Source organism: Myotis daubentonii, chromosome 2, assembly GCF_963259705.1.
Source record: "Myotis daubentonii chromosome 2, mMyoDau2.1, whole genome shotgun sequence".
Taxonomy (NCBI): Eukaryota; Metazoa; Chordata; class Mammalia; order Chiroptera; family Vespertilionidae; genus Myotis; species Myotis daubentonii.
Genome location: NC_081841.1, coordinates 144,722,929 through 144,867,107, shown reverse-complemented (window position 1 = coordinate 144,867,107; position 144,179 = coordinate 144,722,929). Strand labels below are relative to the sequence as shown.

Here is a 144,179-nt window from a genome sequence, read left to right as displayed (position 1 = left end):
TTATAAAATTCTGCTGAGAGACAGAGACCAAAACAATGTCTGTCCTTTTACTTATCAAAAAAGTCTCTGAATACCTAACATAATGCATAGCAAATCTTTTTATTTGGAGAAGAATGAAAGCTTACCAGGACACAGAGCCTACCTGCAATTATTTTAAGAGCATGAGAGTGAGAGTTTGCTGGATGGTGAAGGAGAGAATGCAAGGAAATATAGCAGATTTAAGTAGTATATCCATATATAAAACTGAAACTCATAGTCACAGACAACAGTATAGTGATTACCAGAAGAAAGGGGGTGGGGATTTGGGCAGAAAAGGGGGCCAAATATAGGGCAACAGAATATGATTTGACTTTGGGTGGTGGGCACACAATACAATATACAGATCATGTACCATAAAAATGTTCACTTAAAAACCTATATTATGCTATTAACCAATGTCACCCTATAATTTTTTTTTAAAAAAGTATGTACATAAAAAACAGAATGTAGCTGTTGGGACATGAAGCTGACTGGAGTGAAATTGATAAGACAATAATTGTTTAAGAGAGTCATTCTGCCAAAAGAAGCACCAGCCTAAACTAAAAGATTATGACTTCTCAATCTTCTTCATGCAGAAAGCAGTTCAGTTCTCAAGGAGGACACGGTCCTTAATACTCAACTGAGTCATGGTCAAGAAACATAAATGAAACTGCAACTAAGGAACTTACCCTTGACTGCAAATAGAACCCCAGACCCTTTAGTTGTGGGCCGACCCTCTAACCACTGAGAAAACTGGCCAGAGCTTAATTAATACTCTATATAATGATGCCTTTTCTAATAACTTATTGCTCATATATAATGATGCCACTTTCCCTGAGTCATCTTTTCCTCTCCTTTAACTGGTGAAATATGCAGGAGTTTTCTGTAGCCTAACCTCATACTACCTGTGCTCCTTGAGTAACCTTTCTAATGTCATGGCACCAGCTATCAATTGCACTTTAGATGAATATTAAATTCCAGTCTAGATTTCTCTACTGGATTTTAAACTCTATTATCCAACACCTAGTAAACATTTCAAAGCCATTATTACTCCAAATTTAATTGATTCTTTTTATCACCAAAAATATGGCTGTCTTCCCCAAAAGGGTCACTGTAGGTCAAAAACAATGGAAATCCCCTAGAATTTTTTTCTGTAAATCTAAATGTTCCCAAGTCATACTAATTTCATGAGTCTGAAAAGGTTAATTTCAGACTACAATATGAAAGACCTTGCATAACTTTCAATAGTTTAGGAACTTTATTCTTATAACAACAGAAGCCCTAAGAAAAATAACCACCTTCTGGAGGTGTTATATGCCATGGTACCTGGATCTTCCCTGTGTCCCAGACCTTAGGGGCAAACACATCTTATTAGTTCCTTTTCGGGCAATAATGGCTTTACCTCGAGATAACATTTTAATGCATTTAGTCAAAATGAAAACTAAGAAATGAGATTAACCTAAAAAACTCACCTGGAATAATAGTGGACTTATATGTTAACGCAGATAAAAATGTACCTTAGTCAGGAGTGTCCTGAACATAGAAATAAGTTTAAAATGGTGACTATGGCCGAAACCGGTTTGGCTCAGTGGATAGAGCGTCGGCCTGTGGACTGAAAGGTCCCAGGTTCGATTCCGGTCAAGGGCATGTACCTGGGTTGCGGGCATATCCCCAGTGGGAGATGTGCAGGAGGCAGCTGATCAATGTTTCTCTCTCATCGATGTTTCTAACTCTCTATCTCTCTCCCTTCCTCTCTGTAAAAAATCAATAAAATATATTTAAAAAAAATAAAAAAAAATAAAATGGTGACTATGGGATTCAAGAGAATGGAGCAATAAAACATGACAACATTTTAGCCCTGGCTGATGTAGCTCAGTTGGTTGAGCACTGTCCCGTTCTGTTCAATTCCCAGTCAGGGCACATGCCTACATTGTGGGTGCGATCCCCAGTTGAGGTGCATGCAGGAGGCAGCAGATCAATGATTCTCCCTCATTACCGATGTTTCTCTCTCTCTCTCTCTCTCTCTCTCTCTCTCTCTCTCTCTCTCTCTATCTCCCTTCATCTCTTTCTAAATCAAAAAAACATATTTTTTAAAAAAAAGGAGAAAAAAATCACACCATTGTATCTGTTAGGCTTTTATAGGTATAATAATCTGTGTAATTTTTCATATTTTATAATTTTTCCCAAATGACCATGTATTATTTTATAATCAGGAATAATAAAGATACTAAAAATTATGTTAGTGACTTTCAGATTGATTTTATGGAAACACTAGTATTAGATAAAAATTAAATCATTTCTTATTATACTAGACATGTCTTAAAAAACAAATTATTATATTAAAGGAAAATGTATGTACTCATGGACTCCAAACCTCTCTAGTCAGTTATGAGCTACTAACTAGAATAATGTCACTGGTTGTTCAAATGTTGCAGGATATTTGTCATGTTTCACTAGTTTTTGTTAAATTGGGAGACTTCTAACAATCAATGAGTAGAGAAAGTTAGAAAAATAAACAAACTAAGAAAATGCTAATATTGAATCTACATAATCTTTTAAAAAATGCCAATCTAAAAACACATTTCTAGTCAACTCTCTCTTTGTTAGTAAAATAAATACAAAGTCTATAAGAATTTGGTAAATCTGGTGAGTTTATAAAACTTTAAGTGAATAGCCAATATTATTTGCTAATAATTTTTCTTGAATAGATACTAATAAGAAAAACTATAAAGGCTTGTATGTATAGAGACTTTTAAAATCATTCAAATTGGTTGCTTGCTATAATGAAATCAAACTACTTGGTTGATTGTTTTATGTTTAAATTTCACTCTATTTCACACAAAAATATGCACACAGATGTTTATAACAACTTTATTCATAATTGCCAAAGCTTGGAAGTAAGCAAGATGCCCTTCAGTAAGTGAATGAACAAATAAATTGGGGTACATCCAGATAATGGAATATTATCTAGCCGTTTAGAGAAATGAGCTATCAAGCTTTGAAAAGACTTGGAGGAAACTTAAAAGCATATTACTAAGTGAAAGAAGCCAATCTGAAAAATGTTACATACTGGATGATTCCAACTCTATGCCCTTCTGGAAGAGGCAGAACTATGGACATAGGGAAAAGATAGTACAGTAGTTTGTCAGGAGCTGGGGATGGAGGTGATAAGTATGATGCGGGACACAAAAAATTTGTAGGATGAAAATACTCCTTTATGATACCATAATGATGGATACATGTTATTATACATTTGTCAAAAGCCATAGAATGTACAACACCTAGAGTGAATTTAAGCTATGAACTCTGGGTGATAATTATGTGTTTATGTGAGTTCACCACTGTAAGAAACGTACCGCTCTGGTGGAAGATGTTCACAGTGGGGAGGCGATGCACGTGTTGGGAAAGAGGGCATACAGGAACTTCCCTTCAATTTTACTGTAAAATTAAAAGTACTTTTAAAGTTAAAGTTTTAATTTAAATGATATTGAGTTCAAGTGTTTTTTTTTTTTTCTGAAGTATTGTTATACATTACTATGTTAATAGTAAGAATAAAATGCTCAAAAACATTTCAAGTCTTTAAATATTTTTAAATTATGTATTTCTTAGTATATTAGAGATTTCCAGGGAAGGGAGGAATGGGAGTCACTGTTTAATAGATATAAAGTTTTGTTTGAGGCAATGAAAAGGTTTGGGTAATAGAATGATGGTTGCACAACATTGTGAATGTGATTAATTCTACTGAATTGTACATGTAAAAATTGTTAAAATAGCAAATTTTATATTATCCTATCTAATAAAGAGGGAATATGCTAATTGACCCTCACACCATTGCAAAGATGGCAGTGCCCACAGCCAATAAGGAGGGAATATACTAATTGACTGCCCCACCCTCAAAGATGGTGGTGCCCACAACCAATAAGGAGGGAACATGCTAATTGACTTCCCTGCCCTCAAATATGGTGGTGCCCACAGCCAAAAAGGAGGGAATATGCTAAATGACTGCCCTGCCCTCAAAGACGGCGGCACCCACCCCCAATAAGGAAGGAATATGCTAATTGAATGCCCCGCCATCAAAGATGGTGGTGCCTACAGCCATAAGGTGGTGGTGCCCAGTCGCCTCAGCCCCCCAGCCACCCAGAGACTCCCGAGGCTCAGGTAACCAGGGCCAGCTGAGGCTTGCACTGCCAGCAGTGGCAGCAGCAGAGGTGTGATGTGGGCGTTGCCTTCCCCTGATCACTGGGTTGCCTCCCACCCCAGAGGGCTTCCTGGACTGTGAGAGGGGTCAGGCCAGGCTGAGGGATCTCCCCGCTCCAGTGCATGAATTTTTATGCACCGGGCCTCTAGTATACATATATGTGTGTATATATATGTATATACTAGTACTAATATATATAAATATTAGTACAATAAAAATTTTAAATATTAAAGTATTATTTCCTTTTTATTTTATTTTGAGGATTAATGAAATTTGGATCACTTCTTATTGAAGATGACTTAATATCCTTAACCTGAAAGAAGAAAGAAAAATAAAGCAAAGCATATTTTAACCATTTACATAATACTTTAATGAGTGTGAGATAATAATAATCTTTAAGCCATAAATCAAATGGAAGCATCACATGGGTGTTGAACACATAGGAGAACAAAGCAAGATTCAGAAGAGTTACACATTTCAAATTCAACATTATGTTGAAGAATTATCCTTTTGACACTTGGCTAAGTAAACCAGGTAGAGAAAGTCTGGAAGGAACAGTTCTTATTTAGCATGTGACAAGCAGGGAGAAAAAACATCAAACATGGATCTTTGTACTTGTACACACTATATTGTACACATCTAATTCTATCTGATGTGACACAAAATAAAAAAGCAAGCAAACAAAACAAATATACACGCTTACACAGCAAACACTCACACACATAAAAATAAGGGGGAAAGAGCCAAAGGACAATATATCATGAGAATCTTTCTAATGTGATTATGATTGATATTCTTTGTTTTCACTTATACCCTGGCATCTTTTTTATTTTCCAGATAACAAAATAAGGCATTTAAATTCTACTTTTATAAAGTACAAGTTCGGTTTCTATTGCTATCTTTTGCTTCTGTCTCAAGGGAAAACCAGAGAGATGGAAATAGGAGTTTTTCATCTTTGACTCTCCTCCTCTCAAAGAAAATGTACAAGATAAACGTAAAACAAAAACTCTGATGATCCATATGCACATTATATAACGACCTTCTATTAATTTATTGCAAATACAATGCTTAATTTTATATTATGAATTTATATTTTATAGGATATGTATTTTAAATGTTATTAAGGTTGGTGATAATTACTCATACATAGAAGATTGACCACATAAGAAATTATAAAACCAATATTTCTGTAAACAAATGGACACTCAGAAAAACAGCTACTTGTGTATTTTGGTGCATCAGTCATGAGTTCATTGATTGCCATTCATTACGCCTATGCTTCCTTGCCCATATGTGATTGATTGAAAAGGAAACAGACTTTGTCTAATTTGTTGTCATCCATGACATCCCAGTTGTTAAAGCTGAAAAATTCAGTACATTTAATATTTCGTTTTTGATTCATTTTTACCATTTTTATTTCATTTGCCAGTTCTTTGACTCAATAACTGAATCAAGTAAAATGAAAGCTACTGGTTATATAGCTACAATTTTTTTAAAATATATTTTATTGATTTTTTTACAGAGAGGAAGGGAGAGGGATAGAGAGTTAGAAACATTGATGAAAGAGAAACATCAATTTAGCTGCCTCCTGCACACTCCCTACTGGAGATGTACCCACAACCAAGGTAGATGCCCTTGACTGGAATCGAACCTGGGACCCTTCAATCTGCAGGCCAATGCTCTATCCACTGAGTCAAACTGGTTAGGGCTATAGCTACAATATTAACCAATAAAATGGGAGTACTGTTGAAAAATGACAATAAATATTTTTGACTGATTTCATTGAATTGATGTGCTGCTATTGCATTGGCTTCTGTCCTCACTTATTACTGAAAGGCCCCTAACTTTCTGTCAAATCCTGCATATGATTTCTGGGAGTCAACGCAGGTTTAAAACTGTTCATAAGGAAGTACTTTAACTTTTCACCTGCTCAAAGAGTGCTCTCTCTGATATATCCTCATAGGTTCATTTTTTTAGTTGTAGGAGGGGAGACAATTTTTGTGTCTGTTGGCCTCCATTAGCTTTCTCAGATCTTACTGATGAATAAGACTGTGGGCTCAGAGACACATTTGAATGCCAATATATGGTGTTGTAGTTAGCATCACATTTTTGATGAATGTATTTTTGTTTTATTCTGCTAGCTTTTTTACCTTAACACTGTTTCCTAGAAAGACTTTTCTTCTAGGTGGTTGAAGACAGTCTAATAACTTCTGGGTGGCTGATTCCATAAATCTTCAAAACATTAACAGGCACTTCAGATTTACTCTTATGGACACAGCTGGGATTCTCTAGTACATATAATGGATGTGTTGGATTTGTTAGATAAAGATGATGATCATTCTTTCAAAAAAATTATATGGCAAGGTATCCCTCTTCACATGTGTACTTTTTCCATTGGGAAATGCAGCCTCTCTCCTGAGTGTAACCAGAACTGTCTTGTCTCTTTTTATCTACACTTAGTTTTTATTTAGAATATCTTACTTATATTTACATGATTTTTTTTCTTGGAGCATTTTATATAATTTATAAGAGGCCCAATGCATGAAATTCGTGCTAGGGTAGGCCCTTGCAGCCCCAGCCACCTCAGCCCTCTCAGGTCCAGTCTTTTCTGCTGAGGCCCTGCCCCCCACCCACTGGTCATTCTTGGAAGGTTGTTCTGGAATATCATTCCGGAAGTTTGTTCCACCATCCAGTCTAATTAGTATATTAGCTCTTTATTATATAGGATAAGCATTACAAAAACAATCCTAGTTAATAGACAAAGGAATGACTGAATATTTTTTCTTAATTAATTTAGGTAACTTACATAGTAGCTCAATTTACACATAGCTAATATGCTGCTAATAGTAAGTGAACATATAATTAAAATATGAGAATAATATTGCTTTGGATTTAAATAGTATAAACATCTTTCATGATATGATTAAGTTTTACTAGTGTTATGTCAGTACATGTTTAATATTTGGCTTTTCAGGAAGTAAAAAGAGCCCTAATTCATAACATTTACCAATTTCCATGGTGTAAATTCTCCTACAGTAACTGATTTCAAGCTACTGATATGATGTCACTTAACACACAATTGGGAAGAAATGCACAAAATCAGCTCTCTCTCTCATGAGGTGGTACTTGCTGCAAAACATTATTGTTTGTTTTTATAAATCTTACAATAAGTATTTTGAATGTGTTTTACTTTTAGGCAAATGTGTGTGTGTTTTTTTAACTTGCAGTATAATTCAGTATATTTTAAGGACTAGTGTTATATAATAGCCTTAAAATGTCAATCACCAGGAGCCTGCCGCTGCAGTTAATAAGAATCTTGTACCCTCTCTCAGTCAGGGAGCCCTTGGGGGATGTCTGACTGATGGCTTAGGCCCGCTCCCCACAGGGTAGTCAGTGTGCATCATAGCGACTGGTTGTTCAACCTTTTGATTGATTTGCATATTAGCCTTTTATTTTATAGGATAATAAGCAAAAATAATGGGCCAAAACTCTGTAAGAACCATAATGCATATCACAATGGAAACTTGTGGGCTGGGTTATTCCTTAAAAATCAGCCCAAAATATTTTTCTTAAAACATTTAAGAATGTCCTAGATAAAAACTATATTGATTAGAAAAGAATTTAATATTGAAGTTAGTTCATTTTAAAAGAGAGAAAAATTTAATTGTGTTTACTAAAATCTTAAAAACATCATAGTTTATAAAATTCTGGCTTTGACTTCAAAACATATGTATTTCAACTTTATTTTTAAGTGCAATATTTCTAATATTTCTGTCAGAAGATCAAAAATATATGAGCTAAATCAATAAACGTTATAGCCTTCACTTCTTTCAGTAAGTATGTTGGATATAATTGTTAAGGTATCAATGAAAGATACACCCAAAGTAGGCTGATTTGTAAAATTCTGTGATGGGATCTTAAACTCAGGCTTAGAAAAGGTCTTTAATTTATTTCAGCTATTTATTTCATATTTAAATAAAATCAACATAAACATTTCTAGTTTAAAACACTTCTGTTGACTGATAATTTTTATTCCATCTCTGTATATTTGTGAGTGTAATAAAGTTCTCCCACACAATGAATTAAAATAGGGTCCATATATTCTTTATTTTGTTCTTTGGTTTATCCAATGGAGCAACATAGAATAATGTTATTCTTAGTTTGAATCCTTCAAATATTGAAGACAGCTAAATGTTATTTAGTCTTTCCTCACCTATCTAAATTCACTTTCTTTGGATATTAGTCACCAAAAACTAGTTTTGTGTTCTTTTTTTATTTTTGAGAGTTATGCTTTATTATTTTTTCAATTTTTTAATTAAATTCATTGGGGTGACATTTGTTAATAGGATCATATAGGTTTCAGGTTTAGGTTTCTATGTATTCATTTAATGTCTTGATTAATTTCCTCTGAATCTTTCTAATTTTTATATTATTTTAATGGTTTGTTTCCAAAACTGAAAATAATTTTCCATATGTGCTCTTGCCACTGAAGATTTTTGAAATATATATATTGTTTATTATAGACAATTTCTAACAATTCTGTTTAAGAAACTAATAGTCTTCAAAGTATGTGTTAAGCCCTCATCACACAAATACACACGACAGACATACACATACCATATGGAACTTTATATTTGTATTTTTTATGTCAATGACAGTATACACACCACACCTTTTTTCTTGTGGCAATGGGGACTTTGTAAAATGAAAATGGCCATAGAATCAAACCAATGATAGTTTAAATATAAGAACAAGAATAGAGTGTTCTATACTGTAGGTTCCTGCGTGTTTCAATAATACTCTCTTTAAAATAAATCTTTCAAAATCCTTCCCAAAGAAGGCCAAAAATATTTTAAACAATTACAACTATACCCACAATTTCCTTTCTACAAGAAACTGAAGAAACTGATCACTTCACTTCCTCTCTTCTAAATGGCAATTTTATCATCTGATGCTTACTTAGGTACAGGATACTATTGTTGAATGGCTGTCTGTTACTTAGCAGAGATTGTAAAACAAACTTACACAAAATACCTGTCATTGGTGTTACAGAATATAAATATATTTTCAAAGATCAAAATCATATCATTATCCTCTTCTTCCCTTACTCCCTTTTAGCTTCTGAGAGGTCAGATATCCAATGTGTGGTCAAAGGGACCAGTTCCTGCTTTCTTCTCTTTCCTACATTTCTCCCTAGGGACTCCTTCCTCTGCTCTACTATTATGCCCCTGCTCTACATACTTTTGTGTTCCATTTGGCCATTAATATGGAGCTTCTACATATCTAGCTTTAACACTATTTAAATCAGACAAGATGCTGTAATAGTTTCTGTTGGTGTGAGTGTGTATAAGAAAAAATAACTTACAGTGTCTTCTTAGTAAGGTTATGTGGAAGATAATTCATGAAACATTGAAGATAACGTTTAAAGATGTCCTATATTATTTTTTTCTGTTTAACATATGAATAATTTTAAGTGTGAGTTTTACATTAACTAAACTAATAATATACATTTAAACCAAAATTGTAAAATTTTCCAAATTATTGCTAAAAAATTTAAATTTTCAATAAAAATTCAAGTGCTTTTGATTATATTATAAAGCCAGGATTTTCTGACCTCCCTTCCCCCCCCCCAAAAAAAAAGTGACCCTATGTCATTGACCCATTACTTGTACCTTAGAGAAAAAGTTCCTGGATAAAATCTTTGTCTTCTACACATACTGGTAATGTTTGCTTGCTCTTCCTGTCAGTACCCAGCCAATATCCTATTCAAAGATTTCTCTGTAAATTATTCCGTAATTTAAATCATACAAGATGTGACAGCAGTGTTATTTCATATACTGATGACAACTTATGTAAAGATGAGAGTAAAGTTGTAAAGATCATAGTACACTTTGATAAGTATTTCTGCACAATTAAGGTGCTGACTTTTTTATTAGGTTTTAAATTTTTTGATTTTAGAATTTTTCTTTATATTCTAGAAATGCCAGTGCAGACATTTCTCTGCACTGAGCCTGGACGTATTTCCTTTGAAAACTGAGAAGGTCAGGGGAAGATTAAAGACTACAATTTCAAAAAGACGTCAGAGAAATGGTGCACTTCTAATTAGTGTCGAATATCACACCTGCATTTCTATAGGTCCTTTATTCTAGTTTTTATTCTTTGACTTATTTTTGTATGTTTGTTTTTCAATTTTTACTGTTTTTATGCTTAATTAATTAATTTCTTATTTTATTTTAGTGTTGTCTTAAAAACATTTTTGTTAGGGAAATTTTACAGTACACACAAAAAATAAAGTAGTATCATGAACTCCCATGTACTCAACAATTATTAATTCATGGCCAATCCTCTTTCATTTATATCCCTAAACCACTGTATTACGTTTTTTTAAAAAAATTATCTTTATTGTTGAAAGTATTACAGATGCCCCCCTTTTTTTTTTCTCATTGACCCTCTCCACCTTGCACTCACCCCTCCCAGGCCTCACCACAATATTGTCTGTGTCCATGGGCTCTGCATATACGCATATAATTTCACTGGTTGGTCACTTCACACCCACTCCCCCAACGACTCCCCCTGCCCCACCTTCCCTCTGAGATTCCTCAGTCTGTTCCATGCTTCTGTGTCTCTGAATCTACTTTGCTCATCAGTTCATTTTGATCATTACATTCCCCATATGAGTGAGATCATGTGGCAGCACAAGTTACAATAGCTAAAATCTGGAAACAGCCCAAGTGCCCATCAGCAGATAAGTGGGTAAAAAGAGTTTTGGTGGATTTACACCATGGAACACTATGCAGCTGTAAGAGAAGGATCGTTTACCCTGTGAGACAGCATGGAAGGACCTGGGGAGTGTTCTTCTAAGGGAAATAAGCCAGTCAGAGAAAGGTAAGATTTTTTTACTCTGGCATATTCTCTGTTCTGTCTAGTCTCCTCTTTACTGATTTCCTGCCAAGTTGATTATAAGTGTAGGTTTCAGTCCTTTTATTTTCAAATTCCTGATGTTGATATTTCTCACCGTGACCCATGTTAAGCTATCTATTGCCTATATATCCTGCCACAGGTCCCTTTTGTCCCGTATATACATACACCAGTCATCCTCTCTGATTTAAGATGAACCAAAAGGGAATATTTGAGAATCACTCCAGAAAGGAGTGGGAAACTCACCGTGATTATCCTGATTATGGTTGTGATACACAGTCACAATATTTGTTTACTGATGTCTTGACCTTGTTCATCTTCCAGCTTTTTACAAAAATGTTATAATTAATTAAAAGCAATAGGGAAGAAGTGAGACCACTAGGGAAGTTCATACATAACAGTAGTCTTAATTCAACTTTAAATTATTTCAAAATAGTCATTGAAAGAATACCTAGAATGTAATTGAGTCTTTTACCATATATAGGATAGGGCAAAAGTAGGTTTACAGTTGTGATTAGGTAAAGTTTATTCTTATATTATTAATATTTGTATTATTTTCCATACAGAAAACTGTAAACTTACCTTTGCCCCACCCTGCCAATGATGTTTTGGGACATTTAATAGATCTGAGCCTAAAACAGCCTTTGACTAACAAAGAAATTGAGTTTGAAAAATTGAATTTATACACTAAAAAAAGTCAATATTCTTTCTACTTTATTTGCAGGGGAGCACTGGTAAAAATGTGTACTAGAGATTTACCGTCTGCCTTATTTTTTCCCAACATGATTTTTTAGCCTCAGTTGTATAATGTAATTTTTTTAATAAGGTAATTCAACCATTAGAACATGAATTCTGGAGGTTTGTTTTTCTTTCAGCAGTTTAAACAACACTGTATGGGCAATAGAATCACCTTTACCATCTCCTCACTAGTTTGAAACCTAAAACAACAACAAAAGGATTAAACCATAATGGTAAAATGTGGTAGACAAAGCAATACAGAAAGTCAAGTAAGTTCTAACATGTGCCGAAAAATATAATATTCTTTGAGCCCATGCAACTCAAGCAGACCATAATAACCTGTTGAGGTTAGAAAAGTTCATGGTAAAAACGAATGATTTCCCTAGAGCCAATCAAAATGATGGAAACATTGGTGCAAAATCACAGCTGAGCAGGTTTAGTCCTCTCTTCACTAGCCACAGATGGCATGTAATTTAGGAATGCCCATTTGGTGAAATTTACCAGTTCCTCTAGAGATCACACATATGGGTTTGCATTTAAAAAGCAATTGCACCACCAATAGCTTTTTAAACAACAGATGTAAGCATTGACAGTAAAAGGATGTCCAAAAAGCAAAGTCTGTCCACATAAGAAAAGAGAGAGCTAATGTTATACCTCCCAGTACTTTAAGAGGCCTTTTAACTTTAAAAAAAGACAGAAAATAATTATGAAATCAATGCCCACAATATTTGTCAACCCATAAATTAGATACGACATTCTGTCTTCACATTACGTTACTTTTCCACCTTTATATGTTGCAACCACACTCTTCAATTCCCTAAGAATACACATGTGCCTAAGAGGAGTTTGACATCTTTGACTCAATCTGAGCTCTCTGCTTTACACAGAATTTTTATTTTGTTGTGTGTGGTTTTTTTTGTGTGTGTGTGTTGTTTTTTTTTACAAGAAATTCATAATGGCTCTGTGAAAACTCCATCGTCATTTAAAAATTGAATGCCCTTGTGTAAGCATACACAAAGGGAGCTATATGTGTTTGCAGATGTGTGCACTAGTTAGTAAAGGATATTAGTAATAAGTTGTGAGGTTTCCAATTGCCTGTCCTTTATTGCTTCCTTTAAAGAAGGAAATTAATTGTGTGAAATTGCCTTGCTAGTAAAGTGATTCCAGATTGCAATGGCAGCATTGACCTAATCTAGCAGTAAAACAGGCAATCACATCCTCAGTGAACACTCATGGAAATATTTAATTTCAGGAGTGTGCCGGACCAAAGTTTCCCTTGGGAAAAACACACATATTTTCTATTCTTGTATTCAAAAGTAGTTGTATTGTGGGTTTCTCCTGTATAGGGCAGACTCTTCTTGTTTCTTATTGAAGGATAAGCCTTTGTACCTCACAGTGGAATCCCATATGGAAGGAAATTATAATTACAAGGTTAGGTTTGGACATCAGGCTTTTGACACTGATTGTTTCTTGATTGAATAAAATATGATGTTACTTTTTCTCATTCTCTGATGCAATAATGCAATAGAATACTAATAGCTATGCAAATGGTGACATTAACAGGAAGATTCTTTTTTTTTCTGGCTGCTTATGACTAGCATCAGGTGAAAAATGGTGGGAGATTGGATTGCTTTTGTTTGGAGATGCAAAGATGGGCAAAGTACTATCCCAGGAAGCAATGAAAAATGAAATTGCTTGTACAAAGCAATAAACAGATTCAGATTAGTACTCAAATATTCATAACACTATTAAAAGAATGTTGTAAGGATGCAGAATATGGAATGCCCATAAAGTATATATTCAAATAAGAGAACTGTTATTATCATGCATCTTCTTCTATATTCAGCTTTATTTTAGTACAAAGAAATGACAACATTGCTCAAGCCGTATTAAATTTGTGTATTAAATTAATTCAAGTGTTTTCTTATTTCACAGAAAAAACTATTTTCGAAGTATAAATGCTTGTATATACTACATAGTTAACCGTAAATGGAATTGATTATTGTATTCCCACAGTGTGCTAACTGCAACTGTGCAGTTAGATAAAGGGCTCTCATTTTAGCAATTTACAATTTGAGAATACAAAGACACTAAATAAGGCTTTTTCTTTAAGTGCAAAATTATCAATTGTTTTCATTAGATACAGCATAATTTATAGGTATTTTCTTACATGCAAGAATGTGCATTAAAGCCAGTTTGGGGGGAAGAAAATGTCTAGAGAGAGGCAGACAAACTGATCATTCCAGGCATACAGAAAATTCTAGATTATACACATAAACCAATTGCATGAATACTGAGGGAAGAGAAATGGAGGTGAGAGCAGCTATAACATGGTTGTTCCACTGCGCCCCATCTGCTGCAAGGGATGTGGGGGAGCGTTTGAAGATCTGATTTTTCCTGTACTTTGATTACTCTGGGCTCTCTCCATTGCTTAGAGACACGCTGTCAACGAACACGCGAATGCAGCATGTACATTTTTGAAATTTTAGAAATCAAAACTGGCATTCCAGGTGTGGGAAAAGACTAGGAAATATGCAGAACAAATATTTGCTACTAATCCTTTTTTCCCTATTACCGCCCCCTCTCTCCCGCCCCCCACACATATACACATAAGACACACGCAGGTGTTTGAAAATCATTTCAAATACCGAACATTGAAGGAGAAACCGCAACTCAGGAAAGTAGAGTATAACGGAAGACAAGTAGAGGCAGCACCACAGAATCTGCCTGCTCCTTGATGATGAACAAGGAGAGAACCTCTTGTATTCATGCCTGGATGTAGCCTTATTTTCTCATATCCTTTCAGCTAAGATAAGGAAACTATGAGATATTCAGACACTTGGCCCCCAGGTCTCATAAATACTCCAAAACCATTGATGAAATGTATCCTTAATCAACTGGGGCAATTCTTATCCCACTGAATTTATGACAAACAATGATAGTGTAATATTGTTTACTATCTAGACCACTAGTACTGTGGGCATTTGGAAAAAGGGATAATAGTAAAGATTAGAGAGTTCACAAATAACTTCTTGGGAGTTCTGAAAAAAATGGCTACATTTTGATTTTTTAAGTATTTTTGATGATGGAAGAAGGACAGAAAAAGGATCGCAGGGAGACTAAACTATATTCACCATGAGGAACAGTACCATGCCTTATTAGACACTGTGTCATCAGTACTTGGTCTGAGTCTAACAAAAGGTGGGTAGGTGAACACTCAACAAAATGTATTTATTGGTTGATGATAAAATATGATCACTATAAATTCCAACTACAATGGAGTAGTACAGGGTTTCTCAACGTCTTCACCACTAACATTTTGGGCCAGATAATTATTTGTGTATGCAGCTGTCCTGTGCCTTATAGCATATTTAGCATTATCTCTGCTTCTGCTCACTAAAGGCAAGTGACAACTAAATGTCTCCCTGAAGTCATGATAATACAAAATGCCATTGCCAAATGTCCCTTGGAAGGCAAGATTGCCACCCCATTGAGAACTACTAGATTGGCCTGAATACAGTCTGGAAAGGAAATGAGAAAATGTAGTATGATTTCAATCAAAATTAACTGAATATACTTTTGTAGCTACAGGTTTACATATTTTATTTGACCTTTATTTCTTTAAAGGTCACTGCTTTATTTCTTTAATGTGGCAGCATTTATTGAATTCATAGCCTGTCAGGGCATTTTATTAAGTGACTTACACTAATTACTTAACCTCTGAAATAGGCATGGCTATCTTTATTTTCAGACAATGAATTGCCAAAGTGACAGAGTTAGGATTTGCACCCAAATCTGTCTCACTAAAAAGCCATATTCAACAGCAGGCTACACTCTTGCCCTGTAGTACTATAAGCTTATGGTATAGTCAATATGTTTACAAACATATATGCATATCTATAGAGAAATAGATGATAAATAGATGAGCTTATCTGTAATGAGTTGTGTATTTCAATTATTACCTGAGCCACATTAATCTTGCTTTATTAAATTTTAATACAGTGTTGACTAACACTTCAATTAGTTCCAGTTTGCTTGATTTCACACTCCATAAAAGTTAATGCTGGCCATGTCCACACAGGTAAAGTGGAGATGAAGTGACTACTGCAATATCATAAGTAGCAAAAACATATTCTGTTATTGAAGAAAGGTAGCCTGATAACCCTGAACTATTCAGATTGGTTTTCCACATTCAGGATATAATATTAAAAGACAGAAATATGTTAATTGACTCTTGGTGATCCTTACTTGTATTATATTTATTTCAACAGCAACAACAAAAGGAAGATAAAATTAAAGATTATTTCCTACTTTACAACAGTTCTTGAAGTAAAACTACTCTAAATCTCCTGTTAAAATGCAAAACAAAGAAGTTTTAAGAAATAGAAGTGTTTATAAGTCTCCCTGAACTGTGTAACCCTGTTTTACTCCTGCAGCTGCATTGAGCAAGATGGCTGCTGACTCCTTCAGTTACTTTGAAGACAATGTCTTCAAGATTCTCAGGCCTCAAGGTCAGAAAATTTAGTCTTTTGATGCAGAGAGACCACATAACCTTTTTTGTAAAAATGACACAACAGTCATTCGCATTGGGAAGTAACAAAATGGTACTGGGCATTGCAGCTCTCTAACTTGAGTTCAGAGGGCTCAGTGATGCTCTCCTTGAGTCCTTTCCTTAGTTCTCCTGTTTTTCCCCTCAAGCAGTGAATCAGATCAGCATTTATTCCAAACTCCAAAATAGCCACCTTATTTATCGTTCTGCTATTATTTGCCTGTTAGTCTAAACTGGTTATCGTGATGCTAATCTTCTATCACCTCTTCTATAGTGGTAATCATACAGAGGATTAAGAATATGACCTTCTCAGTTTCACTGGGTAAATCCAATGGTGGCTTCACCCTCATTATTTATATATCTTTGAGCAAGTTATGGAAGCTCTGAACTTCAGTTTTATTCATTGATATGATTAAAGTACTAATAATACATAACTACACAGAAATATTGTGAATAATAAGTATCTAAATAATGACAAAGCACTTGTAATAGTGCCTAGTATATAGAAAGCCTTTCCATAGCATTTGATATTTTATATTGTATTATCCTATATAATAAAAGCCTAATATGCAAATTGACTGAACAGCAGAATGACTGGTGGAATTACTGGTCGCTATGACACACACTGACCACCAGGGGGCAGATGCTCAATGCAGGAGCTTCCCCCAGCCTCCAGGCCCAGCCCAGCCAAGGCAGGTGCCAGCGGGGGGCCCCTGATTGCCCTGCCAGGCACCCCCCAGAGGGAGGCAACCAATGGCAGCAAGGGGCGAGGCCGGCTGGAGAGAGAGCTGGCGCTGGCCCCTGACCACCCCCCCCCCCCCCCCCCCCGGTCATCCCACAGATCAGCCCTAATTGCCAGCCAGGCCTAGGGACCCTACTCATGCATGGATTTCATGCATTGGGCCTCTAGTAATATTAGAAAAATAGAAGTTGTAGGGCAGAGATATATAAACAACTGAAGAGCTGGGAGGACAAATATTTCACGTTATAAGCTTCAAGCCCATACATTATTGTCTTTTTCTTTCTATTTCAACATATTTGTATATGTAGAACCATTTTATAAACTTTAAAAGCTATGAAAGTTGATTCAAAAATACCAATTATTTTCAATACCCTAGAAAGTGCTAACACCCAACATCTATTTTTTTAAACAGCCACTTAACTGACATAAATATACCTCTTTCATATTCTTCCAAATGCCGTCAAAAGATGTTTTTTTAGGTAAAGTGAATAATAGGTATTTTGTTAAATAATAAACTGTTTTTTATTAACCATGTTCTTTTTATTCAGCTCACCGTTTCTCTAAAATCCATTTATGAAGCATAAATTACAACCCTTTTTGTTTTTGTAAGGAAGTTCCCAAGGTTACTGCTTTCTATAAAAAAGGAGACAATTTTCTTATTTATGAAATAAATATGTGAGGAGCTTTCATAGTGCATAGGAATTCAGGCACTGAGTAACTCCAACTCATGGCTTGCTTATATTATTTTTATACTATTGTGATTAACCTAGTTATTAATAACAGGAAAGGAGCAAAGGGGGAAGCCGGATATTATAGGCATGTCATTGAGGCAGCTTCATGAGGAAGCTACAACTTCACACTCCCCAGGAGTCCTTCAAAGGGTAGATAGACACATACCCAGTAAAGTTGGTGGGACTAGTGAAGATGCTTACAGTCAGTCACACCTGAGACAAAGGTCATTGGTTAGAAAGGGCATGGCCACTGCAAGGGCACTAAATTTGGGATATTTAATCCTCTGAACAAAGGTGATCACTCTCTCATGCTCTTGTGCTTTCATGAACATTGGGAATATTTTTTTTTCTTTTCTTTCTTTCTTTCTTTCTTTCTTTCTTTCTTTCTTTCTTTCTTTCTTTCTTTCTTTCTTTCTTTCTTCTTTCTTTCTTTCTTTCTTTCTTTCTTTCTTCTTTCATTGTTTAAAGTATTACTAATAGTAGTACTTATGTCTCTTTTTTCCCCCATTGACCTCCCTCCCAGCCTGCCCCACCTCCCAGCACATGCCCTCACCCCCTAGTGTCTGTGTCTATTGGTTATGCTAATATGCATGCATACAAGTCCTTTGGGTGATCTCTTACTACTGCCCCCAACTGTCCCCTGCCTTCCTGCTGAAGTCTGACAGTCTGTTTGATGCTTTTTTGTCTCTGTATCAACTTTTGTTTATCAGTTTACGATGTTTATATTCCACAAATGAGTGAGATTATGTGATATTTATCTTTCTCTGACTGGCTTATTTCACTTAGCATAATGTTCTCCAGTTCCATCCATGCTGTTGAAAATGGTAAGAACTCCTTCTTTTTTTACAGCAGCATAGTATTCCATCATGTAGATGTACCACAGTTTTCTAATCTACTCATCTGCTGATGGGCACTTAGGCTGTCTCCAAATCTTAGCTATTGTAAATTGTGTTGCTATGAATATAGGGGTGTATATATCCTTTCTGATTGGTGTTTCTGTTTTCTTGGGATATATTCCTAGAAGTGGTATTACTGGGTCAAATGGGAGTTCCATTTTTAAATTTTTGAGGAAAGTCCATAATGTCTTCCACAGTGGCTGCACCAGTTTGCATTCCCACCAGCAGTGCACGAGTGTTCCCTTTTCTCCACATCCTCTCTAGCACTTGTCGTTTGTTGATTTGTTGATGATAGCCAGTCTGACAGGTGTGAGATGGTACCTCATTGTTGTTTTGATTTGCATCTCTCAGATGATTAGTGACTGAGCATGTTTTCATATGCTCTTGGCCTTTTGTATCTCCTCTTTGGAAAGTGTCTATTTAGGTCCTTTGCCCATTTTTTGATTGGGTTGTTTATCTTCCTTTTGTTAAGTTGTATGAGTTCCTTGTACATTTTTGAGATTAAACCCTTATCAGAGATAACATTGGCAAATACGTTCTCCTGTGCAGTTGGCTTTCTTGTTTTGTTGATGATTTCATTTGCTGTGTAGAAGCTTTTTATTTTTATGCAGTCCCATTTGTTTATTTTCTCCTTAGTTTCTATTGCCCTAGGAACTGTATAGGTAAAAATATTGCTACGACATATGTCTGCTATTTTGCTGCCTATGGCTTCTTCTAAGATTTTTATGGTTTCCCATCTTACATTTAAGTCTTTTATCCATTTTGAGTTTATGTTTGTGTATGGTGTAAGTTGGTGATCTAATTTCATTTTTTTTTGCAAATATCTGTCCAATTTTTCCAGTATCATTTATTGAAGAGACTGTCTTGACTCCATTGTATGCCTCCTTTGCCAAATTTTAATTGAGTATAATGTCTTCGGTCGATTTCTGGGCTCCCTATTCTGTTCTATTGGTCGATATGTCTGTTCTTGTGCCAGTACCAGACAGTTTTGAGAACAGTGGCTTTGTGATATAGCTTGCTATCTGGTATTGTGATCCCTTCTTCTTTGCTCTTCCTTCTCAAGATTGCTATGACTATTTGGGGTCATTTTTTATTCCATAAGAATTTTGGAGAGTTTATTCTAAGTCTTTGATTGGTATTTTAATGGGGATTGCATTGAATTTATAGATTCCTTTGGGTAGTATGGACATTTTAATGATGTTGATTCTATCAGAACATTGAGAATCTTGTTGCTTGGGGAATACTCTCCTGCATTCACCCACCTGGTTCACAGCCATGCATTCCTCACTCATAATGGACTAATGGATGGTAACTAGCCTGATATTGAAATGGACCCAGCTCCAACCTGGAAAGGAAACTCTGGACATTAGCTTTGCTTCTAGTTCTGGTTTCAAGAAAGGAAACAAAGAGGTAATATAAGTTGTATTTGTATTCATTCTCCATTACAATTATACAATAATAAATAATAATATAAGAATAAATTCTGTTTTATGTACTCACAACCATAACCTAATTTTGCCCCATTTTTGTATATCTAAGATGCTTTATATTAGTTATATTTTTATTTTACACAGGATCTAGCATATTTTCTTAAAACTCAGTAAATGTTTTGCATTTGTAGTAACTTGAATAGTAAAAAGGATGTCCTAATACCTGATAATCAGCACTACCATTTAAAAAGAAATTAATATGAGCCAGACACTATATTATATGTCCATTATATCCCAAACATTATCACTTTTAGCTTCACAATAGCATAATGAAATAGGCATAATCATATAAGTGAAAAAATATAATTCGGATCATTTAAATAAATTGCTCAAATTCACCCAGTTTGCAAGAGCTTGAAATAGATTGGCATATATATATATATCTCTAATTTCAAAACCTTAGTAGATGATCTCTCATTATACATTTTATATTTGAACCAGAAGCCTGGTGCATGAATTCGTGCATGGGTGGAGTCCCTTGGCCTGGCCTGTGATCAAGGCCAATTGGGGCTGGACGGCTGGGGAGAAGGACCACAGGAGGTTGCCCAGCCAGGGGACAGGACTGCGAGAGGTTGACTGGCCATGGGGGGTTAGCTGTGGGAGTGCACTGACCACTAGGGTGATCTAGTGTTGAGCATCTTCCCCCTGGCGATCAGTGTGCATCATAACTACTGGCCATAATGGTTGCATAGGCTTTTGTATATATAGATTAGAGAAACTTTTGGATGAGAAAAAAAGGAAAACAAATGAGCATTTTAGGATATCCTATATAATAAAAGGCTAATATGCAAATTGTCCCTTCGGGAGTTTGACCGACCAGAAGTTCGACTGCTTCCTATGAAATGAGATGACCACCAGGGGCTGATGCAGAATGAAGGAAGGCCCTGGCCAGCAGCCTGCAGCTGGAGGAAGGAAGGCCTCAATCGGCCCTGAACGCTGACCAGGCCTACGGACCCTTCCTGTGCATGAATTTCATGCACCGGGCCTCTAGTATTACATAATGAATATCAAATATATTCATTCTGCTTGTTTACTTCTAGCCTAAGTGATGGGCCTGGTGAAATAAGTATATGTAAATATTCTTATAGCTCAAAATACATGAATATGAAAATTCAATATTTGTATAAACTAATTGATACAAGAAAAACAAAAAATTAAATGTGTAGGGCAAAGAGAGAATAAGGCAATATGTAAAAGTGTATCTCATAAACAAGATCCCATGGCACCAAGGCAATGATAGCAAAGGTTATAATTTTGAAAGTATACAATTATTTGATAGAAACCCTAACTCATAACATGATGCACTTGTTTGAAATAAATATTTTTTTCCCCTAAAATGTTCCCTTAAGAGCAACTAGATCTGTTTTCAAACACTGCCACCCACATCCAAGCATATTGTCTTCCCTGCCAATGTTTTTTCGTTTTTTTTGCTTTGTGTTGTTGCTTTGTTTTGGTCATCATGTCGACCATAAATAACCAATGTGTATGCACCCAGATATCACAAGTTATGTATGGCATATAAGGTATAACTTCAGAAAAAGGAATTTCAATCAAAGTGTAATTGGGGAATTCTTTCCATATTCAGGACAGTTGAATTCATTGCTGGTTACTAAGTTTCTTAGAAAGATGAAGTAAGGCCCTGTAGAATCTAAATAATTCAAACAACACACTTGGAAAACATGCTAAAGTATCACTTCCCTTTGAAGGAAATCATTTCTTTCCTTGGGAAAATGTCTGTCTTCTCGGAATGACTCTTTCCCTCCAGTTTTAGCATATTGCTTTGGCAGTTTATTAGAACTTTAAGTGGGAGTCTTACAGATTAGTCTAAATATCTTATTTTGCTTTAACACTAGATTTCTGTTAAAACAGAACAGATTATTTATATGCATTCATCATTTGACTGTGAGGTGGCTGTAAGCCCAAAATAGTCAACACTTGTGGAATATACAGTAATTAAGAGTAACAGAGAATTACATTTTAATGGCTTATCAAAGTGAGAATGAGACACTTCACTACACTTATTGCTTTCTTCGTAGAAACTTTGCCAAAATGGAGAAATTTAAAGATTTGTTAAGCAGTGCCTTATCTCATCGACCTTTCTTCATTTGGAAGACTTTTGCTCCACCTAAACTCATTCTCATGTTGTGGAGATTCCGTGGATGACAATGGTTTGCTTTTTTTCAACTGAATTATGAAAATGGGAACAACTCTACTTACATTCATGAAATCAAATACAATTCCTAACGGCGAATCAGTACTTCATTATGTTTACATAGCACATTCTATTGCATCTCACAATGTGATGCTTACTTTGTGCATTATGAGGAAAATATTATGAGGAACAGGATGAGAAGAACAAAAATAATTTGAACTAAAATAATCGTAGAATAATAAAAAGACCACCAAAAAATCCTTGTATAACAGTTTCTCTCATTTAGGACTCACGTTCTCTGAGATATGCAGGTACACCTGTATCCACAGTTTCACTTACTATGGTTTAAGTTACCACAGTTAAACTTCAGTCTGACAATATTAAATAAACAATTCATAAGTTTTCAATTTGAGCTATTCTGACTAGCTGGCATGATTAAGCTTCATGCCAACTCCTCTCAGCCCCGCCAAGGATCTGAGTCATTCCTTTGTCCGGAATATCCTTGCTGTGTATTTACCGACCCATTAGGCAGTTAGTAGTGTAGTCCTCTGGGTTTTCAGATCTGCTGTTTGTGTTCAGTTAACCCTTATTTTACTTAATATTGTCTCATTCGTCTCACTTCCTTTTATCATGTAGGCGTTTTGTCATCTCACATAATGACAAGAAGGGTGAGTGCAATACAATATGATACTTTGATGTTTTTATTATTTTTTTATTGTTTAAAGTATTACAATCTCCTTTTCCCCCCATTGACCTCCCCCTATCCACCTCCACCCCTCAGCACATGCCCTCACTCTCCTAGTGTCTGTGTCTATTGCTTATGCTTGTATGCATGCATACAATATGATACTTTGAGGGAGAGAGAGAACACTAAAGCACATTCATATAATTTTTACTCCAGTAATTATTATAATTTTCTATTTTATCATTAGTTATTATTGTTTCTCTCATAATAAGCTTCATAACTTGTAAATTAAACTTTATTATCAATATGTATGTTTAGAGAAAAAAGCATACTATATATAGGGTTCAGCACTATCTGCAGGTTTCGGCATCCACTGGGGTCTTCAAACATTCCCCACAAATAAGAACAGTCTACTATCCTTGGGTATCAGGACATTTTCTACCAGAACTTCCCAAGTGTAGGATTTCAGTTTTAAAATTGTAGAAAATTTAGTTATTGTATTCTATTTATTTATTATATTTATATTATATTATATTTAGTTATTATATTATATTCATACTATAGGTATTGCAGTAGGCTAAAGAAGAAATAGAGACAGAATTGATAGGTAAATAAAACTTTCATTCCAATGGCAGCAGGGTGTGTATACTAATGAATGTTTTACAGTAGGTCAAAAAGAGATAAGTGGTAAGAGATTTATGAGATTGTAAGATGCATAGTAGTTTAGCAATGCCGAACTTAAAACCACCTGTGGTCAGTCACTAAACAGGGCAATGTTCCCTATTCATATTCACATTTCAAGTGGCAATTTAGTTTCGACAAAACACAATCATTCATCATCTTTAATTAAAGTTAATTTGAGTTTTATTGGATTTGCATCATGTTTATATACAAACTATATTTGTTTCCATTTAGCAACCACCAATTATGAAATTTGCATTGTTTTTGTATTTATTCTTGTACACATTTAACTAACATAATGTTACAAATAATCTATACTAATAATAGATTATTAGTATAGATTATGCAAATTATCTGTTACACCGTAATGTCACGACCAGATCAGCTGTCTGTGTCCCGGCCCTCTGCTCAGGCAGCTGCAAGGCCCGGGGTAGGATAGGATATGATAGGAGGGGATAAGAAAGGAGAGGGAGAGGAAGGCAGGCCTGCATGCAGACAGGCCAAGAAGAGAAATGGAAATACAGAAAGGGAACAAGAAAAAGACGCAGGAATGGAAAAGGGAAGGAGACGTGGGGCTACATGAAGGAGGGAGTGGTGACCGTGGGGAGGGGGGGAGCAGGTGTGCCCAAGAAGGGGCAGGGCAGGACCCCTGCCCAGACATGGGAGGAGGGCAGTGGCCCCTGGTGCAGGAAGTTGGTGGGGAGGCGCCCACATGCCCGGGACGGAGTGGTGGACAGTCCAAGGCCTTCTGGGTGGAGGTGCTCCTGCTTCGCAGCAGCAGCAGTGCTTGGGCTGGGTGGGCCTCATCCACCCTCGCTGGGCCGGGTGTCCTGAGCAGGGAATGGGAGCAGGACAGTGGAGGGGAGGCCGAAGAAGGGGGAGTGGCGAACACCTGGCTGGGGCTGAGCCCTGGGCTGGGGGTTAAAACCCCTCTGAACAGAAGCTTTAAGAAGGGAAGGAGGGAGGGAAGAACTTTATAGAAGAGTAAGTAGAGAGCAGAGTTAAAGAAGGAACGAGGATGTGTGAGTGAACTGTAGGAGCTATAATGAAAACCAAGTATAGTTGTGTACTGGGGACAGATTTTAAAAGTAAGAGTCAGAAAAGAAAAAAGATAAATGATAGTGAATAATTAGGCAGGTAGATCAACATTAAAACAATGAGGTAAGTAGAGAAGAATGTATGGGAAAGGTAGGATGAGAGAGAAAGATGGAGGAAAGAAAAATTTTAAAGGGGAATGGAGGAGGAAGTGAAGAAAAAAATTAAGGTGGGAAGGAAGGAAAAGGGGAGGGAGGGCAGGAGTAAAGATAAAGGAAAGAAAGAATGTGGGGAGGGAGGGAGGGTAGGAGAAAGAGGGTAGGAAGAAGGATGATGGAACAGAAGCAGGAAATACGGAGGAAAGAAAAGTGTATAAATGATGAGTCAATAGGAAAAAGTGTTACATAAAGGAGAGAGAAAATTTGTGTGCGAGGGAGAAGCCAATAAGGAAGTCAAATACAATTGTGAGTAAAGGGGATAAGATTTTTTAAAAAAGTTAATAGGGGCGACCAGGCTGGCAGGGGAGGGCAGTTTGGGGGACCAGGTCAGCAGGCCAGGGCACTTAAGGGTATCCAGCAGGCATGCAGAGTGGTTAGGGCAGGCAGGCAGGTGAGTGGTTAGGAGTCAGAGGTCCCAGATTGCAAGGGGGATGTCCAACTGCCAGTTTAGGCCCGATCCTGCAGAGCAGTTGGACATCACCTGAGGGTTCCTGGACTAGAGAGGGTGCAGGTCGGGCTGGGAGACCTGCCCCCCACCCCATGCATGAATTTCATGCACCGGGCCTCTAGTTAGTTAATAATAGGAAACTTTCAGACAGGTTATTCTTTGAGGAAGTAGAGGTGCTCCAAGGGAATACAGAGAAATCTTCTTCAGTACCATACTTGCCAAGAAAACATTCAATGGACTAATTTTTTTATAGCATTTGATCATTCTAGTAGAGAGGTTTCTATTTATATATATATACACTAGGGGCCCAGTGCACGAAATTCGTGCACTGGGTGTGTGTGTGTGGGGGGAGTGTCCCTCAGCCCAGCCTGCCCCCTCTCACATACTGGGAGCCCTCAGGCGTTGACCCCCATCACCCTCCAATCGCAGGATCGGTCCCTTGCTCAGGCCTGACGCCTCTGACAGAGGTGTCAGGCCTGGGCAAGGGACCCTCATTTCCCCCCATCACTGGTTCTGCCCCCAGCCCAGGCCTGATGCCTCTGGCCCAGGCATCAGGACTGGGCAGGGGACCCCCAGACCCCTCCGATTGCTGGCTCTGCCCCTTGCCCAGGTCTGATGCCTCAGCCAGAGGTGTCAGGCTTGGACAGGGGACCCCCATCTCCCCCTGATCACCTGATCGGCCCCTTGCCCAGGCCTGACGCCTCCGCCAGAGGTGTCAGGCTTGGACAGGAGACCCCCATCTCCCCCTGATCACTGGCTCTGGCCCCCGCCCAGGCCTGAGGCCTCTGGCCCTGGAATCATGCCTGGGCAGGGGACCCCCATCTCCCTCTGATCGCTTGCTCCACCCCCCGCCCAAGCCTGACACCTCTGACCCAGGCTTCAGGCCTGGGCAAGGGGACCATCATATCCCCCCAATCCCCCGCTCAGCCCCCCACCCAGGCCTGATGCCTCGGCCAGAGGAGTTGACCCTCATCACCCTCCGATCACCAATCACCAGATCGGCCCCTTGACCAGGCCTGAGGCCTCCGGCAGAGGTGTCAGGCCTGGGCAGGGGACCCCCAGCTCCCCGCGGTTGCAGGCTCCGCCCCTGCCCAGGCCTAACGCCTCTGGCTGAGGCGTCTGGCTCGGGCAGCGGGGACCCGCAGCTGCAGTGGCCCCGCGATCGTGGGCTCCGCTTTAGGCCCAGGCAAGGGACCCCTAGCTCCCGGGACTGCCAACTTCGACCGTGTCCAGCTCCCATCGCTGGCTCCACCCCTACTTCCTGCTATCACTGGCCAGGGCAGCAAAGGCGCCTGATTCTCTGATCAGGGTTGGGGGGCAGGGCAAAGGCGGCCCCAGGGCCGCCTTTGCCCTGCCCCCCAGCTCTTAGCTCCCCCCTGGGTTTCCGATCACTGTCAGTGGCAGGGGGCTTCTTCCTGCTTTCCCTTTCGCCTCCCTGCATTGTGCCTACATATGCAAATTAACCGCCATCTTGTTGGCAGTTAACTGCCAATCTTAGTTGGCAGTTAATTTGCATATAGCCCTGATTAGCCAATGAAAAGGGTATCGTCGTACGCCAATTACCATTTTTCTCTTTTATTAGTGTATATATATATATATATATATATATATATATATATATATTTTTTTTTTTTTTTAACAAGTCACTATCTTTCAGGCATCCGGGATTATATGTGCTATTTCCATTTCCTAGAATTCTATTCTTTATACCAATTTCTCCATCTCTCTATTCACTATACATACTTCTACTTAACCTTTAAAGCAGCTAGGTAGTTACTTCCTATAGCAACTCTTGCTGAAGATGATTTAGAGAATCAACTTATACATGCCTTACACAAAAAAATAATTCAGGTTACATTTCTCAGTATAGTCCTTGAGAGCAGAGTTAAAGAAGGAAAGAGTATGTGTGAGTGAACTGTAGGTGCTATAATGAAAATCAAGTATAGTTGTGTACTGGGGACAGATTTTAAAAGTAAGAGTCAGAAAAGAAAAAAGATAAATGATAGTGAATAATTAGGCAGGTAGATCAATATTAAAACAATGAAGTAAGTAGAGAAGAATGTATGGGAAAGGTAGGATGAGAGAGAAAGATGGAGGAAAGAAAAATTTTAAAGGGGAATTGGGGAGGAACTAAACCAAAACTGCCATTAAATAAATTAGCCTTAAACACTGACAATATTAGGGTATATCACTTGCATTTGTTATCGATCTCCAGAGAAACATAGCCAATAGGAGAGAGAGAGAGAGATGATAGATAGATAGATGGATAGATAGATAGATCAAATATTTTGTGGAATTGACACAAAAAATTATAGTCCTTTATATATATAATTAAAATAAAAATATTATGAAAACAACATATTGTAAAGAAATACAATAATTATCTTATTCTCTCCATAATCAATTTGACCCTTTAAAGAATATCATATATGAAAATTACTTCAAAACTTTTTATTTTCATACCATTGCTTTGCTAGTGCTCTTTTTTTTCATTTTTTATTTTTTTCCTTCTTTATTAAGGTATTACATATGTGTCCTTATCCCCCCATTGTCCCCCACCCCCCACTCATGCCCTCACCCCCCTGGTGTCTGTGTCCATTGGTTAGGCTTATATGCATGCATACAAGTCCTTCCCTCTGCCCTCTCCTACCTTCCCTCTGAGGTTTGACGGTCTGATAGAGGCTTCTCTGTGTCTGGATCTGTTTTTGTTCATCAGTTTATGATGTTCATTATACTCCAGAAATGAGTGAGATCATGTGATATTTATCTTTCTCTGACTGGCTTATTTCACTTAGCATAATGCACTCCAGTTCCATCCATACTGTTGTAAATGGTAAGAATTCCTTCTTTTTTACTGCAGTGTAGTATTCCATTGTGTGGATGTACCACAGATTTTTAATCCACTCATCTGCTGATGGGCACTTAGGCTGTTTTTAAATATTAGCTATGGTAAATTATGCTGCTATGAACATAGGGGTGCATATATCCTTTCTAATTGGTGTTTCTAGTATATATCTTGGGATATATTCCTAAGAATCTATGGATTCAATGCACTCCCCATTAAAATACCAATGGCATATTTCACAGACCTAGAATGAACTCTCCAAAAATTCATCTGGAATAAAAAAAGACCCCTAATAGCTGCAGCAATCCTTAGAAAGAAGAACAAAGTAGGTGGGATCTCAATACCTGATATCAAGCTATATTACAAAGCCACTGTTCTCAAAACTGCCTGGTACTGGCACAAGAATAGACATATAGACCAATGGAATAGAATAGAGAACCCAGAAATCAAACCAAACCAATATGCTCAATATTTGACAAAGAAGGCAAGAACATACAATGGAGTCAAGACAGTATCTTCAATAAATGGTGCTGGGAAAATTGAACAGATACATGCAAAAAAAATGAAACTAGACCACCAACTTACACCATACACAAAAATAAACTCAAAAGGATAAAGGACTTAAACGTAAGACGGGAAACCATAAAACTATTATAGGAATCCATAGGCAGCAAAATCTCAGACATATGCTGAAGCAATTTCTTCAGTGATACAGCTCCTAGGGCAATGGAAACTAATGATAAAATAGACAAATGGGACTACATCAAAATAAAAAGCTTCTGCACAGCAGAAGAAACCATCAACAAAACAACAAGAAAGCCCACTGCATGAGAGAACATATTTGCCAATGTTATCATCTATAAGGGTTTAATGTCCAACATTTACAGGGAACTCATACAACTTAACAAAAGGAAGATTAAACAACCCAATAAAAAAATGGCTAACGGACCTAAATAGATACTTTTCGAAAGAAGACATAGGGAAGGTCAAGAGACATGAAAACATGCTCAAAGTCACTAATCATCCAAGAGATACAAATCAAAATGGCAATGAGGTATCATCTCACACTTGTCAGACTGGCTATCATCAACAAATCAACAAATGACAAGCCTGGTGAGGATGTGGAGACAACGGAACCCTTGTTCACTGCTGGTGGGGATGCAGATTGGTGCAGCTTCTGTGGAGAATAGTATGGAGTTTCCTCAAAAACTAAAAACGGAACTCCTATTTGACCCAGTGATCTCACTTCTGGGAATATATCCCAAGAAGCTAGTGTTCTTAATATGTACAGAGTCTACTTTACTGGGAGAGCTAGCATTGAATGTACCATCTACATCTCACACTGATCTCTCAAATGTAGATTCATTCAGTTTTCAAGTACTTAAAATTAAGTCGTGAACTGCATGTCAAATTTAGCTCCTTTTTTTTTCTTTGAGATCTCTGAAATAAAACAGTAATGGGAATTGAATAGGTATAGTTTCCTGAGAAAAACCTAAGCCAAGGAACTGAAATGGGATAAAGAAAAACAGGAAAGAATTTAACCTTTAATGAAAGATAACATATGGGATTTGTAGTAAATGACTCATATTGTCAACATATTTAGTAGAGTCTGTTGGTGGATATTTAAGGTGCAATCACATGCAGGGTCTGTTTTTGTCAGGTAAGATGGGGAGCTTTGATTTTACTTTGAAACACAACCCTCTCTCTCCCTCCCCTCAATATTCAATAATCCTAATCTTACCTAATAATAGACAAACTTGGTAATTGACCATACCTTTGCTATGCCTCCCATTGGCTAATCAGTGAGATATACAAATTAACTGCCAACAAAGATGGCAGCCAGCAGCCATGGAGCTGGAACAAGCAGGAGGCTTGCTTGTTCCAGTGATGGAGGAAGCCAAGGTTCCCTGCCTTCCACAGCCGGCTCTAAGCTACACTCAAAGCAACAAAGTTTTAACTATAGAAGCTAAACAAACCCCAGATACCTGCTTTCAGCCGGCCGTGGCCACAGAGCTGGAGTGCATTCCCTCCCACCCACCCTGGCCGGCTCTGGGCTACACTCAGGCAACAACGTTTCAATTATATAAGGTAAATAAACCCCAGATACCTGCTTTCAGCAGGCCGTGGCCATAGAGCTGGAGCCTTGGGTTGCCCCTTGCTATGGATGAAGCCAAGCCCTGGACGGCTCTGAGCTCCACTCCAGGCTACAAAGTTTCAATTATAGAAGCTAAATAAATCCCAGGGAAAAAAAAAGAAAAAAAGGAGAGGCTGGGAGCTTCTGTCGCTGGGGAGGCTTGGCCAGCCTGAAAACGGCCCTCAGCCCTTCACCCAGACTGGCCAGGCACCCCAGTGGGGACCCCCCACCCTAAAGGTGGTGTGGCCAACCTGAAAACAACCATCAGCCCCTCACCCAGGCTGGCCAGGCACCCCAGTGGCACCCCAGTGGGCACCCCCACCCTGATGGGCAAACCAGCCAGCCCCCACCCATGCACTAGGCCTCTATCTTATATAATAAAAGGGTAATATGCAAACTGACCCTAACAGCAGAAAGACTGGGAATGACTGGTCACTATGACACACACTGACCACCAGGGGGCAGATGCTCAATGCAGGAGCTGCCCCCTGCTGGTCAGTGCGCTCCCACAGGGGGAGCTCTGCTCAGCCACAAGCCAGGCTGATGGCTGCCAGTACGGCGGTGGTGGTGGGAGCCTCTCCCGCCTTCTCAGCAGCGCTAAGGATGTCCGACTGCAGCTTAAGCTGGCTCTCCACTGGCAAATGGATATCCCCCGAGGGCTCCCGGGCTTCCAGAGGGATGTCTTATTGACAGCTTAGGCCCAATCCCCCGGGGAGCAGGCCTAAACCCCTCTAAGGGGTTCCAGACTGCGAGAGGGTACAGGCTGGGCTGAAGGACACCCCCCTCCCCCCCCCGAGTGCACCGGGCCTCTAGTCTACACTAATAAAAGAGAAAAATGGTAATTGGCGTACGACGATACCCTTTTCATTGGCTAATCAGGGCTATATGCAAATTAACTGCCAACTAAGATTGGCAGTTAACTGCCAACAAGATGGCGGTTAATTTGCATATGTAGGCACAATGCAGGGAGGCGAAAGGGAAAGCAGGAAGAAGCCCCCTGCCACTGACAGTGATTGGAAACCCAGGGGGGAGCTAAGAGCTGGGGGGCAGGGCAAAGGCGGCCCTGGGGCCGCCTTTGCCCTGCCCCCCAGCCATGATCAGAGAATCAGGCGTCTTTGCTGCCCTGGCCAGTGATAGCAGGAGCTGGGGGTCCCTTGCCTGGGCCTAAAGCGGAGCCCATGATCGCGGGGCCGCTGCAGCTGTGGGTCCCTGCTGCCCGGTCCGGACGCCTAGGCCAGAGGCGTCAGGCCTGGGCAAGGGGCCGATCCTGCGATTGGAGGGTGATGGGGGTCAACGCCTGAGGGCTCCCAGTATGTGAGAGGGGGCAGGCTGGGCTGAGGGACGCTCCCCCGCCACACACACCCAGTGCACGAATTTCGTGCACTGCGCCCCTAGTATATATATATATATATAAAGAGCTAGGTGCCGTCGTGACTGAACAGGTGACCTGTCACCATGAAGTGCATGGAGCAACTCTCAGTCCTCCCTCCTCCTCAGGTCCCCATGCCGCTCACCATGAGGGGGGGCTGGTGGCAGGGTAGGACTGGGGACTGTTGAGCATTGGTGGTGGGCTGCTTCGCAGGATGGCTGTGAACTTAACAGAGCAGTCACCTGGTGGCAGCGAGTTTCATGAAGCAGTTGCGGGGCGAGAGTTTTGCTGAGCAGTTGTGAGGTGGGGGGAAGGGGGAGTTTCATGGAGTGTCCAGTGGCAAGCTTTGTGGAGTAGCAGCAAGCTCCGCGGAGCAGTCGAGGGGCGGGGGGAGCCTCGCGGGGCAGTCTCAGGGTTCGCAGAGCATCCTGGGGCGGGGAGCCTCATGTAGCATTGCAGGGCGGCAGAGGCCATGCGACAGAGGCCAGGCTAGGCCTAGGGACCCTAACTGCACACAAGTTCATGCACACTGCGCCTCTAGTGCCTAAATATTTTCCATTGGCAGAGATGAGAGCATTATAAGAATGAAAGCAGTGTATTTGGGGGAATGTGGGTTTTCTTTGGTAGTCTTTTTTTTTGGTATCTTGAGATTGAACTTGAAGGCAAATATATGTACATGGTGAAATTTATTTTTTTAAGAACAATTTAGTCTTAAAAGGAGTAAAAAGGACTACTTACTGAGTAGAAGTTTTCCTAAAAATATGTGTATTCCTAAATCTAAATTATGCCCTAACCGGTTTGGCTCAGTGGATAGAGCATTGGCCTGGGACTGAAGGGTCCCAGATTCGACCCTGGTTAAGGGCACATACCTAGGTTGCAGGCTTGATCCTTGGCCCAGGTCGGGGTTCATGTGGAAAGCAACCAACAATGTGTCCTCTCAGGATATTTCACTCTCTCTGTCTTTCCTCCTCCCTTTAGCTCTCTCTAAAAATCTATGGAAAAATATCCTCGGGTGAGGATTAACAACAACAAATCTAAATTATGTCTTACATTTTCAGAAGGTTATTTTTTAAAATATATTTTATTGCTTTTTACAGAGAGGAAGGGATAGGAATAGGGAGTTAGAAACATCAATGAGAGAGAAACATTGATCAGCTGCCTCCTGCACACCTCCTACTGGGGATGTGCCCACAACCAAGGTACATGCCCTTGGCCGGAATAGAACTTGGGACCTTTCAGTCTGCAGGCCAAAGCTCTATCCACTGAGCCAAACCAGTTAGGGCTGAAGGTTATTTTTTATATTTGGTCTACTTTTTAAAATACTATTGAAGCTGCATGGTTGCATTACATTTTATACTTGGGTTAAAGAATTTTTCACTTAAATAAATTTTCATTTTTATTTAAAGAAAGTCACATAAATTGCCCCAATATGGACTACTACTATAATTTCTTCTGTGGTATCCTAAAAGTTCAGGTGATCTAGAAATAATTTTTAATGGTATTTTGTTATTTCTGAATAAGATTATGCACATTATTTTACTTTCTTTTGAAAAACACAATGGAACAAATGTTAGCTTTTAAGATTTGGGGGGATCAAAAATCAAGTTGTCTTTTCCAGATTAGATAATATATTAAAAATAATGCTTACTTACCCAGGGAAATTTAACTTAACTTAATCCTATGCCATTGTTTTTATATAGGCATTTAAAACAGCTTTAATGAGCTTTGAGAGAGAGAGTAACTATGCACTTGCATTTTTTCCCTAGAATTTTCCCTCTTTTAGCATATTTTCTACTTCTTTAAAAGTAATTTTATTGACCTCTGAGAAAACTTACTTAGCTTTTTCTTTGGAGCTATTTTTAAGAATTCAAAATAAAGAAATATTTATTTTACTTTTATTACATGTCTCTTTCTTGAACATTTACCCTCCTCATTTTTTAATTCTAAGCAGGTGTTTTCAAGTTGTTTTCACATTTGCCACCTCATTCATTTGTGATTCCCTTGCAGTTTCCAGGTGCTGGGTTTCATTGGTTGCATATGCTACACAAAAATGAAATCATGTATAATCAAGTGCTTAATGCAATACTTTAAGTGGAACACAATTATGAGTGATTTTGAAAATAATCTGAGGAAAGGTCAATTCATTATTTTAAATCAGAAATAGTTACAGTGGTGATACATAGTTTACTAAAATTCCATTAAAACAATATTCTTTTCTGTCTGTTGATTTTACTTTAAAAAAAAAAAAACACCAAAAACAAAAAAACAGCATGAATGGAACTGGAGAGCATTATGCTAAGTGAAATAAGCCAGTTGGTGAAAGATAAATACCACATGATCTCACTCATTTGTGGAATATAAAGAACATTATAAATTGTTGAACAAAAATAGATAGAGGCAAAGAAGCATTGAACAGACTATCAAACTACAGTGGGAAGGCAGGGAGGGTTGCAGGGCGTGGTAAGAGATCAACCAAAGGACTTGTATGCATGCATATAAGCACAACCAACAGTTGCAAGACACTGGGGGCGGGGGAGGTGAGGGCAAGTGCCTGGGGGTAGGGAAGGCTGGAGGTCAATGCGGGGGGGGGGGGGGGGGGGGGTTGGGGGGGGCAGGAGACATATGCACTACTATTTATAATACCTTAAAAAATAAGCTACAGTTTTAGCAACTCTCTGCGTTACATAACAAGACTCAATTACACCAGGTGGTATTGATTGATGTATTTAATGTTGGAATCAAGATGCCAACCATGACAGAATTGTTTAGTTCGATATTATGGCAAAATGCCACTTCTTTCACAAAGTTGGCTAATAATAAGTATCGCTTACAATGTGATGAGGCCTGTCAAGTAAGTTTATGGTATGCAAAATTCATAAGCTTTCAAGTATTCCTTTGAGATTGGCAGCGTGGGCAGCCTATAGTGTGTTCCCTGTCTGTATAAGAAACAAACAAAATTGAATGGAGGGGGGGCTGGCTAGTAAGCAATCCACATTATAATTGATTAATTATGAATATCTCATGTTCTATATCTATATTTTCTCTAGAATGTTCTTTTTTTTTTTTTGGAGAGTTCTATATTTCAGATTCAATTTATATGTTTACTTGCAAGAGTCTCTGGCCGCACATTTCAAAGAGAGTCTGTTGAAGGGGAAATTAGAGGCTGTGATTCAGAATTCAGTGAGTCTAGTCCCTGCAGAAACTTGGCTGAGGATAGAATCAGTTCTTGGGATGCCAAATTCAGTGGCCCTGGGCCAGAGGCTAATTTTGAATGCATGGCACGCTTCACTTTGTTTCCCGATTAAGCCATGTCTGTGAATCCCATGCAAGCACAGAAACAGATTTTAGTCAACACATGTATTAGCTTTAAGCACATCATAGACTTAATTCTGGCTTTAAACATGTGACCAAAATTACTTCCTAACATTATAAATTCTCCTCTGAAAAAATGAATAAGGAATGCTAATTGACGTTTTTATGTTAATGATTCCTTATTTGAATTTCAAGAATACCAATTGTGCTTATTTCTTATAAAAGTATAGTCAAGAAGAAAGAAGTAATCTTTCATAAATATATGGTAAAAGTTTAACAAATAGTGTAAAATTATTTTCCCCTCCGCTTCTTGCTTCTCTAGTATATATTAGGTAGAAATGTATTCATGAAATTAAATTTGTTTGTTACACTAATTCAGAAGTCTTAGAAAAGACTAAGAAAAATTAGGGAGCAAAGAAAACTAAATATCAATGTATTAGACTGGATGAAAGTTTCATTTATCAATATATTCATCTTCCTTGAGTCATACTGCTGTTCTATCACCTGGATACCTTACCAGAATGTCTTCCACATTGGGAAGCAAATCTAAAGGTTTCAGTGTTTCAGAGTCTGCAGAAACATGACCCTTTCCATATAAATACCTGTGGCATTGTTCTAAGTTGAAGTCATTTGCAAATATACATACATATGTATGTTAAATGTAAAAAAATAAGTTATTAATATAGATTTTTAAAAATGGGAGCTGTTGCTACTGAGTGATAGGAAGGATGAATGTGCTTCCTTAATGGACTGACCTTGAACTGTGCCAACTTGCTTTGCTTTTAGCTCCGATTAAAAAGACCAGGATGAATCACATTCAGCTGGCTCAAAGAATTATAGTAAAACACAACATTCTTGTAAATCTTTTGCTACGAACTGTATATAACAGTCTTCTATCTATACTAGTAACTTTTTAAAAAAATCAACCAATGTATGAGACACCCTTTTGTACAGAGAAAAAAGTCTACTAGTTAAATGATTGATTTTGTGCTCAATGTTTGTTCTCTGCAGCCTTTTATTTTCGCTCTGTGTTCCTTTTTAGTGTGTGCATGCAACTCTGAGTATTTATTCACCACTGGATACTTAAGAGAGAAAGGAGAGGAAAAGGCAAGAACCAAATTAGAATCTTTTTGAATTGTTGGCTCTTGTTCCAGCCAATCTTCTTCTGAGTCGGAAATTATATTGCTCTTTTTGGAATTAGAGAGAGAGAAAAAGAATTCAGTGTAAATTATATTGTTATTTTATAACAGGCTTGCATTGGCCTAAGGGAAACACAAATTGGAGCAGAAGAAATTTTGAGGCACAGGATGAAAATAAATCTTGTTTTCACCCAACACGGGTTTGACTTTGAGTGAATCTGTTGCAGATTGTGGGTACCATAGTTGTATATAATGGAGATGAGATTGGGGAGGCCTGACATCTCTTAATTTATGTATTCTACCAGTGTAATGCTAGCCACCTCCTGTTTTTATTATACCAATTTAATGCCAGCCATTTCCTGTTTTCATTAGACCATTGTAATGCTAGCCTCCTACTGTTCTCATTAGTGCAGGACTGTGTAATGGCAGCCACCTCATGTTTTCATTATAACAGAGCTGTATGGTGCCAGCTGCCACTTGTTTAACTTTACTGAGAAGCATTTGACCATGGATTACATACTCCTACAAGCTAGTGGCAAACCAAGGTAAAGGAGTCCAAGTTCTGGTGAAATAGTGGTTAAGTGACTTATCAGCTATTAAACATGCAAGCTGTATAATTGCTGGTTAATATAACTGCTTTGTTATCACTATTGTTTTGTTGTGTTGTGTTTTAGAATCATTTGTCTGACAAAGACCTTTAACAGGATATTGAAATTATCTGTGTGGTTATGTGTGGAGATATTTATATTACTGAGAAGAGTCAATTTGCAATAATGAAGAGCATTCACTGAAGAGCATTAATGGTGTCCAAAATGCATCAAAGCTCTTTATGTATTATGTCATTTATTTCTTACAGTTATCTTAGGCGTTAGTTATTCTCATTCGCATTTTATAGATGGAGAAACTGATGTACATGGTGGTTACATAATGCAGGGTTGGCAAATTTCCTGTGTAAAGGACTGGATGGTCACTATTTTCTGCTCTGTGGGCCATACAATTTTGTCCTAACTACTCAACTTCCCTATTGCACTGGAAAACAGCCATAAACAGCATGTAGACGAATGAGTGAGGCTGGCTTCCAACAAATCTTTACTTCCAAAAATAGGCTGGGGGCTAGATTCGGCCTGAAGTCCATGGTTTGCCCAGTCCCAGAGCTAGAGAGCAGTAGTGAGGTGTCACTCTAAGCAAATTGCTAGTATTCAGCTGCACAGCCTAGGGTTTTAACCACCATCCAGTACTTCCTCTGTGTAACTTCTTAACGGGAAACACTTCCAATTCCTTTTATTTGGAAACCTTTTATTGTGCTGTGATTGACGTTTTCAAAAGAAAAACAACGTTACTTAATTATGTGTTTTTAAAACTTTTTTGTTTTATTATTTATCTTTTCATAGTTTTGTCCCGGATGCTTTTATTTATGAAGCATCTAAGACTTCTTTTGAATAATAACATAAATAGAAAATGTATTATTACGGAAAATAAAAAGAAGCATTTTCTTTGCACAAACAATAAATTTTCAAATATATTTTAACCTACATTTTTTCTTTACGTAAAAATGTTATGAAATTATTTTTTAAATCCAGCACTTGGACAGCCTCAGATTGCTGTATTATGATTAACTTACTGAATAGGGTAATCGACAGATGTGTATGGTTTGTTGAAATGATTAAAAGCTGTTGAGAATTGTAACCTGACAGTGTTCCCTGGGAAACAAAGTCCTATCCATCTGTTAGGGGACTCTCTAAATAACTGTAATGAGTCACCTTTAAAATGGCAGCTGTCACCCTAAGGTTTGAGCCTTGAAGCACAAAAAAAGGGAATGCGTTATATATAATGATGCATGTGCTTCAACAAAAAAGGGAAAATATGTCCCCCAGATTTCATGCTTTTGATTACAGAAGGGGTCTGAAAACAATGCTTTATTTTATTAGCCTGTGATCAACAGTTTGCACTCCTGTCTGAGGCCAGTAAAAGACAGGCAAGCGGGAGTGACACTGAAGCTGGGTAAGGCATTCTACCTCTGCATGTAACTTCTCACTTGCCTTTAAGATTTCTCAAAATGAACACACCCTCACAATGAACTTAGCATGGCTCAGCAGCACCTCTGAAAATTACTTTTATTGAACTGCAACAGTGAAGATTTAGGAAGAGGCAGGAGATTGAAGCAGAAAGCCAGTACTAGTTGTGAGAGGAGGACGCAGCTGAGTATTTCCTGCGCTCTCTGGGATGCTGGGTTCACTGTTTCAAAGTGGGGGTCGGTGGGTGAGAAGTTTCTTACACTCATTCTCTCCTTTCACTTGCAATTTTCTCGGTTTTATCTAAAATAGGGCAGGTGGAGTCATAACATTTGCTGTGAAATAAAATGCAAATTTCACTATGCAAATAGACCATTAGAAAGTAAATTAGCTTGAACAGTAGTGGTATTTCAGCAATTATGCTGCTTTTTAATATAGAAAGATTCAGCATAAATAAAATCAGCAAGCCTGTGTATGTGCTGGGAGGTGACTGAGTCTCCACTGGAAGAAGGACCGCTACGGCTCTGGCTCTGGTTCTCTCTCTTCTCTCGAATGCTTTACGAAGTGGTCCTGGCCTGCTGGCATCACCGCCATTTGCTACAGTGCATAGCAACTATATTTTTAACACATTTAGTGCATATTTAACCAAGTTATAACAAATAAAATCTACAATGTGGATTGGCTATAGTAATTATTATTTATATTAACTAGCCTGTCACCGTGCAGACTTTCCACTTTGCTACTGGGGTTCCTGTCACCCTTTTAACACATTACCATTATTATTTTTAAACCAGAGTCATTTCAAGTTCAAATTCATAAAATGTGCATTGGAACCGCCCACCCTGCATTACAGATGGGTAAAACAGAATATGTGTCAAGAGAAATAAGACTTTTGAGAAACCATTTGCACTCACCTTCCCTTCACCTCATTTAGAAAGTCAATTTGACATTTTTTTGAATTCCACATATTACTCTGAAAGGATTAAAATCAGTACTTATGGCAGGAAGAAGCCTGAGAGATCAATAGAGACATTCATTCTTCTGCATCCAGGCATGTTTATGGCCACCTAGCTTCTGCTCAAATGTTGTCATTCCTTGATCTGCCACTTTCCCAACCATCATCACCTTTTCCATTCTGCCCCCCCACAGACTCCTAATGTCTTGGTCGAGACAGATTCCACATACACATTAAGGGCAGGTGACTTGAGGTTGGGAGATATGTTGATCCTGTGACCTCTCAGGCAATAGTGGACTAGACCCTTGAGATAGTCCCAGAGGCGGACTCTTCCCCTCCCTTTACAGCTGGGGAATGTGTTTCACATGCCCTCCTTAGGGATTTAGCTTTAAACTGCTTTGGTAGAAGTGAACAGCCATCCCAACCAACACTTTTCTATTCCATGGAGATTCTTCCAATGTATGTGCTATTGGAACTGAGTAGAATCTAAGATAATATTTTCAGCTGCAAGAAGACACTAGCCCTGCCAATCTACAGAGCAGAATATACCCCCAAGAAGTTGGAAATAGGCCCTTATGCTAACTAATTTAGAAGTATTTTCAGGACTCCTCCCAAAGCTCTGGAAAAAAAAAAACATGTCAATCCATCTAGTATCCAATGCCCATTATCTAAACCCAAATGTTGTTCACCACTCTTTTTAAAAATCTTTTCTAAGGCAGGATTTTTCAACATGGGTATTACTGACACTTTGACAGGCTAAATCTAATGGGGTGGGGGCTGTGCTGTGCATTGAAGGATGTTTGGTTATTACTTGATGACAGTAGTAACACAGTACCCCCACCTCTTGACAACCACAACTGTCTCTAGGTGCTGACAAATATCCCCGAGGGTCAAAATTGCCCCTGGTGGGAAACCACTAATCAAAAGTCATTATTCCCAATTTTATTGCCTAAATAATCGATCATTGTAAGCTCCTCTACTGATATGCATAGAACATTATGGAAGCATAAGATAGGACATCAGCCTTGGGGTTCCTGGGACAGTGAATACATTGAAGACATTTCTTAGGAATCAAATTATTCTGCCCAACAGACTTCACACAGCAGATACCAGGAGGTGCTTGGAGAATCTGGAAATATTAAAAAAAAAAAAAACTCTTTTTCAGAGATGAAAATCATCCATACTCTTGATCTGCACTTTTTTTCTTCTGTCTCTCTTTGCCTCCCAATGTTCCAAACACGATTACAGATTTCAAAGGAAAAATTATTTCTGGGAAGCTGGAAACACACATAAATACTCTGCTGAAGGCTTGAAGCTGAGAATTGCAAGATTCAGCAAAGTTGGCATCGCCTTTAGATAGTTGGATGCAACCCAAGAACAAGGTGCTATTAGGCAGCATCTTAGAAAGAATGGCTCACCAGGCAGCAGCAAGCTGTCCTCATGTTATTTTCCTGAATTCACATGCAGCTTGGCAAGCCTCTCGCAGGGCTCCCCCAGCTAGTGAGCCTAATTCAGGTGTCCCCAAGTCTCTTCTTCCTTGGAATAGGCATGCGTGTGACATCTCATCTCAGAATTTGGTACAATTTCCAACTGGACCTATCACACCATTCAATCCTTTCTAATTTCTAACCAGAAAATATTCTGACTTATTTAAATGTTTTTGCACACACTGCCTCTCTTCTTCCCGAATGTATTTCCTGTATATCTCCACTGCCAAAATCCTGTCCCACCTCAAATGCTCAATTCAAATGCTGCCTTCTCTAAGAAGCTGTTACTGATTCCCTCAGCCACCTCTCATTTCCTCAGCTGAAAGGACTTGCGCTCTCTCTTTTTTCTCCCACTGCAAGTTGTACTTCTCTCACAGTACCAACTACAGACTGTACTTGTGTAAATATATTTATTTCCCAGAATACTTTAAATTCTGTAGAGACAGAGGCTGCATTTTGTTAATATGTATGTGCTCCATTGTATTAAAAACACAGTGCATGCTCCATAAATTACTGTTGAATTGCATTGGATGTCACATTCCCAGAGAGGCCACATTTAACCCATTCATTTATTTCCTTTCTTCCTCTGTACTATAAACAGAAAGTAAATCTCAGCAGTTATCCAAAATAAAAGTAATGATGAAATATACGTAATCTGAAATTCAGAGGTGGCTAGAGAAGAGATGCAGATTGAGAAATCATGAGCACATAATCAGAGTTAAGAGTCTTTTCTTGTCTTCGATCAACACCAAATATTTCACATGATGAGATATTAAAACGAATTTTTCTTAACATATAAAACTTTATAATAATAGAGTAAAATTATTCACTTTCAACCTTTCAATGAATTAGCTAGCACTCTTGCATAAAGATTTTAACTAAGATCCTGCATCCTTACCTATTTACCCTTTGCATGCCTCTGTTATATTTTATTACGCATTTTTGTTCATTATAACACTTGATGTAGGTTATACCTAAAATATATTATTAGTTTTCCCATTCTATATAATAAAAGCCTAAATGCAAATCAACCAAACGCAGAATGACCAGCAGAACGACCCATTGCTATGACGCGCACTGACCACCAGGGGGCAGGCACTCAATGCAGGAGCTGTTCTCTGATGGTCAGTGTGCTCCCACGGGGGAGCACCACTCAGCCAGAAGCTGGGATCGAGGCTGGCAAGTGCAGGGGCAGCAGCGCTAAGGAGCAGCAAGCCGAGTGGTAAGGTGCAGCAAGCAGGCAGGCGGTAAAGAGCAAGGGGTCCCGGACTGCAAGAGGGATGTTCGACTGCTGTGGAGAGCGGGCCTAAGAGGCAGGTGGACATCCCCCAAGGGGTCCTGGACTGCAAGAGGGCACAGGACAATTTGAGCCGCCCCCCCCCCCCGGCACGAATTTTGTGCACTGGGCCTCTAGTAGGTTAATAAAGCAGTTTGGACATTTTTCACCTTATATAATTTTGGGGTGAGACATCATTGTCTTCATAATTGATCCATAAGCCTAAAGACATATGAAAATACATGTAAATATGAACACAAATAATAGAAAAATAGATAAGAAAAACTACATAATAGTTGATATTGAGATAAAATTATGAAGTAAAGATAAAATAAGAAACTAGTTACATATAAGACAGATAAATATTATATAATGATTAATACATTAAGTGGATATAGATAAAATTTGATTTTAAAAAAGAAAAAATAAGATTAAAAAATAAAAAAAACCTTATCTCTAACTCAATTATTATATTGCAAACATAATCTTTTAGCTGCAATAGTAGAAGAAAATATCAAAATATGATTTAATTTGCTAAAAATGTAGCAATGAGATATTCAGCCAATCAATAGAACAAGTGAATATCACATCCCACCTATTTGAATTTAGATTTCCAAAATATAAAACTAGCTAATTAGTGTTAAAAGAACTTTTGTATTTCTGAATTTCTTCAGAATAAGGTTGGTTTTCTGTAAACTGAAAAAAGAGATATGAACAATGTATTAGTAAGTTAAATTCAGGCAGAATCAGAAAATTTTCATTAACTAGCCTGAAAATGGCATAACTGACAATTGTGACCTCTCATTTTCATGTGATTGTTGAAGAATTGAATGGTGCAATATTGTATCCAATGTAGTGGGGACAGGTTATAAATTTTTAAAAAAATGTGTTGTTCATTACTTAGCTATATTACTACTGCTGAAATACCTGTTCTTAATTTTGTGATACTGGTTTTTGGAATATTTTACTCTCATGCCTATATATGTAATATTAATTCTCATGTAATGGATGTAATATTTTAAAGTATCTTCAATATAACTAGAGTTTATGTAATTTTTTCTAAAAAGCCAATTAATAATCCTATTAGTTTAGTATATGCCAAATGATGATATAAAGGAATTCCATAAAGTCTCTATGACTGCTTACAGGTGAAAATATATCGGGTTGATGGAAAAAAATAATGTGTTATAATATCCTTTTAGAATATTTTTTAAATATATTTTATTGATTTTTTTTTTTTTTTTTTTTTTTTTTTTTTTTTTTTTTTTTTTTTTTTTTACAGAGAGAAAGGGAGAGGGAGAGAGATAGAGAGCCAGAAACATCGATTCAGCTGCCTCCTGCACACTCTCCACTGGGGATGTGCTCGCAACCAAGACACATGCCCCCGACCAGAATCGAACCCAGGACCCCTCAGTCCGCAGGCCGACGCTCCATCCACTGAGCCAAACCGGTCAGGGCCTTTTAGAATATTTTTGAGAACATAACACCAAGGTAAAAAAGTTGAGGGAATCTTAAAGGAAGCACAATTCTTATGTCATTAAATTTTCTTGGAAACTGTCATTCCTATTCTCTGCTTTTTGATTTATTTACTACCGTTATGAACAATTAGCATAGAGGCTATCTAAATTCTATGATGTGACTTAATTTATGGGGGGAGGAATATTACTAGCATAATATAATTTTTCAGATGATAAATGTAAGACTAGAGAGGCAGAAGATTAGATAGGACAAGATTGCAGATTCACAAAATCTGAAACAAACACAGCAACAGGACTTTCAGTTCAGTGTGGTCTTAAGGTTTCCTAGCTTAATGTCCTTGGATAAGTGCACTTGCCTTGTTAAGCTTCAGAATCCTTAACTCTGTACTGTCTTATAATTTTGTGAAAATGCTCTGTCAATTGGAAACTTCTCTACAAGCAGAATGTATCAGTATTAATTTATATTTGTGTAACTCTTAGTCAGTCTTCCTGGTGCTGAAAACCCTTAGGGAAGTAAGAATGATTTTCATGCAAGCAATGATGAACGCCAATATTTTCCACGAAATATGACAATCTGTATAAAGTGAACAGAGAGAGGGTTCCAAATTTAATGTTTGTTTTTTAACAATCATAAAACAATATTATGAACAGTTTGACTGAATAACATAACTTCAGGCAACTAGATTTTTAAATATAAATCATACTCAAAATGTTATTTATTAAAATGTTACAGATAATTTAATGCGTTTAAAAAGGAGGGGAATAAATATTAAGTTCCTCTTAAAGTGAAGTGTTTCATGTGTAAGACAAAAATTAAATAGTTTTCTTGATCTAATGGGTGATGTCAACTGGTGTGAGACAGTTTGCAAATGCTCCCTGAAGTCTTCCCCCCTTAATCCATCTTTGCATGTAAGATACTCATTACCACTTAAACTAGTTTGGAAAAAAACAGTAATATTTTATGACTCTAAAATACTAAAAGTGGGGACCCTCTTTTAAGAATATTGAGAATTTAATTCCTAATGTACAGTGGCTTGTCCAGTATTATAGTGTCTAAAATGAGCAGAAAATGATACATTTCCTTGGTGAACCATGTGCAACCATCTCACAAACACATACTGAAGAGGTTTGAGGATGGTCCATTAACTTGCCGATTTATTTCTGTGTGCCACCTTGATGAACTATAAGAATGTGTTCTGTTCATATTTTACAAAGAGTTGTTGTCTACACTTATTGAATAATTGTAACTTGTGAGCATATCTACTTAAAAAACATAATTCATGGGACTTCCATCCTTCATTGCCATGAAGTAAGCCTGTAATATATGTTTCATTCATCACTTCCTCCTGACTGTAGCATGGCCAGGTAGGTTCTTCCTTTCAGCACCTCAGTGCTCTCTCAACACTGATCAGATGGTTCAATGGAGTCAATGAACAGCTTGCTCTCATTTCACTCTTGAGAGCAGTGAATGGCATGATAGGCATGTAGCTTTTGTTCTTCTTAAGAATGAATTTATTTTCATTATACAAAAGTAATGTTGTCATGGCAACATAAAGTCAATTTCTATTTCAGTGTAATGTGGATCACCTAGGCACAAACTATAAGTACTCTGAGGGTAAAATGTAATGGTGTCGTTCTTCGTACCTCAGGGTCCTTGTGAAGCCCCTGATACCTAAGTGATGCTCAATGAAAAAGAAACAGAGAGGTCGACACACAAAATGAGCAAAAGACTGAGTAGATAAACCATGGAGTCTGTCCCAATAACTGTAAAACGTAAACATCTTCTTCAGCATGAAAAAGCAATGCAGTTTTCTTGATATAAGTTATGCCCTAACCAGAAAATTAAAATTAAAAGAAAATCTAAGTAGGCCGGCTATTATGTTGATTTGTAATTTAGGAGCTGCCCCTGACTGAGAGTCAGATTGAGGAGTAACTGAGGAAAATGCAAACAATGAGATCCACTTCATAAACAGTCATGTGTATTAGAACTTACCTATTTGCTTCTCTCACCAGGCTGTGACCCAGGCATCGATCCCTGTTTACTGTTTACTCCTGGGGCATAACAGCCCACAGCAAACACACAACAGAAATTCAGTAGATGTTTGTTGAATGAGTAGAAAGAGAAGCTTATTATTTTAAGTTGCTAAGATGAACATGTATTTACTTTAAAATGTCATTTATAAATATGTACTCTCGTCAATAATGTAAGATTATGAGAGGGCTTATTTCTAAAATCCTGGAGTAGTAGGATCTTATACCAAATTACCCTCAAACCAGTTTTAAATATTAAAAACCACAAGTTTCATTATAGTATGAATCCCTGGAAATTATTTGACTCGTCAACTTATCTAAACAATCTGGATGACTGTTACCCCATTTCTGAGAGAGCTTAGTGATATTATTGTTACATAAAATTTGTTAAAATCTTATTTTACTGGCAAACAAATAACTAGCGTAAACAGTTGTGCTGCCTCAGTTGCTTTCCAAATTAATTATGACCAGGGTCCCTGGGGCATGCAGTGTGTAACACATCACTTGTGTGTTAATGAATCCAAGGGAATGCAATGCCACTATTAGTAATAGCTTTTTATTCGGAGTCCTCATTTTCCAGATAGGTCACATAAACACAGCCATTAAATAATAGCATTGAGATAAATCCATAAAATGTATGCTGCTTTTGTTGTTGTCTTTGTTCACCAATCACTTGGTGCAGCTAAGAACCTTATGGTGTGATGGAGTTGATATATGGAAATAGCCAACCTGCAAAACACTGGGGCCAGGAAAGTCAGCCTTTAGTCAGGTCTCATTCAATTATGTTTCAAAACACGTCTTGATAGCCAAAACTCTCATTTGAATTACTGCTCTAATAAATGCTGTCTGTTGTCAAAATAATATAATATAATTAGACAATGATGAGTGGGCATATATTATGCCAGACCTCAGTTTCCCAGTTGACCTCAGCAACTTCTACTCCATTAGGCAATGAACAGTTTTTAACCTGGTTCTAATAAAGCATACTGTTCTCTTACTACATGACCATATTTTTATGGTGTCATTTTTTAAATCGAGCAGTGCCTAGATCTTTTACAGGGAAGTCATATTTTACAAGATCTCTGCTAATTTAGGAAAACAAAAAAAGTCAATTTCCAAGTCAGGAATTCAATTAATTAATACAGCAGTGAGCCAATCTTTGTATATTGCCTGCAATTGGATGTCAGGTTAAGAAATAATATGAAAACATTGTTTGAAAGTGTGTGAAATGTCTCTTTCATGTTTACTTTGGTATAGGTGTAACTAACACTGATTCTTACTACTTTTAACTTTGATGAAAGGATCTTTCATCATTAGCATGTTATGGAAAGATTTTGTTACTGATTTTTTTTTAGTTCATCAGTAAACAATTTTTAAAACTTTGACCTTCTTATGAAAATTCATATAAATTACTATTGTGTGCTTGACATCAGTTATTTAAGAACCTAAAAGAAAAAGCATCATCAAAGTATTCATTTTGAATGTGTGGAGTTCTTCTGAGGGTTAGTAAATGGAGACGTGAATTAATTTTTTATATTCTGAATGATGCTGAAACCCCTTGAAACAGCGATGTTGGATTGTGTATCCCCTCTTAGAGCAAGCTGCTCCCCAAAAGGGTGATTTTGGCATCTCGGAGACTTCCTTGGAAGTCGAGCACCAGAGGTCTGTGATAAAGGTAGTTGCCAGCATGAAGAGGAGCAAGAGTCCCTCAGTGCAATTATAAAAACTTAGAGTCCTGACTGCTGAATTACCACCAACTTGCAAATGAACAACCACTACTAAATGCAGATACCGTGTTCAACAGCTAACACTAGTAAATCACTGGTGACAGAGAGCCGAAAGGGAAACCCCTCACACACTGGCACACCAATTCTGAAAGTCTTATAGCATTGTACTGTCTTCAGACACATATACTAAATTGAACAACTGGTTACTCAAAGTTAAGAATGTTTTAAAAATAAACCCTAATCTCTTTTTTATGTCATTTACATACTGCCTTAGATTTTACTAAGTGGCTATCTGTCTAGTAAGAGAGAAGCAACACTTGGTAAGACTAAATGGAGATCCATCAAATGTCTGCTATCAAGCTAAATCAACCTGTGGTCTCCCGGCAAAAAGTAACATCATATAACAGAGACAACACATTTCAGATACATAAATTGTCCAAAATATAGACAGTCGATTCAGTTTCACATGTACAAGATCCCTTCTTTTCTAATTTAAACATTTACAAATGATAAAAACCAATAATAGAGCTTTGGAAAGGCTGCTACTAGGAACCAAATACAGTTCTCCAGAGAATAAGGCTGATGGGAGTTGTTCACGCTTCCTTCCAAAGCAATTTGCAAAGGAGGTACAGTCTAAAATCTTAACAGCATTTGAGGGAAATATTTTCAGTTGAATTCGTTGAGGTTTAAAATTACAAAACTTAATTCAGTTCAGTGTTTGTTTTCACTCTTGTTTTTGTTAATCTAGGAATTTTATGACATTTATGCTGTTTCTACACTGGCTTGGTGGCCAGAAAAGAAGGCACAGAATTCTCCACCAGTTTGCAAATAATGCATTTTTCTGCTCCAGTGCACAAACAGCCTTTATTTAACTCAGCACCACATTTTCTAAGGTATGGGCTGGAAGCTGTTTGTCATGAAGCTGTAAAATGCCAAAAAATTTTAACACTGAAGGAAAATGTCAATCAAGGCATTTTCCCATCTGCTGCTACTTCTGCAAGTGCTAATTTTATTTTTCCCAATTCCTGAAATTTGAGGTTTCCTAGCCTCACATGGAAGTAAGTTTGAAACTTGCTAAATGACACAAGAAAAAAAGTGCAAGCAAATGAAGGAATAGGAGGTGTATTTTTCTCAAAGGACACCAATAAAAAGAGGCAGAAGAACATTGAGAAAAATGGAAAACATTCTGTTAAGACCCAGGCCTCTTGAAAAACACTACACAATGCAAGTAACTAGGGCTGGTATCACACATGCATTAAAGCATTTTTCATGGTTTTGAAATCAATGGGAACACACATCTTGAACCACATAAGATACTTTTAAAACCAATCAACAGTATGATATCTACAGAGGCAGAAACTGTCTGTTATTGAGAAAACATGAAGAAATTTCAGGTATTGGTACAAATGCCATTCGTGTGATTTAGCATGACTTTAATAAAAGCTTCTACAAGGACTTGCACATAACCATGACTGACAGATGTATTTTTTGACCTTTCATATAGCTCCATCGGCTCACTCAAACACATTTTGAACAGATTATGTACTGTAGTACTTGGTAGACTATACATTAAACAAGAGACTTTGCTCTGAGGCACTGCTTCCCACACTCCATGGGGAAAAGGAAGCAGGAAAAAACAAAACTCATAGAGTTCGACAGCTACTGAGGCAACACTTGCCATTTACAATATAAGCCCAAATATTTTTGCAACACAACTATATATTAATTTAATAAAATACACAATATAGCTCTTATACACTCAACAATTTGGCTCATATGCACTGAATCTGCAATAAATCAATAAAAATATGTCATTTGATGTAAACACATTGAATCTTCTTACATTTGCACATATAAATGATCATGTGATTGGTGTATGTCTAAGACATTTTCCCTTTCCTAAGCTATTTTAGTGTCCACAAATAAGTAAAACACATTAATCATGTTAATTTTCTCTGAATAGTATTACTCAAGGGTAACTATTTTTCAGAATCTTTCTAGGTCAAATTAAAAATATATCCGTCATTATTTATATATTTGTAGGACACTAAAATGCTAAAGAGAAATTTTAAAACGTCAAATTTTCTCCTCTTTTAATGAAGTGAATTAGTCTGTGTGTGTGCAGGACAAAATGGACTATATCTTTTTACACTTAACTTTTATACGACATGAGGCGTCTTACAAATGACCAAGTATTTTTAATTTTTTTTTTCCAACTAATGATATGGAATGTTCTTTGTGTTGATATGTGTGGCAGGTAACTTTGTACAGAAATGCTTACCACAAATATGTATTCATGTTTGGTGTAGCTTGGACTACTGCAAGGTCTTTGCGGGACTTTCAGTAGAAGCCTGTGATGACTGCTAAAAATCCACCACAGAGCACACGTTATGACCCTGCTTTGTATGGGGTTTATAGGTAAACAGTGGAGTCAGCGTAAGTCACGGAGGACAGTCTTACAGTGATCAGGAACACTTCACTTCTCCCACGCATACCTCCTAACAGATGGTCAGAAGGTATCTTGCCTCCTCATCCTCCTTTTTCTTCTCTGTTTTTCTTTCCTCTTTGAGCATCATCAATTCTGTCCTAATATAAGTTTGGTCAAAACACAACCATTGTTATCTCTGAAAAAAAAATAGCAGTGAAAAGGACATACTTGTGGGCACTTCAGATGTTCACGGAAAGCCTTAAAGCAGCATTGGTCTCTTCATCCCTCTAAACCAGGTTGTCACCAGGAGGGATCATTTTTACATCAACAGAAGAGATCAGAAAATGCCAATGCTTTTTGTTGTTGTTGTTGTTTGATTTCCTCCTCTCACTTTCTCACAGCCACAGGGTCATTTCCCCGACAGTCCTGCAAAAGCTTATCAATTTCTCTCACGACTTCCTCCGCATCCACCGACTCTCTGCCCAGATCCCTGCTGGGGTGGTCAAGCTGCTCGAGAACGGCCCCCATCTCGCTGGAATCCCGGCTGGCTCTGGAGTGGACGTCGGCGAAGACCCTTGCCATCTGATCGGAAGCCATGAAGGGAGGGTCTCTTGGTTGCTTACTGGGCGACAGATACTGACTGTCAGTGGGCAAATACTGGCTGCTTGCTTCGGCCAGGGCTCCTGGTTTCGCTTCGCAGCCATCCTGAGAGCCTTTCGTTGAGGTGCAAGGCTCCATGCATGCCTTGGTGGGGCTGCTTGATGCTGAGGGCACCTCTTGGAGGAGGGGGCTCAGGGCACGTTTGGCTTTTAAATAAGGTTTAACATTGGCAATGAGAATAGTGTGCTCTCGCTTGTCTTTTCCAAATGTACAAAAGGTCTTTTTCCCAGTGGGATTCACAGTTTCGTAACTCTCAGTCTCAACATTAGCTTCCACTGTGGGTACAAAGAGATTTGTGCGGTAATCTGCGTTTTCAGCCTGATTGGCTGCAGGGAACTGTGGCATCCAACACCTGTCAGAATGACCAAGCACTCGGCATTCATCTGTGCAATTAATGCACTCTTCTGGTTCTGCAAGACAAAAAACAGCAAGTCCCATCATTAGAGTTGCCTTTACATTTCTACCAAGGCTCCTCTCAGCTCTCAGTGGGCCTGCTTGACCCCTGGTCTCTTAATTAAAAAGGAAAAGAAAACAATAATTAAAACATTTCAGGATGGTTGCATAAACCTGCTGGTTGAGACAATGGTTTTATTTAAGTCTAGTCTCTAGATATTAATGAATTCCCATAGCCTGGGAAGAAGAAAAAGTGGCCATTGGAGAATCATCCTCAGTAGAATAGAACAACACTGAAAACTAACGTCCTTGGGATATCAGTTAGTCTTTGTTCTGTATAACCCATCCTGGAAACAGTGAGCTTCAAAGAGGATTACTCGGATTAATTTTTCAAACCAGATAACAGGGCAAAAACTGGATTGCAGACTTCTATAACAAGTCCTAAGCTTATTTTTAAATGTTTTATCCCCATTTTCCTTGTAATTGTTATTTTGGTGACAGCATAAAATAAAAGGTTTCCTTTAAAAGCCTATTTTTCCTGCTGAGAGTAGCAAATGGAAATTTTTATCAGAATGTGTTATGAATAAGCTTGTCAAAAAGTGCACATTTCTATTTTATTAGATACGGGTATGGATCATATAATCAGTTTTTTTCACTTGAGATTTTTGTTTTTGGTGTAAGTAGGTGAAAATGGATTTAGTCAACAGATATAGTTCAGAATGAATGACAAATCATGATTTCCTATTTTGAATGATAGTGCTTTCTGGGAGAATTTTTGCTTCTCTCTTTTGCTCATAGAAATATAGATAATCTAAATAAAGCTTTTTTAATGACCTTTATTTCAAAGATGCTGAACAAGAAAACATGAAAGAAAATTTCTTCATTATGAGAACAGCTGCATACTTCCATGACCCCAATATTTTAAACTATAACTGAACTTCATCTTCCTAGTTGTCCTTTTCATCTAAAATAGCTATTCCCCTTAATGTTTAATGATCCTTTAAATCAGAAACTTTTTTTAGGAGAGGATATTTACAATTTACCTCTGTGTGACGGGAATAGAATTCCCTACACATTTAAGAACCCTTGGGATTGTCACTAAATTGACGCGTGAGGATCTCGACAAATTTATAGTATCATGTGCAAGGAGAAAACTGTCCACATGAAAGATATTTAAAATAGGGAGAAGCAAATTTAATAGCATAGATAAATTTATACAGTTACTTTTCAAAGCCATAAATAAAATCTGAATTCATATTTAAAACATATAAATAATTCCCTCTCCAAAAAAGAAAAAAATATATACAATACAACTTGATTTATCTCAGAAGATTTTAAGATGAAATAATTTTCTATGACTTTAATATTTTTTAAACTTATCTAAATACTGTTATGACAGAACAAAATACTGTGGCATTACTTAGCATGTATCATTAACACTTGAAACATTTGAAACATATTTAGGTATTTCATGTTTTGTCATGTTTTTTTTAAATATATTTACCTGTGAGCAAATTAAATATGTTAAGTTTAGTATGTAATGCAGGTAAGTATGTTAAAATGCAGTTTCCAACTGATCTTTCACCCAGAGACTCAAATATTATCTGACATGAAATTGTTGGACAGATGAACACAAAGAGAAGCAGAAGGATCCAGAAACATAACATTTTCTAAAATGCCTTCCTGTATAGATTTAAAGTACAAAATAAATTTTATAGAAAAAAATATCCTGAAAAGTTTAATATCTTGTATCTATTTTCTTTACCTATTTTGAATGGGAATCATAAATAATACTTCCATATATGTCCCAGTAAGTATTAGGAAAAAAAGGTATTATTTCATTCAACCAATTTTGTCCTCCAAAAATACAGTAGAACACTTTACTACCTATTTCACTTGGTGATACTTTTGAATCTTTTAGAGTCAAATTTTTTAAAAAATTCATTTGCAATCCATACACTCTCTTTGAAACATAATAACATAGTTTTATATTCCAATTGTGACTGGCCTTCAATTTCAGCTATTTGGATAGCCTAACACTGAATAAATTCAATATGAATTTAAAAAGAGAGTGGAAGTGATAGAATAATGCAGATATATGAAAGTGAAAATCGACCTTGATTTTCAACATAAAATGATTGTTTGCACTTTACTGCTGAAAATCTGCAGCTTTTTACTTGACTCCTTCATGTCACATCCTAGGGAGCAAATTTTGAGTATTGATTGTGATACATTATAAGCTGTTCACCTTGTGATTAGGCTGCAATTTTGATGGCAGCAGTTCACAGACAGTGAAGAAAATAGAACGGACACTTTTGCACTAACAGCAGAAAGTATGAGCATAAAGTAAACAATAACTGCAGGGGTCAAATAAGAATTTATGATAGTAAAATTATTTTTGAAGTAACATCAATAAAAAGATAAATAGGTTGGTACAGAAAAGAGACACATAATGCATGAGTAGCTAGACCAAAAAGAAAAAACAAAAGAAAAAGGGAAGAAGAGAAGCCAAGTGAAGGGTGAGAGGCAGAGGAGGGAAGCAGGGAGGGTAGAGGAGGAGGAAACGTTTTAAAGAAAGGGAGTTGCATTAGGAGGATTTCTGCCATGTGTATCTTTTGTTATATATTTGCAAAATCCCTTCAATAACCTGTGTATAATAAAGAATAATACTGTTGAGTGTTTTCTCAAGCCTTAAAACTATAAATGTAGGTAAACTTCTGCACCTTACAGAAAATGGATCCCAGAATAGATATATTGAATTAGAAGCTATAGGATTTTTTTAAAGCAAATTATAAAAGACTGTCCCTATTTTCATAAGTGAGTGTGACCAAAAACAAATATCTGTATCAGAAAACAATTTTAGAGACACTGGGCAGAAGAAATCAAAGAAAAAATAATTGATCCAAGATTTACTTTTGTCTTCTGGAGCAATCTGAGATTATAAGGAAATTATTTACCTTTATTTTAATCCTTTACTCAATATAACATGATTTCTCTTCAACAGAATTCACCCTCTACCAGACAAATGGACTAATCCAAATGCTATGCATATGAGAAAAATTGAGAAATAAGCATGTTTATATTGCAAAGACAAAGCAATCCTGAAGTCCAACAGCTAAAAATCTGGACAGTTCTGCCTATAGAAAAAGTTTCCAATTTCTAATTTTTAAAATGTATGATTGTCTGAAGAATCATGTGACTATCAGATAAATTGGAATACTTATTTAGCATTAAATTTAGCATTAAGAATCATTTTCTGTAGTCATATAGCCCCATTTGACTATTGCACAAGCTCCCTTGGGGAGGGATCTAAATACTGTCATCCTAAATAGTTTAATTTTGCATCTTAATTTATAAGATATTTTTTCAAATGATATAAAGTCAATCAAATGACTACAGTATTGCAGTTCATTCTATACCATAAATCACACACACACACACACACACACATCTTTATTTGTGTGTGTGAGAAAATTGAGCTTTTCGCAGGATAGATATAGTCCTGATAAAATTTGAAAACTCAAATACGTAACTAATGCATTTCTGAAAATTAACTATCAATAATTGCCATAAGCAACGTATAGGTGAATCATTACAACATACAAGAATGTTTTATATTCATAATATGAGTGATGACATAAATATATGGTGTCCCAAAAAATTTATATACACTTTAACAGCTGATAGCTCAATTTTGAAAATGAAATACATGTTAATAAACACTGCCTTTATAACTATTCAAAGTGTGTGTTTACATTTTTGGATACTCTCTATATATAAAATATAAATATTTATATATAAAGCATCACATATATAATGAATGAATGTATATGTATAACTCTTTTTATCTAAAATCTATCATTGGCCCAACAACTTGACTACTTCTGATTTTAGAATTTTATACAATGCAAATTGATTTAGACATAAAGATGTCTGAAATATGCATATTCACATTGGCTGACATATCTGAAAGCTCTCTTTTTTTAAAGTATGTTTTTTTGTGATTTTTTTTTTTTACAGATAAAGAAAGGGAGAGGGCTAGAGAGATAGAAATATCAATGAGAGAGAAACATCAACTGGCTGCTTCCGGAACACCTTCTACTGGGGATCGAGACTGCAACCCTGGCATGTGCCCAGACTAGGATCCGAACCAGTGACCTCTTGGCCCATGGGTCAATGCTCAGCCACTGAGCCACACCAGGGGGGCTGCAAGCACTCTCTTTTTAATGTAGATTAAGTAGTTTAATAACTTAATCTTAGAGATGGTAGGTAAGGAATCATGTTGTGCCAAATATATCTTCAAAATAACTGTCATTGAGGAAGTTATGTGTATGTAAGGAAAAATATTTAGGCAATACATCAAATGATCTGCTCTTGAATTATTGGATTTTAGCAATCTTCCATAAAGGACACCATGTGTAATGCTTACAGTGTGATTTTAACGTTGTAAAATCACCATATCTTTAGGAATGCATGGCCATTTCAACAACGGGTAATACTCCTTGCATGTTATGACTCAGTGGTGTTCATTGCAAAGGAGACATGTCCAGAAACCAGTCCATGAAATTTCTTACTTCAGAGTAAATCTACATCTTTATTCTAATCTGTCTCATTCTCAGGCGATAATTGATCACAAATCAGAAGTTAAGTTTATTTTCCCAGTCTTGGGAACACTAAACCACACCACCCAAAGAGAGATACTTGGCAACTAATTTGTTACCACTTAGGGAAATATTAGAAAACATAAAAAGGATTTCCTCTGCTTAATTTCAAACTTGCTTTCTGCCTCAGGAGCCCACACATTTGTACATCTGAAAACACACATATAGTTTCTATCATTAGAACTTCAGATATGCATCTGATTTAATTTTTATAATGAGGAAATAATTGTGTCTTAGAAATGTGAAAACCAAAACCTGTAAGTCAGGGCATGAATGAGCAAGCTCTAAAGTGCTGTGGCCAGGGGCGAAGGACATCTGAGAGTTTTCTCTGCTTAATTGCTGTTAACAAAATGGCTTTATTTCTGCTTTACATAGGAATTATGCTCCTCTATTAGTGTTGTTGTGGTTGTTAATGTTTCTAGCAGCATCTTAAAATTACCATTGTTTCCAAGTAGACAAGTCTATAAATGGAAGTACGTTTTTTATTTGTTCTCATTTTTCTTTTTTATTTCAAGTTTTCTTTTTTCACTAACATAAGCTTTCATAACACCTAAGTAGCTGTCTAGAAAAGCAAGCAGCAGAAAACATCTCCACTTATGGCTGAAACAAATGTTCTGGAGATTAACTCTACAGAATGTAAACGAGGCTCCCATCGCAGATTATCTACCCTCAGACCGACGAGCCCAGAACGCAGACTGGCAGTTCATTTATACTACTTTTCCTACTAAAAGGTTCTAATGGTGTAACAGCAGTTTGTTTTTATTGCCTTTTTCTTCTTCAGCACACACACACACACCACACACACACACACACACCACACAACGTCACACATGCACACACACACTTCCCTATAAACACAAATTGTGATTTACCCAAATATATCCTAACATATCAGAGAGAAAACATCAATACTAAAATAGAGATCTCATCAGAATACAGTCCATCAAAGCTCTAGTGAATGTCTCAGTAAGTTGATATAATTTGCAACATCCTGTGAACTGACACTTTTGCAACCAACAGTTCTCCCCTTTTTGGTGATGCTGTTTGATTTACTTGCTACCCTTTGCCATCCTATGAGCCCCTCGCCCTTGCTATAATAGGGCGAGTCATTCCATTAAAATAGCACCTTTCCAATCTACACTCATTCAAGTCGTTTCCATTTGTGACTTCTATGTCCCATTTACTAGCATATGAGTTAAAAATAAACCTGACTTCACTCCATCTGACTCTAAGAGGAGTAAGAATTTCACTTTCAATATCATTTCCAGAGACAGTGTCAGAAAGTTTCTCAAAACTTTTCCCCACTGTATCAGAATAAAAAGAAGTGAGTACCCTAACAATACAATTTTATCACACACCTTTTTTTCCTGCTAGTGTTCACATGCCTGCCAGCCTTAATGTTAGCACAATTTTAATAAGTTTGGTGTAGTACCTTATGAAGGGAAGGAATCATAAGGAAAAAAGTCACATCTGAGGACCAATCACTTTTTTTAGCTAAGTAGTATTTCATCGACTGCATTGTATTTCCTGTGTTTCTTACTTGTGCTCAGGGATCTATGTTGTTTTACTAATCAAGAAACTGGTACACAAATACACAGATGGGAGACGTCTTTTTGCTTCCTTTATTTCCTAATGTGAGGGGAATCATGCATTTATTGCAATATGCTCATTGTCATTGTATGAGGATGCCTGCTCCCACCAGCAGTGATATAATGATGAAACACTAGGCATAGATCTGCAGAAATATAATTTTCCCAATAATTGCCCATAAAAAATCAGAATTTAGAAACAGAGTACAAATGCTGTGGGACAAAAATGCTGTGGGACAAACATGTATTTTCGGGTGGGTGCACTACCAATCTGGCTTCCCGATTTTACCTCGGTCGTGAAATGCCATTCTATCTGCTTTTGATAGGTAGAGAGCCCATGTTGAAGAGGAAGTTATTATAACACTATCAATAGGCAAACAGCGCAGCTCTGAAGTGCTAATCCTCTAGCGTGCACCTGCATCACACAATGCTTCTGGATGCATTGCCAGGGCTGCATTCAGACACCGGAAACCACTGGCCTGTGTCATGTTCAACCGAATCCCACTGCAGCTGCGTATTTGGGGGATTGGCACGTTCGCACTCACTATGGAGCCCAGCTGTACACCTTCAGGCGTGGGTTTCAGTGTTTGGAACCCTTTGGACGTAACAACATGTCTACCCGAGTGAACTTTTTGGCATTTGTATTGATACCATGAAGATAATACTCTGAGATAAAGAAAACTTAAGTTCAATGGAAACTTATGTTAAGGAATAAAAGCAAAATGATAAAAAGAAATTTGATGTGACAGCAACAGAAAAAAAAAAATATATATATATATATACACACACACACACACAAACTCTATATATAGATATATAGATATGGATATAGATATAGATATAGATATGGATATAGATATAGATATAGATATAGATATAGATATAGATATAGATATAGATATAGATATAGATATGGATATGGATATAGATATAAATAGGCATTTATGAACAGAGAGAGAGAGAGAATGTAAACCATGCATAGGGAATCTATGGCCCAAACATAGTAAGTATGTCCCATAGCACACAGCTCTGAGATTAGCGTTCAAAATTCAGCTGCCTGCCTCCCCCATCTCATACTGTAGTTGCCACCACCACCTGGGGCAGCAGCAGGTGCTTGGAAGTGCAGGCCCAGATAAATGGGGCCATCTCTTTCTTAACAGGTACCCCGAGGAGAACTGGCTCTGAAGCTCAATACTATTCTCATGGAGCAAGTTTTTGTTTTGTTTTTGAGAAAAAAAACTCTGAAAGAGCCTGTCCGGGGGAAAAATACAGCTCAAATGCCCGCACAGAGTAAAGACAGCTCAAATTCAGTGGGGACGTTAGATGTGTGTAGTTCAGCAGTTAGTTTAAAGAAGTTATACTCAATCATCCATAATGCAGTTTTCAAGGAAAGGTATCGTGAACAGAATATAGTAGAATAGGTGTTATGTCAAATAAAGGTTTGCGGCAAATGAACCTAAGTCTATCCACCTCTAAAATCCTCCAGTCTCGCCCGGCCGGTATAGCTCAGTGGTTGAGTGTTAACCTATGAAACAGGAGGTTTCAGTTTGATTTCGGTTGGGGTACCAGGTTGCAGGCTTGATCCCAGTGGGGGGCGTGCAAGAGGCAGCCAATCAATGATTCCCTCTCATCATTGCTGTGGCTCTCTCTCTCTCTCTCCCTTTCTCTCTCTGAAATCAATATATATATATATATATATATATATATATATATATATATATATATATATATATATATATATATTCCTGCAGTCTCTGATTATATCTCTTCACCAAGGAGTTTACACTTTGATTGGAAACTAGAAAAAAGCTTTGAAACCATCATAGGGGAAATAACTCATGATAAATTACATTTGATCACAGCAAAAACACAGATAAAAGTTGCCTGTAATATTATGAAAGGCTTTGTACAAGAAGTGGTGTTTGATTGTAATTCAAAGAATGATCAGAGTTTCAACAGACAGTGGAGAGCAGGCAGAGGGTGATCCAGGCGGAAGGATTAGAAAGTGAAACACTTGCCACACAGAAGTATGCATCTCTCAGGGTAATAAAAAAACAGCTTTATAAGCCAAAGGACATACGTTGCAATGCCAAAAAAAATAAAATAATAACATAGGGGAAACTGGCTAGCATTTACAAGAGAATGGAAAAACTCTAACTAAATAAACAAATTTAATGTAGCAGACAATGGAACTCTAATACAGGTATTTGAGCGGTTTATTACATGCCTCAGAAAATTCTTGAAACATCTTGGTACTTGATTGCAAAGGTACTGGACAACGTTTATGAACATACAAACCTGGGATGAGCCAAGGGCGAGTAGTATTCAAATCTGCATTATTTCTAAATAGAGATATCTAGAGTTTTGGTGCCAAACAAGGGTATCCCCAACAGAGCACAGTAGGCCCTGGCATGATTCACTGGCTTAGTCATTCTGACCCCAACGCCACCCCTGCTGCTCTCATTTCATCAACTTTTCCTAAATTACAGAAAGCTTTAATGTATGTTCATTCAACTGGCATTTTATATTAACAGTATAATTCTTGCATTTTATAATTCTGTATTGGAAAAAGATATCTTCTTCCTACATCTAATGTAGCCTTCCTGCCTCTTCCTCTAGTTTATTATTGTTAAACAAGCATAAGAATGATTATGATCACATGTCTTAAATATTAAAGAATTTCTTCAGAAACCCAGAAGAGGGAAAATCTGAGAAAGAAAATCCTTTTAGGTTTCTAGGAGAGAGAGATAATAAATACTCTTAAAAGGCCCAGAGAATGACCCAAAAAATGTAAATGTTGAATCTGTGAAACTCCTCAAAGTTGATTCTGGAGAATTTTCCCATTGAGTTATATATTTTTGCATTCCTCCCTAACTCTTAGTATTTTTTAGTCTCTTTGCCTCTCACTGAGATCTTTATAACTCTTGAGGTTTAGACACTGACACCATGTATGTTATTTCATGTTCAATCCCTTGAGTACACAGAATGAAAAATTCACTTTTCTGAATTTGAACAAAGTACTGAAATTGATATAATAAAACACATCAATTTAAAAAGGTATAAAATATTATTTGCAATCTATAATAGAAGTGACTGCCCCATGCAAGTGACTCATTTCAAATCCATTCATATGAGGTTGTAATGTCAGTTACAATTGACACATACAATTGACACATCAGATCTGTCTGTTAAATATCATGTTTATATAAAAATCCAAAGTTCTTTATTTATTATTGAGGGTACCATTTTAAATACAATCAATCCTGCCTGTCATATATCCCCCTAAAACATGGAGGTCAGAGTATTTTCCCCTTAGGAAATTTCTTAAACCAATGACACTATTATTAAAATTAAAGCTTATATTTTAAAAAATCACCTCTTTATAATTTTAAATTATGGAAACCAGTGAATATTTTGAAAAACTACCTCAGCAGCTATAAGTGTTTTTCTTCTCTCCTAGATTTTTCTTTATATCCTGTTTTGATTCTACTGCATTGTCATGTCAAATGTGTCATTTTATCTCTTGTTTTAGTTAGCTGCCTTTGTATCTTATACTTTATCTGGCAGCTATCATCAACAAATGAATTAATTTAAAAATCTTGTAATTTTAAAGTCTTGAAAGGGTTAATGCAGCTTCCAAAAGAACCTGATTTAGATGCAGTGAGAAACCTATGCTCTGGCATGAAATAGTTAGTAAAAGCTGTTTGGTTTACAAGGACAAATTTAAAATTCTAGCAACTTCACACTGTGAATTTCAGATCCAAGACTATTTAAATATGCCACTATTCTTCATCTTCAGAGAGGACATTTTCCTTATGCTTTTATTGCCTGTGAAAGCTAACCCTATCTCTGATAATGACACCATTTTTGATGACATGGATGAATATATCTAAAATTCAAGTTATCGTCCTAGCAAAGTGGTAATCCTGTAAGGAAGGTCAATGAAAACATGCCTATTAAGCCAAAGTCTGTGTAAGAAGCAAGGAAGGTAGTCTTAGAGATTTTCTCTCAAACCTGCCATCTGATTTCTACTAGAATGTACATCTATTTACCAGATTAAATCCCCTCGTTCATCTTGTTTCTAGCACTTGTTTGTTTTCAATTGCTAGAGACAAGTAAACAGAATCAGGTATCATTTTTGGTATTCTTAGAAAAAAGTTCATTCAGATGCAACTAATCCTTCCCTGCTTATTATTTAGTAACCAATAGGATTTGGGAATCCCAGAAGATAGATTTTTTAAAAGATTCTAACATTTTTATAGTTTAATGACATTCTAATCTCCAAAAGTTATTCATTAAATTTATAGAACTCCACTCTAGAAACAGACCTAAAGTTTCAATGAAGTTATCTGATGGACATGGTTCCAAATTAACAGATGGGTGTGTTTTTTCAGATCAATTATATACACATATATAACATATTTAAAGAGAGAAATAATACAGAATACATTTTATTTTAAGAGTTAAAGAAGTGGGAAACATATATGAAACTATGCCTCTCCATAAATGATTCCTACAAAAATTACTTATATTACAATTAAAAATAAACTGAAGTTAAATATCCTCAATGTGTATGCACACACACACACTGATGGGTAATATGTATTTTCACCAAAAAATGCCTCTTGTGAAATGAAGTTTTTTCCTATAGAACTATTAAAATTGATAGTGTCTCAAAAATAACTTTAGAATAAAATACAGGCAATTTGGCCCTGATTTTACTAAAACAACTCCTACCACTAAGCTGCTAATACTGCCACAATTATGCTATTATTATTATTATTATTATTATTATTATTATTATTATAGATAGTTTTAAAATATATAAAGAGTAGGAAAGATAACTGACACTTTAAATAAGCCTGTTCTGGAAATTACTTCTCTAAAACCATTATGCCATTACCTTTAGTGTGCTGTAAGTTTATTGAAAGCTGTTTTTTATCCTGTATGATTGGGTCATCCCAATAATGAAAATTTGAGCAAAATCAATACACTCAATATCCATGTTCTAGAGTAAATACACAGAAGTGTTTCTTGTAATGGGTTTTACTGGCAATGGCAAACCATTTTTCTAGTAACAGCTTTAATAATTTGTAATCATTAAAACACACAGAAGCAATGAAGAAATGGGGAAAAGAGGTCAGGAAACACATATAGAAAAATAGGTGATTGGCCCTCTGGATCACCCTGGTCTGTAATCAAACCAAGGGTTGCAAAGCAATTGGACAAGGCCATCCTTAAAGCAGAGCAAATATAAAAATGTGTTTTTAAAAGATATGAAAGCCCACCGATACATAATGCAGCATGAAGATCAAAGGGTGTCTACAGTGGTGCTTTGAATACTTTCTAACTTTAGAGTGTACTTTCATGACTGAATTGATCATCAACTACTCCCAGAAAATGAGCAGACAATAAAAGTGAAATGTATTTGCTCATGAGTAATAATAACGGGGGGGGGGGGTATATAAGCATAGAAGAACTAATTTTATTTTCGCACTTATAATCTAAATCTAATCTGGAGGAAATTCATATTGACATCCGAGGGAGAATTCATTGAGACAGCCTTTTTAAACTCTGGCATGGTATAGTTGAGTACTTCCATTTAAAAATTTGCATGCTCAGTCTCAGAAAGAAGTGATGCTTTGTGCTGCCAAACTTATTTTTGAGTAGCTGCTTAACAATTTCCTTTGCCATTGCTGAAAAGGGTTCTAATCTGAACTGCTCAGTTTGGTGTACGAAGCCCTCCATAATCTGGTCCAAATAAATTCTTCAGGCAATTCGACCATATAAGAAAAATAAATAAATTTAAATTCTAACAAGACAAATTTGTACACTTTCCTTTACAGCAAATCTCTTTGTAATCTTGAGGAAAATGGCAGCGCTTTTCTGATTGAACTCTCCCATACCTTTAGAATGTTGAAGGATTTAAGTCAATTGGAGAATGTATAACCTTTTACATAGTTGGCATCACAGTGTCTGCACAAAGGGGAAAACAATTTAAATTTGAGCAAGAGCAAGTCACACTCTAACCTTCAATTATAAGTGATTTATTTTAATTTTTCAGGTTCAGTTGAGTGTATGCCTTGATCTAAAATTATCTACTATTAAATCCAGGGTCTACCTAGAAATAGAATAAAAATTTACTATGTGATTTGACAAATTAAAATATATACACATATTTTGCCCTAGCCAGTTTTACTCAGTGGATAGAGCATCAGCCCGCGAACTGGAAGATACCAAGTTTGAGTATTGTCAAGGGCACATACCTTGGTTGCAGGCTCTATCCCCTGCCCTAGTCATGCAGGAGGCAACCAATCAATGTGTCTCTCTCTCTTAGTCTCTCCCCTTCCCTTCCACTCTCTCTAAAAATTAATGGAAAAATATCCTCAGGTGAGGATTAACAAATGCATATACTTGTTAATGTTTATTTGCTTAATGTTTTTTCACTGAATAAATAAAATGTACATAATCACAACAGAAAATTATCTAGCTAATTATTATTGTAAACGTGGTCATTTTGGTAAGCATTATTACAAAATGGAAGAATCATTAATATAGAACTACTTAGAAAATAGAAACTTCCAATCTATTGGGTATAGTTGTTTTATTATTAAAAATACATATATCTGCACATCATTTTGTATAAAAATTACAAATATAAATTATGTGTTATAAGATTGGTTATTGATTTTAAAAGTATACTATTTAACATATTTAACTCATTGACCTACATATTATCCATAAGCATAGGATTGTATCCATATAAACCATATATTTGGGAGATAGTAGTGATTTAAACAAAAAGATATAGTTATTTTGATTAGTTTGTAACATACATATAAAATTATTATATTATATATAATAATTCTAGTATAATAGTCAAATACATATATATACAAAAATTACATTGAGAAAGCTCTGATAATTGAGTTCTAAATTTAAGAGTTTCATCATAACATATATGTTAATGAAAAATATTCACAAGATTCACTATCTTGATACTTTGAAAATAAATATAACTTCCAATATGTTAGTTAACTATCAACAAAGAAATGCAACTAAAAACCAAGCATGCATATCCTTATGTCCATAACCGCATGACAAAATACATCCCTATACTAGATGGAAATGAGTGGAAGGAGCTTTGCCTAAAAACAAAATTATTCTAGAACCATTTCGTAGATATAAAAATAAAGGCCTAAACCTCTAACGACAGCTTCTAGTTCCTGAGATTCAGTCACAACTCTCCGATAGCTTTGTGTTTTAGGTTGGTAGATGGTCATGGTGTGCACATGCACAGACATATACATGCACCAGGGAGCATACACATGTACATTATAAGAAAATGGGTGTCAGAGAGAAAGATTTTCAGAAGCACATAAAATATTGAAAAGAAATGTTGCTTTAAAATGCTTTGTTGTTATCCTTGAATTAAATTTCTACAAAATTAGAAAATAACCTCTTTTCCCAAGTGATTATAACTTACTGAAAGTGAACTCACAACTATTTAAGTTAGGTAGCAGGAATATTTTATGTTGTTGCATGTGTGTGTGTGTGTGCGTGCACGCGTGCATACATGTTAAACTTTCTATATAACCCCAAAAAAATATTAACAAGTATAACTTTCCTAACTCTAATGTTATGAAATAATTTTGTTTATATTTTCTCCTCAATTTCCATTCATTTCCAGACAGAAAATAAGGCAAGCTTTTCTCTTTATTCTGGCATGAATAAAGCCACACAGATAATTATAACTGTGATTGTCAGATTGCTATAACATACATGTATATATTTCAAGCACAGCAACAACCAGATATACTGGTTTTCTCAACAGGCTTGCTTCTCTTAGGTAGAGATTAAACTACTGAGGAACCAAACAAATCTCTCTAAAGCATTCAAATGACTCAAAGACTTGGACTATAGAGTCTCCAGATACAGGAAATCACGTGGTGAGCTAAAATTTCACCTGAGATAGATACTCCATCCTCCCTTTCACTTAATCCATCTAGTTATTTCAAATTTCAATGTGTTTTCTCAGAGTATCTGTCACATCCAGAGCATACTTAGAGATTAAAATATATTGGCGACATGTATTGAGCTCGGGAATTTTTAATATTGAGCTTCATTAACTATTACAACTCATATGACTTTCATTCTGCCTTGCCTTTAGGAATCTATATTAAGGTGGTGTGTAAGGATTTTACAAAGTAATGTGCAAAAAAGCCTTTAATATATTTCCACAAAACAACACTTGTCTAATATGGAGTATTATTGCCTATTCAAAATAAAAGAAGAATTTGGGGACCCAGTTTGTCAGGTGAAACACAGTTATTCTGGTTGTAACAGTGAAGCAGGCTGCTCTTTACCCACAACTAACAGCCGCCTCCTCCAAAAAAAAAAAAATCAAAACCCTTTCCTGTACCAGCCAACTTTTCATTCCATCCATTTTTTCTTTAGCATTTCCTGCATTGTTACCAAAGTGAAATTGTTATGAGTGAAAGATTTTTCATATTGAATAATTGAAAATTGAGCCACTTAAAACTCCTTTAAGAATAATAAACTTGAAAAGCCTCTATGTAAATGTTTATATTCTCTTTTCAACTCCTAACACTACACAGCTTTTCCTGAAATATTAATAGTACCAAAGCAGGTATAGTAGAATAGATTTCTTAATTATATTTTCTTTTAAAAAATAAAGTCTACAAGTTCTGCATGGCTATATATTGAGAAAGCCATTTTTTGTGTGCACATACACTTATGAGTGCCATCATCTAACAAGTAAAATTCAGATCACAGAGAAGAAAGCTAACAGATGAAGAAATTGCTCACCTGTAGGAAGCAGATCAACAGACTGAAGTCTACTTGTGATGGTGTGTAGGGTGAGGATAGCAAAGGAAAGCAAAGTCGGGAATGCTTGAAAAATAAAATATTTTTAGTTAACAAATAGAAAAACCAAGTGGGAAAAAAGGGCCAATTGAATTATGAATATTTTATTGATTTCCAATTATCTTTTAAAATTCTTTAGATTGACTAATTCCTAAAAAAATAAGGTCATTTGGCATTTCCCCAAATAGATGACTTATTCATATTGGAAGAAAATCACTGTTTTGGATAATTTCAGTTTAGATGAGATAGAAACAGTACAAAGTAACATTAATGCATAGGTTGATGGGAAAAATACTTTAGTGATGATGATGGATTCATTTATCCTAAATAAAATAAAAACTTTTCAGCAATAGTGGGTAGATGTAAACAAGGAGGCCAGCAATATTAAAGTTGTAAACTGCCTATTTTTTAATTTCCCTAGAAAGCAAGGCTTTAATAAAAACATTTATTACATCTTAATTTACTTACAGAACGTATATTGTCTGGAACTTGAAACAACAGACTATTTATAATTTAATTATTTAGTCAATCACATAGAAACCTTCAATTTTTAAAAATGTATTGACTTTAGTAATAAGAAAATATGTATTTTGTAACAATTTCTACTGTATTTTTACCAAAAAAAATTGATACAATATAAAAGTAAGGAAATATTACAGTTTTTGTTTTGCTTTTTATGACCATGTAACTTAGGTGCATTGTTGATATGTATAATTGATCAATCCCTTAGACTTAGAAAAAGAGAACATTTTGTTTGCATTAATCTTATTTATATGTGTAGTGAATATATGAAATTGATTACCATCTAAAATGCTTTCAAGAAATGTCTGTCAGTGAGCAAAAGTAGCTCTTTATTTTAAATATTCTCACTTTCTTATTTTCAACCTTATTCAACATCTGTTGTTTGCCCCTCCCCTGAAATGTAATTATGCAGGATTCCAATGTAAAACAGGTTGAGTACTTAATAACAGGAGCTCAACCATTTTTTCCACATTGTTGGCCTACAGATGTTTCTTTCATTATTTTTCTGTTATCCCCTGGCTTCTTGTTTAATTTGTGTACGTTTCTCGCCTGTTCTTAAAGTATGTTCCCACAACAGATGGAAACACCTGAAAATAAGTCTGCCTCATGCACATGTTTAAATGATGCCTGTTGTGATATTTAACATTGTAAAGAGAGTAGGGGATATCCAGAATATTTGTTTAGGGGAAAGAAAATAACTAATATGTAAATTACCTTGTTACTATGCTTAATTCAAAATTCAGAGGAGATAATTTAGTTCTTGCCAAAGACATATGAGGAATACTTTATAGTCTACAACCTGCTTTTTTTTTTAACAGACTCACTTGTCTTTTTTTGCAGTTGACACAATACTCTTAAATTTTCAGTCCTACCAGAAATCGAATATTTTCTATCCACTGATATTTTACAATGCAAAGGCACTCTACATTCTCTTGATAATAATCCAAATTTAGAAATCAATATCTAAAATATTTTAGATGTATTCAAAATATGCCATATATATGTATACACACACACACACACACACACACACACAAACACATATACACGCACATATTAGATAATATAACCAGAGTCAGATAAGGCATAGAACCACTTTATTCAGAAAAAATATATCCCATCCAAGTTATAGAATAAATAGAAAAACAGTGTAGGCTGAGCACTGGGTTGTATATTATCTCCCCCAGTAGTCACATCCCCTTTAATAAAAGAATATGATCTTATTTGAAAAGAGGGTCCTTGCAGATGTAATTACTTAAGATGATGTCATATTGGATTAGAATGGATCCTGATCCAAAAGCTGGTGTCATTACAAAAAGAGTAAACTGGGAGAAAGAGTTCTACTGGGAGCATGCCTCATGGTGATAAAAGTAGAGATTGGAGCCTTTGTCTAGACTTGCTGGCTGGGGACAAGGGAGAATTCTCCCCTGGAGCCATCAGAGACCATGGCCCTGCTGATACCTCGATCTTGTATTTCTGGTCTTCAGAACTGGGAGAGAATAAATTTCCATTCCTTTAGGCCACCATCCCAGTTTATGGTTTGTTTTTGTTGTTGTTTTTTCACTCTGGCAGTCCTAGGAAACCAATACTGATTTTGGTATCCAGAAGGGAAGTGAGGTGCTATGACAACACACACCTAACTAAGGCTATGGCAGTGACTTTTGCATTGGCTAATGGGAATAAGCTGGAAGAGTTTTGAAATGCATGATTTTTAAAAGCCTTGATTGCCTTGAGTAGACTATTAAAAATATGGACATTAAAGGTGATTTGGCTGGTATTTCAGAAAGAATAATAGCTGTAGAGAAAAGTGTCTATCGTCTTAGAGAATAAATTTATGGCTGTATTATCATGAACAGAAAGTAGATAGAAATGTGAATGTTAAAGGTGATTCTCCTGAGGTCACAGACGGAAATGCTAATGGACACTGAAAGGCAATCCTTGTTATAAAGTGGCAGGAAACCTGGCCAAATGAATTGTTGGACAGGAAGTAGAACTTATCAGTAATGAGCTTGACTATTTAGCTGAAGAAATTTCCAAGAAAATAGTGATATGTGCTGCCGGGTTTCTCTTTGTTGGTTACAGTAAAATGTGAGATAAAAGAGATTAATTGAGGAATGAACTGTTAAGCAAAAAGAAACCAGTACTTAGTTGGGAAATTTTTCTGCCTATCCAGTAATAATGCTCTGGAAACAAGGACAAAGGTGTGGCTGGACAGTCATTTGCTATAATGATTAGACATTCGACTTAGGGCCCAATCACCAGCTCAGGAAAAGTCAGGATTACAAATGGGGTTATTGAGGAAGAATCTGGGGAGGATACTCTTGACTAATGGTGTGGATTCCCTGAATGTCCACAGAAGACAAAATTATTGAGAATTTTATACTAACAGAAACACTGCTAACATGGATTGAGAGGGACAGAGATGGGACAAAATGAAAGAAAATGACTCCAAGAATATTGATATAGAAACCAGGAAAGGCAGGTTACTGTCCCAGAGTGTCAAGTAAGTTTAAAGTAATAGAGAAAGGTAAAACATAAAGAATTACTCTCAGGTCCTGGTCAGTGTGGCGCAGTGGGTTGGGCATGGTCCTGCGCACAGAGGGGTTGCCAGTTTGATTCCCAGTCAGGGAACATGCCTGGATTGTGGGCTCAATCTCAGGTGGGGGCGATCAGTGTGTCACTCACATCAATGCTTCTCTCTCTCTCTCTCTCTCTCTCTCTCTCTCTCTCTCTCTCCCTCCAAAAATCAATAAAAACATATATTTTAAATATTAGCATTACTCTCAGGCCTTGAAGTCTCATGAAATTTGCCCAACTGCATTGCCAGCTTCCTTTGAACTAGTAACCCCTGGATTCTTTCCATTTTCTCCCTTTCACAATGAGAATTATCTATCCTATACCTGTTGCACTATTGTATTTTGGAAACAGGTAACTTGCTTTGTAGTTTGATAGGTCTATGGAAGGAGCAGAATGTTGTCCCAGGGGGGACCCATACCATACCTGATTTAGGTGGTGAAATTTGGGACTTTTTAACTTAATATTTAGATGAAATTTTGGACTTAAGATTTCATGCTGGAAAGGGTTAAGATATTTGGATGATGTTGGGAGGGGCTGAGCAGATTTTGTAAGTGGGATGGACATGAGTTTGGGGGTTCAGAGGGTAGAATGGGTTGAATAGTACTCCCTCACAATTTATGTCCACCTAGAAGATAAGACTGTGATCTTATTTGAAAATAGGGTATTCCCACATATAATTACTTAAGATAAAGTTACTTAAATTAATAGTAGGGTGTGTCCTAATCCAATGACTGCTGTCCATATAAGAGGATAAACAAGAAACACAGAGACAGTCACGCAAGAACACAGAGTTTGATGAGGAGTAGCCACCAGAAGCTAAGAAGGGCCATGAAGGATCCATTCCTGGAGCTGTGAGAGGTCATGGCCCTGCTGATACCTTGAATTTGGATTTTAGTTTCCATAACTGTGAGAGAATAAATTTCTGTTACTTTAAGCCACACACTTAGTAGTATTTTGTGACAGCAGCCCTAGGAATCTAATAGAGACTGTCAAAAAAGAAACTTCAAAACAGAAACTATCCAGAGAGCAAAGCATTACTGTCGTGAGTGAAAATGGGACAAATTAAAAAGTAAGTTCTAGGAAAGTAAAGCGAGATTAATGTGGCTAAATTAAAATGTTGTCTTCTATATTCTGACTCATAAATAAACTAAATTTGGCACAAGAGATAAGTACACATGCCAGTAAAATTGATGCTGCTGCCACTGCTCTTTGTTCTTATTTTATGATAGTTGACTTCACTTTTCAGTTTGCATTACGTTTTATTTTATGTATATTGACCACATTTTTAGTGCTATGTGCATAGCAACCTTACTTAAAATTTCCATGTACAGCCTGACTGGGTGGCTCAGTTGGTTGGAGCGTCATCCCATACAGCAAAAGGTTGCGGGTTTAATTCCCAGGCAGGACACATATCTAGGTTGTGGGTTCATTCCCAGATCGGGGCAACTGATCAATGTTTCTCTCTCTCCCTCTCTCGTTCTCTCACTCTCCCTATTGCTCTTTCTCTCAAATCAATAAAAATATATTCTCAGGTAAGGATTAAGAGAAAAATTCCATATATACTAGTGGGCTATTAAAGAAAATGTGTGTCTTTAGATATGTGTACATATGTGCATGAGTAATTGGATTAATAATAAAATAGCCTCATAAAGAGAAAACAATAAAATAGTCTCTTATAAAGAGAAAACATATCTCCATTTTTTTAAATATGAAGCCAAATTACATGCATGTTTTTTGCCAGGAACTTACTATGGATAAAATGGAGAGATGATCCAAATGCACAGAAATTCAATGTTATCGCAAGGCATATATTAATGCATTTTCCACTGTTGAGGGGAATAAATGCACAAACATTAAAATACTCATTTTTATACATTTAGCAGGAGACATCTGGCTACATTTTTAATTTAAATAAAAAAGTAAGGCAAAAATATATTTCCTTAAGAAGTATGATAATAAATTTCACTAAAACATATTGTACATCAGCAATAGTTATATGCACAATTACCAAAGGTATTTCTTCTTACATTAATTTAGTATATACACAAATACATTGTGCTTGCTTTGGCCTTTATATTAATATTAAATCATCTTTTTCAGTGAGACACTTGTCTTGCTCCATTGGGGTGCTATAACAAACTAGTATAGATTGGGTGCTTATAAGCAACGGAACTTATTTCTCACTGTTCTGAAGGCTGAGAACATGCCCAAGGTCAAGGCCCTACAGATTCTGTGTCTGGAGAGGACCCATTTCCTGGTTCACCAAGGCTTCCTTTCCCTGCATCTGCACATGGTGAACGGGAGCCGCTTTTATAAGGGCACTAATCCTGCTCAAGAGGCGCCGCTTCCATGATACACGATAATCACCTCCCACAGGCCCCACCTCCTAACACCATCACACTGGGGGTTACCTTTCAACATATGAATTTCAGAGAGGTACAAACATTCAGTTAATAAAAACACTCTACTTAATAAAAGAAAACAAATGCCATAGGAAGGGAGAAGATTAAATGTCAAGTAGTTCTAAGAAGAAATTGAGTCAAATTCACAACTGGCCTGTTGTGGAACTACCTAAGAATAAAATAAATATATACCCTCCCAAATTGGATACATATTATATATGCATGCATCTGTGTCTGTGTGGATATACATGTGCATATGTACATGTTACTTATTGAGTTTTCATGTGTCCTTTGCAAGTGCAAAGTCTAAGAATCAATCCCTCCAATGTGCACACTAAATTTGCATGTAAAATCTGACAGGATCTTATACACAAATGCAAGAAAATATTTCTTATTGTTTTGTTACACTGTTCACAGTAGACTCTGTCAAGTAATTTCAGTTTCTTTAAATGAAAAAAAAAATCAATTCACACTTTATTGTAGCATAGCAAATTACCCCTTGTCACGTTGTTTCAAATAATATCTTCAAAGTGCCATGCCTATATCTTGGGTTTCAGTGGGTTCTTGATAGGGATTTGAGTCACTGAGCCAGGTTTTACAATAGGAAACAGCTATTAAGTTATTTTTTCTTGATATTTAGCTCTCAGTCATTATGCTGACCCAGAAAAATAATGCAAAGTTAGATTCTAAAAACTGACTTATATTATCAGAACTATAATCAAAGTGGAAATCGCTCAATACACTTTGGGTTTTATACAAAAATTTCTGCCGACTACTAGACTGCTTTAGTGAGCAGATTTTGTAATCTGTAATGCTTACCAAAAAGGTAGAGAGACATAATAAGCCATATCATCATCATTATCCTTGACAATGGCTACAGAGAAGACGGAAATCATTTAATCCACATTACTATGATGTCAAAACAAAATGGCAAACTGACAGGTACAGGCTAGGTTTTTATTAAGTTTCTAGAGATTACAAACCTATATAGCTGAATTCTCCTTCATTTTAGTCTTGAAGTCAGAGGATAGGTACCTAAGAATATTAAAACAAACTAATTCAGAAATAATTTTTTTTCTGAAAAATTTTCTGTGAATGCCCTAACTCAACACAGTAACAATAACAGTAAAAGAGAAAGTTAAGTCAGTATTCTTTTGATAGACAGCAAACATCACTAGTGGTCTATGCAATCAAAAGCACCAAACTTATATATTCCACAATAAACAATGAGTTATGTCCTGGAAGTTTATTCATTATTCTGACTGAAAATTCAAAATGTATCTTATTACTTTTAAAGTCATAGTGCACTGGCTGCTGTGGCTCAGTTAGTTGGAGCATTGTACCGTCCACTGGAAGGTCATGGGTTAAATTCTTGGTTGGGGCACATACCTAGATTTCTGGTTCAATCCCCAGTCAAGGTGCTTGCAGGAGGCAATCGATTGATGTAGTTCTCTCACAGCTCTCTCACAGCTCTCTCTCTCTCTCTCTCTCTCTCTCTCTCTCTCTCTCTTTTTCTCTCTCTCCCCCCTCCCTAAAAAAAATCAATTAAAAAATCATAGTAAAATAGATTCTTAGTTTAATTTTGATAGACCTGCTAAACTCATAGGGTGTCTGAATATAGTACTACTAATACTACCTCTGGCTTTACTTTGAAGTCCTACTAACAGGGAACAATAAAACAGTGGAAGTGCTCCCTCCTTCCCGGACACAGAGGGATTCTATGGGTATATGAAATAAGAGTTTGTTTCACTACCCCTCCTTTGCTCTCCCTTCCTTATACTTCCTGCACTTAACACTCTCTTTTCCCTGCGTAGTTCACCATGCTCCCAAATCACCTAAGGACTTTTCCTCCCTCAAGAAAACAAGCAGGTGTTATCAGGTATCTGTTATGCATATTGCATGGGTGCAAAATGATTAAATCATATCCACATTCATGTTACTTAATAAACCCCAAATTTTCTCAAAATTCAGGGAAAAATAAGGCATCTTTTATGAAATCTTTAATGAATTTCTTGGCCAAAGAGTTCACATCTTTATAAAATGGAGACATTTACAAAATGAGTTAACTGCTTCATTTGTGAAACTTTAATAAAAGTAACCTGTTAATGGGAAAACACAATTAAGGCAGAACACACACATACACATAAGCACCTGCACACACACACATACACACACACACACACACACACACTCCTGCGAAGAAAATGAAAGGCCAGTGTCACGTGGGAGCTTGCCAGCACCCACCGCTGTGCCTGCTTCTACTAGCTCCTTCCTTTTCCCACGTTTTGAGGGCACAGTGAGCAGCAGGGGATCAGAATGTGTCAGACAATGAGGAAGGGACAGTGTTCTTCTGTGTATGTGGGTCATTTATAAGTCAGACGCTGCCTGTTTTGCTACATGCAGCTGCGTATTGTACTGCCAGGGAGCACATTGGAGGCAATGAGGGGGCAGTCATAACATTTTGTTTTTACTTTAATTATCTGTTCTGTTTGGGGAGCTTAAAATTTCAATATATAAAGCTGGATTCCCACAAGTATCAATACTGTTGGGCAGTTAGAATATTGCGGTAGCACAGAGACTGAATTTAGCAAACTCCATAGTTGGGTCCAAAATATATATCACTACATGTGTTCTGGGTCAAATTGCTTAACTCCTATATCTTTCACTTCTTTATCTTCAAAATGGGGATATCCTCATGGGGCTGTTGTGGGAACTAAATGAGCACAGACATGTAAATTAGCACTTAGAACAGTGTGTGAAAACTACTGAATGAATATTACCGTTAAGTTATGCTAGGACAGAAATGGCAAGTCAAGGAAGTACAATGCAGTTTGAACACAAACTCAGTTTGAATACAGAGCCTCTTGCAAGTGAAAGCCATTCATTTTGGAACTCTATGTTTTAGTATCAGAGAGCAAAACACAGTTTTGCCATTGCCCTTTTTAATATGCTCAATATAATATTTCTCACCCCACATGTAAGCATATAATGAGTACCATACATAATTTTGAGGGGTTGTATTAATTTACATTTTAGGTTAAAATGTCATAAATATAAATATACTATTCTTTCCATGTGGGGCATTTTTGTACCAAATTGAATCAAAATTCCAGAGCTGTTGATGATGTATCTCTATGTCTCTCTTTCAAGAAAGTGTTAAAGATACACAAAACAAAGAGTAGACAAGACACATTTTCCTGAAGAAGAACATTTCTAAATGGAAAATAATTGAAATCATTAATTCTCTGTTAAATCAAATACTAGTATAAGACAGAAAGCAACAGAGTGGGTATTTTTAGCAATTGTTAGAAGACTCATAAGTACCCATTTACTATTCTCTGTGTTTAGAGATCCCATCGTTGAAAATCTGAGCAATACCAGAGAGGCAAGGGAATCTGACTTGGCCCACACACAAATCAGACATAGATTAGGGCCCTGGCCAGTGTGGCTCAGTTGGTTGGAGCATCCTCCCAGACATTGAAAGGTCACGGGTTCCATTCCTGATCAGGGCACATACACAGGTTAGGGTTTAATCCCTGGTCAGGGTGCATATGGGAGGCAATTGATGATTGTTTCTCCCTCACATTCAATGTCTCTCTCTATCTCCCTGTCCCTGTCTCTAAAATCACTTTTTAAAAATAAAAAGGAATGAAGTAGGATTAGAACACATTCCCATGTCTAACATACAAGTTCTTTTTCCACCCTCCAATTCCACAAATTATGTAACAAAAATCTCAGAGGCAAAGAATAAAGCAATACAGTGACAAGGTAATTTGATAAACTGAAAAGTGATGCAAGGTTTTGTCTTTATTTTATTTTTTAATAAACTAAATTCAATTTTTTAAAATTTTCCATCAGATCTTAATACTGGAAGAGAAGAATGATAAAGTATATTTTTAGATTGGCCTTCTATGTGTAATTTTCATATGGTTTACTCATATTCAAAGAAATGGTGACACAAAAAAGTGCATCTGATTTAACTATTAATTGAACACTGCGGAGAAAACCCTATTTTCAGAATTGCTTGGCCTGAAGTTTTCTTAAAGGTTCAGGTTTTCATACGTATGACTCACTGTTCACATAGAGAATAATAGTTTTATTAATTATCTTGTATTTTCTAAGAGTATTTTGACAATAGCAACATAACTCCAAACAGAAGAAAGCAAATATTCATTCAGATATCCAGGTCATCTCTTAAATCAAGTATATCCATCTAATCATCTTTACTTGCAAGTCTTGTTCATATGCATACACAATCTTTCTGTAGTTTGAATCTCAAAAGAGATGCAACTATGTGTGATACTTTATATTTTGGAGATGAGAGAAAGTTTAAAGATCATGTAATACAAAGTCTATTTTTTAGGTAAGAAAACTGAGGTTCAGAATAGTGGCAAAAACAAAAATGATTCTCTTTATCCCAGGTATATCTATTTTCCCACACTACATGTGTCTATATATTTCTCTTTTTATGTTGTTTTGTTGTATTCATCCATATCAGGATGACCATATAATGTATTGTCCAAACAAGGGTATTTTTTTAAATGATAGGGGCTACCTTTAATAACCATGCCTGGACAACAGATAAGCAGAGAGTAGAAAACAACACATAAATATAAAAGAAGAATAAAAAACATTATATTCAGAATGAATATACAAATATGCAAATAGACAGTGTGAATTAATCATACAAAACAGAAAGGGGAACTACAATGAGTAAATTTAATAAAGGGATTCTGGTGGTGCTCACTTGAGTAATCAAAGAATGACAGATCAATAATTAAAATTAGATAGATAGCTGAGAGAATAGTTTGTTTAAAATTAGGAAATAGAAACAAACTTTCACCCTCTTTTTAATTTGGGGAAGAAAAAACAGAGATATGAAATATTTCCCCCTCTCACACACACATACTTTAAAAACACAAATCAATGAAATGTAACTAAATATAGACCTCCAAATACCTACTTTGACACAACATCAATGCCTACGAGGGAATGCACATTAGCAGAAACCACCCAGATTTACCATGGCTAGTAATTACCTAGGACACTGAAAGATACTGGCAAAAGTCAATCTAATAAATCTGCCGTTATCTCCAATACTTCAAATCTGTGCCTTGAGCTAAGCAGTTGTCAAAATGGAGCTCTGGTTACATAGAACTGAATCTGAGTTGCAGGGGTGGGGTGGGTAATATGTCAAAGCTTTCTTATTTTTTTTCTTTCAGTTGTTCACATACAATGATTAGCTGGTATTTTCTGATTTTCCACAAGGTGCCAAAGATTACTTCTTTTTTCTCATAAATATTCACTACCTAACGTGAATGTGAAGGTGACTGTTCATTTGAGTTCTTTGGCTCTGACAGCAGGCTCTGGCAGTGGGCAAGGCCATCCTGGAAGGCAATGCTTCTGAATATGATGTCTCTATTTTGTGAATAAAAGCTGAATAAGCTTCAGAATAAGAGACAATATTTTGGAATGTCTTCGGAGGGTTCACCTAATTCAATGATTTTTGTAAAATAAGTAAATTCATTTTGCTAGATAATAATCAAATTAGTAATTGAAGTGGTGAAACACAGTATGCTGTTATCTGGCACTTTCAGTCGCATGAGCAGAAAACATTGGCCGGATCCTATTATTGGCCTGTGCTTCTCAGGAAGATTAGAAGAAAAGCAGTGAGATCTTTATAATCTACTGAAGACCAGTATTTGAGCCCTGATTTTCCTCCAGAACTGCAACACTATACAAGTATGCCTCAATTTCTCTATCAGGTCAACACGTGAAGTTTCTTCCAATGAGTATCTCCCCGTAACAGTAATTAAAATGAACATACAAATAAAGAATCTTATGTTATTAAAATAAAAACCAAAGAAAATAAAAAATCTTCTCTTTTTATATACTTCTCTCTATACATTGTCCATATTCATATATACAATGCAATCAATTCAATGAATGCAAAATATTTTATAGGCCTATGAAACTGCAAAATACACCACCTCAAGGTAAAATCTTAATTGATGAAATCTCTCTGTACACTCTTACACCAAAATATAATTTTACTTCTCTATCGAGATAATGGGTTGTGACTCTCATTGAATTCAGACTCTGCATAGCTATGACTTAGCTACACATGGAAGACACTGAGGAGTATCTGGGATGCTGAAGTATATTTTAATATATTAGGAAGAACAGTAGAAATCCTACATAGAAATATGATCTATTTAATTTCATATAATAAAGGTAATATAAATTTATTTAATATAAAGCACATCACACTTGGAGTTTTGGTTTTGTTTTGTTTCTAATCTCCTTTCAAACTCTCTTTGTGGCCTTAAAAAGAAATTACACTTTTTTGAGCTGTAGGATGAGGGTGCTAAACATATAGACTTGGTCTTTTGTGTCATTGTTATTATTCTATAATCTTAAAAAAAAGTTCAAGAATGTTTGACTTTGGATGCTGTATATGAAGCACGTAGAGACAGGCATTCTTATCCAAGCAGAACGATTTGGTATCAAGAGGTCGTTCATAGTTCACTTTTGGTAGAAATGTGGCATCATAAAACCTAAATGGCAGAGCTATTCATGTTGGGTATGAGAAACGGTTGACTTCTTAATATCATTTTCCCTATTTTGCTTATTTGGCAAGATCTCTGCATTCTTTTTTTCAATGAGTTCTATATAGTTAAACATATTAAATAAATTTAAAAAGATAGTTTAGAACACTAGTACCTCTTCAAGAATAAAGATAGTCATAGACTTCTAGCACAAAATACTCAAGCAGAAATTTGCTAAGTCACTGTTATGCAACATGGCTAATAATCATTTTATTTTATGAATAAATAAGAACTATTCTGCATAGCCATGAAGGGCTAAAAAGAGTAAAAAGCCAGCCTGAATTCATGGGGTTTTCAGTCAATGAAAACAAGAGCAAGCAGCTCAATGAAGAGAGTGGCATCTGAAAATTTAAGCAGATTCCAAAATGAATGAAAGATTGTTTCCTTAAAAGCAGGACTCTTTACCATAAAAAGCAAGTGGTGCCTCTGAAAAGGCAAAGTTTCAATAATAAATAAATAAATAAATAAATAAATAAATAAATAAATAAATAAATAAATACATAAATACATAAATACATAAATAAATGGTGAAAGACAAAAAAAGAAAACCCAGCAGATGATTCCACTTGATGCAAGTATTTACTAATAATTTCCTCAAATCTACTTTAAAAATCCCCAAATTTAACAATTATTTAAAGCAAATCAAGTGGGCAATTATCAGTTTGCTGAGAGTGTCAATCAACAGTAGATGTGGGAGGAATTTAAATAGAGGGAAGCACTTCCAACCTTTATATTTGACTTCTACTGACACTGATAAAACTTCAGCAGTTTCACTGCCATTTAGAAGCAAAAATGATTTATTCCTCATTGTGAGTTTTATTTTATAATTATTTTTAAATTTCTATTATTATTACTCAAAAGGTGTGAAATTTCATACGTTGCTTGAAAAAAACCACTAACTTCCTCTATTCAGTGTAAATGATAAAAATAAATTTTAATCTCACTATTAATTCTTTGAAATATGTAATATTTTGCTGGATATAGGTTAAGATAGAGTACAAAGAATTAATTCTAAGGCATTTAAAAACAATTCATTATTTTCCTCATTTTTTGTTTGCAAAAATTGTATATGTTTGTAGTTTTCTTCATTAAATTAATTTATTAGATGTAACTGATATTTTCTACTGGTAACGCATTTTAATAAGTTTCTCTACTAATTTAATGTGTGTTTTTTCTTAACGTGTTTGGGCTAAATACTGTTAGTTTATATGAAATTGTAAACCCACTTTTTGAAGATTTATAAAATAAGAAAAATTTGGCTGTCTAAAACTGATTTAAATAATTTTATATCATCTACAATTTTCTTTTTGTATTTTAGCCTCATAATATTGTCATAAAATATTGTCTGTTGAAAGTTAAAAGTAACTGGCTTTAAAAGTCAAAGTAGTAGTTTAAAATAAATATAAAAATCAACCATTTTTTTCTATTTCTTGTTCAGCACAACTGCTATAATAATATCATATACATATAGACTTATGAAGTTTACACATTTTGCTCACATATATCAATACACTTGAACATTATTTCTAAAGAAGATGGAATTTACATGGAAATTGTTATCAGTTTTGGATTGTAAGAGTATACTAAAATGCAGAGTTAAAGGGACAAGTGGCAAAAATAAACCAGAATCCCGGTTTTCTGCCTCATTGTCTACTTCTACATGAAACAAAATATACTGACTGGCTTAAAATACAAGAATAAATGCTGAGCAATAATCGAGCTTTTAGTAATGGTGTTCTTTTAAGACACTGATGACAGCTGTAAAGAGCTGACACAAAGTAGGGACATGGTAAATGGCAGGCTGGTATCCCACCATACCAGTCCATGATCAAATGTGGCCCAATTTTCCTATCCACCGTTAGCTTACTTCAGAAAAGCTTAGATTTGGGAGGGAACTATGTCAATCATAAAACTCTAATTTAAAAATGAGTTTGTTTCCATTGAAATAAATGAATAAATAGAATTTCTCCTGATGACATAATTTACCTTTAGAAACCATGTTCCCCTTCCTTCCCCTGCCTCCCTCCTTCCCACTTCCAGCTTTCCTAATTTGTAATGGCAATTTTATATTGTATGTTTTTACATGAAAGCCTTATTTCTGGCAGCACCTCAAAACCAAGGCTATTGCTAAATAAGCAGCAGTCATTTACAAGCAAACTAAATGTGATCATGTCCCTCCTTTTTGAAAAATAGTTGATTTTGTTTAACATGTAAATTATCAATATACTTGGAGCCATTATTTTATGCCAGATACTCTACAACAGAGAAAATGCGACTCAACTTTCTCTTCTTCTCCATAGACCTCATTTTAATTTATTTGAAAAGGAAAAACATAGTTGATTTCATTTCTTGAGGCTATGGGAAACTTTTCTCAAAATTATATTAAATTGGACAATGAGACTTTAACTTTCTGGAACAAAAGTGTGTCCTACTTATCAGATACACTGAGCAGCAATCAAGTAGTTAATAAAATACAAAACACTAAAATCTCTATAGCACAAAAGGCCAATATCTTTCTATTCTTCATAAGGGAATTGTAGAAACATCCTGACCCAGCTCCTTGGACACACAGGAGTTGCCATCCTGATTCGGATCCTTGATTAATATACTCTAGAATGATACATCTGGCAATGGCCTACATAGGCTATCTCTGAGGACTGGGGAAAAAAATAGACTCTGTGAAAATGGAACAATTATACACTTTATACTGCAACTGTATTTTTGGTTTTCAGCCAAACAAAACAAAGGTTACAAATTTTAAAATAATCAAATGCTGATCTCAAGGGAAGGGAAGAGACTTCACTTTAGGATAGTGTTAAATAAGGACATTTTATCTTTTCATAGTTTATTTTAGAGAGTGAAACTAGTATCAAATGTGTTTATCAATAATAAATGAGCTCACACAGGTTTCATTTTGAAGGTTAAAATGAAACTTCTGAATTAGCTAATGATTAATAACATTTTTCCTAATACTGTATGCACGCTTTTCACAGGCAAATCCCTGCATGTAAGATGAAGACTCAATATAGGACAGTCTTTCATTCTCACCAAAATCTTTTCATATGTATTACTTATTGGATTTTAATAATTGCTCTCCATGATAAGAATGCAAGGTATTGCTGACAAAATTTTACAGAAAAGATGGTAGCTATTATAATGTATCAACTTCATTGTGCCCCCAAAACTACTGCAGAGATACCCCTCTTCACCAGGCATTTTTAACAGCAAACACCTCTGGCTGAGAAAACAACATAAAATCTCATACAGGGGCTGGTTTAGTTCCTTCTAGCTTTCACATCTTAATAACTAAGTCAAGATCCAAACTTTTGCTATATCAAGGTAGGATTGATTTAATTTTGCCTCTAACTTTATCCAGAAAGAAAATATAAAATGTGGCAATAAAATATCTGAGCTGTGTTGCTATCAATTATCTGGACCTCCCTGCTATTCCATTTTTATGTAGATTGCCTTGAAAAATACTTCACTGAATGCTGCAATATGTCCTCTAAAATTTATATATGTACAGTTTATAAATTGGAAGTGGTCTTACAAATTACTTTAACTTTAATTGGTCTCTGAAGACATGGCTTGAATTGTTATAAATGTATATAGGATATACAACTGTAAAAACATAACCATTTGTTAGTTATTCCTCTTAAATTGGCAACTTATAAAACTGTATTAGATTTTTTTCTGACAATATGTACACATTCCAAAGACAATAAGAGATCATAAAATGTGAAAAAAACAGAAAAAGTTTTATATAATTTTTATAAAGTATAAAACTATTATTCATAACAAGAAAATGCTAAATATCAATGTCTGGATTTCAGAAAATAGAGAATAAAACAAAAAGTAGTAGGAAAAATTTTTATCAGTCTGCACCATAAAACATTATCAAATTTAAATTATCTCCCTAAATTTTATAAGTGTTTTAACTTTCTGTTCTCACTGGCATTTATTAAACCACTAGAGGCCCGGTGCACGGATTCGTGCACTGGTGGAGTCCCTCAGCATGTCCTGCGGGGACCGGACAAAAACCACCGGCTCTCTGACATCCCCTGAGGGGTCCCGGATTGAAAGAGGGCAGTTCTCGGGTGATGGGCCTCTGAATCGGGCTCCCTCCTTTCTGGTTCCAGGTTTGTCAGCCAAGGACTACCGCTGCCAAGTGACTGCAGCTCAGCAGCTCCTGCATTGAGCATCTGACTCCTGGTGGTCAGTGCTTGTCATAGCTACTGGCTGGTCGGCCAGTCACTTAGGCCTTTATATATATATAGATAAGTCACCTTTATTGGTTTACTTGTATTAAATTTGTATAAGCTCTAGCATACATTCAAAACAGAAACACAGTCTGATATGTATTCAAAAATAGATTTTCTATTAATTCAAAAATAAATCCCCTTTATTAATTGACATAATATTATTGGGTTTATTGATTTAGACAAAGGCAAATATATAAAGACATTATAGTTTCACTTTGACAGCAATCAAAATTATTCTAGATTGGCCATTTTATCTGTGAATTAAATTAAATTTAAAAAAAAATTTCTTTCTAATGAATTCCATTTCAAGCAACCCATTTCAACTTCTAAATACACAAGGGAGATGTGTAAAGCTATCTGTATAGCCATTAAACTTTGGTTGTACACATACTATATCTGTAACAAAGATAGCTTGCATTTTTTTAATTAAAATGCTTTAGACATTGTAATAATAAAGGATAATGGCAGAGGCATGCAAACAAAAAAAAACAAAATTAATTTTATTTTTCACTTTTTATCCCTCTATTGTACTTATATTTTGATTTTCTTGAAAAGTCATTGATTATTCCATTATTTTTAAAAACCCTATATTAGGCTGACCATAAGTTTAGATTTACCCTGAAAAAATCTGACTTAGGGAAAGTATTACAAGTGTTTCACCCTAAACAACAAGCAACTTTGGATAATAAATAATATATTCAACCCACTAAATTATGTCATTAAGTGCTGTTAAAATGTCACTTCAAATGACATAAAGTTTGTTGTATATTCTTTCTATAGATATATTTTCTTTTAATAAAACATTGGCTGAAATCATTAAATGTTTGTCCATCATTTCTTTATCTTCAACTTTGGAACACACTTTTGACTAATTAATTGGTAGTCTTCAAATAATTATTAATTTATTATACTTCCAATAGCAAGAGCAGATGAAAAAAGGATATTAGAGATATTTTTCAGAAAATGTAATTTTTAACTCAAATGCTTGTAGTAACTTAGATGCCTGCAAAATGATTCCACCAAAATGTTGATGTTGCATTTAAAAAATCACAAAGGGCACTATTTTCAAAGGTTATATACTAGTAGTTATACTGTTCAATGAAGAGCATACAATATAGTTAATGTGATCAGAAAATACGCTGTGGTTCAATTATTTTGAAAATTGTACCTGGCACAGATTCAGACTACACAGTTTACATATTATGCAACATCACACAAATGATACTATCAAGGATTTGTATTATGGCTCATGCACTGAATCTTTTATTTCCTACCTATGAGAATTTGGGGTTTTATTCAGAAAGTATATGCTCTGATTATAGCTATATACTAAATAAACTATTTCACCTACTAAAAATTCATGATTTTGCTCATTTTCACTTTTTTTCATTCAGTTTCAGTTGCATAATTTGATAAAACAAGGTATATTGCCTCATTAATATTATGGTCATAATTTTAGATTTTCTAACCTGCTGAATCTAAAACTTAACTCCCCTACATCTTGAAATGATCTCTTTACATTCTGATTTGATAAAGAATTTTAAACACAATTTCCTAAGCTCTATTACCTTAAGTATATATTATAGCATTCCCTAAAACTAATTTGTGAAAACAATTTTGCCTAAATAATGCCAACAATGTAATAAAAACCCAGCATGAATATGGTTAGGGTGCTGCTATAAAAATTAAAATAATTATTTTTTATACATGATTTCAGAAACCTAATTAAGTATAAAATATAAAAAATCTAATTTAATTTGCTTAAGAATATTTTCTTTATACATACTTGGCTGGTTTTGCATGTCAAAATTTTGAGGAATCTATACCTTGTTAATTTTATTTTAAATTACTAAGAGGTTTTAGAGTCTCTCAAGAACCTTAAAAAACATTTGTACTCTTTGAAACTATCATTTTACTCCTACAATCACTTCCTAAAGAAATAATAAGACATTATTATAAATGCCATCTTTAACAGTTCATTATCTGTGAGAGTAATTAGAATAGCAAATTGTTTAGAAAAATAATTATAAAACATGTGTATATGTGTATTATATGTAATTTTTCTAAAATAGAAGCATGCTTCAATAAAGAATTTTTCAATACTGAGTTTGAATATTGAGTTAAATAAAACTAATGCTTATGAAGATATTTAGAGAATAGGAACATGCTCAGCATTAAGGGAAATGTACAAATTGTATATTTGGATTGAATCCAATTGTGGAATATATCCATTCACATACAAATACATTCAAGACAACTATTGATTAATCATGCAAACGTGTTTATAAAAGTTATTTCTAAGCAAGTTTGATTACAATCTATAATTCCCACAAAGTTTAGTGTTTTACTCTAAGAGAATAGATGATTATTTCAGTAAATAAAACAGAAAAATCTTCAGTAAGATATTTAAGCAAGAATGGTGTCCTTTCCATTTTCTCTGACTTTATGGTCCTATACTAGCTATCTACTGCTTTCTCCCTTTCCTATATGACACTTTCTTCTCTCTCAAATTCACCTCCTCTACTCCAGCCATGCTACACTTTGTGCTTTTTATTTAATACTAGAGGCCCAGTGCACAAAATTCGTGAACTCGGGGAGGGGGTTGTCCCTCAGCCTGGATTGTGACCCCAGGGACCTCACCAGTGCACAATTGGGGCTGGGAAGGGACACAGGAGGTTGGCCACCCAGGGAGGGACCACAGGAGGGCTCCAGGGTGTGTCCGGCCCATCTCGCACTCCTGATTGGCCAGACCCCAGCAGCTACCTAGCCTACCAGTTGGAGAATCTGCCCCCTGGTGGTCACTGCACATCATAATGACTGGTCAATCAGTCGACTATCTGCCCCTTGTGTTAAGTGCACATCATAGCAACTGGTCAATTGGTGGACAGTTAGTTTATTTTTAAAATGACCCCAAAGGGCCAGTCAAGTCTATAAAATGCAAACATACATCCAGTTGAAATTGTGTTTAATTTAATAGTTATTTTTAATTTGAACTCTTCAAATCACCTACAGTAACTTTCTAGGGACCTCCATTGACATCAAGAGGACTGTTCTACACAATAAGAATCCTTTTGAGATCTCTCTCGCTCAAGTCATTACTGGTGTGTTGTGGATCACTTTCAAATTTGATAATTCCAGCCATTTACTCTTCTTTAAAAGTTTCAAAAGAAATTGACTTTTCACTTTTAAAATATGGGACATGAAGCTATTTTTAATAATCAAAAGTAGAAATGTAAATAAGAACAAAATAGAAGTTAACTACCTAAATCTCATCTTATCAAACAAATGTGGGATTGTAGCAATGTGCAATTTTTTGACTTTTTTAACACCAGTAATTATTGTTGTGAACAAATATAAGATATTACTGATTAAGTGATAATCTGGAAGCTGGAAATTTTCTTACTTTACTCTTGTTTATGCATTAAGAGGGTCTGGCTTACAGTGTGCTTATGAAAAATTTTAAGGTTTCAAATAACAATAACCATAACAAAATGATTGTGAAAGAGACTACAATGACATTTGAGGCTCAAATTCCCAAACATTCCTTATTTACTGGTCAAAAGGTTTCAAATTATTTAACCATGTGACATTCCTGGAGGATATGATTAAAATTTCATTTACCTTGGAAACTCAAATATATCTTATTTACCTTGTCTATTTTCATCAACTGCAAGTCCAGTTTCTAAATCTAAAATTATATTATTTCCCTATTCTATATCCAGTTTATCATGTTGTAAATCTCTTTTCTATGTCACCCAGACTTTGTTTCTCCAACAGACTAAACACTACATGAATCTCATCTTTCTCATTTTATATGGAAGTTTATTAAATCATATTGCTCTCCTTGGTGCCACCTTTCCCTTCTTACAATTTATCTGTGCAGTCAGAGAAAAAGTTCCCTTAAATTGCTGCATTAATTATGTTATGCGCCTGCCCACGCATTTTAAGTGGCGTCTTCCTGATCATTAAAAATGCTCATGTTTTTAGGTTAACATCCAAGATCCTGCACAATTTGGTCCGCTCAATTTTTTTTTCTGCTGAACTTTGTAATTTTTAAATAAACTTTAATATTTAAGTAGTTTTAGATTCACACAAAAATTGAGAAGATACTACAGAGAGGTCCATGTACATTGCACCGAATTAGCTTATTGTTAGCATCTTATGTTCATACAGTATATTTGTCACAATTAATAAAACAGCATTAATACATAGTTATTAACTAAATTCAAATTTCCTTAGCTTTTTCTGTTCAGGGATTCCATGTAGGAGATCATTCATTCCTTAATATTTATATCTAAATGGATAAAAAATCCATCCATAGCTAGAGATAAGGTAAATTTTTACCCCACCTAATTTTTAAAGTTCACTCACATATTCATTCATGTTTATATGATAGATTTAAAGTGTGTGTTTTCAGACTGGTGGGTTTCACTGACAGAAAGTCAAATTAAATTTTTGTAATTTTGTGTGGTAATGAATGGTAAGTAGACTTTGTTGTAGCATTTATTTTGCAATGTGCACAAATATCAAATTATGTATATGCTTGAAACTAATACAATGTTATATGTCAATCATAATTCAATTTAAAAAGTCAAAGTAGATGTTGATCTAAGAGCTTTGAATAACACAAGCCTCTACTGGAGTATAGTTACAAGAGATCAGGACTAACCCCCTGAAAGCCTGGTCACCCCACGCAAAATTTCATTTCTTAGCACCTTATACAGTCAGTGTCTGGCACAAAGAAATGTTGAATCATTTAACGCAAACTATATTTGTATACCACTTTGAAACATCAATAGTGTTTATACATCAGTATAATTATTACTGAGTAGATATTTTACTTGTCCAATATTTAATAGATATTTCTCATTAAGAGCATGAACATAATTATAAAAGGATGTTTATAGTACTAGGAGAACAAACTACTTTTAGTCTCCCTCAAATCAATTAGAAACAAATTATAGATAACATACTAATTGCTATCTAACATATCTATTCATCTTTGAAGATTTTAATAAGAATTTATATGGCAACATACTATTGACTCTATTAGGATTTCATACATCTTTGAATCAAAGCAGAGATCTGACTATTTTTAAGTAATTCATAATGCAGATGGAATTAATGACTGTGTTATATATTAAAGTGAATTTGAGTACTGCACTGATAACAGAGAAAAACTGTTTACTTCTGAAGAAAATAGTAACAGATAAGTCAAACTGATGATATTAACAAAGTACCCAGAGTCTTCAAATAAACTGATAATATGGAAGCAATAAATATACTGATGTGAATGTACATATTTATATTTATAACACCACTAGAGGCTCGGTAGGCAAAATTTGTGCACGGGGCATGGGGGGCGGGAGGGTCCCCTCAGCCCAGCCTGCACCCTCTCCAATCTGGGACATCCCTCTCACAATCCTGGACCACTGGCTCCTAAGTGCTGAAATGCCTGCCTGCCTGGTTGTTCTCCCCCCCTCCCCCTGCGTGCCAGGTCGCCCCCAACTGCCCCCTCCCTGCCAGCCTGGCCACTCCTAACTGGCCCCCCGCCAGCCTGGTCACATCTTACTACCCCCCCTGCTGGTTGGTCTCCCCCAACTGCCCTCCCTGCTGGCCTGGTCGACCCTCACTAACCCCCTGTCGGCCTGGTCACCCCATGCAGCCTGCTTGTTCAGTTATTTGGTCGTCCCTCACTAACCTCCCTGCCAGCCTGGTCATAGGCAGTCATCTTGTGAGGGCATAAGGGTTAATTTGCATATTATCTCTTTATTATATAGGATAGTTCCAAAAACTAATTAGGCTAAATATGAAACCTCTATCAATATATACATAACATTCATAACCTAAAAAAATAAATAACTTACCCTATGGCTTTTTAAAAAGAAGTTTTATTGTCTTTGCCACCAAAAAAAAAAAAAAAAAAGCTTTAGCCCTGGCAGGTTTCTCAGTGATTAGAGCATCCTCCATGGACCAAAGGGTCACAGGTTTAATTCCCAGTCAAGGGCATATGCAGGAGACAACCAATTGTGTCTCTCTCATGTTGATGTTTCTCTCTCATATGGATGTTTCTCTCCCTCCCCCACCCCCTTTTCTCCCTTCCACTGTCTGAAAATCAATGGAAAAATATGCTTGGGTGAGGATTTTTTTAAAAAAAGTTTTAAAAAGCTTTTTCTTTTATTCTTTTCAACATTCAAAAATTTTTTAATAATTGTTAATAAAATATTGTCATGTGAACACAGAAAATAAGCTTAGTAATCAAAATATAGAAAGTCAGCTATAGCTCATAAAAACCAGTCTCATAAATGTGTTTTCTACCCTCTATAGTGTTACAAACCCTAGTTTTGTCTTATTAATCTCAATATTTTATAGAAGAAAAGAGGAACCAAAAACATGGCAATGCCATCCTCAGTAAAATGCAAGAAAGAAATCTGGGAAACTGCCTTCTAGAAAATTGTTTTTTTATTCTTTATTATTTTAAACTAGAGGCCTGGTGCACAAAATTTGTGCACTGGAGGGGGTGTCCCTCAGCTCAGCCTGCACCCTCTCCAATCTGGGACCCCTCAGGGGATGTCCGACTGCCTGAACCAGCATTCGAACATCCCTCTCACAATCCAGAACTGCTACCTCCCAACTGCTCGCTTGCCTGCCTGACTGATTGTCCCTAACTGCTTCTGCCTACCAGCCTGATCACCCCCTAACCCCTCCCCTGCCAGCCTGATCAATGCCTAACTGCTCCCCTGCCTGCCCAATTGCCCCCAACTTCCCTCTCCTGCTGGCCCGATCGCACCCAACTACTCTCCTCTGCAGGCCTGGTCCCCCTCAACTGCCCTCCTCTGCCAGCTTGCTCACCCTTAACTGCCCTCCCTCCCTGCTGGCCTGATCATTCACAACTGCCCTCCCCTGCCAGCCATCTTGTGGTGGCCATCTTGTGACCACATGGAGGCAACCATCTTATGTGAGGGCATGACAGTCAATTTGCATATTGCCTCTTTATTATATAGGATGCGTTTTCAACTCAAGGGGATCTCACATCATGCCCTGAAGAGGTACACTTATCCTTCTTTTTAGAAACTATTTAATATATGAGTACTTTCCTTCTATTCATATATATACTAATATATATATATATATATATATATATATATATATATATATATATATATATATATATATTGATTTCAGAGAGAAAGGGAGAGGGAGAAAGAGATGGAAACATCAATGATGAGAGAGAATCATTGATCGGCTGCCTCCTGCACAACCCACATTGCCTGCAACCCGGGCATGTGCCCTGACAGGGAATTGAACTGTGACCTCCTGGTTCATAGGCCAATGCTCAACCACTGAGCCAAGCCAGCCAGGCCTTTCCTTCTATTCTTGTACTTAATGTTGTCTACTGTCCATTTTGACAAAACTTTAATTTTCACTACACCTCTTTCACTTTAGATGAGCTTATCTAAATTGATGATATTTAAACGAGTACATATATATGGCAAACTGTATAAATAAACACTAATTTTTGGGTATTCAAATCTAATTATTTTATTGTAAGCATGGATTCTGGGTCCAGTAATACGAAAGACCACTCCTGAGCCTATGTGGAATCTTCACCTTCCTTATCTAAGGTTCTTCATTGCATTTAATCATAATATGGTTTCATTTTATTGAGTTGTCTTGTGTGTTTCACACTAGCAATGCTTTATTCTTTTCCTGAATGTGTCAGTTTATCTACTTGCTCTAAATTTTGTATATACTTTATATAACCCAAATTTATCAATTTTCTCTCATTATTACAGTATATTCTGAGTGGGTGCAGTCACATATTTCAAGTGCAGCTGTCACATATTTCAAATAGACTTCACTTTGCATTGTCCCTGTCTCTTCACCCTTCCCCATTACACCACATGCTTACTCTGCACTTCACTTTAACCAGCCAATACCATTCAATACCCCAACAATATTGGTAAGGCTTGATAGAAGTTTTTAATATTAAAAAACTTTCTCTCTTAATATTAAAACTCTTTCTCTTTATCAAGATGTTAAGGTCTTTAATGCTCTAAATATAGTCATCCCAATGATTTTGCTAGAACTTTGTTATTTCTCATGTAACTATTGCCACTAAGAAACAATGGAAAGACCCATAAAATTAGACTCAGAAATTAGACTTAAATACCCCAGGTTAAAAGATTGGATCAGCCACATAGAATCTCAATGAACTTAGATTGCTCATTTTCTCTATTCAAAATGAAAATGTCAATGTCTATCTTATAAAATTATTCAAAATTGTACTTTAAGTGAGATAATTTAAGTAAATGTGCATAATTCAGCTCTTTGAAGTTATTAAATGTTTGTTGGATCTGTTTCTAAATGCAACAGAACTGGTTTCCATATAGATTAATATAATATGTTCTTTACCTGATCAAGATCCTTTAACATTTACCAGTGACTTCAAGTTCTCTAAAATCTTCTTAATCTGTGGTTTTCATCCTTAATAACCCCCTTTTTAACTAAACATAAGGAATACATTAGAGAATAAGAGGAGCATAAGAGAAGCATCTTCTTTGCACATACAGTGTGCAGACTACTGAGGGAGACAAGTTCGTGCAAAAGTGATCTCAACACTAGAAACTCTGACTTGAAAAGGAAAAGAAGAAACTGAAGGAAGACTTCCACAACAGGAGTACAGTGAAACAAGAGGAGGGGGCATAGGGCAAGGTTAAAGTTCAGATATTTTTCCAAGTACCCTGTGGTTTTAATTGGAGGAAAATTATTGAATTTCCATTACAAACATGGCAACAAGAGAAGCAGGTGACTTCCTACTTGGAAGGGTGTTGTGATGAAAAAAAGAGATAGCATCTAGGGTGGGTAAATATACTGGAGATAAGTGAACTGAAGAAATGTCAAGTAGAATTGGCTGGTGTTAACAACACGATCTAATGACATATGCTGGGATAAGGAAGAAAATGGGAAAGAGGAGTCCCTTTGTTTCTAACTGGGGTGACTAGGTAGACAATGGTACCATTTACTGAGATTAGAAGAGAGCTGGCTGTGGAGGTCTTGGGAAAGTGGAGAGAAAATGTTGAAAAGTTTGGGATGGAGAAATAAAATGAGATAATTAAAATTTACTCAAATATTTTCACCATTTTTATTGTGCAAAACTTTGGTCAAATATATGTTGAACTGTGAAATATATATGGACCGTAGTGTCTTACAAATAAAATTAAATGTGTATATCTAAATTAGATATCTTTAAGTAGTCTGTCATAGTTCTAAAAGTAATTCTAATGCTTAAGACATGAATTATTTAAAAACAAAATTAATTTTATTTATTGCTTAAAAGTAACAGAAGTACCATTTGTCAAAGAGACAATGATTGGGAAATAGAATATACAACTAGAACTCTTATATCCTACTTTTACCCATGATTACATATTAATAAGCCAAACAGGAATGACTTTTGGGTATATGGAAACTAAATTATTTTTTCAAATAGTATCAGTGTAATAATATTGGAAGTTTTGTACTTTATGTCCATTTTTTAAAAGACAAGTTAGGGTTAACTGAAGAATCTGTAGCAATGAAGTAAAGGTTATTCTGCTTAAAGGCAGCTAATCTATACAAAGATGAAAAAAATGGTCTCAGTACTAAATGCTTCTGCACAGCAAGTCAAAATAATAATAAAATAAATGGCAACTAATTAGATGACTACATGTTCTGAAAAACCCTTCATAACTCTATACACTTAGGCATAAAAAATCAGATTCAACTCTACTTTCAAAAGTAAGATACCTATTTTCAACTTAGGAATGCTAGTGCATCTGCCTTGCAAACTCTCTGTTGAAGACTGTAAATAAGCAAAAGTGACTAGAGTGGAAAGAACACAGACATGGCATCAGGCAGAAAATTGCTAACGGCATCAACTGTGGGCAAGTTACTTCAGTTCTCTGATGTTCAGGTTTTTCATCTAATAAAAGAGATAACAGTCATCTCAGCAGCTTACCATGAGGACAAATTTGTTTAAAAGTGCTTGTTGCAGTGACTGACTTAAAATAGATGTTTAATAAATGCTATCTTCTTTTTAATTCCATGTTACTACTAGCTGATCTTTTGTTATCTGATTGAATAAGTTCACAGAGTTTGTCATGTATTTATAATCTTTCAAGGATTTCATTGGGATTTATACTTAAGGTAGGGTTGCTGGCTCTGCTTTAAAATACAAATGAAAATAAAAATCAACTGTGATCATTATTGACAAATATAAATAGATGGTACTTTGAAGCATATGTAAACTTTCTTTTGAGTTATGTTTATTACTCATGATAATTTCAGTTGAAACTATGGGGCACAGCAATTAAATTACATGACATTATGATAGATAAAAATTAGAAAATATTAAACATACCTCTGCCCTTTTGAAACTGAATGAATGATCCAATTGACCACTGGGCTTCTCTAGTCCATTTAATTGATCATTCTAACAAACTCTGATCAGGTAACTCCAATTATAATAAAGTTTTTAATTACCTGTAGAATTATATTCAAACTTCTTAGTATGGCATTCAAGGTCTTTCATAATCTGACCCTAACCCATTCATTTGGTCCAATTTCTCTCCATTATAAATCTACACCTGATAGTCCAATAAGATTATTTCTATTATTTGCCATTCCTGGATTATATACTGAATGCCACATCTCTAAGTCTTTTTTGATCATGGTATTATCCCAGCTTCAAATAGTCAATTTACCCTGCATCTTGTAGTCAGGTTCTGCTTTCAAGGCCCTATTAAAAGCACATTTCATTTGTGAAGTAGTGCTTTATGTATTTCTATAGCAGAATTAATTGTACTTACGGTATACATATATCATAGTATTTAACTAACTGAATTACAGCTAGATGGACAGAGGAGTGACACCCTCAAAGATAAATACCTTGAAGGCAGAGTGTCATCTACATGAGTGCTGAAACAGTATTTACTTAATTAATTTATTCATTTATTAATTAATGGTAATGATATCTGCCCCATGAGTTAAAAAATTATCAGATACTAGTATGTTTAATTAAGATTCATTCTATTGTCTATTGGTTTCCTGCAATGTAGAGTAATTCTTATAAACATCATAGTCATTCTGCACGTATTAAAATTTTCTAGAGTTTTATTGCCATCTTTCCTTAAATACCTTAAAAAGGTTAGTTTGTAGGGATCAAAAGTCATATATCTATGTAAATCATCCTATGTAATCAAAGCATAGTGTGCAAATTGTCCCCTCTACTGGGAGTTGTCTGGGAGTTTGACCAAGGGGTGGGGCCGGCCGGGGGAAGAGAGGGGGGTCCTGGCCAGCAGCCGGCAGCTGCTCGGGACCCTACCAGTGCACAAAGTTTGTTCACTAGGCCTCTAATATTATATAACAAACAGTAATTAAAATTAAGCAGGAAATGACTTGAGACAAAAAAATAAATAAAACAATTTAATTCTTCAATATGAAATCTCAAAGCCTCAAAGAAAATAAAATCTAGGGCAGACAAATCAATCTTATGAAATATGTATTTTGTTTCAAAAATATAGCCTGTATAAATGCAGGGGTGCATTTGTTACCAGTCTGCAAATCCTAAAAGTACTACTCAAAATGATCTCATGAACTGTCTAAACATTTAAATGTCCCAGATTACTCTGGCTTCCCAAAGTAAATATTTATAATATTACAACTATTACAGGGCTAATGGACAATTTTTTTTTATATTTGGTCTGAGGCAAGAGACCAACTGCACATTTCTGATCTGATTTAATAGGAAACTGTATAAAATCACTTCTCTTGGTGGTGTACATTTTTTTCATTATGTTGCTCTTTGAAACAGCATCAGTATAATGCATTGTCAATGTTTTAAGGGACAATAAGCCACAACATGCAAATTAAGTACAAGTCTACAGTTCCTTGTCTATATTTTGAAACTCCCAAAACATTCAGATCTGGCAGTTATTTTGTTACTCATTTGATAGTAAAAACTGACTTGAATTGATATGGGCTGTTTAAATTATTCTTTATTCCATTTAGTATAAATATTTAGCTTTTCACAACTAAATATTGTGTTTGATTGTGAGTACTGCCACAGATCCCAATAGCAATATTACATACTATATGGCACATGAATTATATCACTTTTGTAAAATCTGAAAAATTATTAACTCTGGAAAACTTCTGGTTCTAATAATTGTATACCTGCATGTCAAAACATTAGCTGTCCAAAGTTCATGTTAGTTATGGAATTGAAACATATAAGAGAAGTTAATTTGAATATGTTAAATGTTTGGTTTGATATATTATAAGTTCTTATATCTTGTGTCTTAATTATGAATGAAATAATGGTTAACTCTTTGTGACAGACATGCATCTTCTGCCTCCTTACTTCTCCGACTGCCAAACTGTAATAACCAGCTGCCCCTTCTGATACTCATTTAAATGTCTTCCTGAATGTTTCCCTTTGGTGACCTCATCCTGTCTTCGCCACGTCACAAAGCTGAACTCAGTTAGCCCAGTCATAATTCTAAGATTCATTATCACACAATATTAAACTACCTCACTGTGTTCCCAAAGTTCTCTCAAAGATCTGGTTAACTGAAGTGATTTTGTTTCTGTTTCCTCCTGGTGTCTTTGAATGGTAAATTTTCCTTAGAATGATAAATCCGGTCTGCAAATAAGCATTAGTCATTTAGAGAAAAATGATAGTTTTCAAACATGTATGTGTTAATTGAATATGAGGTATATATGTACTACATAAAAACTTAAAGGCATTAAATAATTCAAGTGTTAGTCCATTTATTTGGGTATAAAATGACTTTTTCCTTTAGAAGCCTTTATCTCAAAATCAATTTTAAATGAATACCAATCAAATCATTATCATTATAAAAGCAATGGCATATAGTAAAACAAGTTTTAATCTTTCACTTGGTTCTATTCTTATTACCTCTTTACTACATTGGGCCTTATTTTGTCTTGCCCTGGATTACTTCTCCAGCTTCCTAGTTGTATCCCTGTCTACCCAGGCATTGGCCTAAAAAATCATCTCTTTAAAATGAAACTTCGAACTATTACTTCCTGAACATCCAATGTTCCCTGTCAGTCAATCCATCACTGGGCTTCTTATACTCTCGCCAGTCCCATACCCACCAATCCTCGTCTCACGCATCACTATTTATCTGCACCTAATAGCAACTTGCCACTTTGCTTCCTTGCATCTCTGCTTCTGAGAGTGCACTGTCCTCTTTCTCCCAACTTTATTCTGCCAAGTGAGCTAAACATTTTTTAAAGGATCAGCTCAAATGTCTCCTCCTCCAGGAATTTTATCTGATTCGCCCAAATTTGATCTGGGTGTTCATTCTCATGGCATCATTAGTACTTAGGGCATACCTCCCACTGTGCAAACCCCATAGCTTATATGTCAAATTCTTTTAATACAGTCTGAGCTCCTTGAAGACCCAGTCTGTACCTTAGCTTATGTTTTTATATCTGGCATTTCCTAATTGGGATGTTTTAGCAAAAGTTATTGCTGTGCTTACTAAAAGCAAGAGAATCTCAAAATCACATTGAGTCTAAAGTAAATCAGGCAACACTTGTTAGGAAGGTTTTATGATGAGCAACAAATGTGAGGGTGATAAAATCTCTATTTTCATGATACCAGCTGCTGGCTTCTAGAAGCAGATGTTTGCACAGGAGAAAAAGAGATATCATTGAAACTTTCAAAGTTAGGTGAACTATGGGACAGTTGCAATGTTTGGTAAGCAAAAATAAACAGTGTGTGGACCATTTTATCCAGAAAAATGGAAAATTAGATGAATTCTAAAAGTACTAAAGACAGCACAGGAAGGAAGGGAAATGGATATTAAGATGCTCTTAGAGAAGTGCAGTCCAATAAAGACTTACAGGGCTTGAAAATAATAGGAATTACTGGCAAATAACACAATTTCTTAAATGCCATGTATGTGAGTCTTAATGCATCCGTGCCTTTAAAAATTCGTAAATGATTTCTTTCTGAAATTGTGTATGCAACAGTTCCTTCCCCCTCCCATATATGGAAGTAATTTTCCACTTCCTTCCTAAGATATATTTACAATTAATAAATTTATAACAACATTTCCTTTAAAATTATTTTCAGCCATTGCGGTTGTTGCTTAATGATTAGAGCACTAATCCATTTACCAAAGGGTGTTGGGTTCAAGTCCCTGTCAAGGGCACATACCTGGGTTGCAGGTTTGATCCATGGCCCAGATCAGGGAATGTGCAGAAGGCATTCAATCAATGTGTCTCCCTCATCTCTCTCTCTCTCTCTCTCTCTCTCTCTCTCTCTCTCTCTCTCTCTCTCTTCTCCCCCCCTCTCGTCTCCCCCTCCCTTCTTCTCTTCCACCCTTTCTGAAAATCAATGGAAAGAATATCCTAGGGTGAGGCTTAACAATATATATATTTTTGAGAGGATAGATATAGTCATTACCTTCATGCTCTTGCTTATGTAGAAGTGGATTTGCTGCTGCCTGTTATGGGGAGGTCTGGGAAAGACAGTGCTTGACTGAAAGGGTCAGAACTGCAGTAACCATAATGAAGAATGAAAAACAGAGCAAAAACCTGAGAATAAAAAAGCCACTATCCTCGTACTTTTCTAATCAGTGTCAGTTCTAGGGGAAATGGCAAAGTAGGTCAAGTTTGTGTTCAGTGCCCCAACCCTCTGTCGCAATGACTTCTTCCCCAATCCTGAATGTGTGGCTCTCCTCTCACTGAACAGAAACCTCAGGGGCATTTAAAGGAGTGGGGCTCAGAAACTTGTCAGACTCTGAAATCATATAACAAATTCTGCAGTCGTTTAACCGATATAATCATCTGTTGAATATGGAGCACACAAACAAAATTCAAGCCCTGACATAAAGAAAAAACAAAACAAAACAAAACAAAAAAACAATCCATTAGCTTTAGTTCTCATGATTTTCTAAAATGTCCTCTGGGAAGACAAAAGGCAACCCTTAAGAATGTAATTTAGTTTTAAAATTGAAATTCATTGGAGCAAACCTGGTTCATTTGGAATTTCTATTCTTTCTCAACTTTCTATTGATTTATTTTTATTAGATTTTAATTAGGGATTCCATTGTGAAATGTTTTGAACCAGAATGTAATTTAAGGAGTCAGATTTTTCTAGCAGTAAAGAGAGAACAGTGGAAGCACAGAATTGAATGAGGAAAAAAAGGAAATTATTTGACAATTAAATGAAATGAGAGAAAAAAAGAAAGAAAGAATGTGAACAGAACAACACCTGAGGTTCAGTAAAGTCCTGGAATCCAGAGGAGGGACTGACAGCTGGCAATGCAACACAGGAGTGAGATTCATGACTGTGACTGTTTCACTGCAATCCCTGGCATGGGTTGTCAGCAGTCATAATGCACAATGATATTCCACTGACTTCTGGCTTCAAGAATCCGGTTTCAGTCAATTACATAGATATCAAGAAAAGTGATTATCCCAGACTCATAGGGACTAGGTGGACAGCTCTGGAGAGGGAGTGTTGGGGGGACGAGAAGATAGAAGAAGGATGAGCAAAAAAGTAAAAGAAAAAAGAAGTGATGGACACGAACAACAATATGGTGATTGTGGGAGATTGGTGGAGGGTACGGGGAGATAAATGTGGTGGAAAATTAAATGAAGAAAAAAAATGTTTTAAAAAAGGAAAATTGAGGGCAATCACTTGGTATTACTAAGAAGCTCAGATAAATCATCAATCAACATTTATGAAAACTGCATAATTATTATTTTTGGAATCAACAGAAATTACTGAATTTTAGGGCAAGCTTATTAATTTTTTAAAAGAAGAAATGTTTATTGCTAGTAATAAAAATAGTTTACAAGGTCAAGGGGAGAAAAAAGGAGACATATATAATATTCTTTATAATACTTGAAGCAATAAAACAATTTAAAAAATAGGTTACAGTGTTTTAGTAGATAGAAATTCAAAGGAGCAATATTTTCTTAAAGAAGTCAAAGATTTAATAATATTCTGAGGCATAAGAAGTAAATTAACTTAAAAATGTTTTGAGTTTTATTATTTATAAAACTGTATGTGACTCTTATTTAAATAGATAACATATGTATTTTATTTTTAGTTCTTGCTATAAATTGGTTTTTCTTACTCGAAAATATAAATTCAGCAAAATAATATCAAATGTTTTTTGTCAATTTTTTGTGTATATTTCTAATAAACAATGCTTATTAGATAGAAATATAAACTTTTGCATCTCTAAGTAATGTCCTACTATGTATGGTGCCATACAAATTCTAAAATATTCGGATCCTTTTATCTATCTTCCACCTACCTAAAATACTCATTGAAGTGAGTATAGAGAAAATCTAATTGAAAAAAAAAAGATAACACAAAAATGCAATTAAATAGACAAATATAAATACTTTTTGAAAGTTTTTTTAATCACACTAAGAGAAACTAAAATAACCTCTTTTTATTAAATAGTTTATTAATCCTTAAAGCTATCTTTAGCTGTTGTGTAATACAGTATACTTTCAATTAACTACTGATTCCTTTCAAATATTTTTACTAAAATAATGGGCAACATATACTCCTGCTATATATTTGAGATGATTAAACTGATGGTAGAAAAAATAAACAAATATCAGGAACAAAACAAATGGAAAACATCTAACTGCACAAAAGAGGAGAAAAAGTAATATTTGAGCTAATAAATCAAAAGCTCAAAAAGACTTAATCATAGGCAAAGGAAAACAATTATTAGCACAAAAGATTCCACTAAAAATGTGGAGATTATTTTTAATGTATTTGAATTTCTAAGTTAAAGAAATATTTCAATTTAGAAATAGAACACTATTTTTCTTACTTGAGATCATTTAAATAGTGATGGAAGCCAAAAAATATAAAATGTAATATGCTACTGGTTTCTAATTGAAATCTGTTAAAGCACTACTACAAAATTTTAGTAAGAGAAAAAAACAACCTGATAAACAGGTTTTCTTTTGTTTAGCTTTTAGTTTCTTGCTCCTAAAAGGAAATATATTTTTGTTCCTTTTATATTAAAAATTTTAATAGATATTAATTAAGTGAGTGCATTAGTGAATGCAATTATTCAATGAAAGATTATTTAAGCTAAACTTTCAAGTTCATGTTTTAAAGTAGAAGTCCATATCCTATATAATTAATTGATTACCAAAGTATAGTTTTCAGATTTATAATAATTTCCCCATATTTATTAATAAGGAGATCTGGAAACTATTTGTGTTACAGGAGATATTTCTACTGGCATTCTCACCCTTAGACCAACAATGTTTGTGTGTCATATTAATTAAAATATATGCCAAATATATTTTCTTTTAAGAACAGTAGTCACCTTTCTAAAATATTGTTTTTGATATCATTTTTTAAAAATCATGTTTTTACTATAATTTAAACTTTCAAACATAAATAACTTTCTTTTTCTATAGAGGTCTTTTTTATGCTCATCGAATACACTGTTCAGTTAGTTCATGAAAAGGAATTTAAGTATTAATGTGAGCAGCAGTGTACTTGTTTATATTTTTGATTAAGAAAGGAAAATTGGAATCTCATGAAGATAGACAATACTTACCATATGCAACTTTACAAATAGTAGCCACAAAATCATCTGCTTAATTACTCTATTATACACATAAATGGGTCTGTCTTATACTATTCATTCACATATCAAGATTCAACAACCCATTATTTAAAATGTATCTAAAAGATTTACATAATATCGCATAGTCACAACCCATAAAGACATTTAAGTCATGTTCAAGTAACCATTCAAATTTGAAGGAACTGTGAATATTAAGTAAGTATTTAAGTAGCTTTTGTTAGCCCTAGCTGGTTTGACTCAGTTGATAGAGCTTTGGCCTGCGGACTGAAGGGTCCCGGGTTCTATTCCAGTCAAGGGCACATGCCCAGGTTGTGGACTTGATCCCCAGTAGGGGGTGTGCAGGAGGCAGCTGATAAATAATTCTCTCTCATCATTGATGTTTCTATCTCCCTCTTCCTTTTTCTCTGAAATCAATATATATATATATATATATATATATATATATATATATATATGGCTTTTGTTAAAAAAATTTAAAAAACAAGATTTCTGTTAACAGAAAATTGTGATGGTAAAAGTTCAGAAGAAAGTTATCTATCTAGCACTTATTACTTAGAAAAGAAGGCCTTAGGGAGGTCAACCTTAAAATAAATCCAGCATAATAATATTCAGTGCAGAAATATTTATATCTATGTTTACTTATTTTTGTATTAAATAGATGTTTATATATGTATAAAATTTGAATATTATTAGAAAAGTTAGGAAACATTATATCTGCTAAGCTATATGTGATAAGACAGAGTCAGAGTACACTACAGGCAAAAAATTACTTTCTATGAATCATCAATTAATAAATGACTTAACAGCTGTGTTTATATGTATAAATCAAGTTTCTCATTAAAAACTGAAATGATAAATATTAAATATTTAAATATCGTGACTATTTTGAAAACTAATATTATATTAACTAATGTAAAATACATCTGAAATTCTGAAACACAATTTATAAAACAATTAATTTTTCATTTGTTATAATTGGACATTCAAAAAAAGACTATGGTCTCTATAATTCTTACACATGAAAGTAGTTTAATTCTCTTTGGGTAAATCATCAGCAAATATTCCCTTATGCTTGAAACAATGAAACCATAAAATTAAGAAAAAGGCATATCAAATGAATAAATTAAAGTGGACTTTTAGAATGTATGTATTTATTAAGAAATATATTTTCATCTCTGAGTAAACAAGTTCATTCTTATTTGATATCTATGAAGCCTTCAATGTAAATCATAACAAAAGGAGCAAAAACTCTGGCTTAGCTATTATTTGACTCTTTAAAAACTAAAATTCACTCTAAAAATACAACAACACGCTAGACTTATACAATTCCAATTAAGTTTTCATTTTACCTAAATGTGTTGAATTTACTATTTTAATCCTAAAAATGAATATATTAAAATGAAATGTGCATATTTAGGTAAAATATGCCATATTTTGCTTGTAAATAAAATGCAAAATAAGAAAAGTTAGAAAGCATTCATGAAGATAAGAACAAATCTAGTGACTTAATCAAGTTCTCATTCTAAGAAGATTATAGACCACTATCTATGGCCTTTCTTTCTCTCTTGTTTCTGAGGTACTTGAATAGTTGCTCTTTGCCTGGGACAAAGTTGGGATTTGCTGTTTCTTTTGATACATTAATGGTCCATTCCACCATAATAAACTGCAACTCCCGTGCTAATTGGTTCATAATGATTGCTAAGCTTTACACTTGGTAAGCATTGGAAGGCTTCACTCACCTTGTTCAAGTGGTTGGCTTTTAGTTGAAGTAGTTTTCATCTTGAGTGCCTCCCTAACAGACATGTCACAGCAGGAGCCTTTGTTAGTGTCTTGGTCACTGTCAGCCTGATCACTGTCCCCGTGCCCACTGTCTCTCAGGCTGGCTCTTTCTGGGTCCTTAAACGTGGAGCTACTGAAATACATATAAAGACAAAGAAGAGAAAGTGGTGTCTCTACGAGTTTGAGTCTGGTGTGGTTACTTGCAAAGCAATTTTGACACGAATGCAAATGGGGAAGCTGAGAAAGTTATTTAATAGGCCTTACCTTTGAACAAACTGCTGCCTGCTGCCCATGTAATTGGGCTCTGCGGGAAAATTGTCTGTCTGTGAAAGAGAAGGAAAAAAATACGTATAGTTGTACACTGGACAAATCTCCTGCAGAGCAACAAGATTTCCTAGTGGAAAAATGATTAATAATTCAAAAATTCCCTTAATCTTCAGATTTGTACATTTTAATTAAATTGGAAATTGCTGACATGTAATTATGTACTCAGAACAATTAAATGATTCCGGTCCACCAATTACCTGTTAAAGTAAACAATGAGCCTGTCATAACTGGCATTCTCTCTTAGCACCAGGATGGATAACGCTGTGTTGTTTCATTATTTAGATATTAAGATCGAATATTTGTGGGAGGAGTAGAAAAATGACCTAATTTCTCCATAATAAAAGTGTGAATTATTTAATAATACTCATTTTTAACATAATTACATAATCCTCTGGGATTCTATGCCTTCTTTGATGTAATATCATTTTAAAGTCATCCACTCCTCAATTAAGAGATACTGAGCCTTTCCTTCAAATTACCAGAGTAAGGAGGATGGGAGGAGGTAGAAGAAGGTAAAAGGGAGATAAATGGTGATGAAAGGAGACTTGATGTTGGGTGTAAACATAGAATGCAGTATACAGATGATGTATTATAGAATTGTACACATGAAACATATAATTGTAGTAACCAATGTTACCCCAAAAAATTCAGTAAAAAATAAAATAAATAGATAAGCCGGGCCCATATAATTCATTCTCATCTACATCTCTACTATAAAAATTGTACTCCCACAAGACAATGGAAAGATGTATTATTTCCTGGTTATTAAAAACAAAGTAAAATAAAAGTAAGAAATAAAATGTTACTTAAAACACCGAGAGTAAAGACAGTGAGAAACCAGGCTTGTTTTTTGTGGTTGTTTCTACTGCCTCCAAACTGACCTGGAGATCTGCCAAGAAGAACTGAATTCTCCTTGTATCATGGAACAGAGTCTTTTGGGAGAAAGAGACTAGATCTTTCATAGATCTCCCTATACTGTACATTCATACACGTTCCTTCTTGCAGCTGACTCCGGGACAAAGGTACCCTGTTTTCTGCATCACTTCATATCACGCCATTAAGCAGCTATGGGTTCGTACAAGACCATCCAGCATGCGAGTATCAGTGGCACAGGAGCATGCAATTCATGAAGCAGAGGGCCCAAGGTAAGGCTTACTGTAGTGCAATATGTGTTTTCCTTATAAATAAGCCTAATTTATGTTAACAGCACTCTTTTTCTCCCCGTGTAATAATTTAAGTTATTTGGCTTTTCAAAATATACCTGGGGGGAGGGGAGGCATGCTAAGAGTAACATCTTAAAGCATTAAGTTGCAATGTCTGTTAGAAGTTTGGGGACAGAAGAAACCCCTTACAAATATCTTAATTTGTAATATTTTGTTGTTGTTCAAATGAATTTTATCAAAAAAAGTAAAAATGTGGGTAAACAAGGACGATTCATTTCTCACACCTAATCTGTTTAGCTAGTAGTTGATGGCATACATTTTTCATTGACATGTTTTATTTTTTCACAGGCTCTGTAAAGCACCTATTTTGTTTTCAAAATAACAAAATATCATTTTTTAAGAATAATTTAAAGATCTAATTAAGATAATGTAAACCAGCATGAAGGGCAAACATGTTTGCAAAAGCATTTTTCCAATTTTTAAAACTATAATTAGTTGAAATTCCACATTTTAATGTAATAAAATCTAGTTCATCTTTTTAAAAATATATTTTAATTTATTTTAGAGAGAGAGGGAGAGAAACATGGATGTAAGAGAGGAACATTGATCAGCTGCCTCCTGCATGCTCCCTACTGGACATCAAGCCTTCAACCTGGGCACGTGCCCTGACCAGGAATCAAACTCATGACTTTTCGGTGCATGGGATGACACTCAACCAACTGAGCCACACTAGCTAGGGCTAGTTCATCTTTTGAACTGGTCAGAATATGTATACATATGCTTTCAGTTCAAAGTTCAGGATAAATGCCTTAGAACATTTCAGAAAATGAGAATCCTGGGTATTAATGAGAGAGTAAAATGTAATCTGAAAGGCCAAAACTCTAATGAGAAAATAGAAGTGCTATTAAAAGTAATCTTGTGTTTTTGATGGCTTTAATTAAATGGAGCCTTGTAAGAAATTGACACAGGGAGACACATTGGGGAAACTTTTCTTCATCTGTCCTAATCAGGATAGTATTTAAAAATGTTTGCAGATTATTAAAGTTTTAAGGAGTTTAAGTAAAATAAGAGACAAGCAAAAAATAAACATATTCTCATTGAGTAAAAAGCTGTTTTTAAATATGATTAAGCAAAAGCATGTGTGTGTTTGTATGTTTTATGTTTGTTATTAGTAGCAGATGAACTGCTACCAAATATAATTTTGGGGAAAATAGAAAAATAAGAGGAAGTTAGAAAAAAAGGGGGAATTTTGAGGAAAAGGGAGGGAAGAAAAATAATAGAAGTGAGAAAAGCAAGAAAAATAAAGAAAAAGAATTAAAAGGAAAAATATATATATAAAGGAAGAAAAATGAGGGAGTTAAAATGCAGAAAATTTTAAAAGTAATTGGTTTATTATTGTAGAATTTCACAAAGAGCATTTTTTCAAACATGAAATTTAATCAGTAGCACAATAACAGAAGTTACTAGTAATGACTGCATTCACCCATTAAAATGGGTAGGAATGTGAGAGATTTGTGTGTATTCATAATTATCATAATGAAACAGCCATTTTGTCTTAACAAATATATAATAATTCACTATAAAAAACCCACACTGGCTTTATTATAGAAAATAACATTTTCATTATACAGACTCCAAGCATGTCAGAAAACTCATTTAAAATAACCTGAACATAAAATAACAGTATTTGTATAGAAAATGAAAAATAGAGAAAAATAGCCATATTTATCACATCATTTAATTTAGAAGTAGAAGGGCTTTCAGATATTTTTCAATACTGTACTTAAAAATTGACTCCTACCAAAGGACTTGTATGCATGCATATGAGCATAACCAATGGACACAGACAGTAGGGGGGTGAGGGCATGTGCTGGGGGGTGGGGGCGGCCAGGGAGAGGTCAATGGGGGGAAAAAGGAGACTTATATAATACTTTAAACAAGAAGGAATTTTTTAAAAATTGACTTCTACTTGGTAAATTTATAAATTATCTTTTAAGTTTAGAAAGAAAGTAAAATTTGAGGTCACACACTTATAGTTTTCTAAGTCCTAGCAGAGTAATTAAGTGTGAATATTTATAACTCTAAAACCTTTATATTTTTCTACACAAATTATTCACTAGATTTTTCCCCTTCAAATTGAACACAGTTTAACTATTATTTTAAAAACACATAATTTAGCATTGAAATATGTGTACCCTGAATTGGTGGGTAATTACAGAAAAGTTCTAAAGTAGACACTTTTGATACCTTTTTTATCTGTTTCAAAGTTAGGAATTAAAAGACAGAAGTTTGCTTTTGTGATTATTTGCTTATAGCATAAAAGACCTGAACTTACTTATAAAACTGAATATGCCCTCTTATTTTGATTTTTTCTTTCTTGTTATTTTCTTTGATGAAGATTATAAAAATTAGATATTCTTTGCTTTCGTTTGTACAGAAAGCAAAGAAATAAACAAGTTATCAAACAAATTCACAAAGTGGATATGAATGATTTCTTTAATTATTTTCCTTTATGCTTTTCTCTAGTAGTATTCAGCAAATTCTAGTAAATTTATATTATATTCAAAATTTAAAAAATTATCATCAGTAGTTAATATTAAAATATCATCTTCTAAAATTTGCTCATCCTTTTAGAGCTATAAAGATCACATCATAATTTGAAAAAATAGTTTCTTTGAGAAAGGGGAAGGTAGCACTTACTAAAACTGAACCAAGTTGGCTAAAATTGGGAAAGCTCTTCTTTTATGGAAGTTGATTAATTTGATACAGCTACTTACATGTGCCTAAAGAAGTTGAACTGAAAATGGATAGTAAAAGGAGCCAAAATTGTTTTTCTACACTAGTAAACTAGTAAAAATAGAAATATTAAAGACATATCAAGCATTTGACAAATTCAACATCTATTAATGATAAATTTCTCATCAAATAAGAATAAAAAAACTTTCTCAATTGTATTAAGGGCATCTATGAAAAAACAAAGGGTATAACTAATACAGTACTGGTGAAACACTGAAAAAATTTACCACTTCTATTAATCATTGCACTGAAAGTCCTAATTGTTCAATAAGGCAAGAAAAATAAAGGATGCACAGATTAGAAAGAAATGGGAAAAAATACAGACAATATCATTGTATTCTTAGGTAATATTATGTAGTTAGAAAGTAGGAAGGAATTAAAACAAAGAAAACTTCTTAGAACTAATAAGTAAGTTAAGCAATGTTGCCACATTCAAGGTCCCGCAGAAAAATTAATTATATTTCTATATTCTAGCAATAAGCTATTGGAGATCAAAATTGCGAAAGCAATGCATTTATAACAGCTCCCTAAAAATCAAATACTTAGCAAATTGTGCTTTAAAAAACAAGTATAGAATCTGTATACTGAACTTTACAAAAACTGATTACATAAATCAAAAAAGCTTATGTAATGAAGACATATATATGTTTATCATTGGAAGATACAACATGGTAAAGATGTAATTCCACTCAAATTCCCAGCATGATTTCCTATAGATATAGACAAGAGGATTCTAAAATGTAGCAAAGAAACTGTAATAGCCAAAACACATTTTTTTTAAAAAAAGAACAAATTTGAAGGAGATACACTACCCTATTTTAAGACTTATTATGAAATGACCCTATCAGGATAATGCAGCATTGTTGATGAAAAAGACATATAGATCAATGAAACAGAAGAGAATTTCCAGAAATAGTCCACACAAATATGGTCAATTGATTTCTAACAAAGTTGCAAAAGGCAATTCAATAGGTAGTTCAAAAGAAATGAATCTCAACCTTAGACTTTACACTTTATATTAAAAAAAAGAATAAAACAAAACATCCTCAAAATAGATCATAGTTCTGAATTTAAAATGTCAAACTAAAACTTTATAAGAAAACCTAGCAAAAAATATTTGTGATTTCGTGTTAGGCAGGATTCTCCGACATGATACCAAAATCATCATCCATAGGAGGGAAAATAAGCCAAATTAACCCAGCAATTTTGCGTTTACCTTAGAGAAATGCAAACTATGATCACATAAAAATTTGCATATGAATATTTACAGAAACTCTCTTTTCCAAAATTGGAATCAGCCCAGATATCTTCTAACAGGTGAATAGATAGACTGTGGTACATACATACAATGGAAAACTATCCTATATTATAAAAGCATAATATGCAAATTGACTGGGGTGCGGAACGACTGGTCTTTATGATGTGCACTAATCACTAGGGGGCAAATGCTCAATGGAAGAGCTGCTCCCTGGTGGTCAATATGCTCCCACAGGGAGAGTGCCGCTCAGCCAGAAACCGGCTCATGGCTGGTGAGTACAGCAGCAGTGGCGGGAGCCTCTCCCACCTCCGTGGAAGTGCTAAGGATGTCTGTCAGTCAGACATCCTCTAAGGGCTCCTGGACTGTGAGAGGGTACAGGCCCAGCTGAGCCCTCCGGCCCCGCGCCCCGAGTGCATGAATTTTGTGCACTGGGCCTCTAGTTTAGCAATAAAACATAAACTATTGATGAAACAACTTAGACTGATTTTAAAAGCACGATATTGAGTAAAAAAGAGACAGTCTAAAAAAATTGCATACTATATGATTCTACTTATAAGACTTCTCAAATAAATCCTATCTAATAAAAGAGAAAAATGGTAATTGGCGTACGACGATACCCTTTTCATTGGCTAATCAGGGCTATATGCAAATTAACTGCCCACTAAGATTGGCAGTTAACTGCCAATGTTAACTGCCAACAAGATGGCGGCTAATTTGCATATGTAGGCACAATGCAGGGAGGCGAAAGGGAAAGCAGGAAGAAGCCCCCTGCCACTGACAGTGATCGGAAACCCAGGGGGGAGCTAAGAGCTGGGGGGCAGGGCAAAGGCGGACCTGGGGCCGCCTTTGCCATGCCCCCCAGCCATGATTGGAGAAACAGGCGCCTTTTCCGCCCTGGCCAGTGATAGCAGGAAGTAGGGGTGGAGCCAACGATGGGAGCTGGGCACGGTCGAGGCTTGCAGTCCCGGGAGCTAGGGGTCCCTTGCCTGGGCCTAAAGCGGAGCCCATGATCGCGGGGCCGCTGCAGCTGTGGGTCCCCGCTGCCCGAGCTGGACGCCTCAGCCAGAGGCGTTAGGCCTGGGCAGGGGCGGAGCCTGCAACCACGGGGAACTGGGGGTCCCCTGCCCAGGCCTGACACCTCTGCCGGAGGCCTCAGGCCTGGTCAAGGGGCCGATCCGGTGATTGGTGATCGGAGGGTGATGAGGGTCAACTCCTCTGGCTGAGGCATCAGGCCTGGGCTGGGGGCTGAGCCGGGGATTGGGGGGATATGATGGTCCCCTTGCCCAGGCCTGAAGCCTGGGTCAGAGGCGTCAGGCTTGGGCGGGGGGTGGAGCAAGCGATCAGAGGGAGATGGGGGTCCCCTGCCCAGGCATGTTTCCTAGGCCAGAGGCCTCAGGCCTGGGCGGGGGCCAGAGCCAGTGATCGGGGGGAGATGGGGGTCCCCTGTCCAAGCCTGACACCTCTGGCAGAGGCGTCAGGCCTGGGCAAAGGGCTGATCAGGAGATCGGAGGGTGATGGGGGTCTACGCCTCTGGCCGAGGCATCAGGCCTGGGCAAGGGGCAGAGCCAGCAATCGGAGGGGTCTGGGGGTCCCCTGCCCAGGCCTGACGCCTGGGCCAGAGGAATCAGGCCTGGGCTGGGGGCAGAACCAGTGATGGGGGGAAATGAGGGTCCCCTGCCCAGGCCTGACGCCTCTATCTGAGGCGTCAGGCCTGGGCAAGGGGCCGATCCTGCGATTGGAGGGTGATGGGGGTCAACGCCTGAGGGCTCCCAGTATGTGAGAGGGGGCAGACTGGGCTGAGGGACACCCCCCCACACACACACACACACACACACACACCCAGTGCACGAATTTCGTGCACCGGGCCCCTAGTAAAAAATAAAAGGCTATTATGAAAAAGAACAGATTAATGGTTGCCAGGGGAGAAAGTTGACTACAGAGATACCTCCCGAGGAAGCTTTTAGGGTAATAAAACTGTTTAGTGATCTGACTGTGATGCTGGTTTCATTTTGCCATATATGAATAAAAATACATAGAACTCCACACTCAATAAAAGATTCATTACACTGGTTGCTGATAAAAGATATTTCCAAAAATATATGTAAGATCATCATCTGCATCTTATATATGCTGGGGATCCAACTGTTTCCTAGAGAATTATAAAACTACTAAGTGCCCAAATTCGTGCACAGGTGGGGTCCAGCTGGCCCACCCCAATCAGGGCTGCTGGGCAGTTAGCCGGCCAGCCCCATGCCCGATGGGGGTGGAGACAGCCAGGGGGAGGGACTGTAGGCAGTTCATCAGCTGGCCCTGCCCCTTGGTAGAAGTCCTGGTTGAACTCTGGGTCAAACTCCCAGTTGAGGGGGCAATTTGCATATTAGCCTTTTATTATATAGGATAAGTTATTTTATTAAATAGTCTCAGTAAAGAGTGTTTCTGGACTTTGTCCTTTAAATTATACTGAGTCAACTTTTAAAACCCATGTAGAAATCCCATTTTCATTTGGACAGACTACAAATGGATTCAAGATATAAAGACCTACTTAGCCACACTAGCAAACACAAGCAACAACTCTATAAGACAGGCACCTTAAATATGAATTATTTAGCTCAATTTTCATTTCTTTGAAGGATTTTTTGTGTGTGTGCAGTTCCCGTTTACCCAGCCATAGTAAATACTTTAAATAAAGATTACAGACTGCCTTTATTGCAAAGGCAATAGCTTTTCCTTTCAGTGCAGGAAACAAACCTGGCTAGATCATGAAGCACTGAGAGCCATCCTGAGAAATGGCAAGTTTTTAAATTTAGAAATACCTTGTAAAATTGATTATATATTTGAAAGTAAGTGAATAGCATATCTTTGTAAAGCCTTTAAACCCATCTAATATGAAATGATTAGCATCTAAGATGTAGCAAAGTATATGCAAAATATTGTCAAAATAATTTTACAACTTTGAGGTAAAATTAGGATAATATTATCTAAAAATATGTGGGTTGCCCTAATCAGTTTGGCTCAGTGGATAGAGCGTTGGCCTGGGAATTGAAGGGTCCCAGGTTTGATTCCGGTCAAGGGCATGTACCTTGGTTGTGGGCACATCCCCAGTAGAGGGTGTGCAGGAGGTAGCTGATAGATGTTTCTCTCTCATCGATATTTCTAGTTCTCTATCCCCCTCCCTTCCTCTCTGTAAAAAATCAATAAAATATAATAAAAAAATAAAAATGTCTGAGCTAATACAGGAAAATTTCTTAGTTAAATAATGTAGCTAGAGGCCCAGTGCATGAAAATTTATGCACTGGAGGAGGGGTCCTTCAGCCTGGCCTGCCCCTCTCACAGTTCCAGAGTCCTCAAAGGTGGAAGGCAACTTGGAGATTAGGGGAAGGCGATGCCCCATTACACTTCTGCTGCTGCCACTGCTGGCAGAGCAAGCCTCGGCCGGCCCTGGGTGGCTGGGGGCTGAGAGGACTAGGGGACTACAGAGGCAGGTGCACGGAGTGGCCGGGCCAGCCTGGGGGTGGGCCTAGCCTTGCTGCATGCCTGCCACCCCAGTGAGGCTGAGAGGACTGGGCACCACCATCTTTGAGGGTAGGGCAGTCAATTAGCATGTTCCTTCCTTATTGGCTGCAGGTGCTGCCATCTTTGCAATGGTCAATTAGCATATTCCCTCTTTATTAGATAGGATTTATGTTATTAGTTTTTAATTTTTTAAGCTCTATATGCAGCATAGTAATGATTGTGAAATCATAATAACTGAATCAAAGTCTAGTCAATTTTGAAACAGTATTTGGATTTCTAGAAAATGGGAAATTTGGGATGAGAAAAATAAAGATGTCATCATTTTGGATATTGTTTCAAATGAATTTCGATGTAAAAATATCAGAATACTAGTCTCAAAATGTGTCCCTGCAAAAGAGAGAATAATGTAAACATTAGGAAACTGGGTTAGTTTTCACCATCATAAATACTATTTAACTAAATGTTGCTAGGGTTCCAACTTTAATCAGTGCAATCCTATGTGATTAATATATACACACCACCTTGGTGCTATCTAGCCAGTATTATCTTTTTTTTTTTTTTAAATACGTTTCATTGATCTTCCACAGAGAGGAAGGGAGAGGGAGAGAGAGCTAGAAACATCAATGAGACAGAAACATCGATTTAGCCACCTCCTGCACACTCCCCACTGGGGAGGTGCCCGCAACCAAGGTACATGCCCCTGACTGGAATCAAACCTGGGACCCTCGAGGCCACAGGCCGACACTCCATCCACTGAGCCAAACTGGCCAGGCTAGCCAGTATTATCTTATATTTCCTGGTTTAGAGTCATGGAACAGTCAGGGAATTTCATATGGAGAGATCAATTTTTGTGTTACCAGAATCATGGTTGCAAAAACTAGGAGGCTGTAGTTTATAAACTGCTAGCATTTTTAACATCCTTTTGCCTTTCTATGTCAGTTTCTTTACCTAAGAGGACACCTTGAGAATAAAAGCCTCCTTAAATTTTGAACCTTGTGTCATCCTATCTCAGGCCTAAAGGAGAGAAGTAGAAGATATAAAAAAAGAGCCAAATAGAACTTCTAAAGATGAAAACTACAAAATTTCAAATTAAAAAAACAATGAATAGGCTTGACAGTAGATTTGACCCTAAGGAAGAAAAGATGCAGCATTTGGCAGCAAGTTTTAGAAACATTTGCCTCAATATTTCATGTAATATTAAAGCTAGTTTTATGTGTTTATCTATATAAGCTTTCTATAATACTAGAGGCCCGATGCACGAAATTCATGCAAGAGTAGTCCTTCCTTCCCCCAGCTGCCAACACCAGCTTCCCTCTGGCACCCAGGACCCAAGCTTCCCTCGCAGCCCTGGCTTCATCCGGAAGGTCGTCCAGAAGGATGTCTGGAAGGACATCCAGTTTAGTTAAGATATTACGCTTTTATTATTATAGATTTGTCTCAACATTGTCTTTATGAATTTTCAATATATTAGAGAGTAAAGACAGGTATGTCAAACACAAAAGAATCTCCCAAAGGTTGTAATACAAATATGAAGAAAGTTTTAAATCTAGCAATATTGATCTAGAATAAGAAATATTAAGAAAAAATGAAAGTATGCATTTGAATCTGAAGTCATCATTAAGAGAGCAACTTACCTCCCACAACTAATTTGGAGTTGGATGTGCTGGTATGGTTTTAAGTCATATCATTTTAGCTTCAATTATAATTAGGTGATCAGTGTTTTCCTAATCTAGGTGCATAGGGGAATGGAATTTTGAAAATTCCTTTGAATTAGGGACACCAGGTTGGAGCCATTGGGTTGAAAAGGAAATAAAATATATTAAACTTTCCCTTATTTCAAAGGCACTGCTTTTCACATTGATAACAAGAATTCTCTTTGCAGCAGACTACAGTAAACACAAGGGAGGATTAAGAGGTGAATAATTCACTGTAAGCCTTTTCATACTGACACTGCTTCTCATAGCTTTTCCTTCAACAGAATATATGGTGTGGTTCTTTCTGTCTACATTGCTGAAGTAGGCAACAGTATTTTAAGCCACCACTTATAAAGTTATCTGACAGCGGTATGCTTCGGCATTTTTAAAGTGTGTGAGGTATGGCAATAACTGTATTTATCAGTGATTTTCAAAATAATACATTTTATACCAATTCAGTGTGGTTGACATTTGTGCTTTGTTACTAAAGGCATAATAAAAGCATGAGAAATCTGTACCATATTTAGCAAAAACTAGCATTATTTTAAATTTAAAATGGGAGAACAACAAATCCACATCTTTAAGCAATAATTTTAAATCTACTGCTCAGTTAGGATGACTTAGTTGATTTTTCTTGTTTTCCATTTTATTTTTTATTGAACTTATTAAGATGAAATTAATAAAATAATACAGATTTCCAAGTGTACAACTTGATAAAACATCTCTGCATATTACATTGTGCGCTCACCACCCAAAGACAAGTGTTCTTCCATCACCTTTTATCCCCACTTTGTCCTCTTCTACCTCTGCGCACACCCCTTTCTCTCTCGCAATCCCCATACTACTGTCAGTCTCTGTTTTTTACTTATTTTGTACTTTTGCTTAATCCCTTCACCTTCTTCACCCAGCCCTCCCACTCTCTCTCCTCTGACAGCTGTCAGTTTGTTCTCTGTATCTGTGCATTTGTTTCTATTTTATTGGTTTCTATTTTGTTTAATTTTGTTCATTATATTTCAAATATAAGTGAAATCATATGGTATTTCCTTTTCTTTGCCTAACATATTTCACTTAGCATAATACTCTCCAGGTCCATTCAGAATGTCACAGAAGGCTTGCTTCTTTTTTACTGCTGAATAGTATTCAATTGTGTAAATATACCACAGCATTTTTATCCACTCCTCTACTGAGGAGCACCTGGGCTGCTTCCAGATCTTGGTTATTGTAAATAATGCTGCAATGAACATAAGGGTGCATATATTCTTTTGAATTAGTGTTTCTGGTTTCTTTAGATATATTCCCAGAAGTGGAATTTCTGCGTCGTACGGCAGTTCTATTTTTAATTTTTTGAGGTACCTCCAGTTTTCCTCATGGCTATACCAATCTACATTCTCACCAACAGTGCGCAAGGGTTCCCTTTTCTCCACATCCTCACCAACACTTGTTGTTTGTTGATTTATTAATGATAGCCATTCTGACAGGCATGGGGTGGTATCTCATTATGGTTTTAATTTGCATTTCCCTCTGATTAGTGATGTTGAGCCTCTTTTCATATGTCTATTGGCCATCTGTAAGATCTGGCTGCCTATTAAACTCTCTTACAAATGTTAGTTAACCTTCTTATAAATGACACTGATGACTTAATGATTTCTGTGCCAGAATATAATTGTGCAATTTATAAATCTTACAGAAAATCATCTTTGACAAGAAGAAAATGAGATAAAATGTAAGGTGAGTGCTATTTGTTATCTATAAAAGCACACAAAATAGATAATGCTGCAAATTTTCTATATTTCTGCTGAGGTTCGGAGTGCAAAAGCCACTGAGTTGCCACTAAATGCTACATGTGCTTTCTCATTGGCAATGGCAGAGTGTTATGCCATAGTTGATGTCTTCTGATATATATCCAAACTTGCTTCCTGGTTGCTAATTTCCACTTCCCTGATCAATCCATTTTCTTCAATGAGGTCACCCTCTCCATTTCAACTCTGCTGATTTTTTTTTCTATCTCACAGCTAGACATTTCGATTTAGGGAAGTCTCCTCTTATTGTGCTATTTTCCATCTCTATTAAGAACGCTAAAGAATTTTTCCAATGGAGGAATATCTAAAACTAGATTCTTTGCAATTGGACCTCCAAGACTAAAAAACTCAAAGTTTTATGTAGCCAATGAAAAATTGTTACAGGTCTGAACTTCTTCTAGAATTCTAGGTATGAAAAGAAAGAGAGAGAAAAAATGAAGGGAAACAAACTGGTGACCAATTATTTTTCTGATTATCACTACAAATGCTGAGTCTTCTGTGATACAGTATTTAAATATTTTATTAATTTTAAGGAACTTGCCAGTTAGAAAAGAAAATTTTTACAAATTAAATATTTAAATTCAAACCAGTTTTTACATTAATTTATTTAACAAATATAGACATGCTTTGAACCTATACTGCACTGAATCTAAATGTATGTAAATGATGTCATTGCATCATTCTGTGCTTGAAGGATGCTGTCCTATACTAGGATCTACAAAACAGTAGTATTGATATTCATTATTCATTCTCCTCATTGCACTAGCAGACAGAGTAGTGTTACTGTCCACATTTTTGTAAAACAGACAAACTACAGATAACAGACTTCCATAAAGTTGCCCATCATATGCCTGATTCATTGGCAAACAATAACACTTACCATAGAGTGCCAGTCAGTTGCTATACTGGCTCTCTAAGAAAGAGAGAAAAACAATGCTCTATCTCCATATTTTCAGAAATAAGTTAATAAGAAATTGATGTAGCTTATCTTGAAATGCTTTTAAAGTTATTATCACATACTAAGCAAAAGCAGTGCTACTATCACCCTAATAACAGATGGTTCTTTGAAACAGTCTGCACTTTTGCCTTTCTATACTTTAATGTTAAATTATTTTAATAGGCTGAATATTTTACATGTATATATAACTCCAATAATTAGATATTTCCTTTGGTCAATAACATAAAAAGGTAATAATGGCATTTATTATTAAATATTCTAATGCATGCAGTATTACTAAACCATCATTCTAGTCATATAAATTGTCAAAATAGCAACTTCTCAAAAAACGCTTATCTTTTGAAGTGCAAAAGAAATTTAAGGTACTATATTTAGTAAAATATATATATATATGTATATATATATATATATATATATATATATATATATGTAATATGCAAATGAAGTTGAGACTCCATCATGGTCACAACCATCCCAGGAGGAGGGGCCAGGCTCTGCCCAAGCCTGAGAGATCAACATAGAGGGGCACCTGCTCAGAGCCTCTGTGGTGCGGCTGGGGGCAGGCCCCCAGCGGACACACACACACACACACACACACACACACACACACGGGGAGCCTGCTCCAACCCTCCACGGCCAGACTGCCTCCTGGATTAGGAAGACTAAGCCATCAGTAGGACATCCCCTAAGGGCTCCCAACTGTGAGAGGGGTGAGGCTGGGCTGAGGGACCCCACCCCCCAGTGCACGAATTTCATGCACTGGGCCTCTAGTTATATAATATTCCCAAATAACTAACTTAAAATGTGAACCAATCTGTATGTCTGTTATCCATTTCATCAATTTACTTTTCTCACAATACACTAAAACTAAAACTTTATGAATGGAATGATTTAATAAACACAATTCACCAGTCTTACTCCTCAAAATATTAAATTGTTAATCATAAGATATAAGTCAATTATTTACATAATGAGTTACATTTCAAAAATTAAATAAAAAGTTATCAATAAGATTAGTTTCCTGTCTGATTTTGCATCAGCCTATATAGCAGGTGTATTCTAATTTTTAATAGGAGGAAAAAATAGAAGGAATTTAAGATGAATTGAATGGTGCAACACCTTTTAATTTTTCTCCTCTACATCTTGATAGGCACAGAGAATGTTTAACTCTTTATAATTATAAGCAACATTTTAGCCAACCAGCTAAGCAAACAATATATTTTATAATAATTAGTAAATACTTTGAGGGAATTTTTAAGTCTCCAATCTTTTGCATGGGTTTCAAAGATAATTTACTAACCCTTTCCAAAAATCAAAGCAAAACAAAACAAAAATAATGTAAAAATTTAAAATTCTGAGATAATTTACCTATTGGATTTGAATTTCTGGTTTGAAAATGAACTAGAAATTGAGAATACAATTATAAAAAGTTAGGAGATAATATGCAAAGCATTTGGAAGACTTGTCCTCCAAAATGACTAATACAAAGGAAAGGGTGTTTCTAAATTTGAGGGAAATATTAATTATTAATCAAAACAGATCCAGAGACAGAGAAGCATTGATCAGATACTCAAACCTCAGAGAGAAGGTAAGGGAGGGTGGGGGTAAAGGGGAGAGATCAAAGGACTTGTATGCATGCATATAAGCATAACCAATGGACACAGACACTAAGGGGTGAGGCTATGTGCAAGGGGGGGGGCAGAATGGGGAGATAAGGACACATATGTAATACCTTAATTAATAAAGAAAAAAATCTATAAGTATTAGATTATCAGAATATTTATCATTCCCATCCTAAAATACAAGAATAAGTATTACATTTTAAATCTATGATTCAATGAAAATAGTCTATTTTAGGTTGGCATTCAGACCTGAAATTAAAATAAAGCTAAGTGTCTTTACTAACATTAATATATTTTTAATTAAACATTAGCACCAAATGAAATGAAATATCTTTCGACTCTTTATCACACTGTCACTTAGTACCTAAGTCAAGCATCTCCAGCTCTTTCTTTGCTTGAAAAGTTTAATTAGAAGAATTTTTCTCTTCTTGCTAACATAAGAGAAGCAATCTTACCTAGATAATCCCTTCATGAGATAATAAACCTGTATTCTTCAATCCCTAGTTCTGACATAGCAATCACTTTGATTTTACTGGAAACTGTTTATAATCTACATGATGCAGTTTTTTACAATAACATAAATGGGAAAAAATAGAGATATTGTTAAGATTAAGTAATACATTACAAAAGTGGTTGGAGAACTCTGGCTGGTGACCCACTATCTGTTTGTGAAAATAAAGTTTTATTGGAACCTAGCCATGTGCATTTATTTATACGTTATCTATGGCTGCTTTCATGCTTCAATGGCAGAGTAGTTGAGACAGAGACCATGGGGGCCATAAACCATAATATATTTACTATCTGTCCCTTACTAGAAAAAGTACAGGCTCCTGGATTAGGAAGACTAAGTCTCAGTTCTTAACTTTATAATTAAAAATTTTACTCTACTCACTCCTGTAGATAAAATACTAATGAAGCATTTTAATATATACACCATGCTTAATTAGGTTATCATTTAGAAAAAACACAAGTCTTTTTCAGCCTCTGTAGAAAACAGACTTCCTTCATAGTGGATGCATTTGAAGTGGTCCTGATTAAAAAACTATTCATATATTGTTAAATGAATTTCTGTTTTAGGTGATTTTTAATATGTTTATATTCAATTCCAAACTACTTAAAACCATGGAAATAGTACTATCATGGGAACAACCTGAAAACAAAAATGCACTTTGATATATGAAGCTTCCTGAAGTACATTACAAATTTCTTCAAAATGTGCTTAAAACAAAAGTAATTCGTGTTTTTTCCCTCCCTAGGGGAAAGTAATTTTCATTTCTTGGTCTTTTGTCTCCTGACCTTCCTTATGTATTTTACAGGGTAACCTTGTCACTATATTTTAACTCTTCCAAACATTATTTCCTTTCAACCTTAGCAGCTGGGGCTATCATAATTATTTCTATCTCATGGATGGAAAAACTGAGGCCTGTGGAACTCATGAATAGCCAGCTGGAGGTCCAGAGATGAGTAAGTAATAGGAAAAAGTTCCTCTTGACTAAAAATTTCACACTCTTTCAAATAAAAAATCTGCAAGTATTATGTGATGCATCTCGCTTCTGTGTGTATAGTTATTTGCTGTCTAGCCTATTCAACTTATCATTCTCTGGTTTATTTTACAGATTTATTATTTTCATTCTAATTGTTAATCAGAGCTTCCTATCGAGTTCTAATACCAGGATACACTCTCTGGCATGGCTTTTTTCCTATAACTATTCAGTTCTTAATTAGTTTAAACACAAACAAAAACAATGAGTTCTACTGGACAATTTTGGTTAGAATAAAAGAACCCATCTAATTCTATGATCAAATCTGAGAATCCTGGGCTGCTCTGGATCCTCCAAAATTTGAATTTATTTCACTCTACAGGAACAACCCATATGTCCTCTTAAAACTATTACTGGTTTCTCCATTGCAAGACCCTGTAGCAATGTGCTGTACATAGGTCCCAGCAGAGTTTTTGATGCTTACTATGTGGAGGCCTTAAAGAATTCTCTTCCAAATGGATCTAGAGTCTAGGAATGATATCGCAGTACGTACTTTATACCAACAATTATGCATGCTATAAGATGCTCTCATACTCCATGGATACAATAGAAAGGCATGCCAAGCGTGATACCCCACCTGGTGAAGGAGAAAATGCCTAAACTTTGGGTCAGATGACATTAGTTCTCTATTCCTAGCTAGCTGGAAATACCTGGATAACATGTCTTTGCTGCAATTTTCTCACATGAAAATAAGTGTAAATGAAATAGGTCCCTGTCGTATGTTTCTAACTTTCTGGTATTCATTGCCTTACAACAGTTCTTTTGTAGAAATGTTTCAAGGTCTCCTTGCCTTAAAAAGCAGAGTTCTTATGGAAGACTTCATAACATCTTCTACTTGAGAGCTGACTTTGTTAATTTAGGAAGTTTAAGGTAACTGAAAACCAGTGTTTGCAAGACAGTCTATCAAAAATTGGTCCCTTTTTAACATGTCTATTTACCATAAAACACAAGTCACCAATACTGATTTAGAGAGGTCAAAATAAAATTTGCAATAAACTAAATCAGAATTCTAGAAAAATTACTGTTTTATAATTATAAGTACTCTGGAATGGAATTGTACTCTTATATAATTACTAACATTATGCCAACTGAAATAATTGTTTTCACAGAGATTATGTCTGCATAGCTGTATCTAAAATTTAACTGCACCAGAATATTTTATGCAAATTGCTGCTAACAGCAATAATGATATGTGTAATATTTATTAAGCATAGAGTATCCTTCATATTCTTTATATGCATAATCATATTTCATCTTTAACTCTTATGGCAGTCCTATGAACAGCAAATATTATTACACCTGATTTTTAAAAAAACCATAAAATTATGAGTTAGCAACTTGCTCTGGACTGAATAGCTAGTTTATTTTAAAAACCAAAAACTGTGGGAATAGAATCTCACTGTAAAGAATTTGTCAATCAGAGAGTAACTGATTAAAAAATTATAACATATCTATTAATTGGCCCAGAATCCCACCATGGTTAAGAGAAGAAATAAAAAAGATAATATGAAACTACATCACTGACATGAGAAAATATTTGTATTTATATAACTTTAAGCAAAAAAAAAACAGTTTAATACATTATGTTAGCCTATACCACCTGTTGTAAAAACAATTTAGCTTGTGTGATAGAAAGATATATGGATTCACAATCCTTTATTCAAAACCCTTGCATCCAGACATGTTTTGTATAACTCTTTCATATTTGAGAATTACATTTTGTTGTATATTCATGCATTACCCATCTCAGCAGGGACTGGTTGGAAAAACACCACATATTAAACATGTGAATATTTCTTCAAGAAAATAAATGTTAATATTAACACTAAGTGGAATATGTCAAGATTTAAAATAAACTTAAATCAGTTTATGTCAGAATTCTTTGGATTTTTTACTAAAGAAAGGTTGCAGATCTGAAAACAAAAGGTTTATAATAGCTACCTCTGACTATTAAATTATCAGCAATTACAATTTTTTTAAATGCAACTTTTTCTATTTTCAGTTTACAGGTATGTAATAAGTTCATACTACATACCAGGTGCTGTTTTAGGTATGGGTTTTTAGTATAATTTTTGCATTAAGTACGAATTTCTCTCTAAATTAGGGGGAGATATAATCATTTAATTTTTAAAAAAATAAGAAGGTGGGAGTTGGAAGGGCAGGAAGAGATTAACCAAATAACATATATGCATATTTGCATACCCCATGGACACATACAATAGTATGGTGAAGTCATGGAGTTGGGTTGGGGCTGGGTTAAGGGGGAGAAGGGGATGGGGGACATCTGTAATACTGTCAACAATAAAAAAAAGAAATAAAAAAAGAAACTTAGAGACACATATAATGAAAAAAGACTTGAAATTCTTTTAATGCAGAAACTTGGATTTTTGCGTATTGGGGTTTTATTGTTTTTCCCAAGAGTAAAGTCTCTACTAGGGAAACTTTCGACTTGCCAAAAATCAAACAGAAAAGGAGTACCTGGCCCTGCAGTAAAATGTAGCCAATTCATCCCTGGAGGCTGACTACAAATTCCCCAGTTCAATGCTAGAGTGGTTGAAATCCAAAAGACACTAGACTAGCAGTGCCTGAATCTCAACTACCTAGGTCTAGAGGCACAGTCTCAGGGGAATAACTTCCTCTTTGGAATATTTGTTATGGAACACACACACACACACACACACACACACACACACACACACACACATCAAGGGTTTAAAAATCTCATTATTACATCTCAATTGTTCTTGAAGAACTCTTCTTTATAGACCATCTATCTATATTTTTATTAAAAATCTTATGTCTTCTTAATGTAGAACTAGATACCTTTTTGTATTAATATTAAATGCAAAGTAGAAAATAATCTTCCAAAAGAAATGAAAAGCAGAAGAATTGTTCTCTTAGCTGATAGCCTGCTTTCTCCTTCCTTCTTTTCAAAACAGGGAATCGGGCTGTCATACATAGTTGGAAAAATAGGTTTTTCCTCTCCATGAAGGAGCATGAGTTTATTCAAGCTGAGTCAGGTAGTTTCTAAAAGCTACACATTTAACATAAAAATGACAAAGTATTAAACTCTTCCGTAAGTCTAATTTGATTTAAGGGTCCTGATACCCTTTTCCTTGAGAGGACAGAACATCACAAATATGAAAATGGTGCACCTGGTAGCACAGCATATAAATAGATCATCTGAAAGCATAACAATAAGCTCTCCATCTATTATTACAGAACCAATAAATAAGCAAAATGAAAATCATGACACATTATTACATTATTCTGTATTGCCTCTATTCATTAAAAAAAGAGATGAGTGAATTTAAAATAATTTTACATGTCAAATGTCAGTAAGCCTTGCAATTGAGATGATACTGAAAGGAATATCTATTCTATAAAGGGCAGATACATGGTCTTATGTGGCTTATATCAAGATTATGATAGAAGTGTGAGGAATCTGAGAAATAATTACTTCATAGCAAAATGGCAATAGCATAACATCTAAACATGTACATCATTCACCTGTGCTTTGTATTTTTTATATTATAAATTCAATAAAAACACATTTAAAAGCTTCAAAAAATTCCTTGTCATTTAGGCCTAGATGGATTCTATTTGTTTAAGTTTCCCTGTTGATTTTGTATACTAGATTAGGTTAACAGCACTGGCTTATAAATAAGGAAGCTCTGATATGCTGCCAAAATAATCAGCTTCATACTTAACAAGTTTCCAAGTATTTGGAAAATCTGTGAAATAGGATTGTAAGGTTAAGCTGTATACATCTGGCTCATCACTACATAAATATTTCAGAAATTTGATCTCATAGATGAAGAAACACCTGTCTAATCATGACTCATTTCCAAGTTACATGAACTTCAGTGAGCAGAGCAATACACAAATGCTGACAAGAAATCATGTCAATTTACATAATGTACTTCTTGTGTTAGGTGTATAATTTTATCATACATCATCTTTCTGAATGAAGATATAAAAAAACATTTTAGGAAGGCTCTGTGGTATCATACTGAAGGGTGCCAAAATTTTTGAAACTCAAGATAAGCACCTGAAATATCAAATATTGCTTTATTTACATCATGGTATGTAATTTTGTGTAATTGGATGTTGTAAGTATGTATAAATGTAGTGTAATACAGACCCAGATAATAATGAATGTGAAGCAGGAGTTGTGCATAAAATCACAGTGAAAAGTTCAGCAGGCCTTCTAGTTAGTAAAAAATCTTAATGAAGTTGAACATTAGTTACTTTAACCAGATCTAGGATTAAATAACTATGCTGACTCTTTGTCAAATATACACCAGCCCATTAAACCTGATTTTCTTTTTATTTCATTCAAAAGGTAATTGTGTTGAAAGTGTACTGAATGTGACTCTTATCAGATTAACTTCAAACATCCAACTTGAAAACATAGTTTGAAATTGTGGTCCAAACTGGCAGCTAAAGGTCAATGAATCAAATTTCCAATTATATTTCCTGGGAGCAGATGGGTACAATGAAATCTAATGATTGAATTTTAAATGCTTTCATTTCTCCTTTTATGTTTTCCAACATGTTTATTCTACCTTAATGCTCTAACAAGATAATAGGTTTATTACAATTAACCAACTGAAATGGTATTTCCATTTTCCAATTATTTATATCATGTTACCTGGGGATATTGAATCAGAGCTCCTGTCCTTTTTCCACCCCCAGCGCCTTTCCATCACCATAGCACATATCCATCAAAAAAAAAAAGAAACCCTAAACTGTAATATCATTAAATAACAGGTGTGTCCTTGGAGATTTCATTTCTTCGGTAAAATAATGAAAAAAATAAAGCTCAAGTTGACTGAGGCTCAATGGGAAATTTCAAATGAAAATAATTTTTAAAAATTCGTTGGCTGAGTTTATAAATTTCCTTTCCTTATGCTATAAATTGATATGTTAGTTTATTTCTCTGACCTGAATAGGCATAAATATATAAAGAAGGTTTATCAAGAGATAAAAATAAAATTAAACAGTCTAAGGAGTGGCAGATGGGGGACTTAATCTCTACTATATCTCAATAGTGCACACTCTTGCCTGAAGAATAAGAAGAGAGCATCAACTGCAGAGGTTCATTTTAATGCTTTCATATAAAAGAAAATAAACATTTTACCTATCAAAATATGTACTGAAGCTTAGATTAAAGGAAATCCAAGAAGTCTTTAACTAATAAAAATGTTTCTTGTTGCATTTAAATAATGCTAAACATAATATTATTCAAACCAACCAATCTCAAATCTAATCCAATCCTAAATTGCTCCACTGTGTCATATCAATATATGATTATCAGATCCAAATGTACATCTAGTGAAATATTAATTTGGTGGTAAACACCACCATGGTCTCATCAACATAGATATCTAATTTTTTAAATATATTTACATTAGATATAAATATACAAGGTTCTTAAGGTATCTCTGTAAAAATATATATTTTCTGAATGGACATTACAGAAGAGACTAGATGGTAAGGATAAGAAGGAAGAATTAGAACAAGTCAGTATAAGACAAATAATGCTTCGTTTTTGCTTCACTCAGATTATGTGTTTTGTAATGCTTTTTAAATTAAACAACTTTTTGAAGTTTTAAAAAATGATACATGATTTAGGTTATATAGTTTTGTGGGAAGACTAACATAAATGCATAAAAAAAACTGGTATATTTACAACATGTTTGAACATCACATTTCCAGTAACTTTCTAAGCTGTATTTAAAACAGTGATTTTCAACTGGTGTGCCACAAGCATTTTTAAAACATGCAATACCTGACTATTTAGTCAGAAGCACAGTTCCCCTTTCCTTTAGATTGTCAGATAAAATGACAAAAGCCAACACAACAATAGCTGTTGGGTATTCATGCCCTATCTTGAACCATAAATATATAGGTCAGACAATAGAATTGCAAGTTAGTGGTCATGTGAAATAATAGGTTAATTCTTGGCACCAGAAATCCTTGTATACAAGTTATAGGCACATGAATCTTTTAAAAGTCACTTTGTTTCATGGATTGGTAGAATCAACATCATTAAAATGTCCATACTACCCAAAGCAATCTATAAATTCAACGCACTTCCCATTAAAATACCAACAGCATACTTCAGAGATCTAGAACGAACTTTCCAAAAATTCATCTGGAATAAAAAAAAAGACCCCGAATAGCTGCAGCAATCCTGAAAAAGAACAAAGTAGGTGGGATCTCAATACCAGATATCAAGTTGTATTACAAAGCCACTGTTCTCAAAACTGCCTGGTACTGGCACAAGAATAGGCATATAGATCAATGGAATAGAATAGAGAGCCCAGAAATCGGCCCGAACCAATATGCTCAATTAATATTTGACAAAGGAGGCAAGAACATACAATGGAGCCAAGATAGTCTCTTCAATAAATGGTGTTGGGAAAATTGGACAGATATATGCAAGAAAATGAAACTAGACCACCAACTTACACCATACACAAAAATAAACTCAAAATGGATAAAGGACTTAAATGTACGACAGGATACCATAAAAATTCTAGAAGAATCCAAAGGCAAGAAAATCTCAGACATATGCCGAAGCAATTTCTTCACTGATACAGCTCCTAGGGCACTTGAAACTAAAGAAACAATGAACAAATGGGACTACATCAAAATAAAAAGCTTCTGCACAGCAAAAGAAACCATCAACAAAACAACAAGAAAACCCACTGTGTGGGAAAACATATTTGCCAATGACATATCTGATAAGGGCCTAATCTCCAAAATTTATAGGGAACTCATACAACTTAACAAAAGGAAGATAAACAATCCAATCAAAAAATGGGCAAAGGACCTAAATAGACACCTTTCAAAAGAGGACATTCAGAAAGCCAAGAGACATATGAAAACATGCTCAAAGTCACTAATCATCCGAGAGATGCAAATCAAAACAGCAATGAGGTACCATCTCACACCTGTCAGACTGGCTATCATCAACAAATCAACAAACGACAAGTGCTGGAGAGGATGTGGAGAAAAAGGAACACTTGTGCACTGCTGGTGGGAATGCAGACTGGTGCAGCCACTATGGAAGACAGTATGGAGTTTCCTGAAAAAACTGAAAATGGAACTCCCATTTGACCCTGTGATCCCACTTCTAGGAATATATCCCAAGAAACCAGAAACACCAATCAGAACGGATATGTGCATCCCTATGTTCATAGCAGCACAATTCACCATAGCTAAGATCTGGAAACAGCCTAAGTGCCCATCAGTAGATGAATGGATTAGAAAACAGTGGTACATCTACACGATGGAATACTATGCTGCTGTGAAAAAGAAGAAACTCTTACCATTTGCAACGGCATGGATGGAACTGGAGAGCATTATGCTAAGTGAAATAAGCCAGTCAATGAAGGAAAAATACCACATGATCTCACTCATTCATGGATAATAAAGACCATTTTAAACTTATGAACAATAATAGATACAGAGTCAGAGCTGCCTCAAACTGATTGTCAAACTGCAGTGGGAAGGCCAGGGAGGGTTGGGGGGCAGGAGGGAGGGGGGTAAGAGATCAGCCGAAGGACTTGTATGCATGCATATCAGCATGACCAATGGACATAAGACACTGGGGGGTAGGAGGGGCCAGGGGATTGTCAAGGGCAGGGGAAAATAAAGGACACATATGTAATACCCTTTGTAATACTTTAAGCAATAAAAAAAAACACATAGCAGCATAGATAAACACAGTACATGCCACCTCCTAAAACCACATCAAAATTTACAACTAAAATACAAAAAAAAACCCTCTTTCCAAACCACCTGAAATCTAGCTGAACAGAAGTCCTACAACTAGGAAATTAAAGAAGAAGTACATTGAGACTGGTAGGAGGGGGTGCCTCTCCTACCAGCCAGGATTGTGGCTGCATGATACAGAGTCCCAGGAAGTTCCTCTTAAAGGGCCCATACACAGACTTACTCGACACACTCCCTCTGAGTTCCAGCTTGAAAGGAACCTGAGACATTCAGGGAGGAATTAACTTGTCTGGAATCAGGATCAACTAAAGGACTTGTATGCATGCATATAAGCATAACCAATGGACATAAGACACTGGGTGATAGGGGAGGCTAGGGGACTGTCTAGGGCGGGGGGATAAAATGGATACATATGTAATACCCTTTGTAATACTTTAAGCAATAAAAAAAAAGTCACTTTGGAGCAAAAAGGGTAGGTAATTATTAATATTATTTTTGAAAACAATCAAAATTATATATATTTTTTGTCAGATTCAGCAAAAGAGATATCTTTTGGTGGGCTGCGAAATTTAGGTAATTACTTTATATGTGCCATGAAATGAAAAGGGTTTAAAATTGCTGTTCTTAAAGAAAGAATTTATGATCGTTCAAGAAAAACCACATTCAGAGAAACGAGTAAATTTCAGACAGGTTTTGGAATGCTACAGGCTGTCTGAGAGAATACCTGTTCCTAGGTAAGCCTTTTGTAGTGGCATGAAACCAAGACTTGGCCTGGTAGCCCACCCAGAGATGGCACCCATTGCAAATGTGCCTTTTTTCCCCAGATGATAAACATTCCAGGGTGAGTTTACAGATAGATGTGAACTATAATGTTTACATAATTGTGGGTGTAAATGTCCCCATTGAGAACTCACTATTTGTCAGCTAATCATATAAAATATTGTGGGGGAGGGGAGGGAGACTTATGTAATACTTTAAACAATAAATAATTTAAGTTAAAAATCATATAAAATATTTAACATTATCCGTTTAATCTTTCAGAACATCTTTCTCTTATTTTTGAATGTTTTGACAATGAACCATAAATTGCTTAAATTTACATTTCTATGCTCCTTTCTATTATATTGTCCTTCATTTTATATCCCAGATACTCTGGCATGTAAAATAATTAAATCTTAATACAGTTTAAAAAGCTCATTCTACTTGAAGCCGTTGTTCGATCAGCCCCCCCTTATTGTTTGATATAGATTTTGCAATAAAATTTTAAATTCAGATATATAGTGATTAAGTCCTAGAATAGCTTAAAAGTAGTAAATTATTTTAATTAAGGGCTTTTAAAATTATTTCAATTTTAGTAATTGAATTAATGATTATGGATTGAACAACTCTGCAGGTGGTAGATTTATTTTAAATAACAACACTAAAATGGGCAATATATTGTTGATAAGAGTGCTTAATGCATGTTTTCTCAATAGGTGCCTGACAATTTCCTACCACCTATACAACATAGATCCAGAAAATTGAAAAGAATTTTGTAAGTTGCGTTATTATTATACACGTGATAATTATCCATGATGATTTTCTTTTCCCATTATCAGATGGCAAATCTAATAATCACTTTGTACCAAAGTGAATATCATAAAATCACATGTCAATAAATATAAATAAATGTAATCCCCAATAACTATTTATGGCTTATATAATTTCATTTCTTTAAAAGTCATTTAAAAATAAGCATTAATATTATGTCTTCAAAAGAATAAGAATCTTAAACTTAAATATACAAAAAGGATCACATTGATTATGTATATATAAAACACAAATTATGTGAAAGTTGATGCTTATAATTATGAACCTTGATCAAGTTTTATTCACGAACTTTTAATATGACCAATAGAATTCTATTAGAATTTTTATTGTAGTTATTTGAAAGGTAAAAACTATAACTAATAATTATCAAAATAAGTCGTCTTCAAATAAATTATTTTCCAGCATGTAGTTATTTCAGCATTTTAATGTAAGTAATATTTCAGACTTCGGCCTTAGTAATTTTTAAATTTGAGTTTTAAGCTCTGGCTCATATTTTATTACTGGGCATAAGAAATTATAAAGAATTCTAATTTTTAAGTGCCTACCATGAGAAACCATGGTAAGTTCTCTCAACTACAAAAGCAAACAAGAGAATGTGGCCCTTGTCCTCAAGTGTTTTGCTATCTAAACTGCTTTGTGACAAATTATCTTCACCACTGGTTATAACACTGATTCGGAGGTTTAAAACTCTTCAGCCTGAATTACACACATTATTTGTGTGTAGGTCAATTAGATCTTTATTAAGAACAGAGATTATACACCACAACCCAAAGAAGGAATAAATGGATATTGGTAGCATGTTAAATCACCTATTATCTAGTCTCAATATATTCATTAGGGCTTTTTATAATTCTTATGCATTAAATAGCTTTAGGATCAAGCATAGAATGAAAATAGTTTCATTGATTTCTGCTGATTAAATCTTACTTCATATTTCAAAGAACTGCACTTTTCTTTTTCCCTTCTAGTCTAAATCCTTCTTTCTCAACACTGCTAAACGGTCTTACTACCATTTACTTCAAACTTAACCAGGCAACAGAGGAACATAATGGAAAATATTATCTAATTCTTTGCTAAGACTTTACGTTGTCAACTTTTCACCCAAGGCAAATTTTAATAGCTGACATGTGGATCTTTATTTCTAGAGATATACTATAGAAACACTGACATAACTTTTAACCACAGCAAACAGAGCCACTCTAATAAGCAGTTGACACCAAATCCAAAAATGCATGAGGAACAGAAAGATCCTGGCAGGAATTAATCTGCCATTTTCACACATCTGCCCAAGGGAGGCATTGTAATTGCAAAAATTTACTCTAAGACTGCTGAGACTCATAGTAATTATGTTTCTTTTTTTTTTTTTGTAATAGAAATAGCCACAGGTAGTAACAAATTGGGTTTTGAGATGGGGAATTGGGCATACATTCTAACCTAAATTACTGTGTAATTGTCTTGCTTATGAAAAAATCATGGAACATCTATTGCTCAACAACAACAAAAAAGTTTCCTTAAATGTATTCCTTGTCTTTTATTTTCTCTCCAATTAGGCATACTGTTTCATTCGTTGGTATTGGCATATCTTATATTAGGGCCTCACTGTAAAATAGGCTTTTGCCAATAACCCTTACAAATTCCTGTGAGTATGATTTGTTTAATAGGGTAGTTCACTTATTTTCTGCCTTATTATCATCTAGGGATAAATAGTAGCTTTCCTAGAAGGTCAGGACCTGGAAGTTTAGCTGATAATTACTACTATCCAGGCATCTACCAATACTAAACCTGCAAGGTTACAGACTTTCTTTTTTCAATTTGTGTGTTGCATTAAAATGTTTGCTATGTTACATATATATATATACATATGCTCTCAGTAACCCTCTATCTTATTACAATTAGGCCCATGCATTAACAACATATTTTCATTGATTTTGTACAATTATAAACCATGCCAAGGAAGAATTAATATATATCACCATTTTTTTTAATCAGGAAATTCTGATTTCATCAACCAAGTTTAAGATAAGAGATTAGACATTGGTTTAAAACAAACAAACAAAAAACATTTTATTAATGTAACACAAAGTGATGTAAAGATTAAAATAATAATAAAGCAATCAAGTTTTATGCCTTGATGTGAAGTTTTATCTTAATGATAATGATAATAATGATAGATCATTGATTCACATTATTTTGCATGACATACAACTCCTCTTATTCACATTCTTAATGCAATAAGTTGATTTGAAATAAATTATTTAAAAATAGATGCAAATTTTAAAAGCAAAATAGGAAGCAAGATATTTATGCCCCAAGAAGAGACTTATTAGAATTCACCAACATTTAGACAATATTCATTTTGGATTGTGTTTTGTGAGCTTTTTGTTAGTTTGTTTGTTTTCTTGCTTGCTTGTTTGGTTTTTATGCTGACAAACCTATAAAATAAAAATAAATTTTTTTAAGGTTGCTCAGAAAGTTATGACACTATATAAAGATGTGTCATTAAGCAATTATCAATTTTAAGCTTGAAAATAATCCCTTTTGAAGTTAATTCCTTTTTCTCCAAAATATTAAATAATATTTTTCTTAGTAAATTTCCTGAGATTTTAAGCATATTATTTCTCAAAAATTCTAATATCTTACTGTCATCTCATCTACTGAAATGAGGACATTGGTAAAAGCATATAGCAGCCACTTTACACTGTACTTAAATAAGCCATGATAATCATAGGTGAATTATTTTTACAAGTATCTATTCTGCAAGTGCAATTGCTATGGTGAAATTGTAAAAAGAAATTATCAAATATTCAGTCATACAGTAATAACAGTATATTCTGATATAATATGCTTTGTGCAAAATAAACAGCTTAATAAAATAAAATGAACAGCTTTCAGCAAAGGTATTAATAATGGGGTCTGTGCATTAAAAAAGAAATATTATGTCTATAGTTTTAGGACTCAAAACTGATGTATGTGTACATAGTGCAAATAAATAAAAAGTTGAGACTTCATCTAAGTCATTTCTAGTCTAAGCCTGGATTATAAAAATAAGAAAAGATATTTGGACCCCTACCATTTCTACCTACAATAAAATACCTGTTGCATTTCTGCTTTATAAAATTAAACTTTTGGGATTCAGGATATATAGCTGTATTTCCATTTGAGTTTTATTGAATTAGAAGACACAAAAAAATATAGGTACAAGTATAATTAGTCATTAGGTAGTGGAGTCACATATAAATACTGTAAAGAAGTATGCTAAATGGTGACTTACTGGTATGCTTAAATCACATTTTTTAAAATGCATCACTAAAGAAGCTTAAGAAAGTATATCTAAAGCACCAAGTTGTTGAAAATAAATTACTTAGTCACATTGTAAATTGAATTTGTTATTTAAAAACATATATGTGCCCTGGCCAGGTGGCTCAGTTAGTTGTAGTGCTATCCTGTACACCAAAAGGCTGCGTGTTCCATTCTGTCAGGGCACATACCTAGTTTGTGGGTTCAATCCCTAGTCAGGGCATGTGTGGGAGGCAACCGATGGTCGTTTCTCTCTCACATCGATGCTTCTCTCTATCTTCCTCTCTGTCTGGGTAAGGATTGAGGAAATATATGTATATGGTATATGTATGTGTACATGTACATGTATATATGCTATCAGAAGAATATTAGAACCTTTCTGCATGTAAAGTCATTATCTACATTATGTGTTAATATTATTTTAGAACATGTACCCAGGGTCTCTTAAAAGTAGTATATATTTATTAAACAATTATGAGTGTGTAGCTTTGAAAGCTTGAAATAGAGTTTTAATGCTCTCGTTTTCAAATTCCACAAAGGCTGCTGTTAGCTGATAAAGAGAGTAAACAAGAAATTGTCCTTTAAATGGTCCCTTTAATGTGTTCCACCAATTAAAAGTCATTCAAAAACATTACAAGTTTAAAAAATAATAAACATTGCTCAGACAGGGTATATTCCAGAACCAAGCTTACAGGATTACATTTATCTTTACCTTGCTGGTTTTTCATCCAATGTAAATACGGCCCATGACTATATTATTAAATAGAAACATAAATAAAATAACAAAGATCTTTAAATATTTCAAAATGATTGCTGTAAAATGCATTTCTAATACTATTAAATTATTTTAATATATTCCATTTCTTTAATCAGACCAAAGTCTATTTATGGAGATTAGTTACATCTAAAGTCTCATTTATCCAACCTGTATTTATCCTTTGATCACAAAGCTTGTTAACTTAAATTGTCCTTTATTATTATGCTTCACTTTCCCATAATTATGCTGTTTGACTACCTTATTTTTTGAATAAATATATGCAAATGTGCTAATCATGTTCAGCACAGCTATGCTAGATGCTCAGTGAACTGTATGAGCCATTTCACTACAATAAAAGTGCCTGGAATAGATCCAGGGCAAGGACTACAAATACCAGTAATCAGAATGTTAGTAGGACCAGGACATACAAATGGAAGTGGGTCACATGTAAATCAATAGATTTTCTCAAACACTGTCTGAAACCAATTTACAATCTATCATTGGGAGACCCTGGTGCATACAAGTGGTAGATGCCACCTACACAGCCACAATTTGCAACTGTATTTCGTTGTCTCTTTTCCTTTACCTTACAAATATGGAACTTAGACTTCTGCAGTGGCAAGGAAGCTCTAGCAAGCTTCTGCTTAGTCACAGCAGGAAAGTTTGATGTCATTAAGGACTTCTTTATTATGGATAATTTATTTCAGAAGACCAAAGGATAGTAATATGTCACTGTCAAAGCTAGTGGTGAAAGCTATGACTAACTGTAAAATACTGTGTGGCCATAGAAAGAAAAAGCTTGTCAATGTCTCTTTTACTAAACTAGGCTGACAATAGATTAGTGTAGGTCTGATGAACTGTAAAAGTATTTTGTAGGTAGGTGGTAAAAGTCACACTATCTTAACATTGATAAGCGAAATGAACTTTATGTTATTCTCTAGCAAATACTAGTATATAGTCACTGGTTGAAGGAATTCAATGCCAAAAAAAAAAAAATAAATCCTTCCCTAATGGCTTGACTAAAATATGACTTTAAGATAATGCCCTGTGGGATTTATTAAACAGAACGTATCACTGAGGGGAATACATTCTGGAGCAATGAGTAATATCATAATTAGCAGGTGCATTTGTAAGAATTTACCCACTATTGAGTGTATTGCAAGACTACGCAGCATAGGGAGTTAAGTTTTACTTCCGAACTGGCGTGAGCCCAGTTCTAGTAGTTTCATCTTCCTCCTCTTATTTCATCATCAGACTCACAGCATACCTTCTCACAGTGCTTCCACCCATCCCCCCATCCTCCAGAAGAATCAGAAACTGGCAAGGTGTTGTTTTTTTCTCTTAATTTGCACAAGGTCCACTGAATGCTAGTTGTCCCTTAACTTCTCTTCTCTAGAATGACTGGCTCTATTCTGAGGAACTTCAAACTGTTTGAAGATTTAAAACAGTAAAATCAACAACTTTTAACATATTTTCAAAGGAAGATAAAAGTTTGCGCTCCTCATTAAAAAGAGAACTGACTTTGAATGAATAAAGTATTAAAATGGGCTAATGTCTGTGCTTATGTATTTGCATACATTATACTGAAAATATAAAGCCATGTTTATATGTATTTATATTTGAATTTTGCCAAGAAGTTTTATCGTTGTTCACATTTCCATAATTATAGGCAGAGCCAACCTTCGCTGTAGGAAATGCCTGTAAGCCTTCATTAATCTTCAAAACACAAAATAGTTTCTTAATTTACAACCTTTTATTTTATAGATATATTCCTATTGCATAATATTGCATAAGCAGAACTATCAGTAAAAAAAAAAAATTGAAACCTGACAATGGCAATGAAACATGATAAACTATAAATATTGTATTTTTAACTTGAATTTAATATTTATCTGGAGATTTTTAAGAATGTTTCTCTTAAAATACGTATATTTCTTAATAATCTAATAGAGATGATATTTGGAATTATTTTAATAATTTATTTTAATATCCTATATAAGCCTGTGTCTATGCATTCTAAAAAAAAAAAGAAATAATGTATATTATAACATAAACTTTATAGAGAAAAGTTTCTGGAAAATATGGCATTGGAGTTCTTTTGGTGTGATTTGTGCAATATAGTCACAGGCAATTGAAAAATGTTTTAAAACATATAAATTTTCTTCTTAACTAAAAAATATGTTGAAGCAGCTGAGAGAGGAATTGTAAGGCATACTTTTCCATGACCTGATATTTTTCATGATTGCACACAGCCTTAAATAACATAAAGATACCAAAATCCTCTAAGTAGATTTACATATAACACTAGTATTTAATGCAATTATAAAACTCACTCATAGACCTCAAGTAAAATTATAGAATTCAATCATAGAATCCAACTAAAATGTAAAATTATCTTACTTTTACATTTATAAAAGACTGATGGATTATCATCTCAGTGTAAGAACAAGAATTGCCTAACTAGTATTTTGAAAACTTTATTGAAAACTAAAAGCTAGTGGATGAAGACGTAATAACTTATGAGTAGTTATATCAACTAATATTAAAAATAAGATTCTCAGGTTTCTAGTTCATATTGTGCATTTATTTATGGTAAAATTGAGAAATGCACACAGATTTATATTGGAGCTCAGATTTTTATGGGCACACACAAAAACTAAGAGTAAAAGCAACACTATATTAAGAATGATGATAATATTTTGCATTTTAAATTCTTCTGTAAAGAAAGTCAAAACACCTTAATGGCTGATTATCTTTTTAATTAAGTTTATTTGCACTTTATACTACTTTTAATATATAATAAAACAGAAAAAGTTTTATGATTATGTACTCGTGTTAATTTAAAGTAGGAATTAATCCTACCTTTAAAAAAATTAAAGACAAGTGCACAAGACGCTCTTGGAGGCATGTAGTAAGAAAGAAACATTCCCTTTTTACTCAACCAACCATTACCCCTAGAAATAAAGAGGTATGTGAAGCTTATGGAAATGATTGCATGTAGCTAATCAAACTGTGCCAAATTAGAATAACATTCAGGAAAATATCTTCAAAATTATAAGTGAGGAAAAAATATTCACACACTTTGTTTGTTACTGAAATTGCTAACACACTAGAGTGTAGTTTTGAAGACCATGATCTAGGGAAATCACCTGGGTTCCTATCGTCAATAAAGAAGAGAATAAAGAAGTGGGAATAGAAGTATACAATGAATAATGTTCCTAGTAAAGATACAATTTTTCTTTCACCTTTTCGTTCTAAAACACTGAATTTATTGTCCATACTATAATACTTTAGACATCTATGTCTCAATTTCATTTTTATAGACTTATCATGTGTTTAATTCCCTTTTATTGAAAATGCCAGATATGTATAGCAAAAGGATTTTCTCTTCTAACATAAAAAAAATCTAAAATCAGCCCTAATGTGAATCTTTTTAAAACTGAACTGTAAAAAACTGTGTAAGAATATATTCCTTTCAAAATTTTATTTTAGTAGGTATTATTCTGCTGGCTCTATACATTTTCTTCTCTGAAAGCATACTAAGATGACTTATAGTAGTGCTACCAAAAAATATGAAAACACAGATATTCAAGCAAATACTGGAAATATACCCACTAGTAAGAACTCCCCAGTCTTCTCCCTCTTCTCAGTGAAGTCTTCCTTGAAAACACCTGTTGAGAAGTTTCTCTGAGACTTAAATAATTTTATAAGCCACAATAAGCAGTTACTTGTGACAATTAGTGATGATCTCTACTTGATTTTAGATTCTTATGTTAATATATAAAATAATTCATACGGAAATTGTTTCTGTGAAAAGTGCTTTTATAAATTTGTATAACAATCTATTTGCCTTACCTACCACAAATCTATGTTCCTATTTTTCAAAATAAATTTTATAGCTTTAAAATGAATAAAATATTTCATTATAACAATCTTTTATTATGAGTCACACTACTGAGGATATTTTAATCACTAGTCTATGGGTTAAACACTTCAGAGATGACTTCACTTCAGCTGAGATACTTGAAATAAAATCTCTTAAAAACCTGAAATAAAATCTCTTCTCGCAAAGTCCTCTTTCTTCATTAGCTTACATAATTGTACCACATCCATATTCAATAAAAATACCCTTATGCCCAAGAACCTACAAATCTCAACCTTAAAATTTTAAGCCCTGTGACTCACATAAAATCTTTTGATACTAAAATAAATCTTAATTTGAGCTGTAACATGAGTCTTAGAAATCCTGAAGTCTCTAAGTTTTATGTCACCACTCTCTATCAATGCATCTCAGACAATTATGAAACTCTTTTCATTCCATCAATACAAATACACCATACACCTTCTACATGCTGGAAAATAAGATAAACCAGGTCTAGTAGCTGCTAGTCCAAGTGTCCTCTGATGGATTAAAATTCATCCTTAGAAATACACATGAGATTAATAGTTTGCTTCCTCAGCAGGCTGAGTTAAATACACCCACTAATAAATGCACTTGAAACAAGATTATGGGATACCTGAACACTTTAATTTAAACATATCACTTCAGCCCAGAGTATTTGTAGCATGCCAGTTTAAAAAATGAAGAAAAAGTAAGGTAACTGAAGTCAATTTACTCTGTTTTCCAAAGTAGATGTTGAGAAAAACCTGATACTTTTAAAAGGAAATTAACTTAGTAGGAATTTACAGAACATCCCTGATAGGATTGCAAAAATTCAACAGAAAAAAAAAAAAGCCTGTTTTAACAATTTATATTGAGGATATTTCCAGATTTCCAGGGGAAGAGCAATATGGGAAATTGAGACACAGGCGGGGAGGGGGGCGGGGGCGCAGGGAAGGAAGGGGAATTCAAGAATTTAAAACATTTTTTTCTGGGTCTTTATGATGTGGATTAAGCTTCAAGAAAAAGAGGAAAGACAAGGAAGTGTGGCCTTCTGTTTTCTGTTTAAACTATCTCTCTCCTTCTCTTCCTGTGTGTGTGTGATTTGCTTTTCCTCAAGTTTTCCTGCTAATGAGAAGAATCATCATCATCATCGTCACCACCACCACCATCCATCCACCCATCAAGCAATGACCAGTTTCAAGAACACTATGATATAAATACAATGTGGCCACCCCAACCCTCAAAACCTCCTGGATACTTCCATCCAAGATTGTTCCTCACTAATAGACCAACTTCATTTTTACATGGAGCCTAAATAAGAATTCAACTGATAGAGCTTAAAGTAGAAGACCCAGCATTAAGCCTCTGGGATACCATTGTAATGTCAATGGTAAAAATATAAGAAGAGTGTATAACATGTGTATTTGTGAAATGCCTGTAAAAGATTTATAAATATATATATTTAACATCTCTCTTTAAAAAGATTATCATAAATACCAGTTTTCTACAGTCACAGAAAGACTTTCATGGAAACCATGATTTTTTCTAAGGGAGAAATTTCTTGTTCAGTTTTATTAAACCTCAAAAAGCCATGATTACTGGTATCAGTATACACTAAAAAGTGAAATTTAATGTTAGTACAATTAATACTTTGGTATATTCAGTGGCATCAAGTACAAGAGTCTTACACTATTATAAGAAAATAAGTTTTGCTAAGTTTTAGCATTTGTTACATTTGTCTCAGAAAATATAAGGTTATGAAATTTTAAAACCCTATTTGAATAATAAAAACATTCCTTAAGTGTCATTTAAAGGTGTTTGCTTTTGAAAGCATAAAATAATGAACAAATTATTTTCATTTGCCCCAAACTAATCTTCCTCCCAAAGTGTCATAGTTAAACTCAGTTTTGAATTTCCAGTACTGCTCATCCAGAGTAATTTGTAGTAACTCACATTCATAATAGAGGAGAATTAAGTTTTCCTGTGACACAACTCAATAGTGGATAAAAGAAACTCGGCAATGACTAGACACAATACAGTCACCTGCTGCTGTTAAAATCTATGTCCATGCTGGGTCATTTTTTTCATATATCAAAACCTTCGAACAATACTATCTAATACATAATAAATATCACTTAGATTTACAGAAAATACACAGTATGCAAACTAAATGCATCCTGGAATTCTTTATGGCAAGTGCCTTTAGTGCAACTTTACTTCCTGTTTTCAAGAGCTCCAAAGCAGTCCATGACCTTCTTGTGAACTTTCTACATTCATCAATGACAGCAAAACACAGATCAGGAAAACCACAGGGCAGAATAAATTGAAACTTTTCATAGACAGTTACTCATCATTATCCAGATTCTACATTTATACAAACTTTTGAAAGATCCTAAGAGTATATGTCACATTTCCAAAGCTTAAGCAACTTAATGCATTATGCTGCAGTTTTAAAGAATAGATAAAATTCATGTCCTTGAAAATACTTTTTAAATATCAAGCTGACTTTGGGGGTGGCAGTGAAAACTGGCTCAAATTGATTGAGGCTCTGGAATTCTGGCAGGTTTCCATATTTCACTTTAGGTAGTTAACTCCTTAACATCTGGGTACACATTTCTCTGACTTGGCATTATATATTTTAATGGACTTAAATGCACTTTTAAAGTGAATTAGGTAAAACATTTTTTTTTCTACTCTGGAAATCCTTTCTTACAGGAAAAAATGTAGAGCATCAAACAAAAATAAAGTAAAATAAACTATGAATAAACTTAACCTTGCTAACATTTTTAAAACTACAAAAATAAACTTTAAAAATGCAACAAAAGTAAGACATTTACATCTTGTAGATTTTAGACTATTTACATGGGAGAGAATATGTATAGATAATGTTGTACACAGGCGGTGGCAAAAGTGTAAACCATTTTCATTAAAAAAAAAAAAAATCCCCTCTCACTGCTGCTGCCAGTGGCTTGTCCTGTAAGAAAGGTTTCAGGACAGCTCCCAAACCAGCAATAAAGTGCAGTCCCAGGGATGCTAAAAGTCTCCTACCTGAATTATGGACATCCGAGTGGCTGGGGTCTCGCTGGCATTAGTCCCTTGTCCGGTGAAGCTGGAGTGGCAGCCCGCGTGCCCCTGAGGAACAGTCAGGTTGTTGGAGGCCGGCTTGAGATACATCACCTCCGACCGGGGCGAGCTGAGGGGCAGGCGCGTCTGGTAGTCGAAGTACATGGGGGAGGTGGCCAGGGAGGGGCTGCTCACCACGTTCATGACGTTCATGGCGTTTCTCTCCTCCACCTCGCTCTGCACCAGCATGATATCGTTTTTGTTGATCTTCTTCTTCTTGCCCTTGCCCCCGCCCAGCTGCGGGTGGCTGTACTCCGCGATGCGGCAGTTGTAAGTGCGGATCTCCTTGTTCTCTCGCTTGCACTTGACAGCGATGGTGATCATGGCCGCGAGAAGGATGATAGAGATAGTGCTCAGAGTCACGATGAGCGGCAGCGACATGTCCCAGTGATGCTGCTCCCCGTTCACCCGGGGCACCCCCTCGGGCAAGGAGCCGCTCACCGAGCGGATGATGAGCTTGGCCACCGCGGACAGGGTGGGCTTGCCGTGGTCAGTCACCTTCACGACGAGCTCCACGACGGGAGTCACGTCCTCCCAGAAGGGGTGCAGCGTGCGGATCTCGCCGCTGGACGGATCTATTTCAAACAGGTGGTCATCGTTACCGTCCACGATCTCGTAGGTGAGGCGCCCGCTCTCGCCGAAGTCGCTGTCCAGGGCGCGCACGGTGCTCACCAGGTAGCCCAGGCCGGCGTTGCGCGGCACCTGCAGCTCGGCCGTGTCGTTCTGCAACGTGGGCAGCACGATCACCGGCGCGTTGTCATTCACGTCCAGCACTGTCACCCTCACGGTGGCATTGCTCTCCAGGTGCGCGGGCGCCCCCGAGTCCTTAGCCAGCACCTTGAACTCAAAAGCCTTGGTCTGCTCGTAGTTAAAGGAGCGCAGGGCGTAGATGGCCCCGTTGGTGGGGTTCACGGACACATAGGTGTAGATGGACACGTCGCCGATGTGCGAGGGCAGGATGGAGTAGGACACCGTGCCGTTTTGGCCCAGGTCGGGGTCCTGGGCGAGCACGGAGCCCAGGTACTCTCCTGGGATGTTGTTCTCATGCACCTGCAGCACGTACAGTCCCTTGGTGAAACGAGGTGGGTTGTCATTCTCATCCAGAATCTTGACGGCGAAGGACTTGGTGGAATTGAGGGGAGGGGAGCCCCCGTCCCGCGCCACGATGGTCACGTTGTACTCGTCCTGTGTCTCCCGGTCCAGCGGGCGGTCAGTCACGACCGTGTAGAAGTTATCGTAGTTCTCCTCCAGCTTGAAGGGCACCGATCCTCCCGACCCGCCCAGGCCGCCGGCCGCCCCACCTCCGCCCAGGACCCGGCACTGCAGCTGCCCGTTCTTACCCGAGTCGCGGTCAGTGACCCGCACCAGGGCGATGACGGTGCCTGGCGGGGCGGCCTCACTCAGCGCCCCCTGGCGCACGGAGACGAAACCGATGGACGGCGCGTTGTCGTTGCGGTCGATGAGCTTGACAGTGACCTTGCAGTGGGCCGGGATGGGGTTGGGACCCAGGTCTCGAGCCTGCACGTCGATCTCCAGCATGCCGTTCTCCTCATAGTCCAGGTTGCCTTTGACACGGATCAGGCCGGTCTTGGGGTCGATGGAGAAGAGCTCCCGCACGCGGTCGGGCACGTAGCTGCTGAAGGAGTAGAGCACTTCGCCATTGGGGCCTTCGTCGGCGTCCGTGGCATTCAGGTCGATGACCACGGTGCCCATCGGGGAGTTCTCGGGCAGTTCCACCAGGTAGGAGGGCGCCTCGAAGACGGGGCTGTTGTCGTTGGAGTCGATCACCTTCACGTTGATCTGCACAGTGGCGGAGCGCGGCGGCTCCCCGCCATCCAGGGCGGTCAGCACGAGCGTGTGGTGGTTCTGCTGCTCGCGGTCCAGCGCCTTCTGGATGACCAGCTCTGGGAACTTGGTGCCGTCGCCACGGGACTTGACGTCCAGCGCGAAGAGGCCGTGGTCGTCGCGGGTGAGCAGATAGGTGCGGAGCCCGTTCTCGCCCGCGTCGGGATCGTGCGCGCTGGTGAGGGGGAAGCGGGTGCCGGGGGCCGCGTTCTCCGAGATGTCCATCTCGATCTGGTCGGAAGGGAAGGAGGGCGCGTTGTCGTTGATGTCCTGGATCTCCACCTTGATCATGCAGATCTCCTTGTCGTTGGCGAACACCTCGAGGGACAGCTGGCACTTGGCGTTGTGGCGGCACAGGGACTCGCGGTCGATGCGCTGCTTGGTATAGAGGAGCCCGCTGTCCGCGTCCACGTCCAGCAGGTGCGGCGCCGAGTTCTCCAGCACCCGGTAGCTGCCGGACTTGCTGCGCCCGCCGCCGCCGCGCTCTGCGGGCGGAATCCCCGGCTGCAGCCGCGCATCTTTGCCGATGTTGCCGATCACCGTGCCGGCCCCCTGCTCCTCCGGCACGGAGTAGTTCAGGTTTTTGAGCGTCAGGGCAGGGGCCCAGAGCAGAAAACAGCAACAGATGGAAAGGTACATCCCAGACCGGTGGGGTGGAGGCAGTGACAACCGGACTGGAGGGGAGAGCGAATGGGTGCGCGTCAGCCTGGAGCCCCCGCGCAGCATGCGCGCCGAGCCAGCCACAAGTCTGTGGGTCCTTCCTTCCCCCGGCTGCCGGGCTGCGGGACCCGCGGGCCCTCCTGATTCCGCTCAAGTTCCCGAACCTGTTGATCTACAGCATCCGCACTGGGCGAGAAGCAGATGCTGCAGGAGCGCGGAGCCAGGCGGCGGCTCCCCGAGGCCGGGGCAAGCCCGCGGCTTTGTCTCTGCCGCCCGAACTTGCGGCGACTCAAACTTAGCGATGGTGCCGGGGATTCAATGTAAATCGAGTCTGGGATGGGGGGAAGATAAGGAGCCTAGAATGCGTAGGTTTTCCTGGCTCCCGCTGGGACGCTGCAAATCCACTCCCGCCGGGAGCCTCCGGAACACTCTTCCAATTGGGTGGGGGAGGGAGCGGGGAGGTGTGTCTCCAGGCAGATGGGAAAGTGAAATCCTTACTTGTTTCTGGTCGCCTCCGGTGGTGAAATGAATGGGGCTGGGGAGCAGTGAAGAGCGAGTCAGATATATTCTGAAGCTTTCCCGGGGCGCTGTGAAATGTCTGCTTGCTTCTCCGGCGGGTCTGTTTTCCGGCCGTGTTTTTACTGCATTTAGAGATCTAATCTTGCATTTCCGGCTGAGGCGGCGGCGGCGGACTGCATCTCCCAGCCAAGCGTATTTTTTTTTTTCTGTCTCTCTCTCTCCTTTCCGAGCAGCCAAAGGGAGGGGAGGAAATGCAGTGCAAAGAACTAGTGTCCCGATTTGTAGTTTCCTCCCTCCGCCAAGCTCCTCCCTCTCTGCCTCCGAAAAGGCTCTCCCCCAAAGTCCGGAAAGCCACAGCCTGATCCGCGTTTGCGGTGTTAAGTCTACAGGGAGGGTGGTGGGGGGGGGGGGGGGAGGGAGGGGTGTATCGAGGTATCTCCGCCTCTGTTCGGACGACACACACTCTGATTTCTCTGCGAGAAGCCAGGAGCCGCCGCTACCATCCCATTCTCTCCCGGCGAGCAAGGACTTCTCTGGCTGCAGTTTAATTCCAGTTTGCGTGGCTTCTCGGGCGAAAGGAAATCAACAGGCAACTCATGGTTGGATGTGCAGCTTCAGGGGGGGGAGGGGGAGGAGGCGGAATGGAAAGGAAGGGGGAGCCACCTCCCAGCCCTCGCACACACACTCTCCCTGTCTCTCGCTAGAAGGGAAACAGGCTCTGCATTCACAAGGCTGGACCGTCAAGTGCCTCTCTTTTCTTCCTATTCAGCATCTCCTTCCAATGGCCCTGCCTCCCGGTCCTCGTCATCTAGAAAGGAAAGGCTTGGCGAGGAATAAAAGTGGTGAACATTTGAAGCGAATAAAGTGCGCGTCTTTTTTTTTTTCCCCTCCTTCCAAAAAAATAAATATTTTTAATAGTAGGAACGAGCTGGATGGAAGAAACACATCAAGGATTGGCGCGATGCAGTCTGCAGTCTGGCTCTCAGGCTCTGGGCGGCTCGGGGAGGGCAGAGGGCGAGGGGCTGCGGCCGCGCGGGTCCAGCCAGGGGCGCCCGCCCCGCCGAGCTCCCTCCGAGGGGATGTTAGACACGGGTCTGTCCACGCATCATTTCAGGTCCTCGAGGCGCCTGGCCACACGGGGATGACACATCCAGAAATGCAGGTGCTCCGATCTGCCGGGTGAGTCAGAGGCAGCGGAACGAATCGTATTCACTCTCGCCTCCTGGTCTTCCCTGCACAGACGTTAGTTGCGGCTTCCTCCTGAGGCTTTCTCTGACTCACTCCACGGGAAGGAAAGCCAGGTTCATGTTTTGGAGAAAGAGGAAAAGGCGAGAGCAAAGGGAGGGAGGGAGGGAGGGAGGGAGGAGGGAGGGTGAAGCTGAATCCAGCGGCACTTTTACTCTACCTCTCTCTGCCGGAGTCCAAGGCTCGCAAAAACAAGGCGTCTGTTTTGCTAGATGTATTTATTTGTTTATTTAGAAAAAAGAAAAAAGCCTTTCCTTTTGCTAGGCGTGAGGAACCACCAAATCTTTTAGAGTCTTTTTGGGGAAATCAGGATTCCAGTGAGTGTTCACAGCTTAGCCCCGCATCACAGTTCAGGATTTTCCTCCCAATGTTCTCTATTCGCCAAGTCCAGCCCCGGTGTGCAGAGTTAATTGTGCAGTCCGTTGTGGAGGGTTTTGCTTTTTTTTCCCCCTCCTTCTCTGTCACGGGTGGTCTCTTTCAATCTGGTGTCTGTCAGGATCAGCTCGCAGCCTGCAAAAGACGTGCGGATTTCAAAGCAAATAAAGCCATCTCCGCAAGCCACGCATCGAAGGAGAAGAGAGACGGGAATTCAACAGTTGGAGTAACGTCTCCCCAGCCGCCCTCCGCCGCTGCCGCTGCCGCAGCCACCGGCTCGCAGTCCCAGCTCTCTCCCCAGCGCCTCTTGCTGACTGACTATTCACCTCACGCCGCCGCTTAAACATTGATACTGATTCCCTGCCAGCCAATCCGCGCGAGGGGCAAAGCCCCGCCTCCTCGGCCCGCGCCCAATGGGAGGCAGAGAGGAGACTGGCGGGGGCGGAGCCAGGAACCCCAGCGCCTTGGAGTCATTGATTAGATCAGTTAGAAGGGAGACCGGCGGGGCTAGCCCAGCCCTGCGCTCCGCAGTCGCGGCGGTGCCCCAGCCTCTCCGCCGCCGCCGGGTCTCCGAGTGTGGGACTATGGGGAAGGTCCTTCACCGCCTTCCTCTGGAAAAGAGAGAAGGCACAGGGGAAAAATAAAAAAAGTTAGGCAGCGGGATGTAGGCAGGAACCCGGATCTCAGCTTGCTTGCAAAATAAGGTAGCTGCGGTCTTCTCGGTGGGTTTCTGCACACACACACACACACACACACACACACACTACATACACACACTGGCAC

At 36.3% G+C, this 144,179-nt stretch overlaps 1 protein-coding gene across 3 annotated transcripts; it reads right to left on the bottom strand.

The window, feature by feature from the left end:
- Positions 1 to 48,370: 48,370 nt before the first annotated feature.
- PCDH17 (protocadherin 17) lies at positions 48,371 to 141,333 on the bottom strand. 3 transcript variants are annotated; one of them, XM_059684790.1, is made up of 4 exons: positions 138,678 to 141,333; positions 101,950 to 102,008; positions 101,646 to 101,818; positions 48,371 to 50,861 (listed from the first exon to the last, which is right to left on the bottom strand). In XM_059684790.1, the coding sequence occupies exons 1-4, from the start codon at positions 141,321 to 141,323 to the stop codon at positions 50,080 to 50,082; spliced, it is 3,660 nt and encodes a 1,219-aa protein (XP_059540773.1). In that variant the 5' UTR covers positions 141,324 to 141,333; the 3' UTR covers positions 48,371 to 50,079. The 3 variants fall into 3 exon arrangements, with proteins under 3 accessions (XP_059540773.1, XP_059540775.1, XP_059540774.1); XM_059684792.1 differs by having other exon boundaries at positions 48,371 to 50,762; XM_059684791.1 differs by having other exon boundaries at positions 101,646 to 101,815.
- Between the last annotated feature and the right edge of the window lie 2,846 nt (positions 141,334 to 144,179).

Excerpts from the sequence above, each read along its gene's own strand:
- PCDH17 (XM_059684790.1), bottom strand. The coding sequence starts at position 141,323 with ATGCTGCGCGGGGGCTCCAGGCTGACGCGCACCCATTCGCTCTCCCCT. Across the intron at positions 102,009-138,677 it reads CTCGGATGTCCATAATTCAG|ACAGACAATTTTCCCGCAGA; the intron begins GTAGGAGACTTT and ends TCTCTTTCACAG. Across the intron at positions 101,819-101,949 it reads AGGCAGCAGTTTGTTCAAAG|TAGCTCCACGTTTAAGGACC; the intron begins GTAAGGCCTATT and ends TATGTATTTCAG.